At 51.1% G+C, this 130,824-nt stretch overlaps 4 protein-coding genes across 14 annotated transcripts; 3 read left to right on the top strand and 1 right to left on the bottom strand.

Moving 5' to 3' along the window:
* Positions 1–7,302: 7,302 nt before the first annotated feature.
* On the bottom strand, positions 7,303–13,523 carry Znf574 (zinc finger protein 574). Of its 3 annotated transcripts, none has more exons than XM_020166902.2 (2): positions 13,035–13,523; positions 7,303–10,241 (listed from the first exon to the last, which is right to left on the bottom strand). In XM_020166902.2, exon 2 carries the CDS (start codon positions 10,219–10,221, stop codon positions 7,528–7,530), a length of 2,694 nt encoding a protein of 897 aa, XP_020022491.2. In that variant the 5' UTR covers positions 10,222–10,241; positions 13,035–13,523; the 3' UTR covers positions 7,303–7,527. The 3 variants fall into 3 exon arrangements, with proteins under 3 accessions (XP_020022491.2, XP_073913365.1, XP_073913364.1); XM_074057264.1 differs by lacking the exon at positions 13,035–13,523 and adding an exon at positions 11,871–12,812; XM_074057263.1 differs by lacking the exon at positions 13,035–13,523 and adding an exon at positions 11,951–12,812.
* Positions 13,524–17,407: 3,884 nt separating this feature from the next.
* On the top strand, positions 17,408–78,877 carry Grik5 (glutamate ionotropic receptor kainate type subunit 5). 8 transcript variants are annotated; one of them, XM_074057256.1, is made up of 20 exons: positions 17,410–18,404; positions 21,637–21,765; positions 22,049–22,213; positions 24,580–24,677; positions 24,775–24,940; positions 27,040–27,218; positions 28,591–28,644; positions 28,735–28,896; positions 31,025–31,177; positions 31,580–31,684; positions 31,768–31,875; positions 40,292–40,495; positions 57,923–58,039; positions 58,184–58,293; positions 58,739–58,912; positions 70,686–70,851; positions 71,700–71,925; positions 73,580–73,708; positions 73,807–73,928; positions 77,875–78,877. In XM_074057256.1, the coding sequence occupies exons 2-20, from the start codon at positions 21,687–21,689 to the stop codon at positions 78,301–78,303; spliced, it is 2,946 nt and encodes a 981-aa protein (XP_073913357.1). In that variant the 5' UTR covers positions 17,410–18,404; positions 21,637–21,686; the 3' UTR covers positions 78,304–78,877. The 8 variants fall into 8 exon arrangements, with proteins under 8 accessions (XP_073913359.1, XP_073913358.1, XP_073913361.1 ...); XM_020166903.2 differs by having other exon boundaries at positions 17,411–18,404; positions 57,926–58,039; XM_074057258.1 differs by lacking the exon at positions 24,775–24,940 and having other exon boundaries at positions 17,408–18,404; positions 22,049–22,193.
* Positions 78,878–82,792: 3,915 nt separating this feature from the next.
* On the top strand, positions 82,793–105,563 carry Atp1a3 (ATPase Na+/K+ transporting subunit alpha 3). Of its 2 annotated transcripts, none has more exons than XM_020166905.2 (23): positions 82,793–82,946; positions 87,710–87,796; positions 87,883–87,942; positions 88,093–88,296; positions 89,659–89,772; positions 89,890–90,024; positions 90,454–90,571; positions 90,690–90,958; positions 93,284–93,482; positions 93,559–93,668; positions 93,750–93,884; positions 94,872–95,064; positions 95,876–96,051; positions 96,137–96,273; positions 97,215–97,365; positions 97,440–97,608; positions 101,917–102,071; positions 102,152–102,275; positions 102,707–102,852; positions 103,303–103,433; positions 104,313–104,414; positions 104,738–104,829; positions 105,166–105,563. In XM_020166905.2, exons 1-23 carry the CDS (start codon positions 82,941–82,943, stop codon positions 105,192–105,194), a joined length of 3,042 nt encoding a protein of 1,013 aa, XP_020022494.1. In that variant the 5' UTR covers positions 82,793–82,940; the 3' UTR covers positions 105,195–105,563. The 2 variants fall into 2 exon arrangements, with proteins under 2 accessions (XP_020022494.1, XP_020022493.1); XM_020166904.2 differs by having other exon boundaries at positions 82,798–82,946; positions 87,671–87,796.
* Positions 105,564–109,951: 4,388 nt separating this feature from the next.
* On the top strand, positions 109,952–112,440 carry Rabac1 (Rab acceptor 1). The gene is made up of 5 exons (XM_020166906.2): positions 109,952–110,136; positions 110,415–110,627; positions 110,927–111,024; positions 112,007–112,108; positions 112,191–112,440. The coding sequence occupies exons 1-5, from the start codon at positions 110,081–110,083 to the stop codon at positions 112,277–112,279; spliced, it is 558 nt and encodes a 185-aa protein (XP_020022495.1). The 5' UTR covers positions 109,952–110,080; the 3' UTR covers positions 112,280–112,440.
* Positions 112,441–130,824: the final 18,384 nt, after the last annotated feature.

The raw sequence follows: 130,824 nt of genomic DNA, 5'->3' as shown, positions 1-130,824 counted from the left end.
TCGTCTTCGGGAAAGCCGGAGGGGGGATGGCTGGGGCAGGGCCTGTTCCTCAGCCAGGGTGGACGGAAGCGGGTGGGTGGGGCTGAGAGAGGGTGTCAGGGACAAGGGTGAAGAGCCCCACACTCCCCGCTCCCCCCAATCAACTGAAAAAGCTTTAAAAAAAAAAGTAGGCAAGCAAAAAGAATGGACGAAGGAAAACTAACAACTTTCGGGTGGTTGATTCTCCCTTTCTTTTCTGTTCTGTCTTCTGTCTCTCTCCTTCCTTTCCCTCTCCTCTTCTCTCTCTTCTCCCTCTTCTTGTCCTTTTCTCTCACCTCTCTCAGTCTTGTTCTTTCTGTGTCTCTCCTCAAACCAAAGTGTTGCTGTGAAGGACGTGAGCCATTGAAATCAGAGCGGCCCCGCCCCAGCAGGGCAGGAGCGGAGGGAGGGGAGAGCCGGCGACAGCTGGCCCTGGTGGCCTCCACACTGGACACTCCGAGGAGAGGCAGCCGGAACCCCAGGCCTCAGCGTTCTCTTTTCTTCTGGTCTCCTTTCTCCCACCTGGGAAACCAAACTATCAGGCTGGGCCAGAGGCAGCAGAGACTCGGCCGCTGCAGGGCCTCGGGTGCCTTGTCTGGGCAGTGGTGGAGCGGCCCCCTCCGACCCTGGGCCCATCCTCGCTGGAATGTAAGCATCTCCGCTGAGCAACTCCCTGCCCTCACCCTACCTCTGAGTTTGTCCATTTCAATTTCCTGAAAAGGGGCTACAAGAGGGCCTGGATCCCAGCTCAAGGGTGGAGAGGGGGCCAAGAGCTCCTGACCAGATAGGAAGGACGTTTGAGCAGAGCAGAGTATGAGGAATTACAACCAAAAACCCCCTCCAAGAAGACAGGCAGCATGGAAGGCATGGTGGAGATGACTCAAACAAAAACTATGATTCTAGACCAAAAAAAGAAAAAAAAAAAAAAAAAAGGAAAAAAAAAAATCCAGGACTCACCACCACCCACTTCAACCTGCTTCCTCCCTATAAGTCCCACCACCTGGGACCTCTCCTGCAGGGGCGTGGGGTGGGGTAAAGAGAGGAGGAAGCAGGGGCAGGGATGGGGCGGATGCCCTTTTATTGGTGGAGGGACCCCCATTCAGCTGGGGGTGGTGGGGACCCTCCCAATCTGACCCCCACAACTGGGAAAAGAAAAAACAAGAAAAAAGAAAAATTCCTGGGAGGGGGAAAAATAACCAAATTCCAAGCTTTAACTACAGCTGTGAAACCAAATATTGGGAAGGGGGTGGAAGGGAGGGAGGGGCAGGTGAGCCCCAGGTCTCCCCCTTGGGCCCCTTTCCCCCTGAGGACTCGAGATAAGGCACCAAATACCTCATAGAACTTTAATGTTAAAAAAAGGAAACCAAATATCGTTGGCTGGGGGCCAGCCAGGGCAAGGGACTGGGGGGCTGGAGGGGGCCAGGGTTGGGAAGGTGATGGGGGAATTCTAGCCCCTCACCCCCACCGGCCCCTTCCACTCCAGTCCCCCGTCTCGACTCCGGGAAACAAAACTATCTCATCGTTTTTATTTTGTGGTCTGTACAGAGCCTATGTCCGTGTGTCTGTGTGTGAGCAAGAGTTGGAGGGCTGGGGTGGTTTATGTAGGGACGGGGAGGGAGACCCCAGGCCAGGCTGTGGGCTAGCTTAGATGTCAGGTGGGGCTAGGGATCTGGGCTATAGAGGAGAGATAAGTGGCTTGAGGCAAGAAGCCCTCCTCTGGATTTCCCTCTCCCCAGCCCTGATGTCCTACATAAGGAAGGAACAGAGACTGGGTCTACCCTAATGGTGGGCCTTTGCATTGTGCCAAAAAAAAAAAAAAAAAAAAAACCAGTAACTAAACCACCTTTCTCTGTTCCCTTCTGGGGTCAGGGTGGAGAGACTAGAAAGTGAGAGGACGGGGCTGGGGGTGTGTATAGAGTAGGTAGGGACGGGACTCTCAAGCCCCTGAAGCTGGGGCTAAGATCAGGAGGAGGGGGATGTACGAGTTTTCCACACATCTCCCCAGGGAAGGTCAAGAGGGTCTCCAAGCCTTGTGCCCTGGAACTAGCCATGTTAGGGTGACTTTGTGACCTGACTTCTCATAGCCAACCCACCCCCAGGGTGCCTCTCTCTTTGTCTAGCCCAGGTTAGGGGAAAGTGAGCGTGAGATAGACTGAGCAAGATTGAGACACATGGGCCCCACTGGTCTCTGAGTGGGAAAGACAAATGCGAGAGATAAAGGCCTCCAAGAGAAAAAAGAAACAAACCAAAGATTTAACCATTTAAAAAAAAAAAACCCACAAACAACTCCGCTACCTTTTTATACGTTGGGAAAAAAAAGTGAAAAAATTTAAAATAAAAATTAAAAAAAATACACAAAAACTCAAAGCCGCAGTTCCTTCATGCGGTTTAAACTTTGACCTCAGCAGTCTCCAAAGCAAGATGACGATGACAAAGGCAAGAAAAAGAAAAAATAATGTATATTTTTAAGTATTTGTCCTTGAGATGTTAGCTTCTTGCTAAACAAACAAGGAACAAAAAATTCCAGAGAAGTGTTGCTGGGACGGAGACAACTATTTACTATGTCTGTGACCCCTCCCCCACTGCCTCCCTTCCCTTCCTCTTTCCTTTCCTCTAGCCCTGCTGCCCTCCCCCAACTTGTCCCCCAGGCCCAGGGGCTCAGTATTTATTTATTTATATAATTGCAGGGTGACTGGGGCTTCTCTGACAAAACTAGAGGGCCTTTGGATCACAGTGGTGGGTGGAGGAGGGGCAGTCTTTCATCAGCTCCTCCAGCTCCTTTCTGGTCTTTTACCCCACAGCTGCCACCATCACCTCCCAAATCCAGGGTTGCACTAGGGCCAGGTGACCACCCTATCTCGTAAAGATCTGATTGGTTCAGCCTTTTGGGGATGGTGTCTCTCACCTACTTACTTGAATGACCAGGTTGGAGTGGGGGTGGGGGAGACCTGGAGAAGGTAGCCAGTAGTGGGCAAGGAAGACCAAGTAGGTCCTGGAGTAACCTGCCTTTCCTCCATTCCCATGGAGCTAGCCCCCTTTTGGTTGTCTGACCCATGTTTGTAGCCCTTCCCCTCCCATTCCCTACCCCTTCCCTGTCTCTTCTCGTGGTAGCGGGTTAGTGTTTCAGTGTTCTTAACTCCAATCTGCTTGTTCATTGTACAATGTGCTTCTTTTAAGGCCCCATTTTTGTAACTTGAGTGTGTCATTCATCTGAACAACAAACATCAAAAAATAAAAAATTAAAAACTGTACAGAGAAGAAATGACGCCTCCTCTCCCTTGATCTCCTGACTCTGTCCTGGGAAAGGAGTGTGTGAGCTGGGGAGGGAAGACTTACCTCTGCTCAAACTGGATGTTCAGAAGGTCTGAACGCTTTTTTCACTAATCAGAAAACTAAATCTTGAAACTTAGAATGCGTTTAAATTCCTGCATTCAAATCTCAGTTCTGCCATTTTATAGATACATAACCTTTGATACGTGAGCTGTGTCTGTAAAACAGGGACAAAACCTACCTCATGGGGTTTTGAGAATGGAGATGGTATAAAGTGCTTAGAACAGACAGATCTCCAGCACTGCCTTCAATAATGAGAACTACGAGAAAGCAAAAAACTAACAACTACTTCCCACCTCCGTCTCTCCATGTTTCCCCAGAGGACAAAAAAGACCCTTTAAAACTAGAAATTATTTTGAAGTTTTCTGTTTTAGAATGACATTAACTAATTACTCAAACAGTTGTACCCATCTCAAACAAGTCACTGGCAAGAACAGCTTCACAGTCCAGGTCTGGGCTGACCCCTAGATGTCATCGCTGAAAACCAGAAATTGTCTTACTAACACTTAGCCTTTTCACAAAAATATACTGAGAAAACCATTGGTTTCCTTGTCACTGTTCCATCCTGATGTATGAAGGTGCTGGAATCTGAAAGGCCTAATATTGAAAGCTGGGGAATAGGAGAAAGGAAAGAAGAACAGGGGCTTCATAACTTTGTAAGATAAAAAATACTAACAATGCATCCTTTGGTAAGATTTAAAGCAAGCCAGGCACCAGTGGTTTGTGCCTGTAATACCAACTACTTGGGAGGCTGAGATCGGGAGGCTGGAGGTTCAAGGCCCAGGCCAATAGTCCTTAAGAACCCATCTCCAAATAACTAGAGCAAAATGGACTGGAGGCACGGCTCAAGTGGTAAAGTGCCTGCCTAGCAAGCACGGGCTAAGTTCAGACCCCAGAACTGAAGGGGAAAAAAAAAAAAATTATGTGCACAATAGACATTGCTGCTGGGTGTCACCCCAGCTTATGCTGGCAGGATACAAATCTAAGGGGAAACCAGGGGCCAGCGAACACCTATAATCCTAGCTACTCAGGAGGCAGAGATCAGGAGGAATGAGGTCTGAAGCCAGCCTGGGCAAATAGTTCACAATGGCCTATCCCCCCGCCCCCCAAAAAAAAACCATCACAAAAAAGGGCTGGTAGAGTGGTTCAAGGTGTAGGCCCTGAGTTCAAGCCCTAGAACTGCAAAAAAAAAATCAGGGGGAGTCCCCTGTCCAACTCCCACACCAGCATTCAAGTGATAAGTGCTGGTTTTTTTTCTCCAACAATGGCTTAACTAAAGACCAGGGAAGTTTTAGCAGGGTGATAGGCAACAAGGCATTCTCTGAATTTGCTTGTAACCGTTTGCACACATAAGGGGAATCTAAACTATTATAGGCTCCAGAAACACACAATGGAGGAAGGATGGCCACCCAATTATCACACGGCTACTCTGTGCTAAAAGCACTTGTCTTGTGCCCAACCAGAGCGCCCTTTGGTTTTTCCTCCATTCCTGTCCCCTTTCTTCATTCAGCCTGTTTATATTTGGTTTTACAAGGAGGAATCTTCCAATTGTTCTAAGCTTTTACTTGGTATTATAGTTCTTCAAGAGAGTAACAGTTGGGCAATCATTTTTTTCCTGGGGACTAGGGACATCTGGCATTCTGGCTATAGTGGTTCAAGTCCTTCCTGCAGGGTATGCATTACTGACCATGGTGCCCAAGAACCACGCACCTTGGTGGGAAACTGCTTCTGAGAATTGCTCTTCAATAGGAACTGTTAGGAGAGAAAATAGGTGACTTTATTTTGTAAAAATAACCAGGAAACCTGACTTCTGGCCTTGGTTCTACTTACTGCCTGTGTGGCCTTGTTAAACCTCTTCCCTCTCAGCCATCTTCTCATCTGAGCAACAGGTGAGAACGAGTAATTTTCAAACAAGGTCCTAGAGTGCCCACAGAGTAGTAGGCAGGCTCAGTGGGCAAGACTTTGACCTCCAGCCCTCCCACCACCTGTTTTTTTTGTTCACTTTTATTCAGGACTAGGGATTGAACCCAAGGCCTTGAGCTTGCTAGGCAAGCACTCTACCACTTGAGCTATGCCTACAGCCATCCCTGAGATTCAATACAAGGAACTTCAGTTTTACTTCCCCTGTATTGGAGTTGCAAATAAGATTTCTTCCCGATAGAAGGATCTGGAGTAATCGGGAGGGAGGGGAGGTCTTAAAGGCAAGGTTAGCACAGCAACTAGCAGTCCCACCAGTCACACACTCCCTCATCTCCTGTCTCTGTCACCCTCTGCCAAGTATGTAAAAGGCGGCAGAATAGAGAGAAAAGCATAAGGTATATATATGGGTGATTAAACCAGATGAAACCAAACTTCAATTCAAGTTCTGCTGTGTGTCGAACTAACCTTGGGCAAGTCACCTCAGTGCTTCTTTCAGAGGCCTTTCTTGCAAAATGTTTTCACAGGATTACTGTGAATGTTATTTAAAATTCAAGAAGGGCTGGTGGAGTAGCACAAGTGGCAGAGCACATGCCTAGCAATTGTGAGAAATGTGAGGTCCTGAGCTCAAACCCCAGTACTGGGTGGTGGGGGGGAAGACACTTAGGTGGGTTTGGTAGCTCACACCTGTAATCCCAGCTACTCAAGAGGCAGAGATCAAGAGGCTCATGGTTGGAGGCCAGCCAAGGCAGTTATCAACCAGTAAGCCCAGGACAGTGGCAGTCATCTGTCATCCTAGCTAGCTACGCAGGGAGGCATAAATAAGAGAATCATGGTCCAGGCCAGCTTGGGCAAAAACTCAAGACCCTATCTGAAAAATAACTAAAGCAAAAAGAGGTTGAGGGCCTGCCTTGAGTGGTACAGAACCTACCTAGCAACTCTAAGTTTAAAACCCCCATTAAAAAAAAAAGTGGCCAGGCACCGGTAGCGCATGCCTGCAATCCTAACTACTCTGGAGGCAGAGATCAGGACTGTGGTTGGAACCCAGCCTGGGCAAATAGTTCATGAGACCCTATCTCAAAAAACTCACCAAAAAAAGGGCTGGTGCGGTGAGTGGCTCAAGGTGTAGTTCAAACCCTAGTATCAAAAAATAAAAAAAAGAAGGGGTAAATAATTTAACTGAAATATTTTAAGAACTTTTGTAAATGTCACAATGTACCCCCAGTACAATAATTTTTTAAAAAGCCAGGTGCTGGTGAGTCACACCTGTAATCCTAGTTACTTGGGAGACTGAGGCCCAGAGAATCACCAGGCCAGGTAAACAGTTCTCAAGACCCTATCCCAAAATAACCAGAGCAAAATGGACTGGAGGCGTGGCTCAAGCAGTAGAGCGCCTGCTTTGCAAGCACAAAGCCCCAAGTTCAAACCTCAGTCCCACCAAAAAAAAAAAAAGTACTAGACATTCGAACATTGGCCAGCCACCCCAGCACTCCTCTCCCACAACAAGAATCTAATGGCTAAGCCACAGTCCACTTGTGGGAGGCTTCAAGGCACCTTCCCTTGTGCTGGTTCCTACCCTAGCCCCACATTTTTCAATCTCCAACTTTGCAGCTGGGTCTGGCCTTAGGAGCCACCTACCTCTTCTATCCTAGAGATCATGCCCAACCTGAGTGCATTCAGGGATCCAGTGAGAAAACCAGACGGCTTTGGGAGACATGCTCAATCAGGGCAGGAGTGGAGGGAGAGGGCTAGGGCTGGTAAGATTATCGGCATTTCCTGCCATGGAAATGAAGCAGCTTCAAGATTTCTCACAGGGCTGTGGGGACCTCTAGTGGCAGGAGAGCCAAGCTGCCTTCATCTAGCATGAAAACAGCTTGTGCCTAGAGCCATGGCCATGGATCCAGGGAGCCCTCTTTTCAATCCAGCAAGTTTTTAAGGAGCACCTAGTAGTTGGGTGCTGGGAATGAAGCTGTGAGAATCAGACCCAGTGCATGTCCCCATGACTCCCAAATTCCAGCTGGGTCTGAGAAAAGCACATAAATGTCCAACTCAGTCTTTATTGACTGTTTCACTTTGGGGCCAAACAGGTGTGTGGTGGCACATTTATGCACATCAAGGACCCCAGAGCACCCCCTTCAGAAAAGAGAATAAATTCAGTTATAGCGCTTACGTGGTGGAGGGGGAGGGAGCACAGTATATACATAGATTTAAAGGGATGGTGGAGGAGGGCCTTCAGCAACAGGGCACAGTGGTACTGAAGCGTCAGCCACTGATCTGGACCCCCTCAGCCTCGGCCAGGGGGTAGATCTCAATGGCCTCCACTAGGGGAAGAGCCTCCACTGCAGTCTCCATGACAGCCAAGCCAACGGCAGCCTCTGCCTCTGCCAGCTGTTGCCGCACAGCTGCCTGATGCTGCTGCTGATGAGTCTTGCGATGCTTCCAGAGGTTGGAGAAAGAGCGGTAGCTCTTGCCACAGTCGGGACAGGAGTAGGGCCGTTCACCCGTGTGGATGCGGCGATGTTCTGCCAGGCGCATGGAGATAGCAAAGGCCTTGCCACACACTTCACAAGCAAAAGGCCGCTCACCTGTGTGCAGGCGTCGGTGGTCTTTCAGGTGCGTACTCTGACGGAAGGCCTTGCCACAGTCTGGACACGGGTATGGCCGCTCGCCTGTGTGGATACGCCGATGTACCTGCAGTGATGTCTCTGTGCTGAACAGCTTCTTGCACTCACTGCACTCTAGGCCCCGGCGTCGGGCAGGAGTTGCAGGGGCTGTAGTGGCAGTGCCCCCAAGGGCAGCTGGAGAGGGAGTGACTGGTGTGCGAGTGGCCCTTGGGGCCCTAGGAGCTGGGGGCTCCTTAGCCAGGACCTCTCCAGGCCCAGCAGCTGCGTGGGCCGCCTCATGTGCCTGTAGTCGAGCAGCAGAGCCCACCTTCTTGCCACAGGTCCCGCACTCAAAGCGCCGTGGGGCCTGGGCAGCAGCAGCTGCACAGCGGTGCTCCCGAAGCCGCAAGGAGGACGGGAAGGCAGCCCCACAGGATGTGCAGCGATGAGGCTGGCGCCCAGCATGGACCACGAGCTGGTGTACCTCCAGCAGCCTGCGCAGCAAGAAGGAGCGGGGGCACTCGCGACACTTGTAGGGGTACTCGCCTGTGTGGTGGTAGCGATGCATGAGCAGGCGGTAAGGGCGATGAAAGCGCACCCCGCACTCCTGGCAGCGGTAGGGGAAGTGCTGGGCGTGCACTAGGCGGTGCTGCCTGAGCGTGGAGCTTTGCGTGAAAGCCTTGCCACAGTCCCCGCACCGGTAGGGCCGCTCCCCTGTGTGCGTGAGCCGGTGGCGGGCCAGGTTGGCAGGTGAGTTGAAGGGCTTGGAGCAGTCAGGGCAGGGGAAGGGCCGTTCCCCTGTGTGCGTGCGCAGATGGTTACGCACATGAGACTTCTTCTTGAACATCTTACCACAAATGCTGCATTTATGGCGCCGCTCCAGTCGGTGCACAAAACGCTGGTGCCGGGTCAGCTGCAATGCCTTGCCAAATTCACGGCTACACAGGAGACAGCGGTAGGTGCCAGGAGCAGCAGGCCCTGCCACGCTCTCCTCAGACATGGGGGGTTCTGGGGCCTCTGGCTCTCCGGTCTCTGCTGGGGCTGGTTCAGGAAAACCAATGACAGGCTCCTCTGGTGGGACTGGAGTCGCAGGCAGAGGGACACCCCCTGCCACGTGGGTACGCCGGTGATACAGAAACTTGGTGAGGTTGACAAACGTCTTCCCACATGGACATGAATGCAGAGGATTTGGGGTGTGGGCTCGCCGGTGGGCTAGGAGGAGGGCCTCTGTGCCAAAGGCCAGACCACAGTCTACACACAAGAAGTGGGATTCGCTGCTGTGATCACCAAGGTGCTGGTCCAGACTGGAAGGACTGGGGAAGACACGACTGCACAGGGGGCACTTAAAAATACCTTCCTGGTGACTCCTCAAGTGCTGCTGTAGCTGGTGGGGTGAGAGAAAGATCTGGTCACAGGCTGAGCAGAAAAGCTCCTGAGTGGCTGCCCCGCCCGGCTCTCCGCTGTTGTTCCTCCGGGGCTTCCGCCCCCGGCGATCACGCCCAATGGCTTCACCGTTGCGCAGCTCATAACTGTGATCAGAGGCTGGCATCAGGTCAGGTTGAGACAGAGGCACCTCTGCAGGAGATGGGGTCAGGGTCTCCTGCTTTACAGCAGGCTCTTCAGTCTCTGGGGCAGGAGGAGGGAAGTGGGTGGCCTGATGCTCCAGGAAGTCCGCAGGCAGCTGGAAGAGCTGGGAGCACTCAGAGCACTTGTAGAGGAGCAGCTCCACTTCGGTCACTACCTCAGTGGTGTTGGCAGCTGCAGATGGGACAGCTGCCCCTTCTCCACCTTCTTCAGCTTTCCTGTATGAGTGCTCTACAGCCACACGGGCCTGGCCCACAGGGGGTCCTAGGACAACTGGGGACCCCAAAACAACTGGAGCAGGAGCCTTGGTGGGTGTGGCCCGGAGATGTGTCTGCCGGTGGTTCAGCCAGAGCTCCTGGCTGGCAAAGAGAGCCTTGCAATCCACACACTCATAGTGGATGGTGCTGGAGCTCAGCGGGGGCACCTTGGGTGGAGGTTCAGCTGGCACTGCCTCCTGAGGCACCATCATCTTCAGGTGTAGCTCCTGGTGCTCCAGGAGCTGGCTGGGTGACATCAGCAGCTGCCCACACTCGAGGCACTGGTATTGGCTCTCCTGTACCAAGGTTTGATAGAGGCCTGTTCCTGAGGCTGTCTCTGTGGCCATGGTGACTCCAGGATCAGCCACGCCTACCAGCTCAAAGTGCTGCTGGGGCACGTGGGAGTTCTGGTGCACAAGCACCTCCTCCAGGGATCCATAGAGCTGGTTGCACTCAGAGCAGACATAGCGGTGTTCAATGTACAGGACCGTTTCCTCGGACTCCTCAGTCATTGCAGCAGTAAGGTGCTGGGCTGCAAGAGAGGACAGCAGGGACAAGTCACTCCCCTTCCAACTTCCTTACATTTTTCCATTCCAACCTCCCCTCCCTAATAATCCTCTCTCCCCAAAACAATTAGAACATTTTCCCAGAAGTCCCTTCCCAGGGACTCTATTCCAAGTCTCACCTCTCAATTTGCATCAAACACCACCCACCAGACCCTTGTAACCTGTCCGATCCCCTCATCTCCCATGCTTCATAGCAGGCCCCCAAGGCCCAGCCATCACACTGGATGGTCTCCACTCCACCTAGATCTCTGTCCGCTGACTCCTTACCAACTCACACTACTGCATTCCCTCACCAAAGTACCTAGCAGAATCCTCACATAGCCCCTTCTGACCTGTTTCTCCTAGCCACACTCCTCCATAGCCCCTGCTTTTTCCCCTAGACTCTCAAACTTTTGACACTGAGCCAATCAAACTGCCCCAATGTCCAATACCATTCTACTTTTGGAACCCTTACATGGTGTGACATTCCCCCCTTTTCCTTTACATCCAACCCCTGCTAACCACCAAGTCTCCCGCTGATGCCCAGATTCCTCACATTAAACTCTCTCTTCTCCTGGTTATTTTCTCTCATTGACCTAACATACCTCCACTATCCAGACTTCTATCACCTTAACCACTTCCCGATCCCTAGACCCTCCTCCTTAGTTACCTCTTCATCAAGGCCCTCTCCCATAAACTAACGCCCTATCCACAATACCCATACCCATCTTCACAAAAGCACAATCCTTTCTTTAAACCTAGACCATTCCTATCATCCTACCATGTACCTACATCGAGTATTTCACATTAGTTACCTCTTCTCTATACCTAACCAAGGCTGTAATTCTAATCGTCTTGAGCACCCAGGTCTCCCCTTCACATTGATTTAAACTCATCTTCTTACACAGTCACCCTAACTCATCTAGGGATGCCCACACCCCTCTTCTTATGGGTCTAAGCCTTTCTTCTTTGCATAAAAGTCCACCCCAACTGTAACACATTCTGGGGATACTCAGAACTCCCTTCATAGTATAAACCTTTTTCTTTCCTTCCTTTCCTCCCTCCTATACTTTTTTCCCTTTCCTTTTCTTTTTTTTTTTTTTGTTTGTTTTTTTAAATTGGGTCTGGATAGCCCAGGCTGGCCTCAAACTCCTGCTTTTGCCTTCTGAGTGCTGTGATTACAGGTGTGTACTGCCACACTCAGCCTACCTTTCTTGTTTGCAAAAAGACCCAAATCCACTCTAACCCATTCCAGAGAGTCTTAAACCCCTACTTCATATCAACCTAATTCCTCTCCTTTGCAAAAAGATCCCCACAATGTAACCTAGTCCAGGGATATCAAGACTTGTATTTACAATGGTTTAAGCTCCTTTCCCAACACACCCCTCCCACTGGCCAAATCCCCTTCCAGATCCCAGATCCACAATTCTCATACAGGATCCCATCACCCTAACTAGTAGAAACCCCATCTTCCTCATACCCAGACCCCCAACTTATCAATGTGTCATCTCATTCTTATATTCCTCTCCCATGAATACCCAGACCATCCCCTCTATGTAGCACAAATCTTTCTTCCCTTTCCCTCCCTTCTCAGCACCTCACACCCTAAGGCATACCCGAATCCTATCTTCGCCTTGGCCTAGTTACTTATACCTAAAACAAAAACAAAAAGCTGATCGGCAGCGGTGGTTCACACCTGTAATCCTAGCTACTCAGGAGGCAGCGATCAGGAGGAAGTCCCAGGCCAATAGTATGCAAGACCCTACCTTGAAAATAGCAAACACACACACACAAAAGGCTGGTGAAGTGGCTCAAATGGTAGAGGGCCTGTCTAGCAAGCATGAGGGAGGCCCTGATTTCAAACTCCAGTACCACCACCAAAAAGCCAAAAACGGCCAGGCACCCCTGTAGGCCCAGCCATTTGGGAGACTAAGATCCGAAGAATGGCAGTTCGAGGCCAGCCTGGGCAAGTAAGTTCTCAAGACCCCCATCTCCAAAATAAACAGAGAAAAATGGGCTGGAGGTGTGGTTCAAGCAGTAGAGCGTCTGCTTTGCAAGTGTAAAGTCCTGAGTTCAGACACCAGTCCCACCAATAAATAAATAACCCTCCCAGGACTCCAAGGGAGTTCTATCACGAATATAACGTTTTCTACAGACTCCCTCCCCCTCAACACTTTCCAAGGGTTCTCAACCCTACCCCACCACATTGGTGTAACACCTCTTTACATTCACTTAACCCTATTTTTCACACCTGGACCTCTCCCTTAGCTCTAAGTCTTCCTTTTAAGCGTACCGGTTTCCTACCACTTTTTTACATCAAGACCTCGCTCACTGCCCTAATTCTTTCCAGGCACAGATTCCCCCCCACACACCCAAGAGCTCGTACCCAACCCCGCCCCTGCACCCAAGCGCTCTCTAACCGCCCCCCTCCGGTCCTGGCCTCATCCATCTCACCACCCGAGCCCTTTGCGGACAGCCCATACAGCCTAGAAGTCCTCCTCCAGAGAACCTCTAAGACCTCCTCTTCCCTCCTAGATCCTCCCAGGCCTTCAGCCCGAGCCCCGCCCCTCCTCACTCAGCCCCGCACTCGTCTCTAGCCCCCTTCCCCACCCGCCGCCCCGGCCCGGCCCGGCCCCCGCCGCGCCTCCCGCGGCCGTTGGTGCCGCACTGCCTGGCGCGCGCCCCCTCCGGCCATCAGTGCGCAGGCCAAGTGACGCGAGCAGGTTGCGGGGGGTGGGGTGGAGGCCAGGCCAGCCCTCCGCACACCCGTTGGCACTCACCCGCCTCCGCCGATTCGCACGCCGGGGGCCCGGGCCCGGGCAGCCGCTCCCTTTGCACGGCCACCCTAGCGCCGCGTCCTCTCTAGCTCCTGCCGTCTCTTCTCGCCTGCTCCGCAGCCTCGCTCTCGCTCTCAGCCACCCGCAGCAACGCCCCTCCCACCTTCCTCCTCGGCTGCCGCGCAGACGGCACGACGCGCCCAATCATCACCCGTCTGGCCCCTGCTGTTCGGCCAATCGATGCTCATATTGCTGAGTCCTGAGCCAATAGTACAGAGAGTCGGGATCCCCTACAGAGACCAACCAATCTTTTAGCGACGATCCCTCACCGACCCGCCTGCGGGCTCATAGTGCCCGCCCCCTTAAGCCTCCCTGGAGGATGCTCCTCCTCTAGCTCCTCTTCGACTCCGCCTTCGACGTCTCGAGAGGGGCGCGCTGAGCAGACAGCAGCGTGATGACGTCAGGAGGCGGGCCGATGCTGCGGGCGCCATCTTGGGAGCGCCATCTTGGGGACGCCGGGAGGGAGTCGGTGTTGGGGTTGGGCCGTTGAGACGGGCGACTCTCCGAGGGCTCGAGTGGGGCGCTTGAGGCCTAAGAAGCCCTAGAAAATAAAACGCCACTTAGCGTGAAGGGGGAGAGGGAACGCTGCAGCATTTATCATATTGGAGGGAGTTAAGGGGGAAACCAAGCCTCCAGACTGTTTTTATTAAAAAGGGGGAATGAAGGCAGGAAGGAAGGAAAGAGGGAAAAAACAAGGGGGCGGAAAGGAGGATGGACATGAAGTGTTAGGACAGAGGGAATCTGAGGGACGAAGAAAAGTTGAAGGATACGAGGAAGTGGAGGGAGGGAAAGGGCAGGAAGCTTGAAGAAGGGCGTGTGTGCGCAGGGGTGGGGGACCTGAGGACAGCCTGCTGAGAGCGAAGGGAGGGTGGGTCCCATACCGCCAGGGCTCTGGGAAGGGAAGCCCTCCTTCCCTTCCCCTCTGGCCTTCCTTGGCTCCGTCATACTGGAAGTGTTTTTAGGCTGGGTGCAGTGGCTCGTGGCTGTAAACTCAGCTACTGGGAAGGTGGAGATCCGGTTTATGGAGGTTCTAGGCAAGCCTGGTTAAAAAGAAAGACTCCATTTCAACCAGCAAGCCAGGCTAGGTGGTTCTTGTCTGCAATCCCAGCTGGGGGGGGGGGAGGTGTAGGTAGGATGCTAGCTGGGCAAGGGGAAAAAAAAACAAAGGCTAAACCTATCCGAAAACATAAAGCAAAAAGGTTTGGGGGCGTGGCTCAAGTGGTAGGGCACTTGCCTAGCAAGCACAAGGCTCTAAGTTCAAACCCCAGTACCGCCCAAAGGAAAAAAGTTTTCAGAAAGTTGTATCCCTTATCCAAGGACAACTGAGTTGGAAGAAGTCTCTTTTCGTTTCTCAGAAGAAGAGAGTCTCAGAGCTGGATCATTTACGAATCTGAGGCCAAAAAGCCACTGGGGGACCCAACTGAGTCAGAGTTCAGTCTGACTGCTGTGGAGAAGAACTTTTGCTGTGTCCTTTCATTGGTTTCTAACTGGGTCTTCTTTTCATTAAACTCCCTAACATGTGGGTCAAGCAGTAAGAGTGCCTACCTAGCAAGCATGAGGCCTTGAGTTCAAACCCTAGTACCGTCAAATTAAAAAAAAGTGAAATATTTAAATAAATAAATAAACTCTCCTAACATCAGACTCACTTGTGGGATTAAATCAAGCTGCCTGGATTGAAATCCTGGCCCTGGGGTTGAAGGTGTGGCTCAAGTGGCAGAGGACCTGCCTAACAAGTGCAAAGCCCTGAGTTCTAACCCCAGTATTAGTATGACCAAAAAAACCCCAGAAGTCCTGGCACTTCGTAGGTGTGACTGATTGAGGCAACTCCCCTGTGCCTCATCTGTCAAATGGGAATAACAGCTTCTGTCTTTAGGGGTTGTGAGGCAACAAAAGTTACCTAGGAGTTATTTTTATTAGTATTTCAAGGAGCCTAACAGTAATAGCTGCCACCTCCTGTGTTACGTGCTAGGTATCATACTCAGTGCTTTCCATGCATTGTTTAATTAAAAAAAAATGCTGAATTTATAAAGAAACTGAGGTCCAGAGAAGTTAAGTAACTTGTCCAAGTTCCCATAATTAGGAAAAGAGAGCCAGGATTCCAATTCAGGAGTTGATCTCCATAAGGGCTACACTTTTTTTTTTTTTTTGTACAGGGGTTTGAACTGCTAGGCAGGTGCTCTACCACTTGATCCAAATCCCAGCCCTTTTTGCTTTGGTCATTTTTGAGGTAGGGTCTCATTTTGTCCAGGCTGGACCCGGATTTTTGTTGACTTGGGGTCTCTTAACTTTTTGCCTAGATTGGCCTTGAACCTCAATCCTCCACTTACCACATAGCTGGGATTACAGAGGTGAGCCACTGCTCCCTGCCAGGTCTACACTCATGAGTCATATGTTTTACCACCTGACAGATGGGATAGTCTGTGGTCAAATATCAAATGGATGAACACAAGAAGTAGAACAAAGATGTTGGTAGGAATCTTGTAACCTCTAAGGCTGGGCCTGCTTGTTCTAACACAGTCTGTGTTAGCCCTTATGAAGTCACCTGGGGTGGGAGCCATGGAAGCACAAGCTAGGCTCAACCTTTGATAGGTTCTGTGTTCTTGGGCAGGGTTTTGCTCCTGCTGAGGCCTCCTTCACCCTCTCAAAAATCTGAGCATTCATCTTAGTTTCTTAGGCCCTTTTCTGGTAGAACCTTTTGCTTGGACTTCCCAACTTAAATTTGGATTGGTTAGGTCTCCAGACAGTATAGGAGTAAGTGGAGGTCTGGTCGGGCATTCTGGATGCGGTAGCCCTGGCCCAGGACTTCTGGGACAGCTTGCATTTAGAGAGGATAGGTGTTCTGCATTGGAGTCCTTACATAAGCAAAGGCCTGGAAGTATGCAGGAGTCTTGGACTTTGGCCTGACTGGAGTTGAGGGTGGGCATTAGGAGGCTGTAGGTGTTGCCCAAATAGAATGAGGTGGCATATGCAATGTTGGTAATCCGGTAGAGTGAGATGTGTCACATATATGTTGGGAATGCCCCCATCTGCCAGCTGTAGAGGACTCCAATGCCAGACCTGTGTGTGGTCTGAAAGTTGCCCTGTGCTACTTGTGTGTGAGAAGCATGTGGTCACGTGTGCTGGGGGCTGCACGTGAGTGTCTCAGTGTCTCCTCCCCATCACGAGCATGGGGGTGGTGGTGAGTCACAGGCTCAGCCTTCAGCGCCAACTGTCATGTTCCTTCCCCCCAAATTTCACCCCCCACCCAGCCGTGCACCACCCACCCCCACTCCAAGATCTGTGCTGACTGTTCCATCCCCCTGCCCTTCTGGGCCCCTCTGAGAGGCAGAAGAATGTTTCCTAGGAGGGAGGGAGCGAGGGAGTCCCCCAGCTCTAGCTCTGCCCTCTAGCTCCCTGCCTTTGTGTCATCCCCCCTTTCCACAGCCTCCTGCTCAGGTGACTAGAAAATGAAGCCCTCTTCTCCCCACCCACTCATCTCTGTGGGTCCCAAAGATTTCTGTATACATTGTGGAGAATTCCTATACCCTCCCTCTATCTTTCCCCTCTATGGGGTTTACTTCTATTTCTAGGGGCTTCTTGTTGTCTCCAGGGTTGGCTGTGCCTGCCTCAGTTGGCCTCTTGTGTCTGTCAGCCACATCCTAGTCTCTGTGGCTCCCTTGTGTCTGTGGGCCTCCCTGCTGTTTCAGTGACCTCCTCCAGCTCTCTTGGTCCTCTCCCTGCTGCTGTGGTCTGCTTCCTGGTTTCCCTTTCTGTGGCTGGCTCCTCCTGCTTGTGTGCATGGCTTCTCTCTGGTCTCTGGCCTTCTCCCCATCTGCAGGGGGCTCTCTGTGTCCATAGCTGCTTCTTGTTTCTGAGGTAAAAGTTACTTGTCCCTGGGCTGCTCCTTGTCTCCATGGGCCCTTCTTATCCCTGGCCTTTTCCCTGTCCTTGTCCTTATGGAATTGGCGGGCCTTGGCCCACCTCTCCAGGTCTTGATGGCTGTCTTTGTGTTTCTCTGCATTTTTCATCTCTGTAGCCCTCTCTCCTCATCTCCACAGCCAGGTCTTCCTGCTGCTTCTCATTTCCAGGGCTCCTGTGCCCTAGGCTGCCTGGGCAGGGCGGTGGCATGGTGTGGCAGAAGGGGTGGCCCAGGGGTGGGCCCTCCATCCAATGCAGCTCCTTTCTCTCATCAGCATTCTCCGTGCAGGGGCCCCCCCCAGCCCCGACCAATACGGTCTCCCCCCCCCTCCGACATCCCTCCCTCCTTGCTCTTCGCCAGCCTCCCTCCCTTCCTCCTGCCCGCCCTCCTCACTGCCTCCCTCTCTCCATCTCTTTCCCCCCACCCCCTGCGCTCCAGGACCCAGCGCGGGCGGGCAGGCAGGCAGGCAGGCGGCGGCCTCAGAGGGGAGAAAGAGCGGTGGCGGTGGCAGCAGCGGTGGTGGTGGCCAGCAGCAGGGAGGCAGGCCCAGCTGGGGACACGGAGCAGGCGGCGGCTACTGCTCCTTGCAGGGGACCAGGAGTCCGTGGCCAGGCCCTCCCCGCTGAGGCCCTCTGTGGCCGCCCCCGGGACACCCCACCCTCCTCCGCCTTCCTCTTCCACCTGCTCCTCTCCTTCCACCCCTCTCTCCTTCCCATCCCTCCACCTCATCTGCCCCTTTCCCAGCATCTCTGGGGTTGCCAGCACCCTATCCCCACCCCCAGCCCCTCCACTGCCCAGCCTTGCCCGGCCCCCAGCATGCTTTTCCTGTGGGGGCTGAGGGCTTGAAGACTCCAGGCCCTAGCCTCAGCCAGGGCAGGGCCAAGGCTCTGGGGGGAGGGGGGAAGGGGGTGACCCCCTCCCCCCAATCAGGCCCTCCCCTCCCCCACTTCTCCCGATGGCCAGCTTCCTTTTCTCCACCCAGTCCGCGCCCCCTGTGGCCCCCCCAGGCCGGCCAGGCTAGGGGAGGGGGCGGGGGCCCTTTCCCGGGCTGGCTTCCCCCTCCCCGGGATTTGCCCGTGCCCCCTCCCTTCCATTTTCACCTTCCTCTCCTCCTTTCCTCCCTCCTTCCCCTCCATTTGCTCCTTCCCCCTCTCCTTTCTCCCCTTCTCTCCTCCATTTTCTCCTTTCCCCTTCCTCCCCTCCCAGCCCGCCCTCTGCTTTTCCACCTGTCCTTCTCAGCTCCTGGGGAGCCACTGCTTTGGATTAGTTAGGGGCCACCGCCGGCGGCGGGGGAGGGGGCCCAGTGGACTGCCCTCTCCCCCCGCCCCAGCTGCACCACCACCCAGCACCAGAGCATCTCCCCGTTGTCATTCTCGGGCCTCGAGGGAGCCCAGCCCTCCGTCCCACCAGGATCCGTGAGTGTCTTCTGCATGGCGGGGATTGGGCTGGGTCCTGGGTCCTGGAAGGCTGGGCTGTCAAGGCAGAGCCCCCCACATTCCCTGCTTCCCCAGATGGTAAAGACCTTCCCCCACTGCTTCCTGCCCTTTATCTCCCCAACCTCCATTCTCCTGCGACCTTTTTTCACCCCTACTTCTGGATACACAGCTCACACATGCCCCTAGTCCCCCAGTTTCCTGGGGGGGCTGACCAGTTCTTTCTTGTGGTGTCTCACTTCTCTGGGCTCCCAGCATGTCCCTGCCCCCACTTTCTCCAAGCTTTAGGTCCTCAGTCCCACACTGGTTCCTGCTCTCTCACACTCTGCTTCTCTCTTTCTGTCTCTCTATCTCTCTCTCTCACTCTGCCTCTCATACTAAGTGCATGCCATAGGCCCCATCCCATCCCGCCTGTCTCCTGGAAATGTCTTTCCGTTGAATCTCCATTTCGTGTGTCTCTTAGGCCTCCCTCTGACTGTGCCCAACTTCTCTGTTTGCTGTTGGCCTCACCCTGTCTCACTGTCTCTGTTAAACTCCTGCTCTCTTTATCGGAGGTGCTTAAGCTGGTATAGCTGTCTTTCCACTTATTCTGTCTTTCCATCCTTTGCCTCCTCTCTCTTACCACCTCTGGGCTCCAAGGCTGTCTTCTGTTTCTCACTTTTTAGCTTCCCTCCCTCAGACCCACTCTGGGTCCCCAGCCCTCCCTGCCTTAGCCACCCCCTCTGTTCCATCCGTGGTTGCTGGTCTTGCTCTTCTGCCCCCTCCCCTCTTCTCTCTCCCCACTTGTGTTACCCCACCTTTCTGCTCCTGGCCCTCCCCATGTGTGGGGCCTGTGGGCCCTGGGCATCCCATCTCCAGGTGGATGTGCCTTAGCGTGGGCTGCCTATGCCCCTCCAGGGCATTCACCTGCCTCACTTTCCCTCCTGACTCTTCCTCTCCTGTAGTCCATGCTTCCATGTCTCTCCCTGTGTGCTTCTCCCTCATGCCTTTTCATTTTTGCTGCTGCCTCTCTTGCCTCTTTCCTCTTCCTTAGGCTGGTGTGCAGCCCCACACTCATCCCCTGCCCCTCCCCTGCTTCATACTAGCCCTCTCTTCAGAGTTTTGTTGTCTCTCTTCTCCCCAGTCTTGTACTTGCTGTTATTTATTCATCATTTGGCCCTCTCCCACCCTTTATTTGCCTCATTTCTTTTGCTGACTTTCTCTCTCTCCCTGGTAGGGCCCAGCGCCTTCCTCTCAGTGGTCGGCTGTTTCCACCTTATTGGCTTGGCTTAAATCCCTGGGTCTGGGAATCCCAGACCTGTCTGATTTCTCTCTCACATCCTCCTTGGGTGTCGCACTTCTAGGCTGTGTCTTCTAGTTTGTCCTTCTCTCATTTAGCCCTGGTTACCACTTTGGGGCTGTCTGTCTTTCTGTGTGGTCTGTCTCCTGGACTCCTGTGTCCATTTGCTGCACCCAAGCCTGTCACTGTACTATGTCTCTGTCCTTCTGCTCCCACCTGTGTCTGACACCTGTGGGACTCATTCTCTACCCCCCCACCCCCCAGTCTTTCTGTCCTCTAGTCCCTGTTCCCTCTTTGCCCCACAAGTCCCTGGTATGTCAGGATGGCCCACCTCCTTCCAGTTTTCCCAGCGTCCCTTGTTCCTCCACCCTGGACAAACCCCCGCCTTAGCTCTAAATTACCATCTGCAGCTACCATCCTGTCTTTGCCAGATACCCAGAGAGAGAAAGAGAGAAAGAAAAGTGAATTGCTAAAGGTCACGAGGTGAAGCAGTGGCAGAGTGGGGACTGATGGGGTTCTCTTGTCTCCTTGGTCTGGGCTTTTCTGGCCATGTAAGCTGATTCGAAGTGTTGACTTGTGCCTCTGCCCTTCCCTAACAGTTCTTATTCTGGCGTCTCACTAACTTAAGACCTGCTTCCATAGCGACTAGGTAGGGTACACGGAAATACCATGCTCACCTTACAGCAGTCTGGGTTCTTGAACAGCTGTGTTTCAATGGAGGGTTCCCTTGAGGCATAGCCATCAGCCTGGGGGAGCTGCACGCACATCTGGCCAAATTCATTCTGCCTGGTGGTTGCCCAGAAGACCTTGGTAACCAGAGCAATCTGGGGGTGGAGGGTTGTGAGGAGCAGAGATACACCATCTTTCCCTTTCTGTCAGCTCCCAGAACAGGGTGGGGTAAAGGAGGCTTAGCACCCACTTTTGGCAGGCAGCTCCCTCCTAGCCTTACTCACTTTCTTGTTCTGCTGTCTCCTGAGTTGGTTTGTGTCTGTTTTCTGCCTCCCTCTTTCTGTGCCTCATCTGTACCTTTGTGTTCCCCTTGGCTGACCTGTCCTGTTCTCTTCCTTGCCCTGCTTCTGTCCTTTCTTTATCTGCACATCTCCTCATCTTCCTGTCCCTTCTGTCTCTCTCCTACTCCTGTCCCCAGCTCCCTGTGACTCTCCTCTGTTTCTCTCCATTTTTTCTGTCATCTTTCTGTTTTCTTATAGATCTGCCTGGGTTTCCCTTTCTCCTTTTCTGAGTCTCTACATTTTTCCCCTCTCAAAATTTCTCTTCTACTTTCTGTCTCTTGATTTCCTCCCTTCTCTTCTTTACTTTTTTTTTTTTAAGTTCCTTTGCTACTTTGAGTTTCTCTCTCTCCCGCCACCCCTCTCCCTCTCCCTCTTCCTCTCTTCCCATGTTTCCTAACTCCCAGATATTCTTCCCCCTAGCCCCTGGATGTCCCAGCCTCTCTCCCCATGGGATTGTGGGAACCAGGGACATCAGGAAGGTGGCAAGTGAGGCTTGGGATGGAGTTGCCTAGCAACCACTGCATCCTCTCCAGCCAGTTTCTGTTGCCTAGTAACAGCTGCCTGCCCAGAGACAGGGGCGGGACTGGGTGTGGGGGGGTGGCACTTCCTGGTTTCCTGTTGGGGTGGTGCTGGTCCCTGGAATCATTCCTACCTGAGATCTCTAGCATGCCTCTCTCTGCCAGCCTAGCCTAGATAGCTGTGCACATCCTCTAGCAGTGCCTGTCTTTTTCAGTGGCAAGCACTGTGAGTTCATCTCTGTAGCACCCTCTGACCGGAGCTTCTGGTCTAGCAGGGCCCTCAGAGCTGCACTCCTTACCTATGATGTTTTGGCTGTGCTTGCCACCCTGTTCAGCAGCAACCCTCCTAAGGAACTCTGACACCTCCACATCAGCAACCTCCCTTTGGGTTGGGGGTCTCCTTGCAGGTGGCAAGTGGGGGCCGCGGCAGCTGCGTCCCCATGAGGAGGGGAGGAAGATGCCGGCTGAGCTGCTGCTGCTGCTGATTGTTGCCTTCGCCAGCCCCAGCTGCCAGGTGCTCTCATCACTGCGCATGGGTGAGGCCCTACAGCACCCCCACCTCCTAGAGACCCTCCCACTGGGCCCTGAGCTCCTTTGGGAACCCAGGCATGCCAGTCCTCCAGGACTCAGGATTCTGGGCTTTGGGTCCCAGCTTCAGCATCAAGGAGTCCCAGGCCCATCTTCTCCATCTCCTGGATCCAGGAGCCTTGACCCATAATTCCTACACCCACCTTCACCCCAGAACCCAGGAGACCAGGACCCCAGCCCCTCCTTCCTGAGGACCCGGGAGTCTGGTCCCCAACTCCTGTTTCCTCTCAGCTGCAATCCTGGATGACCAGACAGTGTGTGGCCGCGGCGAGCGTCTGGCCCTGGCCCTGGCCCGGGAGCAGATCAATGGGATCATCGAGGTCCCAGCCAAGGCCCGAGTGGAAGTAGACATCTTTGAGCTGCAGCGGGACAGCCAGTACGAGACCACAGACACCAGTGAGCGGGGCCACGGGGGTGTGGGGTGAGGCAGGGCGGGCGGGGCCCTCAGTCCATCCCTCTGCCCTTGGCCTCCTCAGCTCAGCCTTGTCCCCTTCCGCTCCATCTGCCCTCTTCCTTCGTATCTGTCTCTGCCTTCTTCTGGTGACTGCTGCTGGGTGCAGGGTCCCAGGCAGTGAGGTGGAGAGCCTGGGCAGGTCAGTGAAGGTATTCGGGAGAAGGCTAGACTGCTGCAGAGCTTTGACAGGTGAGCAGGGTGTAGAAACAGTGGCATCATTACTAGCATACCTTGTAGATCATAGCCTGCCACGTGGTGCAGAAGTGTCTGTTGCCTTCTGATAGACTGAATGAGTGCTAACATATACCACTGAACAGATGTGTTGGGGTTGTAGACCTTTGCAAGTGCTGCCTTAAAACATGTTTTAGGGCTGAGGATGTAGCTCAGTGGTGGAGCACCTGCTTAGCACACATGAGGCCCTGGGTTTCATTTAGTGCCACAAATAAACAAACATGTTTTAGACAGTGTTTTTTCCTGCAGGTCTTATCAAAAGCTTTATTAGTTCATGTATATTTCAAATCCCCAAGAGGGAGGCTAGGGCACCGTGTTTCCCAGACAGCTTTGCCTGGTGCAGCACATAATCTGGGAGAAGCTGTAATGGAAGGTGAGGAGGCAGATGTGCCTGGATCTGGAGCTGGGGGCTGGAGGTATTTGGAGCCAAGGGATGGGGTGTGGGGTTGAGGCCATCCTGACCAGCTGGATTCAGGGTATGTTGAGGGGACTGTGAACAACTCTTGGGCTGCAGTGTGATAGGGCAGTGGGAGGCAAGAATGGGCAGATTGGTGGGCCAGCTTCTAGAGGCTGGCAGTGCCAGGGTGAAAGATGCCCCCTTCAGCCAAAGCTGTGGGGGAGCCCTCCATGGTTCAGACCAGAGAGCTGGGCTTCTAGAAAGTGAAACTGAAGGCTTGATTTCAGTGATAAGTGAGGGGGCTGTTCTGTGCCTAAGTTGGGGGTCCTAAAGTAAGGCAGAGATGAGGGGTTGCGGGGAAGGGGACAGATCTGAGGAAATTTGAGAACAAAGAGGCAGACTTTAGTGAGCAATGGCTGTCAGAAGAGAAACTGAAGGACAGGATCATTTCCAGACAAATCGTGTGACTTCACCAACATGGAAGGCATTGAAGGAACAAGTTTGCAAGAAGATAAGGTGTTCAGTTTTAATGCTGTTAGTTAGATGTGGCCGAAACCCAGCTCAGGCTGGTTTAAGGGGAAAAAAGGCTGTATGGCTGGGGTGATAGAGTGCTTGCCTCATATGTGAGGGGTTTGCCTGGGGTTTGATCCCTAGCACTGGGGTTGGGGTGAGAAAGAGGTATTATCAGATAATGACACCTAGGGATTGACTTAGTCTGCCTAGGGGCAGACTAAGTTTACCAGTTGGAGCAAATAAAATAAAAATACAGGGTGACTAGTTAAATTGGAATGTCAGATAAACAAACAAAAAGAGTAAGGGAGTAATTTTAGGTTGGATCTAGGTACTCAGATGATATTCCAGGAGCCTCTCTGTCTTTCCTCTGGGTCCTGCTTTTCCCTGAGTTGGCTTCATTTTCAGGAATGCCATTCCCAATTGGTGGCAAGCTGGCTCCAACAGCTGAAAGCTCACCTCTTACTAGTTTAGCAAACTTAGTAGTAATTATAGCAGAAGACCTTGGGAAGACGCTCTCTGGTCAAATTTGAACCCATCCCCATCTCTGAACTAGTCACTATGGCCAAGAGGATGTAGTTCTGAGACTGGCTAGGCCTGAGTCTGTTGCCATTCAATCCTGGGAAGTGTGGACTGAGGGGAAGGACATTTCTACTGGGAAAATTTAGGGTTCTGCTGTGAGAACAGGCACTGGGCAGACAAAAAACACCTCTGGGTCTTGAGACACGCACATGTTGAAGGGAAGAAAGCAGGAGGAAGAGCAAGTAGGCGTGACAGAATAGTGGTATTTGGAGCATAGAGGACCAAGGGGACCTCAGCTATGGGTTCAGTAGGAGGGATACTGGTGTGTCATATTGGTATCATGCTAAAAAGTTGGAAGGTACAGGAACCAGGCTCTGGATTTGCAGATCGGAAGGGGACCCCTGGTGTCTTTCCATGATTTCCTATTTTCTTTTGGTTTGGCTTGTCTCTCTGTAGTTGTATCCCCCATCTCCCTGTCTTATTCCTCCTCATTTTGTACACTGTAGAGCAAGACCAGAGATTATGCTGCTGGGTCCACTCTGGAAGAGAACCAAGCAGCTCCGATTGTGGGCATCCTGTCCTGGTGGGTGGGGCAGGAGAAGAGGTGAAGAGTCTCTGACTCTGTGATCTCTTCCCTGCCCTTTGCAGTGTGTCAGATCCTGCCCAAGGGGGTTGTGTCTGTCCTGGGGCCCTCCTCCAGCCCAGCATCTGCCTCCACTGTGAGCCATATCTGTGGGGAGAAGGAGGTGAGGTGGGACAGGGTGTGGTGTGGTGTGGGAGCGGTCACTGAGGGGTGAGGGCCAGGAGTGGCTGGATGGAAGCAAAAGCTCCCTCTCTATCCAGATCCCCCACATCAAAGTGGGTCCCGAGGAGACACCCCGCCTTCAGTACCTTCGCTTCGCATCTGTCAGCCTGTACCCCAGTAATGAGGACGTCAGCCTGGCAGTCTCCCGAATCCTCAAGTCCTTCAACTATCCCTCGGCCAGCCTCATCTGCGCCAAGGCTGAGTGTGAGGGGGAAAGCTGGGTGTTCTGTTTTCCATTCCTCCCAAATGCCCCTTCCCTAGTGCTCTGGTCCCTGCTGTTGTTCAGTACTCTCTGGCTAGAACTCCTGGGCAGCCTGAGCACTGGCTCTCTTAGTCCCTACCATTCTGGTTCTGCAGACCCTTCCTGCCCCAGAGAGACCCATGTGATCCATAGATGGTGACTGAGCAGCTACTCTGTTTAGCCCTCCACTGAGCCCTGGGGTTGGCAGGGAGCAAAATTGGACATGGTCCTGCCTGCCTGGGACTCTGGATCTAGGGGAGGCCGCAGGTCATTGAGCTATTGGGACAGAGCTACTGGGCTGCCAGGAGGCTTGTGGGGCCTCTGGGAGGTTCAGAACCCATGTCCTAGAAGGGGACATCTAAATTGAACCTGAAGGGAAGAATGTTCCAAGCAGGCATCCTGGTGGGGCTCCTGTGGCCGGAGTGTGGGAGCAGTGAAATGTGTGTGTGTGGGGTGAGGGGAGCTGTGGAGGGTTTCCAAGCAGGGTAGGGTGAAGAGACATGGCCAGATTTTTGCTGTGGGAAGAGAGGGACACGAGTGATAGGGGGAGCAGCAGGACACAGGGAGATGCCGTGGGTTTGGTGCAGGTGGTGGCAGTTGGGATGGAGAGCAAGAACTGGTTAAGGAGAGTTGAAGGAGGCGGGGAGGATGGGTCTTTGGTAATACTTATCCTCTGGAGAGGAGGAAAAGAATCCATTTGGGTGCATTTGGGGTATGATGTGTCTTGGAGATGTTCAAGTGTGCTGCTGGGTTTGCGGGTGTGGAGCTTGAGAGAGGGACTGAGCTCTGTAACTTCCAGAAGGAATTCCTCTTCTCAGAGTGGTTTACTGAGCACCTGCTGTGTGCCAGCGCTGTCTGTGGTAGTAGGGACAGATCAAGGAGGAAGACACAAGTAGCTGTTCTTGTCAAACCTCCATTCCGGTGACAGGAGGGAGGCAGCATGCACTGTAAATGAGTGCCTATCAGGTTAGAGGGAATAGGTTCTAGGGAGATATAGGCAAGTAAAATAATAAGGATTGGAGTCTGGAGTCAGGGTGGGGAACAATTTTTTTTTTTTGTGGTACTGGGATTTGAACTCAGGACCTACACCTTGAGCCACTTCACCAGTCCTTTTTTTATGATAGATTTTTTTTTTTGAGATAGAGTCTCATGAACTATTTGCCTGGGCTGACTTTGTACTATGATCCTCCTGATCTCTGCCTCCTGAATAGCTAGGATTATAGGCTTGAGCTCCTGGCACCCAGCGTGGGGGACAATTTTAAACAGAATGGTGGACGTGGCCTTCTTGAGGAGATTCCATGTGAGGAAAGACCTGAAGGAGGTGAGGGAAAGAGCAGTGGGAGGACCTGGTGGAAGAGGATTTCAGGTAGAAGAAAGAGCCAGGCCAAGGTCAAAGGACAGAAGCGTGATTGCTGAATGGCAAGGAGGCCTGTGTGGCTGGAAGAAGTGGGTATGTAAATGATAGAAAAAGGTGAGAAGCCATCAGAGGATTTGGTACATGTCCTTCGGCTGCTGTGTAAGGAATATGCATGCTTATTGTAAGAGGAAACAGATGTTAGTGTCTTGGGCCAGGACAGTGACAGTGGCATGGTGTGATGGGTTCTGATGTGTTTTGAATATAGAACCTGGGTGGGTTGGCATATGGTAAGGGAGAAAGAGAGAGAGGAAGCCGGCTACCATTGAGGCTGTGGCCTGAGCAACTGGCAGGCTGTAACTACTATTCACTTCATGGAGTTGCACCAGGGACAGAGGACACATGGTCATTTGGGCAAGAAGACAGGACTATGAAGTGCAATGTGAGACTTCCAGTGAGTGGCTAGGAAGGGAGAGGAGTCTGGAGATTTGGGCAGAGGTCTAGGTTTGGATTTTACTTGGGGAAGACCTGGGCATGAGGTCCCTAAGCCCGGTGTCCCAAGGGTCTCAGGACAGCCACCTCACCACCTCAACATGCTCTCCAGTCTTCTGTTCAGTTGCTCCATGTTGGGGAAGAAGAAGGAATGTCAGCCCCATGCCTGGGCACATGGAAGGAAGGGTTCTAACCCGAGGCCCAACCCCCCCTCAGGCTTGCTGAGATTGGAGGAACTGGTGCGTGGCTTTCTCATCTCCAAGGAAACACTGTCAGTGAGGATGCTGGACGATAGTCGGGACCCCACACCATTGCTCAAAGAGATCCGAGACGACAAAGTGTCCACCATTATCATCGATGCCAATGCATCCATCTCCCACCTTGTCCTCCGTAAGGTGGGCCCCCCCTTCCTCTCAAGCTCCAAAGGGCCAGGAGGCAGAAAGCTGGGTGATTGTGAGCATCACTTAATGCCCAGGGGCTCAGTGGTGGGGAAGGTGGTATAGGGACCTTTTCCTTCCATGCAGCTGATGATTGCAACATTTGCTCCCAGCCTGGCCACTCCCTGGTCACCTCGTATCTCTGTGAAGTGAGTGCCTTGTAGTAAGGGTTGATGAGGATGTGGCAGGGAGCATGCTTAGCACAGTGCTGGTCCAGTCATAGGATTTTTCTTGAGGCTCTGGGTTGAGGTGTTTGCATGCATCTTTCACTGGGGTCCTGCTCTACCCTGTGGGGTGGGTATCACAAGCATTTTGTGGTAGAAGAAGCTTGGATTTTCAGGGGAGGGCTCAAAGGTCCATGGGAGGACCCAGAGCACCAGGACCTTCTCCCTGGGTCCAGCACATTCCATCCACCAATGACCCACACTCACTAACCACTCGTTTGCTCTCCTGCTCTTAATTTTTCTTCATAATCAAATTTGTATTAGTCTTTCCCCCACCCCCTTTTAAAAAATTAAAACTGTACTGTCACTGCTGATTGTAGCCCACAGGAAGAAGTGTGAATAGGCTCTTGAGGATGCAGGATGGCTTAAGGGAATAGGTTCCAGGCATGGAAGACAGGCCAGACCCACTGGGATTCTGGCCCCTCTGGTGGAGCGTGCACACGTGGTCTCTTCCCTCTCCAGCCTGCCCTTCTCTGACACTTGTGTGTCAGAGCCTAGTTGCAGAGCAAGAGCCCCTCAGAAGTACAAGCTGAGCCCTGTGGTGTTATGATCCTTGTGGGAGGTCAAGACAGGATCTCTTGGCATAGAGAGGTCTTCTAGTCTTGTTCTCCCTGAGGACCATGAGAAAGTGAGCTCAGAGAATGGATCTCAAGATTTGAATTGACTGCCTTTCACTGTAGGGTGATTTTCTGACCTTATGACCAGGATGAGCCCTGCACGTTAGCAGCCCTAATGACTTTTGGGCAGTGTGAGGATTAAGATTTCCATCCCCGCCAGCCCCATTTTCAAGACTTCTCTTTGTCTCCGGAAGGAAGCCTTTTGGATACCTGCATGAGGGAGAGGTGGCATTTGAGGGCCCCATTTTCTCCAACCAAATCTCTGTTTCCCCTGGGTCACCAACCAGTGTGATGGGACACAAGACCAGGGTCTTCCTCTCTGCCCTTCCTTGTCTTCTCTCTGTCTCTGGGCATCTCTTACTGTGTTTCCCACTGGGTATCTTCTCACCAGGCCTGTGTCTAAATCTCTTTCCTCTCTTGGGTTTCCCTGTCTCTACCTGTGGATTTCTGGCTCTACCACCACCTCTTGGCCTCTCTGGTGTTCTCCAGGCTTCGGAGCTGGGAATGACCTCAGCATTTTACAAGTACATCCTTACCACCATGGTGCGTATTCACCCCAGTTCCATGCCTGCCCACCATGTCTGTGCCACTTAGGAGCTGTCCCCAGACCTCACCATCTATTCTTGGTTCCAGGACTTCCCCATTCTGCATCTGGATGGCATTGTGGAGGACTCTTCCAACATCCTGGGCTTCTCCATGTTCAACACCTCTCACCCCTTCTACCCTGAGTTTGTGCGCAGCCTCAACATGTCCTGGAGGGAGAACTGTGAAGCCAGCACCTACCCAGGCCCAGCGGTGAGCACACAGACACCCAGTCACACTCAGAGATACATGGTGCACAGATACTTCCAGGGCCCCTTTTTAAACTTTGCTAAGATCATGCTCAGAACCCTCCTGTGGTCCAGAGGCCTCATGGTGTGGCCCTGTGATGAGTCTGACCTGTGTCTCCTCCTTTCCACTTCCTATGCTGTTCCAGCCACAGCAGCCTCTTGGAGGTGCCTCTGTCCCAAGCACTGGTGCACCTCTGAGCCTTCGCACTTGCACTTGCCTCTGCTTCCCACGCACTTTCCCACAGAACCAGGTCTTTGCTCAAATGTCCACATGGTTGTAAGGCTTTCTCCTTGGTTCCCCCTATTTTATTTTTTATCACTTTGATTTGCATTTACTTTATGCTTAATTTATTCCTGTGCCATAAGTTTTTGTTTCTTCAGTTTCTTCTGGGATATCTTTTTCTTCTGTGCAACTCTTCTTTTCTGGTTTAGGAACAACTTGTTCCTTTTCAGTGAGGATCATCTCAATGTGGCAGAGGGAGCTCATGTACGGGTTGATCCAACCATGAGCTCTCTAAGTATAGTGGCACGTTTTGGGTACTTTGTTCACCTGGATATGTTCAATGACCAGAGAATCTATATCTAAACTCTTAAGTTCAACATTATTCTCTGCATTTTTAAGCCTGGGCAGCAAAAATTCAGCACTCTGTTTTGGCCACCGACCTTGTGTCCGCCCCCACTGTTCGGCCTGAGCATACCTATTAACTCTACCATTGTAACACCGAATGGCACACACTGCTTCTTCAAAGTGACACTTTTCAGCCACTTGGTGACTTTCTGAATATGCATAACCTTGATAGCCTGGGCAGTTTCTTGAGTGTTCTTAAAGTGAACACAAGATTTGAACCTCTTGATTTGCATGATTTTGTAGGGTTTTCTGGATCAAGAGAGTAGCGAACCATTTTCACAGGTCACCTCTGGCCACTTACAGGAAGAGAATGAGCCAGTCCCCCTATTTTAAAAGTGGGAAATCACCTACTTTTTAACCCCTTTCCTGCCTTCTTTTTCTCCATAGCACTTACACTTAATTGCCATGTGGCTTACTACATTGTATTTACATATTGTTGAGTCTTATATATTGCAGGTTCTGTGAGGGGAAGTGTTTCTGTCCTTTCTGTAAACCACTGCATCACCAGTACCTAAAATAGCCTGGCTCATAGCAGGTGTCCAGTCATATATGTTGAGTTGATACAAACATACCAAAGATGCATATTTATGTATGTTTGCTCACAGACACCTACTCACACGTACAAAAATACCAAGACACTCCTGCAAACACAGATGTGCACCCAGCAGCCAGCTATGCTATAAGACATGTGCATTCAGGGACATTACACATGTCCACATAAGACAGAAGCACATTTGTATGCACTCCTGTAACCATCAAATAACAAAAATACTCAGACCTTCACCCCAACCCAGCTAAGACATGCTCGCACATGCACACAACCCTGTGATGAAGATGTATAGAATACTTACAGTGCTAGGTGCTGTTCTAAGCACTTGATGGCATCATCTCCCTTGATCCCCATAGCTGTGCTCTGTGGTGGAGAAACTGCGGCTCAAAGAGAGGTAGAGACATGGCCATACAGCGGGAGACTAGCAGAGCTGGGTCTCCAGCTCAGAGCCACCTACCTCCCAAGCCCAGGATCAACTGTCCTGCCTCCCTGACATGCACCCACCTTTTGTATCAACTACTGGGCATGTCCATTCAGCCCATTCACACAGACATGCCCAGACACATTCTTCCCACCTGTGCTGGCCATGCAGACATAGATTCCCAGGGACACCTGGCCATGTGGGAGACATAGCAAACCTTCTCAGACATGTCCTTCCCTAAATGGACATGACCATGCATAGTCCAGGAAAGCTACTCCTGCTAAGACATGGGGTAGCACACATGCCTTCCCTACCATCATCTGCATGTCCTGAGAAAGTCATAGAGCCCCTTCTTCCTTTCTAACCCATTGTTTTCCTACTCCTGGGAAGATGGAAATTGTTGAGGGCTTAGGGGTAGAACCACAGAGGAGTTTCAGGACTTCCCCAACTCACTGCCTCTCTCCCATTCTGCCTCACCCCTGTTCCTGCTCCAGCTGTCAGCTGCCCTGATGTTTGACGCCGTTCACGTGGTGGTGAGTGCTGTCCGAGAGCTGAACCGCAGCCAGGAGATTGGTGTTAAGCCGCTGGCCTGTACTTCAGCCAACATTTGGCCTCATGGGACCAGCCTCATGAACTACCTGCGCATGGTGAGCCAGGAGCAGGGGAGTGAGGAGGAGGTGGGGAAGTGACCACCACAGTGGGGGCACTCACTGTGTCCACCCTGCGGCCCTCTGCCCTCTCCTCTACCTCCAACCCCATCCACTGCCTCTGGGCATTCTCTGCACCTCCTCCACATCCTCATGCCTGGTCTTTTCACTCCTTGCCTGTGTGGGTTGCGCACTCTTTGGGTTGTGCTCCTTTGTGCCATCTTCACTGTTTTCCCTGTGTGTTACCTTGTCTCTGACCGTGATCCTTCCTGGTCCTTCTCTCCTGTTTCTTATACTCTTGTCTCTGTGCCTTTCTCTGTGGATGTCCTGTCCCTGCTGGGCCTTTCTGCCCATCTCTGGGCCCTGCCTCCTCTCCCTCTGCCCCACCTCCTGCCCTGCTAGGTAGAGTATGACGGGCTGACTGGGCGAGTCGAGTTCAACAGCAAAGGACAGAGGACCAACTACACCCTGCGTATCCTGGAAAAGTCCCGGCAGGGCCACCGTGAGGTGAGCAGACCGGGACAACACCAGAACCCTGCTGGGATGTGGTAGGGCAGGGCCTGTACTGACAGTGCCCTCTTTATCCCCAGATAGGGGTGTGGTACTCTAACCGGACTCTGGCCATGAACGCTACCACCCTGGATATCAACCTGTCACAGACGCTGGCCAACAAGACACTTGTGGTTACGACCATCCTGGTGAGTGTCCTAAGGGGGGCAGTAGGGGAAGGCCCAAATACTGGGTCTTCCCTGAGCAGAATTTGGCCTCTCCTCATGTTCCCCCTCATCTCCACCATGAGGTAGAGGGATGCCTCAGCTATCACAGGTCACAGTGCACAGACTAGTAGGGGACGTGACCCATGAACCCAGCAATCCCAGACTGTGACTAAGGCATCATCGCCTTAACCCCTGCCAGACCAGGGGAGGGCACAGACTGCCATGGGAACTAGGTTTTGCCCTGGTTTCCTTAACAGTGTCTGGCCCATAGTAGGGTCTTATAACCATTGTTACCATTGTTAGAATGGTCGTTTTTGTCATACTTACCAACCTAGTGTATTGACACATGCCAGCTTGTTTAGTGTCCATCTTGAAGACATGGAAACTGAGGGTCAAAGAGGTGAAGCAAGTTGCCCATGGCATAGCCAGGACCAGAAGCTGTGTCTGAGGCTCCAGAGTCTTAGTCTTAAGGATTATGCTCTTAAGCTCCAGTCCTCCTGAACACCAGCCATGGATATATCATCCTATCGTGCAGGCACTGCCGCTTCTGCATTTTGACAGATCAGAGATGGAGGGTCCTTGGTGTATCAGTGACTGTTCTGCACCAGGCACCATGCTAGGCCCTTTCCAGACACTGCTCTTGAGTCCCAACAGCTACTTTACTTCCCCCTTTGAACTTGTAAGAAGATAGTCATGTAGCAAGGCCCTGGTGGAGCTGAGCATCAGGCTCAGAGCCTGGCCCTCTCCCCTTTACCCTGCTGCTTTCTGCCAGGCACTGACACACAGGACCTGGTGAGCAGGGACTTTCCTTAGCAGCTAGTCTGGAGGCTGGACATGCAAGGCAGCCCTGTTCTTCACAGCAGCCAAGCCCATGGCCTACAGCCCCCCTTGTCTGTGGGAGCCACTCAGCAGCACTAAGAGTTGGGCCAGCTAATAGTTATGATGCTGAAATTCAGAGATGGTTTCTAGAGGTGTTGGAGGCCCCGGTCAACAGACAGTGACTGAGCCATTTCCTTAGTCCCCAGAGAACCCTGATGTAAAGTGGCCCTCAAGTCCCTCTGGAGGAGGGCCAGTGAACCTGTTACGGAGGGACAGATGGCCTGCAGACAGGAAGCCAGATACTTCCTAATAGCCTTGCTGAGAGGCCCTGAGGGATGGCTGGTTGGAAGTGGTCAGCACCTTAATGTGTGGTGTGTGGCCCTTCCCTGAAGCCTCCTGGAAGAAAAGAGGGGCAGAGGTCAGAGAGAGGACATCAGGATAATCTTTTTCACACTCCTCTCCCCAAGGCCTGAGAGCCAGTGTTGTCCTTCTCTTCCTGAGGTTCATTCTTCTCTTGATGAATTGGTTCGCTCATTCGTTCTGAAAATATTTGCTGAAGCTGCTGTGTGCTGGTCTTACACAAATTCTGGAGGCACAGAAATGAGTCACAGGTGCTCTTGAGGGACACTGGGGGAGGCAGTCCCAGCCTGATGGAGGGGACACACCAGGACACAGTCATTCCAACCTAGAGTAATGAGGGATTCTCAGAGGAAAGAGGGATTAAAGCAGCCTTAGAGGCCTGAGGAAGGCCTCACTGAAAAGGTGGCACTAGACTGGGCTTTAGAAGTTGTCTAGGAGTGTGGTGTGCAGAGATGGCAGGAGTAGCAGGGAGCCTCAGGATGTTTGTCAGCTCGAACAGGAAGGTGGCAGCAGCCTCAGTGTGCACAGCCAAGCATGCCCCATTTGTTCACCAACATTTTCTTTTTTCTTTTTTTCTTTGTGGTACAGGGGTTTAAACTTAGGGCTTCATATTTGCTACGCAGGCACTCTACCACTTGAGCCACACCTCCACCTCTTTTTGCTCTGGTAATTTTGGAGGCAGGGACTCGTTGTTTGCCTATACTGGTGTGGACAGCGATCTTCCTATTTTATACTTCCAGCTGTAGCTGGATGATAGGCATGTGCCACCATGCCCAGCTTTGTTCTTGTTGAGTTGGGGGGGGGGGGTCTCACAAACTTTTTTGCCCAGGTTGGCCTGGAACCATGATCCTCCTGATCTCAGCCTCCTGTGTAGCTTGGGATGACAGGTGCATGCCACTTTGCCCAGCTATTTGTTGAGATGGGGCCTTGCAAACTTTTTTGCCTAGGCCAGCCTTAAACCCATGATCTTCCCAGTGACCAATACCTGGCTTTTTCTTCCTTTTATTTTTTTGTGGGGCTAGTGATGAAACCCAGGGCCTTGTGCTTGCCAGGCAAGCACTGTACCACTGAGCCATCCCCAACATTCACCAACATTGTCTGACATGGGTCTCTGGACAGGGCCTGTGGCAGGCACTTGGAATTGAGACATGAGTCAAACTGGGTGCCTGGGCAAAACATGTATCAGGACTTGTCTCATCCCCTATGCTGTCCTCAGGCCTAGAGCAGTTCCTGACAAATAGCAAGCATGAAGGGAGGGGTCTGATGCAGGGGGAGACATGTGGCAATGCTCTGGAACATCAGGAAATGTGTGCTCACACTTTATGGGTTGTAGGGGGAGGGAAAGAGAGAGAACACTGAGCCAGAAGGCCAGGGCCAAACCCTGGCTTTAGTAAGCTCATCGACTCTTGAGGGAGGTCTCTGGGGAGGAGAGGAGGTCTGGGTGGGAGAGCAAGGGGAGTCTCACATGGGTATTAAAGAAGCAGTGCAGATGGGACATGGTATACAATGGCCAGCCAAATGATGGAGTAGAGGAAGTCCTGGGATGCAGTGCAGGCTGAGACTGCCCTGGGGAGGTGCTCACAGCTCCAGAGCAGAGAGAGGGTGAGCTGGCTCCAAGGTTAGAGGCCTGAGAGGCAGTTTAGGGTGCAGAAGTCCTGAGGCACTGAGGACTACTAGAGCCCCTCCTCTGCCACCCAGCCTGCAGCACAAGTCAGGCCTGTTGACTCCCTCAGGTTGTGATAGATACCTCACCCCACCGTTGCTTGCTGGTGTGGTAGTAAGAGCCACTGCTCTGGGGAAGATGGACTTCAGTCTGTTCCTGGCTCCCAGTTCAAGTCCTCTTAGCTGTCTAGTCTCCATGTTTTCACCTGAAAAATGGGTCCAGAAATTCTCCTTGAGGGGCTATGGGAACAACACATGCCTGAGGGACTCTGCAGTGTCCAGTGCTAACCCAACTTTCCCACTTGCCCTCTGAGCACAGTGTCTGCAGCCCTGGGCTCAGATGAAGAAACTAAGGCACAGGAGGATTAAGTGACTTATAGAAGGGTCACCCAGCCAGAAGGTGCCAGAACCGACTGGAGCTGGCAGAGCCTGTGCACTGTCCTTTGCATCATGTGGTCTCCATTTCTGCTTCTTCCTGTGTTCTCAGGACTTTGTTCCTCACTAGCCTGTCATGTACACTGTGTGAGCTGCGCAGGCTTCGCCTCTCTGTCCTTGATTCCTTCCTTTACAGTGAGGAGATAAAGAATTCATAATAGAGTGAGGGGCTTGAGCCAGGTCTGGGTCAGATAAATTGTACACCAGGAAGTCACAGATTTGGGTTTGAGTCCAAGGTTCATGAAAGGCAATTAGCTTGTAAGGAATGTTCTAGAACCCGCCCTACATTAATTTTTTGTTTTTACTTTCAAGAGGGCTATATGTGTGTGTTTTGCTGGGGATAGAACCTAGGACTTTATGCTTGCTAGGCAAGCACTCTATCACTGAGCTATATCCCCAGACTCAAACAGAGTTTTATTGAAGTGTAACATGCACATAGAAACTTGCACAAATTGTGCAGCAAGGGACATAACTTAGTGCAAAAAAAAAAAGGAATCGGAATATATGACCTTTTTATTGATTTGAGAATATTTTCACATTCTGAATATGAGCCTTTGTCAGATATATGTATTACAAATGTCTTCTCTCCCTTTGTGGCTTGACTTTTTACTCTCAGCTGTATCTTTTGAAAAAAAAGAAAACATACTTGCTGGGTGCCGGTGGCTCACACCTGTAATCCCAGCTCAGGTGGCAGAGATAAGGAGAATTGCAGTCCGAAGCCAGACCAGGAAAATAGTTTTCAAGACCCTATCTCAAAAAAACCGCATCACAAAAAAGGGCTGGTGGACTGGCTCAAGGTGTAGGCCATGAGTTCAAACCCCAGTACCAAAGAAAAAGAAGAAAAAAGATTTTTAGTTTTACTAGAGTCCACTTTATCAACTTTTTTTTCCAGTGCTGGGGATGGAACCCAGGGCCTTGCACACACGAGGAAAGTGCTATACTGCTGAACTACGTTCCCAACTATGATTAATGCCTTTATGCTTTTAGTATTTAAGAATTCTTGCCAGGAGCCACCTGTTAAGAAAACAAAGACTAATTCTTTGTCTATCCCAACATCAGGAAAATATTCTATAGGTTTTCTAAAACCTTAGTTGTTCCTTTTACGTTTGGATCTGCAATCCACCTGGAATTGACTTTTATGAATCATATGAGGTGGGGGGGCATAATTTTTTCTTTATGGATGTTTAATTGAATAGCACCATTTATTAAAATAATAATTTCTCCCGTCCCCACAGTGTTACCTTTGTCATAAATCCATATCCACTCGTGTATTTCCTAATACTCCATTCTGTCAGCCATGTCTCCATCTTTGCTTTAATACCACATTGTCTTAAACTAACTTACTTTAAGTGTCAATGTTCAGTGGAGTAAATCTATTTTCTAAACAGCTTTGATACCCTTTAAGATTGCTTTGCCTCTTCTTGATCCTTTGCATTTCCATATACTTTTAACTATCATACTTCAGTTTTTAAAATTCATGACAAGCCAGGCATGGTGGTGCACACCTATAATCCTAGCCCTTAGGAGGCAGAGGAAGGAGGACCATGAGTTCGAGGCCAGCCTGGGCTATATCCTGTCTCAAAAAACAAAACAAAAACAAATTTCATTACATTGTGTTAGGAACAAAAATAATACAAATCTTTGTAAAATTAAATTCAAAGGATACAGGCATAAGGAGTGAAAAATCAGCCTCTGTCCCTTCCTGGTCTCTCATTTTCATTTCTTAGAGGCTACCAACATTTCAGGAGTGTCTGTGCATGTACAAGCACATCCCCACTCTTTCTTGCACAAAGAATAGCATGTCATACACGTTGTTCTGTAGCTTGTTTTTCTTCCTCTTAATATATCTTACAGACCTTGCTATTTTGGTAGTTGCCTGGGATTCTTTTATGACATCGACAATCTCTTTAACTTGTCTCAAATTAGGTTGTTTCGGTCTTTGTTCCCACCGCCAGCACTGCAGCAATGACTTTCTTGGACCTCTCTTTTTGTGGATAGATGCACAGCCATTCACAGAATGGATTCTAGAATTGGACTTAGCAACGTCCTACTGCCTGTTCTCAATGTTGGGCTTCTGCATAAGAATCTCTCTCTCTCTCTTTTTTTTTTTTTTTGGTGGGACTAGGGTTTGAAATCTGGGCTTTGCGTTTGCAAAGCAGGCTCTCTACCACTTAAGCCACACCTCTGTCCGTTTTGCTCTGGTTATTTTGGAGATGGGGCTTCTTGTGAACTATTTGCCTATGCTGGCTTCAAATCTCAATCCTCCTGATCTCAGTCTCCCAAAAGCTAGGATTACAGGCATGAGCCACCAGTGCCCAGTTAAGACTCTCTTGAAGATGTCTGAAAGCTTTGGATGAGAGGCTCCTTAGGGACTTTTGGTGTGAGGATCTAGAGCTCTAAGTAGGGTACTGAGTTCTGTCCCGGACCCCAGTTACTGGGTGGTTTCTTGTCTGTTTTTGTTTTTTGTCTCTATAATCTCAGACCCCCAATTCTAAGACCTTGAACCTAAGTTCCTCAGTTTTTTTTTTTTTTTTCAGTACTGGGGTTTGAACTCAGGACCTCATGCTTGCTAGGCAGGCGCTCTACCAGTTGAGCCATGCACTCAGCCCATTTTTTGTGTTGGGAATTTTCAAAATAGGATCTCATAAACTGTTTGCCCAGGATGGCCTCAAACTGCGATCCTCCTGATCTCTGCCTCCTGAGTAGCTGAGATTTCAGGCATGTGCCTCTGGCACCCAGATCAGTTCTTTGGTCTTGAATTTGGAGATCAGTTTGACATAGTGGAAAGATTGAGGGCTTCAGAGTGCATAGTCATTGGGTATAAATATCAACTTTGCCTTGTCTCCCCTTCCTTGCCCTACTTTAGCTGGTGGTCTTGGATCTGAGCCTTTGTATTGGTCTCTAGCTTCAATACCCAATCCAGATCCCATGTCTGTCTGGCCTTTCCCATGTCTGTTCTCTGAGTCTGTCCACTTGAGCTCAGTCTGGCACAGGGCTTAAGATCAGAGCTTTGGAGCCAGACTGACTTGTCCTCAGTCATTTACAACTTCACTTCTCTGGACCTCAGTGTCCTCATATCTAAAACAGGTAATAATACCGACCTCCCACACTGACAGAAGAGCTGTCATACAGCAAGCCCACAAGAAATGCTAGCTGTTGCTTCTATTATTAGTATTATCTCACATTTCTGCTCTCAGTTCAACAATTTTTGGATTTGGAGAGGCAGCTTGGTAGAGAGAGAAGTGCTGGCTTCCCTCCGTCCTGTTATCCTTCAGCTGTAAGGCTCTGTGGGGTCATAGAGTGTAGGGCCTGTGTAAGGACCTGGCTTCATGGGAAGAGAGTATTTCTGTGTAACAGATCACCTCAAATCCCCGAGGCATAACACAATAATGATTTGTTATTTCTCATGATTCTGTGGTTGATTGGGCAGTTCTCTGATTCCTCCTGGGCTTACTATGGCTGCATTTCGCTACTGGCCGGGCTATACAAGAAGGTCCAGAATGGCTGTAGGTATTGGCTGTTGGCTGGCATGCCTTGGTCTAGTCATCCTCGCACAGACTGACCTGGGCTTCCTCTTCCCTGTGTAATCTTCCCAAGAGCTGCTCTGAAGGCCAAGGCTCTGGAATTCAGGTAGTATCACCTCCACGTTCTATTGGCTAAGGCAAATCACAAGGCCAACTTGACCAAAGGAGTAGGGAAATGGACTCTACCTGTTGATGGAGAAAGAGCAAAATATTGTGGCCTCATCAACCATAGAGCTCAGTAATCATGAATGGTCACAGAGACTACTTGCCCTCTCTGAGCCTCAGTGTGCACATGCATAAAAATGATCCTTATATTGCTCACTTTAGTGTAAGAACCCTGTGAGGACTTAGGCAGGTGCTCTGACACTCGAGGCACCCCCCCAGTCCCCTTCCTGTGAGGATTTAAAGTGAGGTAATCAAGAGAACACATGCAAGGCAGGTGGTCAGTACACAATAACCATCGTAGATGTTGTTACTAAAGCTTTCTCTCTTGGCTATTTCCTGAGTCTAAGTCCTTTTGTTTACTAGTGCAACGTAACACTACTATGAACCATTTAGATGGTAACTATGTCAAGATAAGTTTCCCTAGCACTTTGGATGTTCTCTCTGCTTTTGTGCTTCTTTGCCATGATGGGGTCAGTAAAGTTTGCTTGTGACCCTTTTCAGAAATAATTATCAGTGTAGCAAAAGGTCAGAGATTGCAAACTGGCAGGTGTGTTTGTTTGGCTTCTAAAAAGTGGTATTAGAATTTGAATTAGTTGCTAACATTTATAATCAGGAGATTTTACAGAACAATCTAGGATTCTAAATTCTCTTAAAATTGTACCATCTGGCATCTCAGGCCTGCTTCCTTCATTGGGCTGGAGCAAAATCCTGGTGGGGGATACCCTCTTTGACCCATCAGTGGCTTGTGAAGTTGGATTAGTGAGTCACTATTGGTCATGTGCACAAATGAAGTAGAGCTGAATAGAAAATATCTGTGTGCTGCCCATGGTCACTGAAAGCAAGGACTGTTTTGTGCAATAAGTCTAGTTGTAGGGGTGTCTGTGTGATGACTTGAGTTACAAGGTAAACTGTATCAGGCTAAGGCAAGTCATAAAAACAATGAAAGCCCTGTTCTCATTTGGCATAAGCTTTATCCAATGTGATTCTCTCTGAAGCTCCCTCCTCCTTTGTAGGCATTTCAGTTGGAGACCAGTAACATCAGGTTAGCTATGGAGATTAAAATGACTCCCTGTGAGCCAGGCATGGTGGCACATGACTGTAATCCTAGCATTCAGGAGGCTGAAGCAGAAGGATCAAGACCAACCCGAACTACATAGTAAGACCTTGTCTCAAAAAAACCAAAACCAAACAAGCAAATTAAAATGGCTCCTGCACTCTGCTATGGGCTGTAGGGTCTTTGTGCTTTCCCCACTGCTTTCAACCTGTTCCCTGCTCAGAGCAATTATAAGCAAATCTGTAGTGAATCTGCCATTAGACCAGATTCCTGCTCTAGTTCCCGGGTCCAGTTGCCCTGGCTCTTTCTGGGCTCCAGGACCCCCAACTCATCCCTGAAATGCCCAATCTCTGATCCCTGCTCTCTTTTGCCCACCCAGGAGAACCCGTACGTAATGCGCCGGCCCAACTTCCAGGCCCTGTCAGGGAACGAGCGATTCGAGGGCTTCTGTGTGGACATGCTACGGGAGCTGGCGGAGCTACTGCGCTTCCGTTACCGACTACGGTTGGTGGAGGACGGGCTGTACGGGGCACCTGAGCCCAATGGCTCCTGGACGGGCATGGTTGGCGAGCTCATCAATCGGGTACGAGCCAGGGCTGGGAAAGGGGCCAAGGAGCAGGCAAGGAAGGGCAAGTGAGGAAGGGTGGTCAGAACAAACCTGGCATGTAGCAAAAGGGGAGGAAGTCGCTAAGGGCCCTCCACCAACCTGGTTGATGGTGCACTAGGTACTGTGCCGGAGAGCGCTGTGGGGCAGGAGAGGGAAAGAGAAGAGGCAATGTGTCCCAGATGCCTTCCTCATGCCATCTGGACTTAGTGTTCAAAAGTTTGTTGAGTAAATGAAAGAGGCATGGAGTGGAAATCAGGCAAAGGCCCGAGGTGGCCAAGAGAGGCTTCCTGCAGGAGGCAAGGCTGAGAGCAGAGACTGTGCCTCCTTTGTGCGGGCTGCCCAAGCTGTACCAGGGAGGGCTGGCATGTTGTGGACCTTGAGAGCTGCATATTGGACTCACACATTCATTCAATCGGTATGTGTTTATGGGTACCTACTGCGTACCTTACCCTGTGCTGGTCACAGGATATTGTGAGCAGGGAGATGAAAGGAGCCAGGTATGGTTGGGTATGCCTATAATTCAAGTACTGGGAAGGCTGAGGCGGGAGGATTGTCAGTTCAAGGTCAACCTAGGCTATATAGTGAGACCATGTCTCAAAAAAGTGTGGAGCAGATGGGCATGAAGGAACCAGTGGGTGAAGAGGGTATGGGAAGGGGAGTGTATTTAGAGTGTATAAACAGCATTTACAGAGGTGCCCTCCCCCTAGAGAGTGGGGCATCTTGGGAGAACCAGCTGGGCCTGTGGGTGGGCAGGACTTGGATGAAGGTAAGGAGGGATGAAAGGCAAGCCGTGGGAGGTGGGAGGCAAGGGTGCAGTGGGAAGAATATTTTGGAGTCAGACCAACCTGGACTGGAGTCCTAAGATGAATCATTTTTCTGAACCTCAGTTTTCCCTTCCCTAAGATGGGGCTAATAACTGACAAGTGTGTGGTGAGGGTCTTAGGCAATAGGGACAAATTCTTCACACATTTCTTGTCAAACAGCAGGGGACCATACATAGTTCTTTTTATTCCAGACAGAGAAACCTGGTGGACAAATGCCCAAAGGCAGGACTATGCCAAACAGACCCCTGGTTAGGACACACCCAGAGCTGGTGTGTAGAGCAGGGAACTGAGGTCTGGAACAGTCAGGGCAGTCTTGACATTGGACTTGGCTGGGCTCACCCTTTGTCTCTCCCATGCCAGAGTTGACTGCATCCAAGCCCCTGAATGTCACCAGTGCAAGATACTTTGCTTAACAAAGACATTTATCCCTTAGGGCACTGATTTTCAAAAGTTATTTTGAACACTAAAACTTGTCCTCTGATTGAAAGCTTCTTCAGAACCCTGGACAAAGCAGAGCTGCTCTTGGGGAGGCAGAGGTGGGAGTTCTTCCCAGTCCTGGCCTCTTGGTCTTCCCACCCTACCCTGCGGGAGGCCTTGAGGCACAGTCCCCTGAGGCTGCCAGCTGGTTTGAAAGCCTCTGCCCCAGAGTGAGATTTAAGGCCTAAAGCCAGAGAGGATCAAGATAAGAGAGGGGAGGATGCCCCAAGCTGGCAGCCTCGTGCACACCTGGCTGGCAGGCAGAATTCCCCAGGACCTATTTTCACAGCCCTGTCCTCAGTGATACAGGCTCAGAAATTTTCTTTCATCAGAGTCCCCAGAAATAAGCAAGCTCTGGGGAAGTAGTCCCCCAAGAGGTCACTGTACCCTGACTGCCAGTTTATTTGTCAATGAAGAAGGAGGCTGTCTAGAACAGGACATATTTAAAGCTGCTTGACCTTGGTCAGGTCTTGACCTTTGTGCCCCTGGGCAAGGGATTTTGATGCCTGTGGCGAGTTTTTGTGACTGGTTGCTACGATTATAATTCTAAATTCTTTTTGACTCTTGGCTTTGCTGGGTACTAGCTGTGTGACCTTGGGCAAGTTACTTAACCTCCCCGTAACTTAGTTTCTTCAGCTGTAAAATTAGGGAAAGAGCCCCTGGCATGTAGTGTAGCTGCGATCATGAAATATGTGAATCCAGATAAAAGACCTAGAACAGGGCCTGGCAGGTGGGCACTGCTATGTGCCCGTGCCCCATTCAGTTATTATTACTCCTGTCAGCGTGCCAGTTCATACATACATTCACGCGCTCATCCATTTGCCATCCAGATATTTATTGAGTACCAACTATGTACCAGGCCCCATTTTTTATCCTGGGGATGTGGTAGTAAGCCAGACAGACCTGGCCTTGCCCTTACTGTGCAGGTTAAAGAGTTTGGGGCTCAGCAGACCTACAGGATGCTCTCGAAAGGCTTTGAGCTTGCTCAAGTGCAAGGGGACAGAGTGGTAACAGGACCAGCAAGGAGGTTCTAGGGAGATGGTGGGGTGGGGTGCAGCAGAGATGGAGACTAAGGGAGGGCTGGAGAGTGCAGGGCCTGATGAGTCCTGGATGGGGGACATAGGAGAAAGGAGATGACATTCTTCCTTGTCTGGCTAGGGCAGTAGCAATGACATTTACCAAGGGAACAGTGGAGGAGGAGCAGGCTGGGAGCTCAAAGGAGGGTGGGGCTTGGCCTTGCTGAGTCTGAGCTGCTTGCTGTGGGGTGGCCAGGCCTGCAGAGCTGCGTGGGAATCGGGAATCGTTACCACATCACCCCAACAGCAGCAGCTGCTGTTAGTTGACTTCACACCACTTGCCGGGAGTGTTACTTAACTTCATTCTCAAGATCATTCACAGCCAGAGGCTAACTGCCCGCGGGGCCATCAAGAGATCTGGGGCTCAGTGGCAAAGGGACTTGCCCCGACACACAAGGCCGCAGCCAGGCATGTCTGTCCTGAGGCCTGGGTCCTTGCCAGACCCCCAGCAGGTACGGGGAAGCCAGGAGCAATGAGAATAATAATCACTATTGTGGAGCAAGTGCTCATGCCTGGAAGACCCTAGTCCAAGCTTTCTAACTTGAACTCGCTTTTTCTTTTTTTTTTTTTAATTAATTTATTTAGGTGATAGTGGGGTTTAAACTCAGGGCCTTGTGCTTGCTAGGCAGATGCTCTACCACTTGAGCCTCGCCCCCAGTCCTGAACTCAAGCTTTTTGACTCATGGTCACCCAGTGAGGGAGGGATTGTTTCTAACCCTGTTTTCTCCAGTGCAGTGTGAGGCACCAAGGTACCACCATGCCAGTCCACAGGACTCATGACTAGGGAGTCAGGGTGGGCCCCTCAGAGCTGGAGAGTAAGTTCTAGATGGAAGACAGCCTCAGGCACTGGTATTACCCCTCCACCCCTCTAATCCCCCCCCATCCCAACCAGCAGTCCTTAGCCAGTTTCATATTATGGTCCCTTTATTCCACCCAGTGGCCACTGCTGGAATTGTCATGGCATAAATTTAGGGCCTGCCCGTCTTGCCAGCCTCCTTACTGGCCACCTGACCTCAGGTCTCTCTTCAGCTATTTGTCCTCCAGCAGGATGTCTCTGCAATGCAAGTCTGACCTATCACTTGTATGCTTAGGGCCTCAGCATAAAGTCTGGGCCTTCTGGCCTGGCCCTCAAAGTTAATACAGGGCTCTGAAGTCAGGGTGTAGGAAGCAGATGGGGAGTAGTAGAGCTGAGATGCCGTCATGCCAGGGCCTCAACTGTCCCACAGGAAGTTCTGAAGCTGAGCTGGCCACCAAGGATATCACCTGTGAGGCACAGGGCCAGCCTCTTATGCCCCATGTAGGTACATCATCAGACATGAGCTGCCCTCCAGGAGGGTCAGGACCTTGGACTTAGAGGCTGTCTTCCATTGACAGAACTGAGAGCCATCAGCCACCAGCAACCAGAGCAACTGATCAGATGCTCTGATCCTGAAAGAGGGTTTGGGGGCCTTCATGACATCTTACCAGCAGCACACTGGCTAAGAATCAGATAGCCACCTCCCACAGTATTCCTAACAAGCCACCTCATCAGAAACCCCTGTTTCCCCTCTTTAAATGGAACCTCTCTCACAAAGTTTTGGGGGAAATAAATGAGAGAGCATTTGTAAAGCAGGCCTGGTACATAGGTGGTCACTACTGATGGTCACCTTTAGTGAGATAGTGTATATAGAAATTTGATTAGAAGCATTGGCCAGATAGCCCTAGGTTCAACTTTGGATTTGCTCCATACTGATTGTGTGACCTGTAGACAGGTGGCTGCCTCCCTGAGTCTCACTGTTCCTGAAAATGGGGAGTAATGACCCCCTAACTTTGAGAGCCCTCACGAGGGCTAAATGAGATCAGTACAGCATGTAGTTGCTGTCATGACCAAGGTGAGTCCACCCACCTTGCCTGCAACATCCTCACCCTGGGAGTGAGATCCTTGACTACTTAGCTAAGTGTCCCCAGCACAGTACATAGTAGATATCCAATAAATTGACATTGAATGGGTGACTGGTTGATTCTGTCAAGGGGCCTGTAGAACTGCTGCTCCCAAATGTGAGTCAACTCCCTGTATAGCTATCCTTATCTCAACTAGCAAAAACCCTTGGTCCTTCCTATTATTGCTTATACTCTCTCTTCAACAAAATTAGAGATAAGGGCAAAATAGTTTCTGCCTGGTAGCGAGGGGATAGAGGAGGAAAGGGAGGGGGCGGGGGGAAGGGGGGAGAAATGACCCAAGCATTGTATACACATATGAATAAAAGAAAAAAAAAAGAACTGCTGCTCCCAATACACACACACACACACACACACACACACACACACACACACCCAGTTTTTCTTAAACTGAACACATAGTGGCTGGTTTCAACTTTCTTGCCTATAGTCGTCATCCAACCCTGTCTCCCTGGGTTGCACCAAGTTCCCTAGATTGGCATTTTCAAATAGTATGTCATACTTATCTTCCAACTCCAAAGTTTTTACATTTTGAGAAGGTCAAAGGCAGGTACAGAGAAGAAAGGATATATTGTTACAGGACCTGTAACAAAAGCTGGCAGGCCTGGTTTTGTTTTTGTGGTACTAGGGTACTAGGACTTGAACTCAGGTCCTACACCTTGAGCTATTCCACTAACCCTTTTTTGTGATGGATTTTTTTTTTTCAAGATAGGGTCTCAAACTATTTGCTTGGGCTGACTTCGAACCACAATCCTACTGATCTCTGCCTCCTGAGTAGTTAGGATTACAGGCATGAGCTATTGGTGCCTTTTGACACCTGTTTTATGCTTTAAAAAATACCTCATTTTATGCATATAGTTTTGGATCCTTATTTTTAAAAATTTAACATTATGTGTTTCAGATTGTAAAATAATATGCATACTAAGTATGATTCCATTTTGTACAAAATATGTATGTGCATCAAAAAAAAAGTTTCTGTACGGCTGGGGGTGCACCTCAGTGGTAGAGCATGTGCTTAGTTTGTGCAAGGGCCTGTGTTTGATTCCCAGCATTGAAAAAAAAATTGTTGTAAGCAATTTAGAAATAGTCGCTTTCTTGTCTTTTTTTTTTTTTTTTTAACAGTACTGGGGCTTAAACTCAGGTCCTAACGCTTGCCATGCAGGCACTCTATCACTTGGGCCATTTTGCCAGCACAATCCCTTTATTTTCCCTGGTTACGTAGACAATACACAAAGTCAGAGTGTAGGCATAGCAGGAACACTAGGTATGGATTGTGGTCTACAGCCGAGACAATCACTGTGATGAGGGTGAGGCAAATTCCCCCAAGCCATATTCTATAAATACATGTATTTAAATTGTTTAGCTTTAGTTTTGCAAAAATGTTAACCTATTTTGCATACTGTTTTGTAATTTACTTTTTTCACTTTTTTTTTATATCTTTCCTGATTAATACACCTGGATCTGCCTCGTTTTTTAACTATTTATTGAGCATCTATTATGTGCTTGTCTCTGTTCCAGCTAGTAGAAGGAAGCAATGAGGAACAGACATTCTCCCTGTCCCCCTAAATCTGACATTCTAGTGAGGAAACTGACAGCAAAGGTACTAATATCACAACAGATGGTGGCACTACTGGGAATAGAAACAAAACAGGGTAAGGGATGAAAAATATCTGGCACATTGGTAGTATTTGGGAAAAGAAAGGAGTGAGGAAGACTGCTCACCCACTGGGAAGGGTGCCACAGGGCCAGGGCTTTGTCTGTGTGCCTCACTCTGTCTCCCCAGCAACTAAAACAGTGACATGCAGCAGGTGCTTGGCAATACTTGTTTAATTGAGTGGGATTGGGGATGGGAGAAAAGTGTTTACTAGGTAGAGGGTCCATGAGTGTAAAGCTCTGAGGTGAGACTGAGCTTTTCTGCATCCAGAGAACAGTGAAGAAACTGCCCAATGAAGGGAGCAGAGGAGAGTAGGGGCAGTGAGGTATGAGAGGGCTGAGACCCCACAGTGGTGGTCTGGAAGACAAAGATAAGAATTCTGTATTTTTGGCAGTACTGGGGATTGAATTCAGGGCCTCAGGCTTGCTAGGCAAGCACTCTACCACTTGACTCACACCCCAGTCTTTTTGCTTCTTAATTTGTTTTTCAAATATGGTCTCATACTTTTTGTATGGGATTGGCCAAACTGAGATCCTCCTACCTCTGCCTCCCAAGTAGCTGGAACCACAGTCGTGCACCTAGTCGTGCCTAGCTTGTTTTTCATTTTTCGTTTGATGGTACTGGGGTTTGAACTCAGGCCCTCACACTAGCTAAGCAGTTGTTCTACCACTTGAGCCACTCTGCCAGCCTTTTTTGACTTGAGTTATTTTAGATAGGGTCTTGCATTTTTGCCCATGCCCAGCCTTGGACCACAGTCTTCTAAACTACAGCCTCCCACTTAGCTGGGATCACAGGCATGCTCCACCCTGTCAGCCTGATGTTACTTTTATTGTGTTGTGAAGTCATTTTGTGGTTTAAGCAGGGAATGTGCATGGTCCTTGTTTTCTTTCTCATTTTTATTGAGCTGAAATTCATATATCAAAATTAACCATTTAAAGGGTACAATTCAGTGGCCTTTAGCATATACACTGTGATACAACCACCACCTCTACCTAAATCCAAAGTATTTTCTTAACTCCAGAAGGAAACTCCTGTATTCATTAAGCAGTTACTCCCCATTCTCTCCTTCCTCCCTCCTCCGCCCTTGGAAACTACTAATCTTTATGTCTCTATGGATTTCCCTATTATTGATACTTCATATAAATGGGATCATCCAATGTGTGCAGCCTTTTAGGTATGGCTTTCACTCAGTATATTTTTGAATTTCATCCATGTTGTGGAGTATATCAGTACTGCATTCTTTTTTGTGGCTGAATAATATTCCATTTTATGAGCCAGGTGTGGTTGTGATAGTACACCATTGTAATCCCAGCACTCAGGAGGCAGAGGCAGGAGGATCACAAGTTTGAGGCCAGCCCGGGCAAAGGTAGTAAGAACTTGTCTCAAAAACAAAAGGACTGGGGGCATTCACTTGCCTAGCATGTGCAAAGCCCCAAATTCAATCCCCAGTACAGAAAAATAAAAAGAAAGAAAGAAAGAAAATTCTATTGTACGGGTATATCACTGGGATCTTTGAAATCACCTAAAAATGACCACTGTGGCACCTCTCTTAAGAAATAGCTAGGGCTGGGATGTAGCTCAGTGGTACAGCGCTTGCCTAGCATGCGTGAGGCCCTGGGTTCGATCCCAGCACCAAAAAAGAAAAGACAAATAAAAAATATCTATAGTTGGGTAAGAGTAGAAACAGATGGTTCATGTAGGAGGCTGTTGGATGAGGGAAGGTGTGGACCTGGAAAGGCCTTTACTTGGGCTTGAGAGCATTCATGGCAGGTGTGCTGCCAGACTGGATGTGCATACGAGGAGTCAGGTGACTGTGGGGTTGGCTGAGGGAGCTGGATGAATTGTGAGGCCATTTTCCACCATGGGGCAGTTAGGTTAAGAAACAAGAATTATGTCTGGGCATGGATCTTTTAAGATGCTTGTTTGAAATTCAAGGGGAAAACCAGGTTTGGTGGTGCACACTTGTAATACTAGTACTTAGGATGCTGAGACAGGAGGATCCCAAGTTCCAGGACAGCCTTGACAAGTTCGAGGCCAGCCTGAGCTTCATAGTGAGACCCTGTCTCAAGAAGAAGAAGAAGAAAGGAAGGGAGTAGGAATAAAGAAAGGAAAGAAAGAAAATTAATTCAAGGGGAGATGTAGGAATTCCATTGTGTGGCTGGAGTGTGAATTATTTAAGTCATCCTCTATTGAAGGCTGTCTGGGTGGTTTCCAGTCTTTGCTTGCATAACCAATGCCCTTAGAAACTTGGCCTGAGGGTTTATGGGAGTGTTCCTGAGGGATACATTCTAAGAAGTGGAAGTGCTGGGTCAAAAGACAGGAATTTTTTTAGTATATACTGCCAAGTGGTTGTTCAGAAGTGTTCCATCAATTTATATTCCCACCAAAAGTGCACAGAGTGTCATCCCTACACTCTTGCCAACAGTGGGTATTATCAATCTTTAAAAAAAAAAGTGCTTGCCAATGTGAAAGGCCAAAAATAATATCTGGTTGTTTTAGATCGAAACACAATGTTATATGGTAGATTATTAGTCACGTGTGGATGTGCTATTATTTACTTAACCAGTTTTACATTTCATTGTTTGCAAATATTTTTATTTGTGCTGTTATAAACAGACATCTTTGTATACAAAAGCTTTGTCTGCATTGCAGCTTTTCTTTCTTCCTTTCTCTGTATTTCTCTCTTCTTATGGAGTCTCACTATTGTTGTCCAGGCTGATCTCAAACCTCTGGGCGCAAGTAATCCTCCTGCATTAGCCTTCCAAGTAGCTGTGACTACAGGCATGTACTTCTGTACCTGGCTTATTTTCTTAAGAGTGGTTCTCTGCATAGAATGACTGGATGAGGGCTGGGGGTGTAGCTCATTGATAGAGCACTTGCCTAGTACATGTGAGGTCCTGGGTTTGATCCCAAGTACCACCAAACAAACAAACTGGGTTAAGAGGAAGACCCATTTTATGGATTTTGGTGTATATTGTTGAACTGCTTTTCAAAAAAAAAATTACATCAGTTTCTCTACAGGCTCTTTCTCAGCATTGAATATTTTGATTGAGTACCACTTTTAGTGATTAACAACCCCCTATCATTTTGATGAATCATTTTGATTGTTCCTGCTTTGACTGGTGGGTCACAGTAGGGCTTATATGGACAGATGATAGATGGAGCCTGAGCCCAAATTCAACTCAGAATGGGCCTGATAGGGCCATGGACCCACCCTGTGTTTTCTCAGTTCCTGGCTGTGAAATTGAAATAGCCATACATGGTAGTGGGTAGCATCCCACATTGACCCACTGACCCGTGGAACCAGGACCATTATGATAGAAAGAGCCAAGTGGAAGCCTCTAGAACTCCCTGTCTTTGCGGGATAGCAATTCAAAAGCAATTCTACATCCTTTGGGGGAATTGCAGAGATTAGCGCCACCATTAGAAGCTTGAAAGAAGCAGGGGTAGTGATCCGACCCCCACTCAGCTGGCCTATTTGGCCTGTGCAGAAGGTAGATGGGTGTTGGAGAATGACTGGGTTATTGTCACTGTAATCAGGTAATGACTCCAATTGCAGTTGCTGTCTCAAATGCAGTATCTTTGCTGGAGCAAATCAACACAGCCCTTGGCAGCTGGTGTGAGCTACTGACTTGGCAGATGCTTTTTTTCCACACCAATTTCCAAGGACCACCAGAAGCTAGGAGTACACATCTTTGCTGCCTTGTCTCAGGACAGCATCAACTGTCCCACTTTCTGCCATGACACAGGCTGCAGAGAACTTGATCTTCTTGAGGGTCCTCCAGCATCATGCTATGCTGATCCACTGCATTGACAATCTGATGCTGATCAGGAAGTAGTTTCATAAGTGGGGTTGGCAGTAACCCCTCTGCTCATGTTAGTTGGGTCCAGTTTGGTGATGAAAATAGCACCAGTTACTTGACTACAATCATAGCAGTTATTTGCACACAGAGAGTAGAATATAAAGAATTGTCAACTAGCTGGATGTTGTAGGGCATGCCGGTAATTTCAGCTACTTGGGAGGTGGAGTAGGAGGATCTCCTGATCTGAGGCCAGCCCTAGGGCAAAAGCACAAGACCCTATCTGAAAAATAAACTAAAGCAAAAAGGGCTGGGGGTATAGCTCATGTGGTAGAGGGCTTGCCTAGCGTTCATGAGGACTTGTTTGAGTTCAAACCCAAGGACTGACCAAAAAAAGGAAAGAAAAAAAAAGTTAACTAAATGTAAAATTGTTAAGCAGCTAAATGAAAGGGTGACAAAACAGGTCATACAGATGGCAACTGTAAGAAGCAGCTCTTGGAGGCTGAGGGGAAGAGTTTGAAAAGTTGAAAACTTAGAAACTCAGAGGAGGACCCCAGAGCTGAGATCCAGACCTCTGAGGGAGGGGAACCTGTTTTCTTGATGCTGGTGACATTTGGCAGGGTTTTGGATTTTGGTGGCAATTTATACTACATTTGGATTGTGCAGCTTCGATCCATTTGCCTTCCAAATGATCCATACAGCTTTGCATTTTGAGTGAGGTCCAGAGTGTATGCTGGCTCTGAAGGAAGTCCAGACTGTGGGCAGGCTGATGTGTCCCCTGGGCCTGATAACCCAGCACATCCAGAGATCTGCAAAGTGCTAGAGGCAAACAGGATGCTCCGTGGGGGCCTCAGCGGCTCCGATAGGTGACTCATGGGAGTATCTCTGTGGTGATAACTCTCTCGAGAAACTGCTCCTGACTCCTTCCTGGGCCCCACTAGAGATCTAACATCTGCCTGTGCCCAGGAGTAACTGTGTGGCCATTAGGACCAAGGTGTGATATTTCTGCATCAGTCAGATCCTGCCAGGAGACAAGCCATGCATGTATTTGAATAAAGAAGAGAATTTTGTTCTAGGTAGAACGACATTAACTTGATGAGTGAGAGGGCAAAAGGAGAGCTCCAAGTCAGGAGGTCTGGTTCCTTTCTATAAAGGACCAGGGAGTAAATATTTTTTGGCTTTTAGGTCATTCTGTTAGAACTGCTTGGCCTTTCCATTGTATACAAGTGGGCAGGCTGTGTTCCAATAGATCTATATTTACAAAAGTGGGCAGATGGTTAGATTTGACTTGAGGGCTGTGGTTTGTCCATCCTTGCTCTCAGGTGTCATACAGGAGGTGGCCAACATCCCTTGTTCTAATAGAGCAAAGGGAAGAACTAGAGCTATTAGAAACTTAGAGGAAAGGTAATATTATGGTTTGAATATGAAATCCCTACAGGCTCATGTGTTGAACACTTTGTCTCCAGCTGGTGACGCTATTTTGGGAGGTTATGAAACTCTAGAAGGTGGGGCCTTGCTGGAGGAAGTAGGTCCCAGGGGCATGCCTTTAATGGTTATGCCTGGCCTCCAGTCCTTCCTCACTTGCTGCTTCCTGTCCACCATGAAGTGAATTTGCTCTTATGACATGCTCCTGCCAGTATGATGTTCTGCCCAAGAGCATGGAACCAAGTGACCATGGATTCAGCCCTCTGAAACCATGAGCCAAAATAAATCCTTCCTCCTTTAAGTTTTTATATTTTTATTTTTTGACAGTACTGAGGTTTGAACTCAGGGCCTCACACTTGCTAAGCACGCACTGTACCATTTGAGCATTCCACTAGCCCTGTTTTGTGTTGGGTATTTTCGAGATAGGGTTGGGCTTCAAACCGCAGTCCTACTGATCTCTGCCTCCCAAGTAGCTAGAATTACAGGCGTGAGCCACTAGTGCCCAACTCCTTTAAGTTTTTTATGTCAGGCATTTAGGTAGTGTGGAACTAAAACTCAGACTCTGAGATGAGGTGATTGCAGCTGGCACTGGCATGTCTTGAGAAGGACTATACGAAGCTGGCTCAGTAGGTGTTAGAAAGCTGCAAGCTGGCCTCATGTGCTGCCAGGGAGTACCACAGCAGGGTCAGGAGGGAGAGAAGTCAGGAAGGAGCAGGCCCTCCCTCCTGCAGCCCCTCTTCTAGCGACTCCTGCTGGTGGAGCCTGGCAGAGAGGCTAGCAAAGCAGGACTGTGGGGTACAGGTAGCCCGGTGTAGAGAGTGAATTTAGAGCTGAGGACAACCACAGGTGCCGTGATTGGCTTTGGGGCATTTAGATGTTCCCCTGTCATTTCTAAGTTAAGCTGTTCCTGATTTCATTGCAGACATTAGACCACGGTCAGAGGCCCATTGGGGTTGAGCAGGGTGCATATGAGGGTGGGAAGACTCCTCCAAAAGAAAGAGGTGTTTCTGCTTGGAAATGAGAGTGAGGAGAAGGTGGAGAGGGGTTCCAAAGACTGACAGGAGCCTGGAAGGAACTTTCAGTATTTAAGGCTCCTTTTGTCCCGCATTCCACCTGAAACCCAAATCTCACGCTTCTCTCCATCACCACTGCCACCTCTCAGTTCCTTTTCCAGTATCTCCCGGAACATTTTCATTTGGCTGTCTGGTCCCGTGTTCACTCTGGTACCTGTGGTCTGTCATTGCAGCTTCTAGATCATGTCTGTCTCCCTGCTCACACCCTCAAGCATGATATCCCTCAGTTGCCATTGGAGGGAGAATCCCACCCTTTACCATGGCCCAGCCTTCAGACCCTGTAGGCTCTGGTCCCACCCTGTTACATTTCCCCCTTCTGTTCTGTGGCAATTTCAAGAAGGTGGCAAGCTGCATCCCACCTCAGGACCTGCACCTGCCATCCCTCAGCCTGGAATTGTCCCCCAGGTCTTCTGCCTCAGTCCTACCCTTCCTTCATAATTGGACCCATAGAAGATCTCTCTGCAGTAGGCAGTGTGTCTCGAGTCCTATCTCCCACCAGTCTCTTCTTGTCCGGCTTTATTTTTCTTCATAACAACACTTGTCAGTACTACCAGACATTACATGTTTATATTCACAGCTGTGTTTCCAGAGCTAGAATTGTGCTTAGCCAGTGGAGTATGCTTAGCAAAGATTTGTTGCACAAATGAATGAATGAACAAATGGGAAGGGTAGAGTGGCTGCAAGAAGGGGATAGATGGCAAGATGGCAGAGGGTGAGGCAGGTGAGGTTGTAGGGGCCAGATGGAGCAGGAACACATGGGGCCAGGTGGGAATTTTGACTGGTAATTGAAGAGAGATAAATGTCATTGTGGCATTTAGCAGAGAGATGGGGTGACCAGGTTATAGCTTCTTAGCTCCCTGGGGCTGCCAGCCTGGGAGGTGGAGGTGAGTTTTCCAGTCAGAGGTGATCACCTAGGCAGGGGCAGGCAATGGAGGCAGAGGGGAGCAACTTCATTGCATGGGTATTTTGGGAGAGAATTAGGAGGTCCTGAGAGTGGATGCAGTGAGGGTGAGGGAGTCAGGTAAGTGCAAGATAACCCTCCTCCAGGCTTCTGTCAGGGATGGTGTTGGGAAGATGGGATTCAGAGCAGTGCTGGAAGGAGGGGGAAGGCTAAGGTTCAAGGTTGCCATGTGTCCCTTAGAAGTTCAAAGACTTACTCCTCTAGTTAGTTGTTGATTGTTCCTAGAGCTCCCTGGGAACCACAGAGGAGTCACACCTGGACCTGACCTCAGATTCCCCCAGCCATGGTGGGGGCAGCAGAGAAGAAGAAACCCTCCCCCCCAAGGGGGAGTTATCTGACTCTTAGGGTCAACTAGGTCAAAGGTCCCTATCTTCTCTGGACCTCAGTTTCTGCTCATGTAGAGTTGTGGCAATGGAGGCCCCTCTACATAGGGCTGCTCTGGGGACCACAGGAGCTACACCAGGGAAAACCCCTGAACAGCAGCTGCATGAGGCATTTGCATGTCTGACCTGTGTGAGGCTCTGTCACGGCACCAGGGGAGAAGATTCTCATCTGACAGCAGCTAGGGGCCACACAGGCAGAGTGGCCTGAGCATAGGAGGATGAGATGTGAGGTGCAGCATGGTGCCTGAGCATACCTGGGAACCCTGTGGCACGCCCAGTGGTTCCTGTGTTTATAAGGCCTGGGGTCAGTAGTGGAGCCAGAGAAGCTGAGCTCAAGGGGGATCCAGAGTGTGTTGGGATCTCTGCAAGATGTCTCAGAGGAGGAAAGTGTGAGGGGACGGTGGAGGGATAGGGGTGATGGGGACACTTTAGGCAAAGGTAGTGGCCTCCTCAAAGGGGTGATAGCTAGTGGGAGGCTGGCATGAGAGTGGGAAGGTAAGTGACCAGGGAATATGCTGGGAAGCCTCCAGCAGCTGTGAGTACCACTTAGCACAGCTTGATTTGGTCAGAACCACGCAGGATTTGCTGGGAATCTACTCCATGTGGGCCATGGACTGAGCCAGACAGGCTTGTAATATGTTTGGGAAGACTACTAATCAAGCGCTTAGAAGGATATGTCACTGAGCTGGGTGTGGCCTTGCATTCAGGAGGTTGGGGCAGGAGGCTGAAGAGTTCAAGGCCAGGGGCTGGTGGAGTGACTCAAGTCGTAGAGTGCCGGCCCAGCAAGACCCGGTCTCTAATGTGTGTGTGTGTGTGTGTGTGTGTGTGTGTGTGTGTGTGTGTGTGTGTGTGTGTGTGTGTGTATCAATGGGTAATGTAAGGAAGAGAGCGGTTCCTTGGGTGAGGGTGAAGTGAGATTTGGAGGCTGCTTTGAGGAAGGCAGAACGGGTGAGGTGTGATATAAGCCTCCAGTGGTGAGGAAGAGCTAGGTAGGAGTAAGTGCAAAGGCCCAGGGCAGGTGAGGGGGAGGACAAGCCCACTGTGTTATAGAACAAAAGGTAGGCCATTATGGCTTGAGCAAAGTGGGTAAGGGGCAGGGGTCATGAGCGGAGTCCAGTGAGGCAAGTGGGCCTCAACTCCTATAGGCGTCTTGGTGTTATGGGAAGTTATAATGGACTTTAAACAGGGAACTATCCCTTTGAATTATATGTGGGAATAGATTGGAGAGGGGTTATGAGAGGTAGGGGGTGGTAAAGCAAATGCAGTTATCAGGAGAGGGGCATGGTGACACAGATGTGGGTGATAGAATAGGCAAGAAGTGGACAGATCCAAGAGTGTTTAAGGAGCAGAGTCACTGCCCTTGCTACTGAGAAAGCAGGTGTCTAGCCTGAGGCAGACATCTCATGATGGTGAGGATGCTGGTGAACCCACAAGGGACTGGTGGCTTTCTGAGGAAGTAGGGTCCTGAGCCTGTCGCCCAGGGCTCACTAGGAACCCCACGAGCCCATCCAAAAGGCACTGCTTCCTTCTCTCTGAACTGGGTACTTAGGTCTTTCCAGGACAGACCTCCTGTGGGTGTCCAAAAATAATAAATACAGGATTCCTGTATTAGCTGTGATAGTTCCCAAGCTGATTCACATCTTAGTCATAAATAAAGCCAGTACACAAGAAAGGGGATGAATGCTCCTCACTTGCAATACCCAGGAATTCCTGCAGATATTCTCAGAATCCAGCCAGGTCTTGGGCCCCTGCCACACATCACAGTCTCTGGCTATGCCTTGGGGCTGAGCCATCTCTCAACACTTAAGCTATCTTGAGCCACTGCCATCACTCCCTCGTCCTGCGTGCATTCTTTAACATGTGCCGTCTGCCTCTGCTCTGGTTAATCTTTTGGGTCTATGTCTGCTCTCCCTGACCCTGAGGACTTGCCTTTGTGATGTGTCTCCCGACTGTGGGTTCTGTCTCTCCCTGTTGCAGATTGGGGTAAGGCCTGGCTTATCTCCACTGATGGGGTCATCCTTTAGACCTGCATCTTCTCTCCTAGCCCTGAGTTGTTCCTGGTGCTCCATCCTCTCTGCTTGCCCTCACTTCTCTCTGGGCCTGTATTACCTCATGTGTTCTCAGCCTCTACCCCTTAAGAACCTTGACCCTTTTATTTCAACCCCAGGGGGGAATTTTCTCCTTGAATCTGGATTTGAATCTCCTTGAATCAGTTTCTGATGCTGGGGCCCATTTGAGGTCCAGGGGATGGAGTTTGAAAGGTGGCATCCTAGAATCCATTTTTTCACCCCAGGTCCAGGGGAGCTGTGGGGGATTTGAAGCTCAAACCCCTCTTTACAGATGAGCAAGCTGAGACCAGAGAAGTACAAGCTCCTGCCTGAGGTCACACAGCAAGCCAGGGAAAAGCTGGGCTCCCCTGCTCCCCATGCTCGCCCTGCTTGCTCTGTCCTGTACAGGTGACACCAGATATGTGTAAGAGAGTGTGCTGGGGCCCTGGAGAATGCCCTGTGTGTCTCCGTGCTGTTGGCCTGTAATCACATGAATGACACAAGTCACTGTGTTGGCCAGTGTCTTGGCACATATGTGGGTGTGGTACGCCAAGCATACCTCAGTATACAAATGGCTAGGTGCAGAATTCGCACATGCAGTGTGTGTGCATGTGTATGTGTGAAGTGCAGGGAATTTCTCAGCTTCATGTCTACCCTCAGCTAAAGAATGGCTAATGTCCCCTTGAGGCAGAGTGAGGTGGCCCTGTCACATTAGCCAGCCCATTCTGAAAGGGATTCTGGGTACACCACCCAGGCCCCAGCCCTCCCCGCACCTATCTCTTTTTTTTTTTTTTTGAGACATTGTCTTGCTTTGCAGTCCAGGCTAGCCTCGAACTCACAATTCTGCTTCAGCCTCCCATGTGCTGGGATACACACGCTTCTTTCTGTCCCATTCATAATTGGACCCCAGCCACTCACACACACACACTTGGAACTACATGCAGCCTCTGCCAAGGTCATCTCAGCTGAGCTGGACATTGATCCTGTATGTCAGGGGTGCCTTTGGGCACACATCTAGGTCACTAATGTCTGCCAGAGAGTAGTGGTCACATCCCTGCTTTGTGGTCCCTGGCTCTTGCCTTTACCCACTAGTGCCTTTGCCTCTCTGAGATGCAGAGAAACAGGGTTAGGTGTGGCTCAGGGAGCTGTTCGGAAGAGTGGACAAGATAATCTTGGACTGGAGGTGTGGCTCAGGTGGTAGAGTGCCTGCTTTGCAAGCACGAAGCCCTGAGTTCAAACCCCAGTCCTGCCCAAAAAAAAAAAAAGAGGGAAGGAAGAAGAAAATCTATAGGAAGTTCTATCCAGCATGGAATCTGACACACAGAACATGCTTGATAAATGTTACCTGTTGCTACAGAAGAGGTGAAACCAAGGCCTGAGGAGGGTCCCGGAGCAGGTGCCTCTATGTCACTATGCCAGTCTAAGGCAGTTTGCATGATGCAGAGGTAGGAGGCAGCAGAGACGAGTGGTGGGCTCTATAAAGCAAGGCCCTAGTGATCAACTTGACAGGGGAAAGGACAGGAAAATGGCTGGGAGGGGCAGCCAGGTACAAAAGAACCCAAGGAGGAGACTTATTGCAGCTGAGATTAGCTGAGGTGGACTCCTGAGGCTAGTCCACGCTTCCGGCCCTTTCCATCTCTTTCTGTTCTCTAACTGCCCCTCTCAGCTTAGGCCTGTGTTTCTCTCTAACTGCCCATTTCTGTCTCCCACTCCTCCCCTCTACCCCACCCTGCTTCCCCTCCAGCAGAAGGCAGACCTGGCTGTGGCAGCCTTCACTATCACAGCAGAACGGGAGAAGGTCATCGACTTCTCCAAGCCCTTCATGACCCTGGGGATCAGCATCCTCTACAGAGTGCATATGGTATGTTTCCCCTGGGGACTGTGAGATGCAGCCTGGTGTGAGCTTCAGCAGGGGCTGAAGTGGACCTTGGATGGGCTAGCAAGGTTTCTGGGTCCATGGTGGGAGAAGGTCAGGGGTTACTGGTCTCATTTCTGTTCTTCCTAGGGCCGCAAGCCTGGCTACTTCTCTTTCTTGGATCCCTTCTCCCCAGCCGTGTGGCTCTTCATGCTTCTTGCCTACCTGGCTGTCAGTTGCGTTCTATTTCTGGCTGCCAGGTGAGTCCACTGCCTGGGAAATAGGGTGGGAGAAGCATTAGCCAGGTCCTGTGAGCAATGTGTGCATCCCCTCTTCTGCCAAGGGCGTCCTCACTTTCCCTCCACCCTCCTTTTCTCTTTCTTGCTCAGGCTCTGGGTCTCACTCTTTCCCCTAGGGCTCTGGATTTGGCTTTGTGATTCTCTGTCTTGGCCTCTTTCTTTCCTCTTCTCTCAGACTTTCTCCTCTTTTGTCTCTACTGTCTTCTCTACTGTTGCATATAGGTGTCTCTTTGCCTGTCTACCTTTCCTGTGTCTCTCTGTCTATGTGCGTGTCTCTTTCTCTGTCTCTCTCTTTGTATCTCTCCTTTCCCTTTTCTTCTCATCATGACTGTTTCATTTCCTTCCTTTCTTTCTCCCTTTTTCCTCCAAACCTCGGCCCTGTCCACCTGCCTGTGTCTCTCCACAGGCTGAGCCCCTACGAGTGGTACAATCCACATCCGTGCCTGCGTGCACGCCCCCACATCCTGGAGAACCAGTACACGCTTGGCAACAGCCTGTGGTTCCCTGTGGGGGGTTTCATGCAGCAAGGCTCAGAGATCATGCCCCGGGCCCTGTCCACACGCTGCGTCAGTGGAGTCTGGTGAGATACTTTCCAGCTTTCTATCAGCCCTGTTGGGACTGGGGTGGGGCAGTCTGTGTTTTGACAGCATGGAGACCCTCCCTCCATGCTGAGGTGGGAAGAACTGAGCCCTAGCACAGCAGCCCACTACCTGTGTTGCCTTCGGTAGGCCATGTCCCCTCTCCTTGCCTCAGTTTCTTCACCTGAAAAGTGGGAATGAAAAGGCCCAAGTCTCAGAGCTGGAAGGCTTCAGTGAGGCAGTTATGGGTGGCCCTTGTGCTGATACGAGGGGTTATGGGCATTGCCCTGGTCATCACAGCAACTTAAAGTTCCTGAAGTCCCACAGAGACTCAGAATCCCTGGAATATGCCCCAGGAAATTCATGTTAGGAGACAGCTGATGTGTCTTAGCTCATGGTGTCTGGGCCGTGGTTTTTTTAAAATGTGGGATTAGATGCCAACACTTAAACACTGGGCAAATTTGCTCACAAACCTGGGAGTTCTGGTGGCATTGGCTGGCATTAACCTCAGGCACCACCCTCCCTCCTCCCCTTTTTTTGGTTTATTTTTAACTCAGAGTTTCATGCTGGCTAGGGAAACCCTCTACCACTTGAGACATATCCCCAGCCCTACTTCTTGCTTCTGTCACTCTGGCCTGGCTTTGTGTTTGTCGCCCTGACCTCTCAGACAGCAGCTGGGCCTGACTTCAGTTCCTGCAGCAACTCTCACCTCCTTCTCAGTAGAGCCACAGAAAGCTGAGGACAAAGCTTAGGACAGGAACATCTTCCTCATTTTGTGGATTAGAAGACTGAGACCAGGGAGGGTGACTGGCCAGTAAGCATGCGTTTGGCTAGAGACAGGACCAGGCCAGACCTGAGCTCCTCTCTGTACTAGCTATCAGTGCTGTCTGGGCCCAGCTGGCTCCCGAGGCTTTCATGGCTTCTCCAGGTCAAGCCCAGACATCAGGCCTTCTAGAGTACTTCTTTGTCATGTCAAGGGTTCAGCATCCACAAACATGCCAGGGTCATGTCAAACCTCTTCATATGCCAAGCACTCAGGGGAAGCATAGCTCCTTCCCTTCCCTCCAGTGGCAGAGGAGAAGACTAAAAAAGTAAACAGATGGACAATTGCTGGATGTCATATTTTATTTTATTTAAAGCATATGTTCCAAAGAAGTTGTCTTGAGCTGGGGACATAGCTCAAGTGGTGAAACACTTGCCTAGCAAGCATGAAGTCCTGGGTGCAATCCTTAGTACTGCCAAAAAACAAAATAAAAGAAATAAAAAAAAAAAAAGAAAGAAAGATTTGGTCTCATTTGAAACTCGTTAAGTTCAATACTAACGTTAATGGGTGGCAGGTTTTTATTCTCTCCCAGCTAAATGAAACTAACTGCCATATGCTAGTCCTTTGCAATTCATTCAGTCTGCTGCCCTGAAAACTTTGGAGTCTTAATGATTTTTTAAGTGTTTTTGAATTTGTGTCATTTTGGGTGGTTTCTTTGTATTTGATTTTTTTTTTCTTCTTTTTTTTTGTGTGTGTTTTTGGTGGTACTGGGGCTTGAACTCAGGGCCTCATGCTTGCTAAGCAGGAACCATACCTCCAGCAATATCCTTATATTTGTTTCCCATAGCTGCTGAAAAAAATTACCATAACACATGTATATTCTTTTCTAGTACTGGAGGTCAGAAATCCAAGACAGATCTCATGGGGCTAAAATCAAGTTGTCGGCAGGGCTGATTCCTTCTGGAGGCTTGGGAAGAATTCCTTTCTTTCCTTCTTCCAGCTTATAGAAGCCACCTGCATTCCTTGGCTCATGGCCTCTTCCTCATCTTTTAAGCCAGCAATGTAGCATCTTCAGATCTCTCTCTCTGACTCTGACTTCTTTCTTCCACTTTTAAAAGTACCCTGGGATTCACTGTGCCTGCCTAGATAATCCAGGATCACGTCCCTCGTTAAGATCCTTAATCACATCTGCTGAGTCCCTTTTACCTTGTGAGGTAACATGTTGATGTCTTCTAGGGGTTAGAGTGTGGACATCTTTGGTGGTGGTGGTAGAAGGAGGCTTATTTATTTATTTACTTATTCATGTGATATTGGAGATTAAACACAGGGCCTCACACTTGCTAGGCAAATGCTCTATCTCTTGAGCTACAAAGGGGCCTTATTCTGCTACTACACAGTTCAAGCAGAATGCATTGATATTTTCAATATAATGATATATCATTATATTGCACATAAAAGTGACACTGAGGAACAAACAGGGTTTTGGGACTAGTAGTAGAAAATGGCCCCTGAGGAGGTAGAATCTGGACTGAGCCCTAAAGGCTAAAATGAAGTTGTCTGTGCCAAAAGAGAAGGGGACTGGTGGTATGACATCAAGCACTAGAGCACCTACTTGGCAAGCTCGAAGCCCTGAGTTCAAACCCTAGTCCCACAAAAAAAAAAAAAAAAAAAAAGCCACAAAGAGAAGGAGGATCATTCCAGACAGGCAGGAGAGAGCTGGGCATGTGAGGCGGTTGCTGAGAGTACACTGAGAAAAGCCTCTGTGACAAATGTGGCCAAGTCCCCATGTCAGACCTCGTCTCTCCAAGCCATCTTCTTCCTTCTCAGTCAGGGATCTTCTTCCTGAGGATCATGCTCTCCAGCAGGGCAGTCTCTGTGTTTTCCCATTGCTGTCACCCAGAAGACCCTTGGACACACCCCCTCCCTCATTGCAGCCTTGGTCCAAGCTCACTCTCTTCTGCACCCATGTCCTTCCACACATTTGCATGTCCAACGGTTATTTGGTATTCTCCAGATGTGTCCCTAGGATCATGACTCAGCAGCCAGGTCCCCACCCTTGTGGGACTCGCATTCCAGTGATGGGGCAGTGGGGGTTTTGTGGCACCATCCTAGGGGACTTTGCTATCATTTGACCTGTAGCAGCCTGGCCAGATCCTGCCTCCTGGGGCCTGTGGTCTCTAGTGAGCATCCACTCAGCCCAAAGCCTCCTGCAGACCACCTGGAGACTCACCATCATTCAGGACAGCTCTGTCTCAGAAATCAGCATTTCCAAGGCTTCTCTCCGACCACAACCACTGTACCTCCTATACTCTCCCTTGGTCACTCTGTAAAGTGAGTTCTTTGCCCTCCCTCTCCCTGCCATCTGAGCCATGCCTGCCTTCATGTCTATTCTCTCCAGGTAGGTGCCCAGGCTATCTCCTCAGCCACTGTCTTTCCCAGGTCCTCCTTTCCTCCTATCCTACCCCAAACCTCAGATCTAGTCAGCAGCACTGCTTTGCTCCTTCCCCCAGCCCTAGTGCCACCCAGTTACGTCCTTAGCCATACATACAGTGTCTGACCTGCAGGTAGCATATGCCTTGCTATCTGCCCCCTTCCTGAGGCCTTGTCCTTTCTTCTAGGCTGCCATGTGCCTTGGTTCCTCTGGCTGCTTCAGTCCTCAGTTTCTGGATTCCTTTTGTCCTCACCATCCTTCAGATGGGTTTCTCACCCACCAGCAATAGTTCAGTGCTCACATGCCCAATGCCTTCTTTTATATAACAAACTTTTTTCTTGCTGGGCGCTGGTGGCTCACACCATAATCCTAGCTACTCAGGAGACAGTGGTCAAGATTATTGTGATTCGAGGCCACCTTGGGCAAAATGAAAGCAAGACCCTATCTCAAAAATACTCAACACACACACACACACACACACACACACACACACACACACAGAGAAAGGACTGGTGGAGTGGCTCAAGTGTTAGAGCACCTGCCTAGCAAGTGTGAGTCCTCAAGTTCAAACTCAAGTAAAATTTTTTTTTCTTTGGCAATACTGGTGTTTGAACTCAGGGCTTCCTGTATAGCTGGGATGACAGGTGTGTACCACATGCCCACCATTTTTTTCTTTTTTTTTATTATTCATATGTGCATACAATGCTTGGGTCATTCCCCCCCCCCGCCCCCATCCCCTCCCTTACCACCCACTCTACCCCCTCCCTCTCCCCCCCACCCCCTTGATACCCAGCAGAAACTATTTTGCCCTTATCTCTAATTTGTTGAAGAGAGAGTATAAGCAATAATAGGAAGGAACAAGGGTTTTTGCTAGTTGAGGTAAAGATAGCTATACAGGGAGTTGACTCACATTAATTTCCTGTGTATGTGTGTTACCTTCTAGGTTAATTCTTTTTGATCTAACCTTTTCTCTAGTTCCTGGTCCCCTTCTCCTATTGGCCTCAGTTGCTTTTAAGATATCTGCTTTAGTTTCTCTGCGTTGAGGGCAACAAATGCTAGCTAATTTTTTAGGTGTCTTTCCTATCCTTGTATCTCCCTTGTGTGTTCCCGCTTTTATCTTGTGACAAAGTTCAATCCCCTTGTTGTGTTTGCCCTTGATCTAATGTCCACATATGAGGGAGAACATACGATTTTTGGTCTTTTGGGCCAGGCTAACCTCACTCAGAATGATGTTCTCCAATTCCATCCATTTATCAGCAAATGATAACATTTCGTTCTTCTTCATGGCTGCATAAAATTCCATTGTGTACAGGTACCACATTTTCTTGATCCATTTATCAGTAGTGGGGCATCTTGGCTATTTCCATATCTTGGCTATTGTGAATAGTCATGCCCATCTTTTTATTAGTTGAGATGGAGTCTCAGTTTGCTCAGGCTGGCCTTGAACCTCGATCTCTGCCTCCTGAGTAGATAGGATTACAGGTGTGGGCCATCATGCCTGGTCACAATTTTTTCCATTGAGATAGGGTCTCACTGTGTAGCCCAGGCTGGCCTCAAACTTGAAGTCATCCTGCCTCAGCCTTCAAGTGCTAGGATTATAGGCACATACCACGGTGTCCAGCTTATAACAATTTTTTTTTTACATTTTCTTTTCCACTCTGAGCTGAAATTAACACCCTAGTTGGCAGAGGGGCTCAAGTGGTAAGAGCCCCTGCCTAGCAAGCATGAGGCCAAATCCCAGGGCCACCAAAAAAAAAAAAAAGGAATATAACATACTGATTGCAATAAGAAGGAGAAAAAGAGAGTAAAAATGGCAATATCTAATAACACAATAATATGATAGTGACCCAGAAATGCTTAGACATGGCTACACCAGAAGGCAGAACACAAGTTAGGTGACACTTACTTATCATGAGTCAGTGTGGCTGATGAGACGTAAGATCATTTATTAGAATTTTGTTGAAACTCAATGTTGGACACTTGGAAATAGTTGTCAAATGAGTGTGCTTGTGTAAATATTCATCACCACAAACATGACAATTCACCAGTGCAGCTGGTCCAAATGTCTTAGCTTGGTGACTCAAGTACAAGTGGAATTGCTGTCTGAGATGGGACTTCCCAAAATGGTGAATGGTTCTTGGCAAAGTTCTACACAAAACAGCATCTAGTTCCTCAATTTGACTAGCAGGTGCATTTCTGGAGATTTCAGTCTATATTATAACCGTGCCCAAAATTCATAGGTTCAAATTTAGGCTCACACACTTGCTAAGCAGGCACTCCACCACTTGAGCCACTCCACCAGCCCTGTTTTGTGATGGGTGTTTTCAAGATAGGGTCTCATGAACTATTTGCCCAGGCTGGCTTTGATCTGCGATCCTCATTATCTCTGCCACCTGAATAGCTAGGATTACAGACGTGAGCCACCAGTGCCCAGCTTCATGGGTTTTCTTATACCAAGGAGTTAGGCACAGATAATCATGTACTGGATTTTCTCTGTTCAGACTGGGCCACATATTGTCAGACCCGACCAGCAGAATGTTCCACAGTCTACCAAACACCCTCCACATGCAACCCTTGCCAGGGCCTACCACTCTGGGCACTTGGTCAGGCCCATTGCATCCGCTCCCAGGCTTCCCTTGCTGTCCATATGTGACAGTCTCATCTTACACCTCTCTGTGTATCCAGCCAGCATCTCCTGATGCCCAACAGGCACCTGCAAATTCATCTTGTCCAAAACAGCTCATGTCTTTGCTCCCAAATCTGACTCCCCATCTGTGATCCCTGCTTGCTGTCTGAGTGACCCCATCACCAACCTCCGCCCCATCGCCACTCCCAGTCATCCTCAGGGGCCAGCATGGTGCTGGTGTGTACCAGGCCCTGTGTAAATTTTGGGGTTTTTTTTTTGGGGGGGTAGTGTTTTGTTTTGTTTTTTTGGCAGTACTAGAGATTAAACCCAGGACCTCAAGCTTGCTAAGCAAGTGCCCTACCACTTGAGCCATTTGTCCAGTCCTTTTGACTGTGTTTTGTTTTTGAGATAGGGTCTCACTATCTTTGCCCAGGCTAGTTGAGATCCTCTTGGTTCCACATCCCAAGTAGCTTCGATTATAGGCCTGTGCCATCACGCCCAGCTGATAATATTTTGAGTGAATAACATTGACCCATGGGGTGGGTTTGGAGACATTTGGTTTCTGGAAAGATTGGGTCAGTCCCTGGGTCTCGTGTGTCAGGGTTTGGGGTTTATTTTTCAGGTGGATATTTCATCCCTCCCTCTAGCCCTCACTCACTCCTACCCCAGCACCTAGCACAGAGATTTGCATATGTACCAAGTACGTATCTTCCAGGGAAAGGGCCAGGGATCTGGAGGTGCTCGCAGCCTCTTCTCTGTCCTCAGGCCCCTCAGGTCTATGTGGTTGTATGGTCTACAGGGAGCTCCCCCACTACCCCAATTACTTGCCAGGAGGAAGGACAGAGGGAGCCAGGATATGACAAGCAATAACTGCCCCGGGGTCCTACAGCCAGGCTAGTGTCTTCTCAGTGTCACCAAGACAGCGAGAGGAAACATATGTAGCACGTTCTGTACTATGTGTAGCACACTCATTCCTCAAAGCCCTGTGAGGAAGGCCTGTCATCGTACTTACTTCATAGGCAAGGAAACAAACACAATTTCAAGGTCATACAGCTAGGTGGTGGTAGAGCTAGGATTTGGGGATCTTCCAGAGATCTTTCTGTTATTGATTTCTAATTTAGTTCCACTGTGGTCACAGAACATTCTCTGGGGGACTTTAATTCTTTTAAATTTATTAAGACTTGTTTTATGGTTCCACATATGGTCTGTCCTGGTGAACATTCTGAATGTGCTTGCATTGGCTGTGTATTCTGTTGGTGGGTGAAATGTTCTATAAATGTCAGTGAGGGCCAGTGAGTGGGTTGGTGGTGTTATTCAAGACTTCTATATCTTCACTGATTTTTGTCTACTTGATTGAAAGAAGAGTGTTAGAAATCTCCACCTATAATTGTGGAGAAACTGTGTCTGTTTCTCTTTTCAGTTCTGTCAGTATTTGCTTCATGAATTTTGAAGCTCAGTGATTTAGTGCATAAATGTTTAGGGTTGTTATGTCCTCTTGATGAATTGACCCTTTTGTCATGATATCATATCTCTCCTTATTCCTGGTATACCGCTATTAACTCTGAAGTCAGCTTTGCTTGACTTAATATGGGCACTCTGGTTTTCTGATGCTAGTGTTTACACTAAGAAACCTACCTGTATTCCAACCTACTTGTATCATTATATTTTAAAAAGTGTCTTTCTTTCCATTTCCACCCCACTCCCTGCCAAGCTGACCTGGAATTCACTGTGTAGCCCAGGCCTTGAACCTGGAATCCTCCTACCCTATGCCTCCCAAGTAGTGGGATTATAGAGATGTACCACCACACCTGTCCTAAAATGTTTCTTATAAATAGCATACATAGTTGTCTCAGTGTTTGTGGAAACTGGTTCCAGGACCAAAATACCAAATACCAAAATCCATGATGCTCAAGTCTGCTATATAAAATGGCATAGTATTTGCATATAACCTTTCAACATTCTCCTGTATACTTTAAATCATTTTGGGTTACTTAATACCTAATACAGTGGGAATGCTGTGTAAATGGTCACTATACTATATGGTATTGTTTAGGGAATAGTGACAAGAAAAAACAAACTTGTATACATTCAGTACAGATGCATCATTTTTTTCCAAATATTTTTGACCTGTAGTTGGTTGAATCTGCAGGTGCCTAATGCACAGATACAGAGGGCCAATGTACTTAGGCCTTGGAGCAGGAGTTGGCAAAACTTTTTTGTATTGGGTCAGATAGTAGTTTTGGGGGTCTTTTGGTTTTGTTTTTTATTTTGCCAGTCATGTGGTCTTTTGTCTTAACTTCTCAACTCTGCCATTGGAGTTTTAAAGTAGCTGTAGATAGCACGTAAATGAAGAACATGACTATGTTCCAATAAAACTTTATGGATACACTAAAATTTTAACTGGGTCAGGTATTGTAAGATATTATTGTTCTTTTGACTTTTTAAAACTGCTTAAAAATATGAAAACTATCCTTTGCTGTGAGCTGTACAAAAACAGGTGGTGAGCTAGATTTGACCTGTGAGCAATAGTTTGTCAACCTCTGTTGTAGACCTTTTGCCTTTAATTATTGATATAGTTGGGTTTAAGTCTGTTATCTTGCTATTTGTCACATTTGCTCTTCGTTCACCTCTTTGTTTTTGTTTTTCTTAGTGGTTGCTCTAGGTTTAAAAATATGCATCTTTAATTTATCCAAAATACTTTCAAGTAACAACTTCACATAAGATTTTAAGACCATACATATCCTTCTCATCTTCCCGTCTGTTGAGCTTTTGTCATTTATTTTGAGCCTGACACTATATTAGGTTTGGGTGTGTGTGTTTGTTTTAAATAGTAAATATTTTTTAGAAAAGTTTTTAGGGCTAGGGTATAGCTCAGTGGTAGAGTGCTTGTCTAGCATGAACCAGGCCCTGGGCTTGATCCACAGCACTGCAAAAAAAAAATGTTTAATGGGGAATACGTCTTTTATGCTTTATCACATCTACCATGACTGGTGTTCTTCAATCCTTCTTGTGCACCCACATTCTCATCTGGTATTATTTCCTTTTAACATTTCTGGAAGTGCAGGTCTGCTGGCAGCATTTGTATAAAACATGTCTTAGTGTGTCTTCTTTTCTGAAGGATGTTTTTGCTGGATGTGGAATTCTAGGTTGACCATTTTGGTTTTTCTTTCAGCACATTGTGTCTTTTGGCTCACTACTCTGATGAGAAGAAGTCCACTGTCACTGTTATCTTTGCTTCTCTGTTGTATAATGTGTTTTCTCTCCTCTGGCAGCTTTTTTCAGTAATTCCCACGTGCCTTAGTGTGTTTGTATATATGTGTGTTTATACTACTGTATTTATTGAGCTTCTTGTCAAATTTGGAAGGTCTTCAGTCATCACTTCTTTAAGTTTTTTGTTGTTGTTATTTCACCTTTCTCTCCTCTCTGGGACTCTGGTCACATCTGTAAGGCCATTTGTTACTGTTCTTCAGGGTACTGAAGCTCTCTTCTCTTTTGTAGTCATTTTGCTGTGCTTTATTTTAGACAGGTTCTATTGCTGTCTTCAGTTTCTCTGATTTTTTTCTGCTGCAGTGAGTGTCTAACCTATGTTATCCCTTTCGATAAAGTTTTCCTTTCAGATGCTATGTATATCATCCCTAAAAGTTCCCTTTACTTCTTTTTTATAACTTCCGTATTTCTCCTCATTGTGTTCATGTTTTCCTTTATATTCTTGGGCATTCTGAATCTCTTTAAAATAGCTGTTCTAATGTCCTTGTCTGCCATTTCCATCATCTCTGTCGACTTTGGATCTGTTTCAATGGAGTGATTATTCTCTTGGCTATAGGTCACATTTTCCTGCACCTTTGTATACCTGACCAATTTTTTTTCCTTTTTCTTTTATTATTCATATGTGCATACAAGGCTTGGTTCATTTCTCCCCCCTGCCCCCACCCCCTCCCTTACCACCCACTCCGCCCCCTCCCTCTCCCCCCCCTCAATACCCAGCAGAAACTATTTTGCCCTTATTTCTAATTTTGTTGTAGAGAGAGTATAAGCAATAATAGGAAGGAACAAGGGTTTTTGCTGGTTGAGATAAGGATAGCTATACAGGGCATTGACTCACATTGATTTCCTGTGTGTGGGTGTTACCTTCTAGGTTAATTCTTCTTGAACTAACCTTTTCTCTTTTCCTATTGGCCTCAGTTCTTTTAAGGTATCTGCTTTAGTTTCTCTGTGTTGAGGGCAACAAATGCTAGCTAATTTTTTAGGTGTCTTACCTATCCTCACCCCTCCCTTGTGTGCTCTCGCTTTTACATGTGCTCATAGTCCAATCCCCTTGTTGTGTTTACCCTTGATCTAATGTCCACATATGAGGGAGAACATACGATTTTTGGTCTTTTGGGCCAGGCTAACCTCACTCAGAATGAAGTTCTCCAATTCCATCCATTTACCAGCGAATGATAACATTTCGTTCTTCTTCATGGCTGCATAGAATTCCATTGTGTATAGATACCACATTTTCTTAATCCATTCGTCAGTGGTGGGGCATCTTGGCTGTTTCCATAACTTGGCTATTGTGAATAGTGCCGCAATAAACATGGATGTGCAGGTGCCTCTGGAGTAACAGTCTTTTGGGTATATCCCCAAGGGTGGTATTACTGGATCAAATGGTAGATCGATGTCAGCTTTTTAAGTAGCCTCCAAATTTTTTTCCAGAGTGGTTGTACTAGTCTACATTCCCACCAACAGTATAAGAGGGTTCCTTTTTCCCCGCATCCTCGCCAACACCTGTTGTTGGTGGTGTTGCTGATGATGGCTATTCTAACAGGGGTGAGGTGGAATCTTAGCATGGTTATAATTTGCATTTCCTTTATTGCTAGAGATGGTGAGCATTTTTTCATGTGTTTTCTGGCCATTTGAATTTCTTCTTTTGAGAAAGTTCTGTTTAGTTCACTTGCCCATTTCTTTATTGGTTGATTAGTTTTGGGAGAATTTAGTTTTTAAGTTCCCTATATATTCTGGTTATCAGTCCTTTGTCTAATGTATAGTTGGCAAATATTTTCTCCCACTCTGTGGGTGTTCTCTTCAGTTTAGAGACCATTTCTTTTGATGAACAGAAGCTTTTTAGCTTTATGACTGACCGATTTTTAATTAGATGGCACTGTGAATTTTACCTTGTTTATGTTGCTGAAGCATTTCTTTAGAGAGTCTTGGACTTTTGGCTAAGGGTGTAGCTCAGTGGTAGGGTACATGTCTAGCACTACAAAAACATATGAAAAGAGTCTGTGTTGCATTCTGGTTTTCTACTAAATTTCTCATGTATTAATGAGCTTTCTACTCTGGCTGGAGAGAGCTGAAAAAGATTCCCAGCCCTGTGTGAACCCTGAGTATTGTTCTCTGCTTGAATCATTTCCTGTCTCCCCATGGAGTCTCACCCCATGTACACACAGATCGATACTCAGCCAGAGACTCAAGGGGACCCCAGGTTTCTGGAAGCCCTCTCTCTGCACAGCTCTCTCAAGTATTCTGTCCCATAAATTCTAGCCATTTTACCCCTCTATGCTCAATCTCTCTCTCTGAGGATTGTTCTGCAGGATTGCTGGACTCTTTGGGCTTCCCTTCCTGGGCTACAGTCTATAAATTAACTCTAGCCTGATAGCCTGGACTCTTTCCTTGGTGATCACAGTCCCTTGATGCCTATCACCCTCTGTCTTTAAATAATTTCCTATGTTCTGTCCAGTTTTCCAGCAATTTACAAGACCCCCTTGCTCTTATACCTGGAAGTGGAAGTTTCTAGAAGCAGTATTTAAAACAGGGAATCTGGCTCTAGAATCTGTGCTTCCGGCCTCTCCGGTAGTCAGCACTCACTGAGCATTCTGAATGTGGGGGGAGAGGGTATCACCAATGGGGCACATATTCACAGGTCAAGGTAGCAGGGATGGCTCTAGCCTGTAGCTCACCCCTCCCACCCCTCAGGTGGGCCTTCACCTTGATCATCATCTCTTCCTACACGGCCAACCTGGCCGCCTTCCTCACCGTGCAGCGCATGGAGGTGCCTGTGGAGTCGGCTGATGACCTGGCAGATCAGACCAACATTGAGTACGGCACCATCCACGCTGGCTCCACCATGACCTTCTTTCAGGTGGGGCCACCCAGAAGCTCCCAGATGTGGTACTGTGGTCCCTGCTGTGCACAGCAGTCCCGAGTGGGGCCAGGCAGGGCCTCCTGGGCCAGAGGGACTTGTGGTCAGCAACAGTCAGGGAGGCTGGAGAACAGAACATGCACTTGTGTTCTAGTGGGGAGTGCGGCTGTGTGGCTGGGGACCCGGGGAACAGAAACAGGAAAGATGTGGGATCTAATGCTGAGTGAGTGCTGGATAGTATGGGATAAGTGGAGTCAGAAAAGCTGCTAGAAGGGTCATGCCCGGGAATGTGGGCCGGCAGAGAGGAGGAGGACCTGCAAGGTGACAGGAACTTGCCCCTGTGTATTTGGGGAGGTGGGAAGGAAAGGGAAAGAAGGGAGCCTGGTCAGGAGGTTCCAGTCAGACTCAGAGGCCTTAAAGACCAGGGTGGGCACTTAAATTAAACCCAGCACATTGGGTACAAGGGGTGACCATTCAGAGCCAGAAGTTCCCTCTGGGCAGGTTGGAGGAGACCAGTGGTTCAGGGAGGCCAAAGCTGACTTGGGCAGGGCAACTGGCTGTAGGGTTGGGGGAGAGGAGGCAGGAGGCAAACTCCCAGGTAGAGTAAGTTTGAGGGTTACTGAGCCAGTGAGGGCTGAGGGTGTCTGGGAACAAAGGGTGTCGGGATGAGTTGGACGTGACCTTGGACAGTTTGTCTGCTTTATGTCTGTCTTTGGCTCTATTTTCCTCTCGTCCCCTTGCTCTCTCAGATTGAGGGAGACTTCCTAGAGGGCAGGGGAAAGGGTTCAGGGGAAAGAAGGGGGTGGAAGAACCCCTCACTTTCTTCCCCTTGTGCTCCCTCTGCCCAGAACTCAAGGTATCAGACATACCAGCGTATGTGGAACTACATGCAGTCAAAGCAGCCCAGTGTGTTCGTCAAGAGCACAGAAGAGGGCATTGCCCGCGTCCTCAACTCTCGCTATGCCTTCCTGCTTGAGTCCACGATGAATGAGTACCACCGGCGCCTCAACTGTAACCTCACCCAGATCGGGGGCCTCCTCGACACCAAGGGCTACGGCATTGGCATGCCGCTGGGTATGGAGTGTGGAAAGTGGCGGGGTCCCTGTGCATCTAAAACAGATGTGTGAGCTGGCCTTTTCTGAAGCAGGCTGGATGTGAATGTGTAGTCTCTTGGCTGTGTGGCCCGGGGCAGGTGCCATCACTGTCCTGAGCCTCTGTACCCTCAGCCTGCAAAAACAGGCCTAAGAGCAATCAGTTCTAGCGTCACAGAGCTGTTGGAAGAATCTCATGAGGCTTTGTGTGTACAACTCAGTACATGTGGGCCACAAGGCTTTGTCAACTTCCCCCATTGGCCTAAGGGCTCCTTACGGAAGAGGACTTGGTTTTATTTGTGTTATGTTCTCTGCCATAAGCCTAAAACCTGGTCAGAGCAGGTGCTCAGAAAATGCTGGGTGGATGGAAGGGTAGGAGGAAGAAAGGACATGCCTATTTCTATTTCAAGACATGCTTTTCCAGGGCTCAGTGCTGGAAACCCACCACCAGTTTGTGTCCAAATTTTGACCTTTTTCAAATCACCTACATGTTGACGAGGCCTGCATTAGTTATCTGTAACAATGCAGGAAATCACACGAGTCTTAGCAGCTGTGTAGGAGAGTTGGCACTGTGCCAGGGAAGCAGTGCAGCCTGGCACTTTCAGGTGTTGCGTGTTGACAGGTGTGAGTCACACCGACTGGAATTCCAACCCTATTTCCCTCCCTGCCTCAGTGCATGACCTCAGGCAAAAACATCACCTCTCATTTAGGAACATTTGCCTTAGGTGGTAATGTCTCACAGGATCATTGTAAGACTTGAGCACATTTTGTAAACCCCACGTCTGGCACAGAGTAGGTTCCTGATGAGACATTAACCATCCTATTCACCCACCTCCCTACTTCCTGGCATGTGGTAGGGTCTCAAGAAGCATCTTAGTAAATGGAGAAATCAGTACAGAACAGAGTGTGAGCACATTTGGGGCCCAAGGATGCCTCAAGTTGAGGACCTGAGGGTGAGGAGGGGAGGTGAGGATGGGGATCCAGTCACTCAGCAGATTGGTCCGATGACCTCCTGGGTGTCAGGCCCTGTGCTGAATGTTGAGGAGGACAGCAGGGCAACTGCAAGCGCCTACCCCCTCCTACCTTTCACTGGTGTGTCAGACAGAAAAGGGACCTCAGACATGTAGTCATGTCATAGGAGTTGGGTGGTGACAAGGGGAAGAGGCTAACAGGTAGTAGGGTACTTAGTGCCATTTTAAATAAAGTGGTCAGAGAAGACCCAAGGAGCCAGAATGTGAGCCAAGGCCTGAGTGAAGCTAGGAAAGGAGCATTCCAGGCAGAGGCAATGGTCCTGTCGAGGGACTTTGCTTGGCAGATTTGGGGGCCTACCAGGAGGCCAGTGTGGCTGGAGCTGAGAGAGCCTGGAGCAGGGGTGCCCGAGCATGGCAGTCCATGAATGGAGCTCTTGCTGGCTGAAGGAGGACTCTGTTCTAGTGGTGGTGGGAAGCCATAGGAAATATCAGCAAGGCGAGGCCTACTCTGACTGCTTGAAAACTGCCTTTCTGGCTACTGTATGGAGAAGAGGATGGATGAAGGTAGAGACAGGTAGGGGGAAGGCCATAGTGAGGGGCAGATAGGGTTGGGGATAGGCAGGGCCATGGAGCTCCGTGGCCAATGCCTTTGATGTGCCTGGACAGGCTCTCCGTTCCGGGATGAAATCACTCTGGCCATCCTGCAGCTCCAGGAGAACAACCGGCTGGAGATCCTGAAGCGCAAGTGGTGGGAGGGGGGCCGATGCCCCAAGGAGGAAGACCACCGAGCTAAAGGTCAGCCACCCCCACAGTTGATAAGCCCCACCCAAAGACCTGGGTTCCTCCCTGCCTCAAGGCCCATATCACCTGACCCCCTGCTCTCCCCACCCCAGGTTTGGGCATGGAGAACATTGGTGGCATTTTTGTTGTGCTCATCTGTGGCCTCATCATTGCTGTCTTTGTGGCAGTCATGGAATTCATCTGGTCCACGCGGAGGTCAGCAGAGTCTGAGGAGGTGAGGAGGTTGGTGAAGGGTGGGGAGTGGGACCCCAGGGGCTAAGTGAAAGGTGTGGCACCTGGAGCCATAACTGGTGGGTGGTGGGAACCTAGAGAACAGGGAGGAAGAGTGCAGGAGGTAGGGAGAGGCCTGGAGAATGCAGAGATGAGAGAGGAACTCCTTGGGTAAAGGAAGCCCCAGGAGAGGTGACAGAGCTAGCAAGGGGACAGAGAATCCAGAGCATAAGATAGGACAGAGGAAGGAAGAGGAGCCCAGGAAGTGGTGAGGATGCAGGAAAAGGAGGTAAGGAGGACATAGAAGGAGGGTGTGGGAAACCCCAGGCCATAAAGCAGGAAGAAATCAGAGGAGAAACAGAAGCAGTGAGAACACAGATGTGCTTACCAGTCTCTTGCTGTAGTTCAGAGGGCCTGTGTGCTACATGCTGCACCCCTGCATTTCCAGACACATTCGTGCACCCCCAGAATGCTGGACACCTCCCCTTCCTCTCTCCCTCAACCTCTAGCCTCTTTCCTCACTTCCAGCAGCCTACCTTGCATCTGCTTCTCAGAGCCCAGCCCCACATGCAGCCGTGGACTGCCCACATCTCTGTGCCCAGATCTCCCCTTGCCTTCCCAAGGACATCCCTACTATGATTCTGACTTTTCTTCCTGCATTCTGTGTAACCTGGCTTCTTTTATCTGATCATCCATTAGCAAATATACATGCTATCACCACTCCTGCCTCAAAGAAGCCCTCTCAGGACCCCAATTACCCTCCTGTCACACTCAACCCTTCTTTTCTCTTTGCAGTGTTGAAAGACTCATGTCTCCCTGTTCTTCACAGTTTACCTCCCATTTACTCATGGGCCCACTCTAACCCAGCTTCTGTCCTCACTACTCAACTCTTGTCACCAGAGAATCTGGTGTGTGGGTTTTAGGCCTCATCTATGTGAGGCAGCAGCTCAGCATAGCTCACCTCCCTCTCTACTCAGCAACTTTTCCTCTCTGCTGACCCCACACTGGTCACTCCTTTCCAGGGTTTTTTATTAGGTTCCTCTTTTTCCCCTGCCTCTTTGTTGGGGGATTGCAGGGCCTAGTCGTCCAATAGCTTCACCTTTGTCTTTCTCCAATCCTTTGAAGGGCTCATGAATGAATGACTTTTTTTTTTCTTTTTTTTGCGGTACTGGGATTTGAACTCAGGGTCTTGCACTTGCTAGATAAGCATTCTACCACTTGAGCAACACCCCCCGCCTTTTTGTTTTAAGTTTGTTTTTCAGATATGGTCTCACACTTTTTGCCCAAGCTAGCCCCAGACCTTGATCCTCCTTAGGTCCACCTCCAAGTAGCCAGGCTTCCCCAGCTTCCATGAATGGCTTTTCAGACATCTGTGTGCTGATTACTTTTGTATTAGTTATCTGTTGCTACTGTAACCAGTACTTTTATAGCTTAAAACAGCAAACTTTTTTTTTTTTTTTTTTGTGGTACTGGGGTTTGAATTCGGCCTACACCTTGAACTACTCCACCAGCCCTTTTTTTTTGTGATGGGATTTTTCAAGATAGGGTCTTGAGAACTGTTTGTCCAGGGTTGACTTCAAACAGCAATCCTGATCTCTGCCTCCTGAGTAGCTAGGATTACAGATTTGAGTCACTGGCGCCCAACTTCTATCAGCTTACAGCTTTTGGGTCCAGGAATGTAAGAGCAGCTTAGCTGGGTGCTTCCTGCTGTCCTGAATATCTAGTAAGGTCACAGTCTTGATTTTGGCCAGGGCTGCTGGAGTCTGAAGGTTGGACGGGGGCTGGAGGATCCATTTCCAAGATGGGTCACTGTCTCAAATGTACCCATGAGATTTTAATTTATGGAATTGACTAAGTGACCACATAGAAACTAGTGCCATTGAAAGTAGATTTTTATTGCTTACAGTTCCTGATAGGAGGGACAGGACACCACATAAGGCCACAGGGAAGCACCAACTTTGGTCAGTAGGCAGAAACAGGGAGAGGGGGATGGCTAGGCCATAGCTTTTATTGAGTTTGCTCAGGAAAGGCAAGGTGTGACAGAACATACAGCTCAGGGTTGGTCAGTTGAGTCCCGTTGGTGGACTGGGACTGTGTAGACTACTTGTCTTGTACCCAGCCTAGGCTGATTCAGGGCAGGGTAAATATGGGTGCTGTGAGATTAGGTAACAGAAGGTTGAGGGTATAGACTCACTATAGTTTGGTTTGCATATGAAAGGCATAGAGCCCTTTGCTCTCTAAGATTTGGCTCGTTCTGGGAGGGCAGTCTGATCAGCCTGCGAGATTTTTAAGATGTCAAACATCCTAAGTCACAGGGAAAAACAAACAAAAAACACAATGCATACACTCTGCGGCATCTGGCAGGAGGCCTTAGTTCCTAAAAGGAAGACCTCTCCATGGGGCTGCCTGACTCTTCTGCCATGGCAACTGACATTCCCCACATCAAGTGATCCAAGAGAGAGCAAGGCAGGATCAAAAATGTCAGACGACTTGGCCACATTCGGTGGGTCATTCAGACCAACTCTGATACATCAGAGGGGATTCCGTGATTACCAGGCATGACTACCACAGGGTAGGATCTCAGAGGCTGCCCAAAGTGTGTATCTCCCCTAAGCTACAAGGTTTGTAAATGCTACTCTGTACCTGATATCCTGTGTGGGTATCTAATACAGGGTTGAGTGTCCAAACCTGAGCTCTTGCCCACCCTCAAGGCAACACTGACCTTCCAGTTGGTTGTGCCAAAGTAGGTAGAGCTGTCCTTCACCTTCCTCTCTTTCAACATTCCTTAGCAAATCCTGTAGGCATTGCCTTCACAATACACCTAGAGCTCAGTCCTTCCTTCTGCCTGGTTAATGTAGTAGCCTCCTCAGGGGCTCCCTACTCTTGACCTTTGCCTCCTGCAATCTGTTCTCAAAACAGCTCAAGTGATTCTATAAAAACCCAGCAGTCCTCTACTTCAGACTCTCCAGTGGCTCCTGTTAGACTCTGAAGTAAAGCCAAACGCCTTACAGTTATTTACCAGCCTTACCCCAAATGCCCCTGCTCCTCTGACCTCATCTCCCCCCTCCTCTTGTACACCCCATTCCAGCCATCCTGACCTGCCTATGTCCTGGGACCTGCCAAACTCTTCCCACCTCAGCACCTTTGCCCTGCTCTCCATCTACCAGGAATTGCTTCCCTCCCAGGTCTCCTTTTGGTTCACCCAGCCTCTCTCTTAAAGGTTGACTGCCCTGTCTCAAAATTCAGCATCACTCCCATTTCACACTTCCTACCTCTTCATCCTATTTTTTCCCCAGAGCACCCATCGCCATCTGCCACACTATATTTATATTTTTGTTATTTACGTATTTGTTAGTTTCTGTGTCTGCATACCTGACTATAACCTCCAGGCTGGGGCTTTTTTGGGGGTGAGGGAAGACATTGCTGGGGATGGATCCCAAGGCTTTGGACATGATATGCAAGTGGTCTACCACTGAGCTACATCCGCTCCCCAAGGACTGTTTTAGTCCTTGCTATAATCCCGGTGCCCTGAACAACGCCTGGCATGCGTAAATATATCTGGCAATAATGACTAAATAAGGAGAAGGAGGGAAGCAAGTGGAGGGAAGGCCTAGGGGCAGTCAGAAAATTTAGAGTGAAAAGACGAGGAAAGACAGAAGCCCAGACAAGTGAAGGACAAGTTGAAGGACAAACCCAAGGAAGGATGGAGACAGACAGGGATGGAGGGTGGGGGAGAGCGAGAGGTGGGAGAGAGGCGAGAGAGAAAACACAGGAGATGACTGAGGGAAGGGAAGTGAGAAGAGAGGAGGGGGTGGAAGGAAGAGAGGAGGTGAAGAAAGGAGATGGAAGTGGGGAGAGGACTCGCAGAGAGGAAAGGGGAGAAAGATGCAGAAGCCAGGGGAGGGGCGACGAGGAGCGCACCGGACGGTGACCGCCCCGCGCCGCCCCAGGTGTCTGTGTGCCAGGAGATGCTGCAGGAGCTGCGCCACGCCGTGTCTTGCCGCAAGACGTCGCGTTCCCGCCGGCGCCGGCGCCCTGGTGGCCCAAGCCGGGCTCTGCTGTCGCTGCGCGCCGTCCGCGAGATGCGGCTCAGCAACGGCAAGCTCTACTCGGCCGGCGCGGGCGGGGATGCGGGCGGCGCGCACGGGGGTCCGCAGCGCCTCCTCGACGACCCGGGGCCGCCCGGCGCGCCCCGGCCTGCGGTCCCCACCCCCTGCACGCACGTGCGCGTCTGCCAGGAGTGCCGGCGCATCCAGGCCCTGCGGGCCTCTGGGGCTGGCGCGCCCCCGCGTGGCCTGGGCGCCCCCGCCGAGGCCACCAGTCCGCCCAGGCCCCGGCCTGGCCCCGCCGGACCCCGCGAGTTGGCCGAACACGACTGACCATGGGTGGGGCCGGGTGGGCGCCCGGACTGACCGCAGGGACGAGGCCCATCCCAGGCCCCGGGTGCCCCTGCTTCCCCAGCAGGGCGGGGGACAGGACTTGGGGCTCGGCGCCCCGGACTCCGCAATTTTGCCTTCGGTTCTCGGTGAAGTCCGAGACCCGGCTGGGAGCCGGCCTGCGCCCCCTAGTGGACTCACGACAGGGTGCCGCGACGCCCGCACTCTGCCCCCCGCGGCGGGCGAGAGGAGCGCAGGAACCGAGGACTCGGGCCGGGGACTAAAGGGGCAGTTTCCGAAGGCGGAAAGCGGTCCGCGGAGAGGACCCCATTCTGGGACTGCTCAGGCGCCCCAGGACTTGACGCGGCCCTCCACACTTCAAGAGGTGGGGAGGGCTTCTGGACAGATGGGTGTTCCCTGGTGTTCCTCCGCTCTTCTCTTTTTTTTGGTGGAGAAACCTCGGAATTTCTATGAGACTCCTCCCAGGGAGGGGGTCAGTTGGGCCCCATCCCTCCTCCTGCCACATCTCAGTCCCTGTTGGAATAAAAAAAAGAACAAAACCCCAAAACTGGGGATAGCCGGGTCTCATTTCTAGGGAGTTTTGGGCATCCGAGGCGTGGGCCCCTGGTACTCTGCAGTGAACCACAGTCGACCTGCGCAGTCTCCACCTTCGGCCCTGCCCGCAGCCACCGGGTCAGCTCAGGTCCCAGCAGCTGGCCCCTTTCCGTTGACCTTCTCCCAAGACAGAGGGAGACTGCGACAGAGACCCTGAGACAGATGGAAAGATGCTGGGTTCTAGAGGGGCGGAGACAAGGGAAGCAGAGACACAGAAAAAAACCAGATGGGGCTGGAGGAGGGGGGGCCAGGGAGCTGTTCACTGTTCAGAAGCCTGGGACGGCACCTATGGCGGCGGTGTGTACCCGGCCACAGTGATTCGGAGACTCTGGTGTTCATGTGTGTACGTTCTTGAGACCGTACACATCTTCAGCTACCTGTTTCTGTGACCCTGTGTTTCAGCTGAACCTGTGCCCCCAAGAGGAAGGGAGAAATCCTGTGTTGGGGGGGAGGAGATGGAGTTGATGGGCTGGTAGAGCAGGGAGAAGGGTGGGTCTGCCGTCTGTCCCCGCCCTCTTCCGCCCCGCTGGAGGTTTCTGTGGAAACTGCAGCTGAAAAAGGACGAGTGAAGGTCACACAGCAAGAGCCAAAACGAGGCCGTGCAGGAAAAGAAGAGATGGAGGGGTAGGGAGAGAGAGAGATGGGGCGGGGATGGGGGAGAGACAGAGACGGGGTAGAAAAGAGCGAGACCTTGAAAAGGGCAAGAGTGGAAGAGAGGGATGGAAAAGATAGAATTAGTGGAGAAGAGGAGGGATAGAAGCAGAGATGCCATAATGGGGTGAGAAAAGAAGAAGGGGAGAAGGTCAGACAGAGATGAAACAGTGAGGGTAGGGGACATGGGATATTAGGGTGAGAGACAAGAAGCCATAGAAAGCTAGATGGAGACCGGAGGGGACCAGAGCCGTTCCAAAGGAGAGGGCAGAGGTTGGGCCCGCCCCTCCCGCCGCCTCTGGAGCTCGGGAGCTGTCCGTTCAGCACCTGGCTTGCTAGCCTGGCACACAGCAGCGCCTGCTCTCCGCTCCAGGGTCAGCCTGCCTTGTGTAGTTCCCGTGCAGCGGGCCGCACCCCGAAAGACTTCCTCACACAACCCGCACGCAGCACCCCCATGCCATGTCCCAGACATTTCCTGGATGTGTGCCCTTCAGAGCCAGCATCAGCCTCTCTGTTGTCTCCACATCTCTCACAAACGCTAATCAATGTCTCTACCCTTGAACTGGGCTGCAGACATTTCTGGTCTCTTCTCCTTTCTGTCCCCAATACCACAAGGTCAGTCGTCTCTGGGGTCTCCCCATTTCTGAGCCCTTCTTCCCAACCAAGTTTCACCTCTGTTTTTCTCTGTCTTTATCTGAGTCTTCTCAGTTTGCCAAACCTGTCTCTGCCCGGGTCTTTAAGTTGCCATGTCTCTGCCACCTTCCCTGAGTACTTCTGTTGCTGTTTTCTCATCTCTGCCTTTGAAGATCTCCATCTGTCTTCTTTCAGTCTGTATGTGTCTCTCTGGCTCTCCTCTTATGTCTCCTATCTCACGATGAGTTCTCTTGTCCCCCTCCATCCCTGTGACCTTCCCAAGCCTTCCCTCCCCCTGCTTCCGCAGAGCCTCGAGCTGAGAGCACGATGCATAGTCATCAGTCTGGCCAGGCTCATGTCTAAGGAGGGAATTCGTAAGGAGGACCTGACCCTGAGTCTGGGGTGGGATGTGGGGGACTCAGGCCTCTCCCACTCCAGCTGGAGAGCAAACAAGAACCTAAATCTCCTGGAATCCACACCTCCCCCACCTCTCCAGACTTCCGTCTCTTCAAATCCCATCCTATATGGTCCAGACCCAGACCTGCAGGCCATGGTGTTGGGAGAGGGAAGGGACAAATGCTGACAAGCTCTCCCTCCCAGGGGAAAAGGGCAGAGTTAAGGAGGGAATGTCTGGGAGCTATGCACCTGGGTTAAAAGATATAACTCCTCCTCCTTTCCTAATCTCCATGGCAACAGCCTGATTCAGGCCCAACCTCCTTTTGCTGCAGAGTCAGCCTCCCTGTTACCATGGCAACAAGGGACAGCCAGAGGGATGGGGACAGGTCACAGAACAGGATTGGGATGTGGCTCTGGATACTGGGGGAAACCTCCCTGCCTGCTTACTCTGGCTGTCTCTGGTCCTGTCCAAGGCCATCTCTCTGCGACTCTGACCATGTCTCCCTGTCTCTGCACCTGTCTCTGTGTCTCTCACTCTGGCTTCAGAGTTCCCGTTTCCCTGAGCACATTCTTAACCTTGTTCCACCCACCCTTGTACTCCAAGTTCACTCCCTGTCCCCTGGGCAGGATGCCCTGTTCTGAGAAAGCCACAAGGTCAAGCGTGTCTTCTCTCTCCTTTCCTCTCTCCTCTCTCACACACGCTTTCTACCATTCCTAGGGAGAGTCTGGGGTGTTCCTCATAGATCAAAATGGTGTCAGGGTGGGGGTGGGGAGCTCTGACGCCTCAGGCCCCAGTGCAGTGGCTGATGGGTGTTGTGTGTATATGGCAGGCCTGGAGTGTGGGTGCCGACTGTGTGTCTGTGTGTGTATACACATGCTGTGATGGGGGTGTAGTGTGTGGGTGGGGGCACTGGGATGTGTTTGGAGATCCAATAAAGGTGTACGTGAAAGTGCTGCAATATGGGATATGTGAGAGGTGTGTGGGATGGTGGCTTATTTCTGTGAATTAGTGTGCTATGTGTGAGCGTGTGCACATTTTTGTCTGTCATTCATAGCATTGGTTTGGCAATTTTGCACCATGGGCCTTTGCGCATGCCCAGACACACTGGGGAGCAGTGTGTGTAATGGGTGTGATGTTGTGTGGTCATGAAACAGTGTCCATCAGACCTCCTGCGGTATGTCTGGAGGCAGTGTGAGGCCTATGCGTGGGCGACAGTGCTGAGTGAAGGTGTCAGTTGCTTCATGAGTTGCACGGTGTGGGTCCCTACGTGAGATGTGCAAGGTCAAGTGTGGTGGAGGGTTTGATGTGTGTCTGTGATGTAGTCTTCTGAGGGTGTGACTGTGGTTGTGATTCTGTTGCGATGGGTGCGCTCTGTGTGGGTTCCCTACTTGTTTGTGAGCCTCTGTCGGTGTGATGGTAGTGTTGGGTGTCAGGGTATAGGCTGGTATGTGATGGAATGTGGTCATGACCCTGTGGTAAGTGTATGTGGGCAATGGTGCTGTCTATGGGGCTGGGCATTTCCTGGGCCTCCTGGTGTGTCCTCCTCTCGGTGTTGTCTCCTGTGTACTCTATCTTATTGGATAGCTCACATGGATGGGGGGAGGGGCACACAGGAGGGTCTTAGGACTCCTCCCCCACTCTGCAGCGCCCCTCCTCATTTTGGGGTCTTTCTTGCGCTCTTGCATCCCCCTTCAGCTTCCCTGCCTGCATCTCTGGCCTCCTGAACAGCAGCATCCCATACAGACTGCAGCCTCTCTCCGCCCCCTGTCCCCCACCACACTGCAGAAGGGGGTGCTCTGGGGCCCCTGCCTTATTGCGGTGGCTCATTGGGGCTTTCCCACACACACACCCCGTGTCCACCCCCTCCAGATCAACCCTCTTCCTGGTGGCATATCCCCCACGATGAGGGGATTTCTGTGGTTTCCTTGCTCAGCGCTTCCTCCTCAGAAGCCCCTCCCTTCATTGACGGGGTCTTTAGGTCCCCCACTGCAGGGGTCTCTGGAATCTCCCCACCCCGCAGTGCTCCCCTTCTCGGTGGCGCCGCCACTTTGCGGAGACCGAGTAGGGGGGTAGGGGGAGGACAGCTGCAGTGCCGGGGGTGGGGTTACAGGCTGTCCGTCAGCGCAGCGGCTTCCCTGATTGGCCGGCGCCGCCTCCCCCCGCGAGCGCGGGCATATGAGGAGGCGGAGGCGGCAGCCGCCGCAGCCTCTGTGCGGTGGGACCGACCGACCGACGGACGCACGCTCCGGCAGACCGAGGCGCGGGCGCTGCAGAGGCCCCCAGCTCGAGCCCGCCCTGAGGCCGCCGCCCGCCCGTCCGCCCCTCTCCCAACGGAGCGGCCAAGATGGGGGTAGGTGCTGGGGCCGGCAGGGCGCTGCGTGTGACATTGTGGGTCCAGTGACATTGGCTGTGTGCGGGGGGCGGGGGCTCCGGGACTGCGGAGACCCGTGAGCTGGCTGACCTGGTGGGTCCCTGTGATTGTGTGGCTAGTGATGATGGTGGGGCGCTGGGTCAGCGGGGGGTCTGTGGCGCATGTTGGTTGGTGTGGCTTTGTGTGCAGGGGTCCATGGAGGCGTGGGCCGGCCCTTTACGTCTCTGCCTGACCTTGTGCAGTTGCATGGGTGCGGTTGCATGTGTGCGATTGCACCCTGACGGCAGTGTCTACCGCGATCTGTGGCCCCCGTGGTGTCTGAAAGTCTGCAGCCGCGTCTGGGTGTGCCTGAGAGCTGTGTTACTGTGTCTAGGGGGTGTTGCAGGCCCCAGTCCCCTGACTGAGTGGGCATAGGTCCAGGTTGTGGGATGGACACCAGATGACCTCTCTTTCTCCTTCCAGGCCTGGATGGGGGCGCTCCGCAGTAACCGTTGTGGGGCTGCGGAGTGCGTGCAGCCCCTAATCTGGGGGAGCAGACATGGGGGCTGGGAGGAGAGGGAGCATTAGGAGGGCGATGCCTGACAGACTGAGTGCCTGACTGAGGGTGTGTGAGTGCAAGTGTGTGTTGGAGAAGTGTGCATGACTGCTATGTCCTTGCCTCCGTGTCTGTGTGTCCTTCTCTGTCTGTGAGTCTCTTCAGCAGATGCTGCCTCCTTCCCTGGCTGACCACCTGACCCCTGCTGCAGCCCTGGATTCCTCCCTGTGTGTCTGGGGCGGAGCTTTGAGAGGGGAGGGAGTCAGAGAAGGAAGTGGGTGGTGTGGGGAGGATGGGATGAAGAGAGAGGGTCAAGATGAGAGAGACTGATAAAAGGGAACATGAGAAATGGGGAGAAAGATGGCGGATGAAGGCTGATGGGCCTAGGGATGGAGGTGGGGGGTGGGGCTGCAGATCTTGGGTTGGGAAGGGTGAGGAGGGATGGGAAGAAGAATTGGGTAGGGGATGGACTAGGGGAGAGAGAGGGGAATAGAAGTCAGTAATGGCTTTCAGGTAAGTGGAATGGGGGAGCATGGGAATATTGGGGAATTGGGGGATTAGGGAATGAAGACTGAGGTTACAATGCCTTAGAAAAGGAGGGGGTGAGGTCTCAGGAAAAGAAATGGGGACCAGAGGCAAAGCAAAGGGTTTAGATTGGGAGAGAGAGGCACACGGAAAGACAAAGGAATGGGCGAAACAAGAAGAGAGAGAGAGAAACACTCTAAAAGAGAGAGACATAGGACAAAGAGATAAGCAGAGACAGGCAGAGAGATATGAAGAGATAAGAGGGACAAGAAGAAACACTGAGAGACAAAATGAGAAACTGAGGCAGAAATGGAGAGCCACAGGACAGATATTTCCTATCTGCCTGAGTGATGGGAAAAAGCAGAGGGCAGAAAGGGAGTCAAAGGCTCAGAGACCACCATAGGCACCTGAGGTGGGGGTGCAGAGGTTCAGAGGCTGCACAAGCTGTGCAGGCATCAGGGAGGCGACAGCATGGAAAATGGCGAGGAGCTGCAGAGGCGGGCTACAGCCAGACACGCATGTCCCCCACCCTAAGAGGTGCTCCCGCCCTGCAGTGCACCCATCTGGGCCTCCTGCTTTGCCCAGGAAAGCCTCGGCTCCCCACACCAACAGATGGAAGCTACCCCCAAGGGAGTCTGGTCATGACAAGGGCAAGCCAAAATTAAGGCTCCCCTGCCAGGAACCTGGGAGCCACAGCCCCTCCTCCCTCTGATCTAAGAGTCCAGGCCACAGCCCCTCCTCCTCAGACACAGGAGTTCAGACCCCAGTCCTCCTCCCTCAGACCCAGGGGTCCAGACCACAGCCTCCTCACTCAGACCTACAGATCCAGACCACAGCCCCTCCTCCCTCAGGCCCAGGAGTCCAGACCACAGCCTCCTCACTCAGACCTACAGGTCCAGACCACAGCCCCTCCTCCCTCAGGTCCAGAGGTCCAGCCCCACCTCTAACTCTCATAAGGACCCAAGCTGCAGCTCCCCATCTTCTCTAAGATTTCAGGATGGGCAGCTGGTTTCCTCCTTCACTTCTGCTAGACCCCTACCTCTCCCCACTTCTGCCTTCCTGTTCAGTTCTCCACCTTGATTCATGACTTGCTAAGTCCACATCTCTTCACCCATGTGTCTAGGCTATCTGTGGAGGCAGAGATTGAGGTGAAGGATTAACCTCTTATTCCCAAGCCTCTGTGCTTCCATGTCTGAGATGCAGAGGTACTGCAGGACTGGCCTGAGGCCAAACTCCTGTTTACCCCCCACCCCCATACCCATCCTTGGAGCTCCCAGGCTTCAAAGGCTGTAGCCCCTCCCTACACCCCTGGACTCAGCCCCGGGTCTGGGGGCAGACAGCAGGCAGCTCAGGCCTCTACAAGGTCACAAGGAGATTAGCGTTGAGCTGCACTGAGCCTCGGATCCCAGCTGGGCCCTGGGCCCATAGGATCTGCCAGCAGCGTTCTACAAGCACTGGGCCTGAGCCCACCCCTCTTGCCACTCTCCCCATCTGTCCAAGCCACCAAACTGGAAATTCAGTCCCTTTCCCTCACACTATGTCCAGTTCAAGCCAGGCCCAAGACTTCTGCACTCCAAGAGTTCCTGCTCTGGCTTGGAGTCCTGACCATACCCGTGGTATGGCGTTCATAACCATCGATGCCTCTCACCAGCCCCCAGGAGAGAAGCCAAGTCCACATCTTGTCTGTCAAGATGCTCAGGACTGCCATGTCCCCGCAGGGCCTTTGTCCCAGTTGTGACCAAAACTTAAGAGTGCCCTTTCCTCTCCCTTTGCCAGACTTGTGGCTTTCCCACGATCTGCTGAGTCCTTTGACTGAGACATTCATGGGGCAAGAGAGGGGCCCAGGAAAAGCGAGCTGGACTGAGAAGTCAGGGTGTGACATGGGGAGACCTGGAACTAAAAGGGTAGATATCCATCAAGGTGGATGGAGACAGAGACAGAGGAAGATCCCAGAGTGAGACATTGAGACAGAGAAGGTCCTGGTGTGAGAGACAGTGAGAGAGACACAGAGAAACAGAGACAGAGGAAGATCCCAGTGTGAGACAGTGAGAGACACAGACACAGAGACAGCAGAGAGGAAAATCCCAGAATGAGATAGTGAGAGACAGAGAGAAGAAGATCCCAGTATGAGAGACAGAGAGATTGAGACAGAGAGAATAGTGGAAGATCCCAGTGTGAGACAGTGAGAGAGACGGAGACAGGAAGATCCCAGAGACAAGGAGAGACAGAGAGAGAGAAGAAGATCCCAGAATGAGAGATTGAGAGAGAAAGAAAGAAGAAGATCCCAGTGTGAGACAGAGAGACAGAGACAAGAAGATCCCAGAGTGAGACAGGAAGAGATAGAGATCCCAAAATGAGACAGAGAGACAGAGAGAGAGAGGAAGATCACAGTGGGAGACAGAGACAGAGAAAGATCCCAGAGTAAGACCAAGAAAGACCAAGACGGAGATAGAGAGACTCAGAGAGAAAGACAGATGGTGAGAAAAGGAGCAAGATCCCACAGTGAGACAGACAGACAGATGGACAGAGACAGAGAGAGAAGAACCAGGTAGAAAAAGAGAGAGAGAGAGAGAGGGAGGGAGAGGGAAAGAGAGAGAGAGAGAAGAGGGAACATCACAAAAAAAGAGAGCTTAAGAGGTAGAGACAGAATGACAGAGACAGAAATTACTGATTTCTCAGAGACAATCTGAGATCCCAATGACGCCACCTTGAAGAGATGGGAACCCAGAGAGATAGAAAACTCAAGAGATAGAGACAGACATTGTGAGACACAATGAGATATGAAGAACCAGAGACCAAAGAGAGACAGGGACAATGTAAAGTTGTAGGAAGCTGGAGGCATGGCTCAAGTGGTAGAATGCTTGGCTGGAAATCATGAGGCCCTGAGTTCAAACCCCAGTACTGTCAAAAGAAAACAAAGAAAAAGTATATGAGTAGTAAAGTAGTGAGAGGGATCAAGGGAGACAAACAGCCTCAGAGAGACACAGACAGAGTCAGAGATACAGAGATAAGACAGATAAAGAGTAGGAGAAGGACTGGCGGAGTGGCTCAAGTGGTAGAGCATCTGCCTAATGCTTAGTGGTGGAGACCCTGAGTTCAAACCCCAGAACTGCCAAAGGAAAAAAAGAGAGAGAGAGATAGGAGGAGACAAAGAGATGAACCATTAATAAGACAGGAAGACATAAACAGAAACCTGGAGAGACAGATCAAGAAAGAAAGACAGTTAGGGAAAGACTTAGAGATAAAGCCAGAAACAGACCTGGAAAGACACAGAAACACAAGCAGATTGGACAGGCTCAGGAAGAGGGACAAAGACACACAGAGATAAAAAGGCACAGACTGAGGGGAGCGACTCACGGAGATCGGGGGTGGAGGGGTGGAGAGAGAGAGAGAGAGAGAAGCCAGGCAGAGATTCTCAGACACAGAGTCACAGAAACACATAGACAGTGAGGCCAAAAGGACAGGGCAAAGACTGGGGGGTTGTAGGGATAACAGGCAGGGATAACAGGCAGAGATGGGAGGCCTCTGGCAACAGATGGAAATCCTGAGAAACAGCCTCAACCCAGCGATGTAGAGAGGAGGCCAGGATAAGAGCCAGAGCAGGCAGGGCCAGTGTCCCTCTGGAACCCCTTCTCGCCCGCAGTCTGGTGGCTCTGACAGCTATCGTGTCGCCACCTCGCAGGACAAGAAAGATGACAAGGGCTCGCCCAAGAAGAGCAAAGGCAAGGAGCGCCGGGACCTGGATGACCTCAAGAAAGAAGTGGCGATGGTAAGTGTCACCTCTGTCCTGCATGTCCCACCCCCAGCAGCAGCCCTGCCCACTCTCACACCCTCCCCCAAACTTCTGTTCCTTAGACAGAGCACAAGATGTCAGTGGAGGAGGTCTGCCGGAAGTACAACACGGACTGTGTGCAGGTGAGACCACCCGAGCAAGGCTGGGGCCTGAACTCCCAGGTCTGAGGGAGGAGGCTGGGGTCTTGTGCCCTTTTTTGCTTGGCTTGCTGGTGATGGGTTGGGATGACAAGGCTGCTGGAGAGGGTTCTGTGTGAGTGCTGTGTCTCCTAGGGTTTGACACACAGCAAAGCCCAGGAGATTCTGGCCAGGGATGGTCCTAATGCACTCACGCCGCCTCCCACGACTCCGGAGTGGGTCAAGTTCTGCCGTCAGCTCTTTGGGGGCTTCTCCATCCTGCTGTGGATCGGGGCTATCCTCTGTTTCCTGGCCTATGGCATCCAGGCAGGCACCGAGGACGACCCCTCCGGTGACAATGTGAGTACTCGCTACCCTGGCCTGTGCAGGGGCTTGCACATTTAGGAAACATATGCACTCACATCTTCCTGTCCCTTTACACTTTTCCAAGCCCACTCTCCTTTTCCTCATCCAACTTTCACAGTTACCTAGTGAGAAAATGAGACCAGGTGTAAGGAAAGCAGAGGTACCCAAAGGCCCAGGGAGGCTGGGAGTGTGGCTTAGTGGTAGAATGCTTGCCTAGCATTTCTGAGAACCTGAGTTCCATCCCAGCATTGCAAAAACAAATAAACAACAGAAAAAAATACCCTAACTAAACTAAACTAAAACAGAGAAAACTAACTAACTAAATAAACAGAGGAAGGAAGGTGGGAGGAAGGTAGGAAAGAAGGGAAAGAGAGAAGAAAGGAAGGAGGGAAGGAGGGAGGAAAGGAGGGAAGGAGAGATGGGGGGAGGGAGAGAGGGAGGCAGGGAGGGAGGCAGGGAGGCTAAAGAATTTGGCCAAGGTCATACAGCAGGCACTGTGAGCTGGGGCTCTTTCCTAAGGCTATGTGACCTCTGCAGACTTGGGAACAGACACACCAGGTGGTCACGGCCTGACAAATACCTAGAGATGAGTGACTGTGCTCAGGAAGAGACCCAGGCATACACTGATGTGTGGGGCCTGGGGAACCTGTGTGGGACAAGGTGGCCACAGCTCCCATGCTTGTCAACACAGACCCACACACAGCTGCATGAGATCCTCACACCCCACACAAGGGAACCCAGAGAACCACTCCATGATGCAGACTCAAACACAGGTACCTGGTTCAGATGCAGGCATGGACAGTCACACAGGTTTAGACTCTCAGACAAAAGCAGACCAACAGAGCTGGGCGTGTGGTGTACATCTCATCCCAGCACTCGGGAGGCTGAGTGAGACAAGAGGATGGAGAGTTCTGGGTCAGCCTGGGCAACATAGCGAGATCCTGTCTCAAAACAAACAGAAAACTCAAAGAAACTGACCAACAGAGAGAAAGAGACCTTCACAGAGTCCCAAATACAAGGAGTCCCATAAATGTAAGGTCAGTTATGTAGACAAATAGACACACAGACCTAAACACAGACAGACACATGGACAAATGGTAGCATACACCTAGGTTCCTAAATGCAGGCAAGAAAACACACACACACTGGACAGACCAGTCCTGAGCCTGAAATATAGCTATTTACAGAAAGAGTGATTCAAATAGACAGACACACAGACAGAATAAGACCCTCAAATGGACGCAAACACAGACCCACTCTCCATTAATAATGAAAACCGGCTTCCATAGACAGGCGAGGGGCAGGTGGGAAGCAGGTCTGGGTGGCCATGACCCTCGTCCCTGTGTCTTTCCACAGCTGTACCTGGGCATCGTGCTGGCGGCCGTGGTGATCATCACTGGCTGCTTCTCCTATTATCAGGAGGCCAAGAGCTCCAAGATCATGGAGTCTTTCAAGAACATGGTTCCCCAGGTGAGGGGGTCCTGGGAGGTGGCCAGAGGGAGGGGGCAGGGGGTTAGGGAACAGTGCCCAGGAACCCCCAGGCAGAGAAGTATGGAAGGTGACTCTTGTCCACCGCCCCACCCCCAGCAAGCCCTAGTGATCCGGGAAGGTGAGAAGATGCAGGTGAACGCCGAGGAGGTGGTGGTTGGGGACCTGATAGAGATCAAGGGTGGAGACCGAGTTCCAGCTGACCTGCGCATCATCTCAGCCCACGGCTGCAAGGTGGGCCGCTGCCTGGTCCCAGTTCTGCCCTCTGCCCCAGGGGTCAGGAGCATAACCTCAGGCTCTGTCTTCCTGAGACCCAGGGATCCAGACTCCAGCCTCCTCCCTCAGACCCAGGGGTCCAGACCCTAGCCCTCCTCCCTCAGACTCAGGGTTCAGTCCTCACCCTCTCCCCACTCAAACCCCAGACGCAGGCCACCTCCCTGACCCCCAGAGGCCCCAATTTGCCTCAGACCTTGGCAAGCATCCCTGGAGCCTCCCCACCTTCAAGATCCCAGCCTCTGGCCTCCCAGCCTGCCACCCATCCCTCTGGGTTCCCAGGCTTCTGTCTGGCACCTCCAGGGACACAGGTTCATCCCAGTCTTCCCTGGACACAGCCTTCTAATCAGGGCCCTGTGCTGAACCTCTTCTCTGTTGCCCCCACTGCAGGTGGACAACTCCTCACTGACTGGCGAATCTGAGCCCCAGACCCGTTCTCCCGACTGCACACACGACAACCCCCTGGAGACTCGAAACATCACCTTCTTCTCCACCAACTGCGTGGAAGGTGAGGGGGTTGCTGGGGATACCCAGCTGGGGCAGACAGAGGGGTATGCCTCAAGAGGTCCCGTCCCCATGGCCTTCATGAGCCCCACCCACCTGCATCTAACCCTCTGGCTCCACAGGAACAGCTCGGGGCGTGGTGGTGGCCACAGGTGACCGAACTGTCATGGGCCGCATCGCCACCCTGGCCTCAGGCCTTGAGGTAGGCAAGACTCCCATCGCCATCGAGATCGAGCACTTCATCCAGCTCATCACCGGCGTGGCCGTCTTCCTGGGTGTCTCCTTCTTCATCCTCTCCCTCATTCTCGGATACACCTGGCTCGAGGCTGTCATCTTCCTCATCGGCATCATTGTGGCCAATGTCCCAGAGGGCCTGCTGGCCACTGTCACTGTAAGGCTGGACCCCTGGGTCTGAGGGAGGGGGCTGAGGTCTGGACCCTTGGGTCTGAGGGAGAAGGGTTGAGGCCTGGACTCTTGTATCTGAGGGAGGAGGGGCTGGACCTGGATTGCATCGATCTTAATAAGGACAGCTGGGTACTCAGTGCTGAGACTCCCGTTCCTGAATGAGTAGGGGTCTGGAGATCAGAGGGTCTCTTAATCAAAGCAAACAAACAATAAGCAAACATCTTAAGAAACACTGCAGCAAAAGCCAGGCACAGTGTGGCACACCTGTAATCCAGTATCTGGGAGCCTGAGACAGGAAGATCTCAAGTTTAAAGGCAGCCTGTGTCAAAAAAAAAAAAAAAAACCTGAGCATGGTGGCTCACACTTATAGTCATAGCTACTCAGGAGGCAGAGATCAGGAAGATCAAGGTTCGAGGCCAGCCACGCCAAAAAGTTAGCAAAACCCCATCTTGACCAATGACTGAGTGTGGTGACACATACCTGTCATCCCAAGAAAAGTACAAATAGTAGAATCTCAGTTCTGGCCTGCCTGGGCATAAAGGAGACCCTATCTCAAAAATAACAAATGCAAAATGGGTCGACGGAGTTGCTCAAGTGGTAGAGACCTGCTTAGCAAGTACAAGACCCTGAGTTCAAACCCCAGTATCACAAAAAAAATAAAATAAAAGAGAAATACTGTAGTACATAAAAACCTATAATTCTATCACTTTTTAATTTAAAAATTAAGGTGGACACACTCATGGTAAAAAAATAAATCTAAAATAGTTCAATTTGGAAAATAATTATCTCTACCACCCCCCTCCACACTCAGCCATCAGCCACCCCTGAGACAGCACACTGGTGAACGCAATTTTCTTCTTTTGTGCGTGTGCTGGGGAGGGAACCCCAGGGCTCCTGGCAAGCTGAGCATGTGCTGCACCACAGAGCCACACCTCACCTGAGTGTTGTGTCCACGGCACACAGATGTGTCACCCTAGGAAGACCATTCTCCATTTCATCTCATGGTGGTCCAAAGTTTCCATGTTAGCATATTCAAAACTACCACGTGACAAAAGGCTTTGGCTTTCTGCCGGGGAATTCTACATACCCAAGAGCTGCATGTCCTATGAGCTTGGTGTGATGGTGCCGACTGAACACAGAGAGAGTCCCCAGAAGTTCCTTGTGACCTCATTCAGCCCTTACCCCCCCCAACCTTAGCCCCCAAACCTGGCTTCTAACAGCATACACTAATTTTGTCTTTTTATTCTTTCTTTTTTTTTTTTTTCTTGCGGTGCTGGGGCTTGAACTCGGGTTTTCACCTTGAGCCACTCTACCAGCCCTATTTTTTTTTCTAGATAGGGTCTCACAGAACTCTTTACCTGGGCTGGCTTCGAACCACGATCCTCCTATTCTCTGCCTCCTGAGTAGCTAGGATTACAGGCATGAGTCACCAGTACCTGGCTCTTTTTTTAGTTTTTGAGACATGAGATCTTTTTATGTAGCCCATGCTGGCCTTGAGCTCATGATCCTCCTGTTTCCCAAGTGCTGGGATTACAGACATGTGCCACTAGTATTGCCTTTTTCCCCCCTAAACTTTATACAAATGTAGTAATTCTGAGTTCTTTTCTGGTTCTTTTTGCTAAACATGTTTTTAAGTATCCATGCCAGCAAGCCTTTATTCTTTTTCACCAGTGTATAGTATATCCTTTTTTTTTTTTTGAGGTACTGGGGTTTGAACTGAGGGCCTTATGCTTTCTAAGCAGTTGCTCTAACACTTGAGTCATGCACCAAGCTGTTTTTGTTTTCAGTCAATTTTCAGATAGTGTCTTGTGCCTTTTGCCTCGGGCTAGCCTCTGACAGGGATCCTCTTACCTATGCCTCCTGCATAGCTGGGATTACAGTTGTTTACCATTGCACCAAGCTTGTTTGTTCAGTTGGGATCTTGCTAACTTTTTGCCCAGGATGGCCTCAAACTGTGATCCTCATGATCTCTGCCTCCCTAATAACTGGGATTACAGGCACGAGCCACCACACCTGGCCCCTAGTATTCTTTGATTCCTCAATTTGTCCTTTCTGCTCTTGGGGACTCTTCTGGTTTGTTTTCAGTTTGGACTATAATACATTTTGCTGCTGTGAAAGTTCTAGAATATGGCTTTGGGGGCACATTTGAGCCTGTTTTTGTTGGTCTGTACCAGGGGCAGCCTTGCTGATGATTCCCGTTCTTTGTGGGCCACCCAGGATTCTCACTGGGTCAGGCAGGTAGGCTGTGGGCCTTCGTGCTGGTCATCCAGTCCTGCCACCTGCAGCTCACCTGCCCGTCCCTGTCCTTCAGGTGTGTCTGACACTGACCGCCAAGCGCATGGCTCGAAAGAACTGTCTGGTGAAGAACCTGGAAGCTGTAGAGACCCTGGGCTCCACGTCCACCATCTGCTCAGACAAGACGGGGACCCTCACTCAGAACCGCATGACGGTCGCTCACATGTGGTTTGATAACCAGATCCACGAGGCCGACACCACTGAGGATCAGTCAGGTGGGCGGGGGCCCAGGGCGGGGACGGTGGGCGCCTGGCCCCAGGGAGCCCTCGCCCTCACACATGCCTCCTCCAGGAACCTCGTTCGACAAGAGCTCTCACACCTGGGTGGCCCTGTCCCACATCGCCGGGCTCTGCAACCGAGCTGTCTTCAAGGGTGGTCAGGATAACATTCCTGTGCTCAAGGTGGGTGCAGCCGCCAGCCGCCCCGGGCCCTGCCTGTGTCCCTCGCTCGGCGCTCCTCACTGACGGAGCTCTCTGCCGCAGAGGGACGTGGCTGGTGATGCCTCCGAGTCTGCCCTGCTCAAGTGCATCGAGTTGTCCTCTGGCTCTGTGAAGCTGATGCGTGAACGTAACAAGAAAGTGGCTGAGATTCCTTTTAATTCCACCAACAAATACCAGGTACAACTTGTCTGAACCACAGCCAGGCAGCCAGTGTGGTGGGAAATGAAGGCATTGCATGCTGGGCCACAGCCTGTGGGCACTCGCAAGCTGTGGAGAGGACCTGACTGTGAGTCTGAGGGGGACACATGAAAGGCTCTGAGCAGAAGAAAGACAGGACTTGACTCACATCTTTTTGCATAGTTTTATGTAGATATAACTTCACAAACCATAATCATCTATTTAAAGAATATAATTCAATCGTTTTAGTGTGTTCACAGATATATGCAACCACCTACATGGTATTTTTTAGAGCGCTTTTATCACTTCAGAAAGAAACCTCACACCCCCTCCCTATCACCACTCCCTCCTCCATCTCTCCCACCAGCCTAAGCAACCACTAACCTACTTTCTGTCTCTATGGATTTGCCTTTTCTGGACATTTCATAAAAATGAAATTGTGCTCTGGGCATTGTGGCTCATGCCTATAATCCCAGCTACTCTACAGGCGCAAATAAGAGGAGCATGCTCCAGGTCAGGATGGACAAAAACACAAGAACTTATTTGAGAAAAAATAACTAAAGCAAAATGGACTGAAGGCGTGGCTCAAGTGGTAGGGCACTTGCCTTGTAAGCACGAAGCCCTGAGTTCAAACCCCAGTACTGACAAAAACAAAAACAAAGTGCCTACACCATTTTCTACCACCTTTGCCATGGGACGGTACATCTGGGATTCCAGTGCAAGATGATGGTAGCTGGACCAGGGCTGGGAATTCTGTAGGAGACATGGGCATCAGAAATGGGGAGACAGAGGAGCAGGATGGGCACAGATCTCTGGGAGACTCTGACACACAGATAAAGGTCTCCAAGCAGCACTCTTGGGGGAGCACTGGCAGCATCTCCCCTGATGCCATGACTCTGGGTGGAAGGAACAGTGCTGTCCCCGCTGACCACAGCAGCCTCCAGGTCCCTGCATGGCTCAGGCACACCTGCCCCTGCTCTATTGCAGCTGTCCATCCATGAGACGGAGGACCCCAATGACAACCGATACCTGCTGGTGATGAAGGGCGCCCCCGAACGCATCCTGGACCGCTGCTCCACCATCCTGCTGCAGGGCAAGGAGCAGCCCCTGGATGAGGAGATGAAGGAGGCCTTCCAGAATGCCTACCTGGAGCTCGGCGGCCTGGGCGAGCGTGTGCTTGGTGCGTACTGCAGGGAGCTGGGGAGGGGGGACCACTCCGGGGACTCCTTGGGACAAGCAGGGATGTGATGCTCAGAACGGGGTCTCCCAGAGTGCACCATGGATGGACAGAAGGAAGGAAGAGTAGGTGAATGGACAGATGGTGGATAGGTGAGTGGATGGATGGAAGGGTAAATGGATGGATGGATGGATGGAAGGAAAGAAGGAAGAAAGAATGGATGGAAGGAGGGAGGAAGGAGGGACAGAGGGAGATAGGAAGGAGGGACGGAGGGAGATAGGAAGGAGGGACGGAGGGAGATAGGAAGGAGGGACGGAGGGAGATAGGAAGGAGGGACGGAGGGAGATAGGAAGGAGGGAAAGGAGAAAGGAAGGATAAATGGAAGGAAGGAAGAAAGGAAGGATGGTAGCTGGAAAGAAGGATAGATGGAAGGAGGAAGGAAGAAGGAAGGATGGAAGGAAGGAGGGATGAATGGAAGGAAGAAAGGAAAGGAAGGATGGAAGGAGGGAGGGAGTGAAAGGAGGAAGAAAGGAAGGGTAGATGAAAGGAGAGAGGAGATAAGGGGAGGGAGGGAGGGTGGGAAGAAGAAGGAAGGAAGGACAGTAGACGGAAAGAAGGAAGGAAGGATGGAAGGAAGGAGGGATGGTTGGGTGGATGGATGCGAGGATGACATCTCTAGGAAATGAGCGTTAATGATTGGCTGGCTGTGCGGGAGACGGATGCCAGGGATCCAGACATCTGGGAACTATGGGACGCAGGCAGTGGAGGTCCCTGAGACTTGAGCTGCCTGTCATCATCCTATCCCTGCCACCAGGTTTCTGCCATTACTACCTGCCCGAAGAGCAGTTCCCCAAGGGCTTTGCCTTCGACTGTGATGACGTGAACTTTACCACAGACAACCTGTGCTTCGTGGGCCTCATGTCTATGATTGACCCTCCCCGGGCAGCTGTCCCTGACGCAGTGGGCAAGTGCCGCAGTGCAGGGATTAAGGTATGGCCTTTATTAAGGTGTGGGGGAGGTGGGGCCAGCGGCCAGTGTGGGAGACCAACCCAGCCCTAAAACACAATGCCCGCAGGTCATCATGGTCACTGGCGATCACCCCATCACAGCCAAGGCCATCGCCAAGGGTGTGGGCATCATTTCTGAGGGCAATGAGACCGTGGAGGACATTGCTGCTCGGCTCAACATCCCTGTCAGCCAAGTCAACCCCCGGTGAGCTGCCCCGCCTGACTCGGCCTCTGCCTCCCCCAGCTTCCTCGTGGGCCGCTTCCTTTCCTGGGACCCCTGTTTGCTCAACACCTGGGTGGTCTTCCACGTGTGAGGACGCAGCCCGGCCTGGTGCTGCACCATTGGGGCTTAGCAAATGGGGGGTCAACTCCCAGTTTTGCTCCACACTGCTTGTGACCTCAAGCAACTCATTCAGCCTCCGTGTCCTCCTCATTACGATGACTACCGGGGCTGAGGGTGTAGCTCAGTGGTAGAGCGTTTACCCGGCATACATGGGCCCTGGTTAAATTCCTGGCACTGCCAAAAAATTAATAATAAAATAACGCCGGGAGTGGTGGCACGCACCAGTAATCCCAGTACTCAGGAGTCAGAGCCAGATGGATGGAGAGTTCAAGGCCAGCCTGGGCTACATAGTGAGTCTGTCTCAAAAATGCAAGGGTTGGGATGTGGCTCGGTGGTAGAGCACTCGCTTAGAGTATGCGAGGCCCTGAGTTCTGTCCTCAGCACTGCAAAAAAAAAACCATAGTACAGAAAAAGGGACTGCTAACAATTAGTTGTTGTCTTAGAGCTTTCAGTGAAGTCCCTATTTCTCTGTCTCTCCTTTCCTGGCTGGCTCTCTCCCTCCCTCGTCTCTGTTTTGTTCTGGCTTCCCCAGCTTTTCCATTCTCCTGGGGGCTCTATGTCTGTCTCCCTTCTGTGTCCCTCTACCCCATGGTCCCTCAGTCCTTCCTGAGGTTGGCCCACCCTCCTCCTTCCCTCTTTGCCCTTCGTCTCTGACCCTCTCCCCGCCCCCCAAAAGACCCCTTTTTTTTCTCCCACTGAGCTTCTGGCTCTGCTGTCTGTGGTTTGGTCTGTCTGTCTCTGTCCATCAGGCTGCATCTGTCCCTACACTGAGCTTGGCCACCTGTTCTATCTGGTTTTCCCAGGGATGCCAAGGCCTGTGTGATCCATGGCACCGACCTGAAGGACTTCACCTCAGAGCAAATCGATGAGATCCTGCAGAACCACACCGAGATCGTCTTCGCCCGCACCTCCCCGCAGCAGAAGCTCATCATTGTGGAGGGCTGCCAGCGACAGGTGGCCTCTGGCTGCGGTCTGAGGGAGGAGGCTGGGCCTGGAGCTCCAGTCTCATCCTCCCTCTCTCCTTCCAGGGAGCAATCGTGGCTGTGACTGGCGATGGTGTGAATGACTCCCCTGCTCTGAAGAAGGCCGACATCGGAGTGGCCATGGGTATTGCTGGCTCTGACGTGTCCAAGCAGGCAGCCGACATGATTCTGCTGGATGACAACTTCGCTTCCATTGTCACAGGCGTGGAGGAGGGTGAGATGGCAGGGGTGGTGCTAGAGTTGGGGTTGCCGCAGGAGGCCCCAGTAGAGCGAGGGGACCAAGCCAGGGCTGCCACAGAATGCCTGGTGGGAACCATAGAACCCACTGGCCCTGGTGGAGGTCTGAGTACCCTTCCCGGTCTTTACAGCTGTCCAGGTCAAGCGGTCCCTGGGGGAGGATGGCTGGTGCATTCTGGGCCTGCACTTCCCAGCACAGGCCAGGCTGTGGGTGAGGCTGACAGTGGAAGTAGCCAAAAGATCTAAGTGCAGCCACCAGGAAGCAGAGGATTCTGGGACCCTGGAGGGTCAAGGGCACTTTCCAGAGTCAAGTCAGTGGGCCACGCTGAGATAGTCATGTGGAGAGACGGTGGTCACAGACAGAGGAAGCAGGGCTTTGCAAGGTGGGGTGTGGACATCAGGCACGTGACTGGCCGGGCTGGTGTTGCCTGTAGAAGAGCCCCAGCTGCAGAGCCGATAGGCCTAGTTCCGGCCACAGAAGGGGGTGAATCACATTTAATTTTATTCTGATCATCAAAGTAATTCATGATAATTATAGAAAATGCAGAAATGCAGAAAGAAATTAGAGTCACCCATAACCTTGCCATCCAGAAATAAGTACTGTTTGTGTGTTGGGTGATTTTTCTTCCATTTTTTTCCTCCCGTACTTGAAATGTCAGTGCTATAAAAAATAACTCATGGTGATAGAATGCTTGCCTGGCAAATATGAGGTCCTGAGTTCAAATCTTCCCTCCACCCAAAAAATAGCTCATGATAAAAGAGAATGCAAAGTAAAACTGAGCCCAAGGTGACAAATTAAACAATCTTAGTCCTTGTCTCCTATGTCCTGGAGGAAACCCTAGCTAGCTTTCTTGTCCCCTAGACATCTATGCACGCACATGCTGTGTGTGTGCCCAGGGACCTGGCACCCATTCCTTCTAGCTGCTTGTGAGCTCCTCTGTTGGCATCACACAGCATCAGGGATGCAGGGCAGACAGGGTCTGTGTTCTCACAAGGCTGGGAGATCCCTCCTCTCTTCCAAAGTCAACCAACAAACACATACACAATTACAAATTGAGATAGGAGCTAAGAAGAAAACATGGAGGTCATGAGGATGGCAAACAGGAGTCTCACCTTCGTGGAGTGGACCATGAAAACGCCTCTGAGGGGAAAAACAGTCTAACTTCCACTGGGGGAAATTCCAGAGGCACACAAAGTGGAGCCAAAGGCATTGTAAATCTTCACCTCTGTCACCCAGCTCCAAGTGACCCGCACACAGCTGATCTTTCTCCCCCCTGCCACTTGCCCCACTCTGGCTTACTGGGTAAGCACACTTAAGCCATCACTTCGCTCAGGTACATTTTAGGATGAGAAACAAGTAGTTGTGACAGCATTCCATTGTAGGGAAAGAGAATGCCAGGTGGGAATTCCCAGGGGTCTTTGTTACACAGGGGCCTGTTTTTGTTTTGGTTTTTTTTTGTGGTATTAGGTATTGAACTCAGGGCCTCCTTTGCAAGCGAGCATTGTACCACTTGAGCCACACCCCCAACCCTTTTGTTTGTATTTTGTTTTTGAGATGGGGGATGGAGTCTCACTAACTTTGCCCGGTCTGGTCTTGAACTCAAGAGCCTCCTGTGTCTGCCTCCCTTATAGCTAGGATTGTAGGTAAAAGCCTCCACACCTGGCTTATTTGTTGAATTGGGGGTCTTCCTACCTTCTTGCCCCAGCTGGACTCAAACTCTGATCCTCCTATCTCTGCCTCTTGAGTAGCTGGGATTACAGGCATGCACCACCATGCCTGACTTTTTGTTTTTAACTGAGACATAATTACATAAAAATCATACATATTAATGGGGTATGTACGCTGTGATGTTTTAACATATGTATATATTGCATAATGTTCAAATCAGGTTAAACATCTCCATCGCTTTATCATTTGTTCATGATGAAATCACTCAATGTTCTTTCTTCTCGCTTTCTGAGCTGCATAATATATAATTATTGTCTATAGTCACCCTGCTGTGCAGCTATACACCCGACCTTCCTACTCTTATCTATTTTTTCTTTTTTGTTGTTGCTGCTAGGGATAGAACCCAGGTCCCTGTGCGTGCTAAGCTCAGGCTCTACCACTGACCTACACCCAGTCCTTACTCCTGACTTTCACACACTAATGAACCCATCCTTTCCTCCCCCTTCTCGCCCCACCTTTGGTCACCAGCATTCTATTCTTAGCTTCCGTGAGATCAACTTTAGATTCCACGTGAGTGAAGTCCTATGGTACTTGTCCTTCTGTGCCTGGCTTATTTCACTTAACACAGTGACCTCCAGTTCCACCTATGTTGCCACAATTGACAAGGATTTCATTCTTTTTATGGCTGAGTAATATTCCACTGTGTAAACAGCACCACATCCACCAGTTGATGGGTACTCAGTTGTTTCTATTTCTTGCCTGTTGTGAACAGGGCTGCAGTAACCACAAGAGTGCAGGTGTCTCTTACATTCACTATGTTTTATTTCCTTTGGAAAATGCCCAGCAGTGCGTTGCTGGATCACATGATCATTCTATTTTTAATCATTTTTTTTTTCGGTACTCAGGGCTACATGCTGCTAGCAGGTGCTCTACCACTTGAGCCACACCCCAGCCCTTTTTGCTTTAGTTTTTTGTGGTACTGGGGTTTGAACTCAGGGCTTTGTGCTTGCAGAGCAAGCGCTCTACTGCTCAAACTACATCTCCAGCCCATTTTGCCCTGGTTATTTTGGAGATGAAGTCTCGCTAACTGTTTGCCTATACTGGCCCAAATTGTGATCCTCCTGATTGCTCAGCCTCCCAAGTAGCTGGGATTGCAGGCATGAGCCACTGGTACCTGGCTTGATCACATTTTTGAGATATGACATATGTACTGCAAGCTGGGCAGCTTGATGTATTTTTACAGAGGCGAGTGCAGAGTGCAGCCCCAGCCCTCTCCCCATCCAGATGTGTCCCCTCCCAGTCTGAATCCCCACTCAAAGCAACAGTACTAGCCTGTCCTGGCTTTGTTGTTGTTGTTGTTGTTGTTGCTATGGGGTTTAAACTGAGGGCCTTGAACTTGCTAGGCAGGCACTCTACTTGCTTGAACCACATCCCAGGCCTTTTTGCTCTGGTTATTTTTGAGATAGGATCTAGCATTTTTGCCAGGGTTGACTTGGTCCACCATTCTACTTTTACTTCCTGTGTAGTTAGGATGACAGGTGTGCACCACCAGGCTTAGCTTTGTTGTTGTTGTTAGCATGGAGTCTTACTTTTTTGCCCAAGTTGCCCTTGAACAGTGATCCTCCCAATCTTTGCTTCCAGAGTAACTGGGTTTACAGGTCTGACTGTGCTCAGCCTGTGCCTGGCTTTTTCAGTCAGGACAGCATCTGAGATTCAGCTGTGGAGCTGGTCTGTTCTTCCTTTGCCTTGCTGAGCCCTATTCTGCTGAATGGAGGCTCCAGTTTACTCATCCACTCACCTGTCATGGGCAAAGCCATTTGGTTTTTGGGGCTGTTAGGAATAATGCTACAAAGAACATTCTTGAACTTGGTTTCTGGTGGACATAAGCTCATAGTGGGGTTACTGTGTCAATGGTGTAGGGAGATGTTTAATTTAATAGACGCCATCAAGCAGGCTTCTATAAGCCAAGTGAGATGGCGCATGCCTGTAATTCCAGCTACTTGAGAGGCAGAGGCAGGAGGATCGCGAGTTCGAGGTCAGCCTGGGAAGAGTTAGTGAGACCCTGTCTTAAAAACAAAACACAAACAATAGGCCTGGGCATGGTTTAAGTGATAGAGCATTTGCCTGTGTTCTCAAGACCTTAGGGCAGGAGGGAGAAATGACCCAAACAATGTATGCACATGTGAATAAATGAATAATAATAATAATAAAAGACCCTGGAGATAGTTGAACAGGGCTGATGTGGTCACAGATTTGTGTGCCAAGATGGGTGGATGGGAATTGATAAAAAATAAAAAAAAAGGAAGCAAGGGCCAGGCACTCGTGGCTCATGCCTGTAATCGGGAGGCAGAGATCAGGAGGATCATGGTTTGAAGTCAGCCTGGGCAAATAGTTTCCAAGACCCATCTTGAAGAAAACCAACACAAAAAGTAGGGCTGGCAGAGTGGCTCAAGTGGTAGAATGCCTGCCTGCTCGCAAGCATGGGGCCTGAGTTCAAACCCCAGAACAAAAACCAAACCAAAACAAAAGACATAATGATTGGCTGGGCATGGGAGGAGCAGGGCGTGGAACTCTGGGCGGAGTGCCAGGTCTCTGAGCCTGCCCTGCCCCCTGCAGGCCGCCTGATCTTTGACAACCTGAAGAAGTCCATCGCCTACACCCTGACCAGCAACATCCCCGAGATCACGCCCTTCCTGCTGTTCATCATGGCCAACATCCCCCTGCCGCTGGGCACCATCACCATCCTCTGCATTGACCTGGGCACTGACATGGTGAGCCTGGCCACCACCTGCGCCTAGGTCCTCCCCTCCCCCTTCCTCCCCTCCCCACTTACCTGGCCTCTCCCACCCAGGTCCCCGCCATCTCACTGGCCTACGAGGCTGCCGAGAGTGACATCATGAAGAGGCAGCCCAGGAACCCACGGACAGACAAGCTGGTCAATGAGAGACTCATCAGTATGGCCTACGGGCAGATCGGTGAGGGGCTGGGCTGGCCCAGTGGGGTGACAGTGGGGTGAGACCAGCCTGAGAACCAGGGGCCATGTGTGCAGAGCTCAACTGTCCCTGGGAGTGTCCCAGCAAGCAGAGGCTGTGAAGTGGTGGCCAGAAGTCCTGGGAAGTCATTCTTGAAGCCCAGGGTTCTCTAGGGTTTTTTAATATTCAGGTGCCTTGGGTCAAGTGGCAGAGGGCCTCCAGGTTGTCCATCTAGGAGAGCTCCCTCCTTGAAGCCCCTGACCAGGTGGCCATCTCAGGGGCTCCTCACAGCATCTCTGTATGACACAGCTTTGGTGAGAGGACTGAAGTGGCCCCGGGACCACTGTGAAGATCTCAAGGGGTCTTGGGGGAAGTGCTGGGCCTGCTGCCAGCGCCCCCATAAGTCTCTCCTTGCCTCCCCTCCTCCTCCCCAGGGATGATCCAGGCCCTTGGTGGTTTCTTCTCCTACTTTGTGATCCTGGCAGAAAATGGCTTCTTGCCTGGCAACTTGGTGGGCATCCGGCTGAACTGGGATGACCGCACAGTCAACGACCTAGAGGACAGTTATGGACAGCAGTGGGTGAGTGTGGCCATGCAGGGGCAAGTCCTGCAACAGCCCCTATGTCCCAGGGGACAACTTCCAGACCTTGAGGGGAACAAAGACCTCACAGCACTCTTGGCCCAGCTCACCTCTGACCATGTGTCCTGCTGCGAGGCTCTTGGCCCCGCCAGGCCATCTTCCCCACCTCTGTTTGTCCCTTCAAAGCCTGACTGCTGTCTGTCCTTGTCGAAGGACTATAGAGTGCTCCTTCCTCCTGGTCCCTGGGAGATGACTAAGAGCCCTTAACCTTTGTCCTTCCTCAAATACTATCTAGTCCTTTGGGGCCAGGAGCCCTGAGGGCTGTGAGTCCTGAGAGGGGGGACATGTGTGAAATCCTGAGGACCCCTTGCAGGGAGTAGGAGTGGGGTAGGACAGTGGTCCAGGGCTGTAGTCACTTGCAACACCTCACCCTCGTCATTGCTTCTGCAGACATATGAGCAGAGGAAGGTGGTGGAGTTCACGTGCCACACGGCCTTCTTCGTGAGCATCGTGGTCGTCCAGTGGGCTGACCTGATCATCTGCAAAACCCGGAGGAACTCAGTCTTCCAGCAGGGCATGAAGTGAGGCCCAGCGCCACCCTGTCTGTGTGTCCATCCATGTCCCTCCATGCTCTGAGCTTCAGCTTTTGCCTCTGAGCTGACTTTCTCTCAAGGGTGGCCAGTGTCTTTGATTCTTTCAGTCTGTCTCTTGGAGAGGGAGGCATGGTTTGCAGGCCTGGGGTTTGAACTCAGGGCTTCACTCCCACCCCCACCCATTTGCTTTAAGTTATTTTTCAGATAGGGTCTCAGACTTTTGCCTGGGGCCAGCCTCGGACTGCAGTCCTCTGATCTGTGTCTTCAGGCATGCACCATCATGCCCAGCTTCCCCTCACCCTAATTGAGATGGAGTCTCAAGAACTTTTTTGCACTTCCTGATTTCAGCCCCTGTGTAGCAAGGATGACAGGTGCATGCCACTGTGACCAGCTATTGGTTGAGATTAGGTCTCCCAAACTTTTTGTCTGGACTGGCCTCAAACTGTGCTCCAATCTTCGCCTTCCTAGTAACTAGGATTACAGGCATGAACCCGGCTGTTTTATATTTTTAAAACACTTGCTGCCATTGTGTGTCTGTCCCTGTCTGTCTCTCTCCTGTGTTGTCATCTTTCTCCACCTATCTTTGTTGCTCTGTCTGTGTGCATCTCTGTCTGTCTCCCTATATTGCTACACCTCTGTCTCTGCCCATCTCAGGGGATACCCCTCTATCTCTGTCCCTTTCCCTGGATCTCTGTCTCTCTGTCCCGTTAGCTCTGTGCACTCTGTGCATTCATCACACTGTCTGGTGTCTCTGGGCTGTCTCACTCCGGCTGCCTTTCCATGTGTCTCTTGCCCTTCTGTCTCTGTGAGCTGGGGTGCCAGGTGTGGGGCTCCCCAGGCTCAGCCCTGCCTCGCCTGTGCCTCTAGGAACAAGATTCTGATCTTTGGCCTGTTTGAAGAGACAGCCCTTGCTGCCTTCCTGTCCTACTGCCCTGGCATGGATGTGGCACTTCGCATGTACCCCCTCAAGTGAGTGCCCCTACCCCGCCCCCCCGCCCCGGGACCCCAGCTCCGCTCCTGAGTCCTCCATGGACCCTTCCCTATGGGATGTCATCACAAATGAGCCCACAGCATCCCTGGGCCTCAGCCATGGATCTTCAGGCCTACCTCTTGTACTGTCTCTCTGGATGTCCCTACTCTGTGCCTCTCATTGCTGTTCCTGCTCTGAGGCCACAGAGCCTCCCCCCATGGGCTGTCCTCACAGAGGGGCACTCTGCAGATCCCAGAGCCTGGTCCTCCCGCCCCCAGGGCTGCGGCCTGTGTCCACAGTCTGCCTCTTCTCCCCTCTGCAGGCCCAGCTGGTGGTTCTGTGCCTTCCCCTACAGTTTCCTCATCTTCGTCTACGACGAAATCCGCAAACTCATCCTGCGCAGGAACCCCGGGGGTGAGGGCTTGGGTGCTGGGGGGCGGCTGGGGCCCGGGCAGGGAAGAAGGCTGGGAGCAGGAGAAGCAGCAAAGGCGGCTGGCCCAGGGCCACCTTGTCCCAAAGTCCTCTGTGTCTCTCCCTTTCCTTTCTAACTCTCTCCTTCCTTCCTCCCTCTCCGGGCCTCCTCCTCTCTGTCTTTGCAAGTGTGTCTGTGTGTCTTTCCTTCTGTTTCTTTGTCACTGTTTCTGTGCTGCCTCTCCCCCAACACAGGCCTCCTCCCCACCAGCTCCACTGTACCTCTCTCTCAGCCTGTCTGTCTCCGTTTCTCACTCTCTCTATCCTTTCTCTCTCCAGGTTGGGTGGAGAAAGAAACCTACTACTGACCTCAACCCTGCCACGTCGCCGCCCGTCTCTTCCCTGTCCCCAGGCCCAGGACAGTCCCCTCCAGTTCTCCCATTTTGTATTCTGGGGGGAGAGGCCCTCTCTCCCCGTGGCCCTATCTTGGCCTCCACCCCTCAGTTACCTCCTGCTCCTCCCTCTCTCCTCCCTCTGGCTGGCTTCTCTCCCCCCACAGCCCCTGCCTCTCTCCTCTCTCTCTTTTCTGTGTCTGTTTCTCTCCCCCCTCCCCCCTCCATCCCTGTCCCCCCAGCACTGTCTCTGGGCTTTTTTTTACTCCTCCTCAGCCCCCTCACCCTGGCTGACGCCATCTCTGGTTCTGGACAATTATCAAATATATCAGTGGGGAGAGAGAAGCCGCGTGTGTCATGCTCGTTTTCTGGACAGGGCTGTGGGCGGGTTGTGTCCGCTGTGTTACCACAGGGTGCCGGCCAAGTCTCGGGAGCCCTGTTTAGCCTGGCACCAGCTTGGGAGTCACAGAATCATGGAGTTTTAGAGTCCACAGAAGTTAGAACTCACCAGGCGATGGGACTACAGAATAAGGACAGGGAGAAGGGGAGACTCAGACTTGGGATGGCAGAGGAGGTCCTCTCCTGTGGAGGATGACCCTGGGAAGGCTGTGACAGGAGGATTTTTTTTTTTCAGTACTGGGATTTGAACTCAGGGCCTCATGCTTACTAAACAGGCGCTCTACAACTTGAACTACTCCACCAGCTCTCCTGGTGACTCTTTGCTGAGATCAATTTTCACACCATAAAACTGAAATTTTTGGGGGCTGGGACTGGGGTTTGAACTCAGGGCTTTATGCTTGCAAAGCAGGTGCTCTACTGCTTGAGTCACACCTCCAGTCCATTTTGCTCTGGTTCTTTTGAAGATGGGGTCTTGCAAACTATTTGCCGGGCTGGTCTCAAACTGGGATCCTCCAGATCCCAGCTTCCCAAGTAGCTAGGATTACAGGTATAAGCCACCAATATCCAGCTAAAACTCGTCTTAAGGGTGCATTTGGCATTTGGAAAATTATATCTGGGGCCGAGGATATAACTTGGTGGTACAGCACTAGCCTTACATTCAAGATGTACCACACAAAAAATTATAAAACAAAATAAAATCTTACCCAGAGTAAGTTATAGAACACTGCCATCCACCCAGAAAGTTCCCCCCTGCCCTTTTCCTGTTGTCCCTTGCCAGAGGCAACTGCTGATCTGAGTCTACCACCGTTACTTGTATCTGCTCTTTTTGGGTTTCGGCAGTACTGGGGTTTGAAATCAGGACCTGGACCTTGTGCTCTATCACCTGAGCCACATCCTCAGTACTTTAGTTTGTTTTCAGATAGTGTCTTGTGCTTTTGCTCAGACTGCGATCCTCCTATTCAGGCCTCCTGAGTAGCTCGGATTTTGGGCATGTATCACCACTTCCAGCCCTGGGCTATTTAGCTTTCATGGAAACTGACAGAGCCTTTCCAAAGTGCTTGTGGCATTTTGTACTCAACAGTGTATGAAAGTCCCCAGTGGTTCCACATCCTACCACCATTTAGTATTGCCAGGCCTTTCACCCTCGGCCATCTGGTTGGGCAGATAAGCCTCTTGGGGCTGCTTTCTCACACAGCCCAGGGTGCAAGTCAGAGGAGGGGACCTGGGCCTGCTGCCTCCCAGTGGAGGAGTCTGGGTGGCCAGGACAACCTGAGGCCCTGTTAGAGTGTGAGCATGTGTACACATGCCGAGGGACAAGACAGTGGCCAAAGGAGACCTCCAGAACGGAGCAGGGAGGCGGTGGGAGGGCAGAGCCTCTGTGCTGGGACCCTTGGCAATGCCAGGCCAGACCTGGTTCTGGAAGAGTGCTGTGTGCGCCTGGACCTCTCATGGGACACCCACGGACACTGGTGCAGGGGAAAAACACCCCCTTAGATGGGCAAACTGAGGCTCAGAGTGGGGAGGGACTACTGCTGGGTCACATAGCAGGGACTGTCATCCAGGTTTCTGGCTGGCTGTGCTAATGTCTTCCTGCCTTACCAGCTCCCCTTTCTCTGGATATGCAAGATGCAAGCAGGAGGCCTCAGACTGGAGGGAGCTCAGAGCCAGGACCCATCTTCCACAGTCTTCTCAGGCACCCTTCATCTTCAACCACCCCCTAATTCAGGGCCCATCTACCACAGTCCCCTTCTGTCAGGGACCTCATCAGCTGAGGCTTTAGGAAGCGCTCTTTCTCTATCATTATTTCAAAGGGCTCCTTTCCCAATTGCTCCATGCAAGGCCCCATCTCCCCCAATCCACTTACCCAAAGTTCTTCCCATTCTCTCATTCACAAAGCCTCTCCCCACAACATCCCTGCTTCTGGACCCCACTGCCCTCTCCCCACTAGCCCCACCCACCTCCCTCCATGACTTGTGTCTCACCACCTCCAGGCCTTTGCCCAACTATGTCCTCTGGTGGGTCAGGAAGCAAAAAGGCTTTGACTCAGCTCTCCTAAAGAAACTCAGCAACTCGTGTAACAAAAAACAAAAACAAAAAATGCAAATTTTTCAAGGACAGCATGGGAAGAGGCAGCTGGACCTTTGCCACCAATCTGGTTCCCAAGATACCTCTATCCCCTGGGGGCGCTCTGCTGGTTACCTCTGCGCCCCCGTCACTCTGAACTCAAGTGACCCTCAGTAACTCGCTGGGTAATTGTACATTCATGGCCCTCCTCTGATCTCGTGAGTTGGAAAACCTGAACAAAATTTACTAAAATCCTGAAGACAAAAAAGGGGAAATAGGCCAGGCGCCAGTGGCTCAGGCCTGTAATCCTAGCTACTCAGGAGGCAGAGATCAGGAGGATCATGGTTCAAAGCCAGCCTGAGCAAATAGTTTGTGAGACCCTATCTTGAAAAAAAAATCTATCACAAAAAAGGGCTGGTGGAGTGGCTCAAGGTGTAGGCCCTGAGTTCAAACCTCGATACTGGAAAAAAAAAAAAAGTGCCCAGACTCAGACACCAGCCAATCTTTGGGACATCTAAGGTTCAAGGGGCCAGCAGCCCCTAATGTGCTACTGTGAAATTTGAGGAGGCCTAACTCTAGAAATACCCAGAACATTCATAATAATGTACAGACAGTAACCCCAACTACATTTATTAAGCACCCTACATGGGCAATTTACCTGAACCACCAGTACCCTGTGACTGGTGCCATTAAGACAACACTGCCTAGATGAAGACACGGAGGTTCAAGGAGGTGACTAGGTCTAAGCCACCCAGCCTGGATTTCTCTCCTGAGTCTGACTCCAGAATCCCAGCTCTTTTGGGTGTAATCATTTCTTTAAAAAACTTCCAACCTTTTCTTTTCCTAAGTTCCCTCTCTCCGATCCAAAGGTGTGTGTGGAATATCCCTAGTCCTAATCCACTCCTCCCTGGGAGTCTAAGGGTGGAAGAGATCTTTGTTCCAGCAACCATGGTCTCCTCCCCAGCATCTACCTCTTAAGGGAGGAATTCATTCCCACTAATTCTGTTATCTCAGCACTCAAAAATGTGGTCCAGTAGGAATGGTGGCTCATATCTGTAGTCCTAGCTGCTTGGGAGGTGGACATTGGAAGGATCAAGGGTTGAGGCCAGCTCAGGCAAAAAGTCCTCAAGACCCTATCTCAACCAATAAAAGCTGGGTGTGGTGGTGTGCATCTGCCATCCCAACTATGAGGGAGGCATAAAAAGGCTGGCTTGGGCAAAAACAGGAGACTCTATCTCAAAAATAACCAGAGCCATTTGGAGGAATGGAGAGCGACTGCCTGGCAAGCATGAAGCCCTGAGTTCAAACTCCAGTTCTGCCAAAAAAAAAAAAAATTCCTTGGCTGGGCACTGGTGGCTCGTGCCTGTAATCCCAGCTATTCAGGAGGCAGCAATTGGGAGGATCATGGTTCAAAGTTAGCCCGGGAAATTAGTTCGTGAGATCCTATCTCGAAAAAACCTACCACATGACTGGCGGAGTGGCTCAAGGTGAAAGCCCTGAGTTCAAGCCCAAGTACCGCAATTAATAATAACAATAATAAAAGAACCAGAGCAAAAAGGGCTGGGGGCATGACTCCAGTGGTAGATTGCCTGCCTAGCAAGTGCAAGGCCCTGAGTTCAAACACTAGTACCTCCCAAAAAAAAAAAAAAAGTGGTCCAGGTGGGTGTGGATGGGTGTAAATCCCAGCTACTCAGGAGGTGGAGTTAGGAGGAGGCCAGTTGCCAAAATTGCAATACCCTATCTGAAAAATAAACTAAAAGTAAAAAGACTGGGATGTGGCTCAAGTGGTAGAATTCAAACTCAACTACTGCAAAAAAAAAAAAAAAAAAGTGGTGCAGAGAACATCAGCATCACCTGGGAATTGTTAAAAATGCAAATGAATGAGCTTCACCCCAGACTTGTTGAATCAGAATGTCTGGGGCTGGGGCCCAGTAAAGCAATGTCTTATCAAGCCGTCCAGTGTTTTTAAGCTCTCTAGAATCATGACAGCTCTGCGCAGTCCCTATTGCATCCTCCTCGGGAGAGTACATGACTCCCCCTTCTGCCATTGGATGCCATTGGAGCTCCGATAACATCTTCACTCCTGATATGCACCTGCCAAGCTCCACACGGCCCAACTCCTGAAACTACAACTCCCACAACGCTGAAAGGCGCTCAGTATGTTCCGGGACTACACCTCCCAAGGTGCTTGCAAGCAAGTCCGCCAATCATAGCTCCCGCCCTGTCAGACGCCGCTAGAACTACAACTCCCACAATGCTCCGCGGCGCAACTACCGCCCCCTGCGGTTCGGAGCGGCGCCACGTCCGCTCCGCGGGGTGAGGCCGGGCTCGGGCGGGGCCCGCGGAGTCTGCAGGACTTGGGGCTGGTTACCAGCAGTTCTGTCCCTCACAACGCAGACATGGCAGCTCAGAAGGACCAGCAGAAGGATGCCGAGGCAGAAGGGCTGAGCGCCACGTGAGCGAGCCGGCACTGGTGTAGCCCCTGATCCAAGACGCGGGAATCCTGCCCCCCCCCTCCGCCCCGAGTCCCAGAAGTCCCGGCCTCCAGGCATAGAGCTCTAGGGACCCTGGAGTCTGGGCCCTTAGCCGTCTCATCTCCAGGGATCCAGGAATCTTGCTCCCTCCTGGGACCCTTCCCCATTAGGACCCCGGAGCCCATTCCCCCTTCTCCCTTATTCCCCGAGGGTCTGGGCTCCCAACCCAGCCCGCCGCTGACCCGGCTCTGCCCACCAGGACCCTGCTGCCCAAGCTGATTCCCTCTGGCGTAGGCCGAGAGTGGCTGGAGCGGCGCCGCGCGACCATCCGGCCCTGGGGCACCTTCGTGGACCAGCACCGCTTCTCGAGACCCCGCAACCTGGGCGAGTTGTGCCAGCGGCTGGTACGCAATGTGGAATACTACCAGAGCAACTATGTGTTCGTGTTCCTGGGCCTCATCCTGTACTGCGTGTGAGTGCCTCCCCTGCCCCGCACGCACCCCCACGGGCTGGCCGCCACGCCCAGCCGACAGGCCCCGCCCACCACTGCCAGACCCCGCCCATCGGCAGCCCCCCCCCCCTTCTTGCCCATGAGTTAGTTACCAAAGGGCCAAGTCTGTATTCCCCCATCAACCTGGCCAGGATGTAGGGTCAGGTCCCACCTGGCCTTCCCTGACCTCAAGGACGTAGCCTTTGCATGTCCTTAAGGCCAGCCCTTGTCTGGCTGAGTCCTAGATGACTGATCCTTGCCTTCCTAATCTCTTCCTTCAGTGTCACATCCCCCATGCTGCTGGTGGCTCTGGCCGTCTTCTTCGGCGCCTGTTATATCCTGTATCTGCGCACATTGCAGTCCAAGCTTGTGCTCTTTGGTAAGACATCCCCTGTCCAGATAGATCCCTGGTCCCTCCAGTCTTGGTCTCTTGGAATGCAGACCCCAAATCCCAAGTTGTTGGAACCTGTCTGCCCATGCTTATTCGCTAGAGCCACCAAATGTGGTCCTAAGGATCTCAGACCCACCAGATGCCCCCAACCAGTCTTAGCTCCCCCAAATTGTTGTTCCCCATCCCCACAATGAGATTCCCCAGAACTCATGGCACTGCCATCCCCTGTGAGGTGAATTTACTTACCCCTTCTGCTCTAAACCTCTGCAGCAAGCATCAGCTGCAGGTGCCCTCATTGGACACGAGGTGGCGACATTATACAGGCCTAGATCTGTCACCACCCCTCTTCTGCTTCCTGGGGTGGAACCAGGAAGATCTTGGAACTTCTCAGATAGGGAAGCTGAAGTCTTAAGTCTCATGTGCCCCAGACTGGTATCGAGCACACTAGGAAGAAAGGCACCAAGTGAAGTTCCACCCAGGGGAAATCCCAGGTTTGCCAAGGGAGTTGGGATCAGCCCATCAGGTAGACCTAAGTCATGGTGTTTCAGAGGCCCGCAAGTTATGTACATGACAAAGATGGGTGACAAAGACAGGCTGGGTTGGAAGGAGCCCCCAAAACACAGGCACAATTTGGCTTCCATCCTCTGCTGTCATCGGAGCAGCAGATCTGATCTTTCAGTCTCATGTGAGAAGCCAGAAAGCTGCATTTTTATGTGAAATCATTCAGTGTGTTTGTCAAATTCTTGTGAAACATCTCAAAGGACACATCCTCAGGTCAGACTTGGCCCTGAGGCTGCCAGTTTAAGACTCCTGAGTGAGTGCAGGCTGGAAGGGATGTGGGAAAAGCAGGGTGAGGCTGGGGTGTGGAGAGCCTTGGCGTAGAAGCCTGGATTGGATCCTGGAGTTTGTAACACCAGATTGTGGGCTGGGGTCAGAGTGGGAATGACTGCCCAATGCCATCTGCTCCCAGGTCGAGAGGTAAGTCCGGCCCATCAGTACGCTCTGGCTGGGGGAGTCTCCTTCCCTTTTTTCTGGCTGGCTGGTGCAGGCTCCGCTGTCTTCTGGGTCCTGGGTGAGTACCAGGGTCTGAGTGGTGCGGGTTGACGGTGGGGACCAGCAAGGGAGGTGGCTTCAAACTGCCTGATGTCCTGCAGGAGCCACCCTGGTGGTCATCGGCTCCCACGCCGCCTTCCACCAGATCGAGCCTGCAGATGGGGAGGAGCTGCAGATGGAACCCGTGTGAGATGTTGTCCAGGACCTGCCGGCCTCCCTGGCCAGATGCCCCGCTCATCCACCCCTGTCCTGCATGGCCCTGATCCTTGGGCCAGAAGCACCCCTCCCAGCACAAGCCCAGGGAGGGCTCTGCCTTTGGAAATAAAACTGTTACAGTAGCCATTCAGCAAATGTTTTCCCTGGGTTCTCTGTGGGTCTGCTGGGGCAATGCTGGGAATACCAAGGAACAAGACAGGGTCCTGGAAGTGGGAAAGACAATAAGCAGGACATATGAGCAAAACAGCATAGGATATTAGGCTGGGTGTGGTGGTGCATGCCTGTAATTACAGCAGAGGTAGGAGGATTGCTATCTGAGGCCAGCTTCAGGCAAAACCACAAGACCCTATCTGAAAAAACAAAGCAAAAAGGGCTGCAGGCATGACTCAAGTGGTAGAACACTTTGGAGTCCCTGAGTTTAATCCCTAGTTCTGCCAAAAGAAAGTTGGGGGAGTGTTTACACTTGCTAGGCAGGTGCTCTACCACTTAAGCCACTCCATCAGCCTCAGAGAGCAGCTCTTTACTAGGGCATGAAGACACAATCCAAGGTCCCGGGTGCCAACCAAGGGCCAACTGTGTGCACAGGCTGATCTAGGGATGGCAGCCTCATGCTGCTGTGTCAATGCTGCTCTGCACAGAGAAAGTTCTGGAGTGAGTTGCAGGTCACAGGTGCCCAGGGAAGCCCCCTGAGGTGGCCCTAAGTGCAGACCTTAACTGAGGCAGGGAGCAGCTACAGCCATGATCCTTTGGAGGAAGAAAGTTCTGGGCAGAGGAGACAGCAGGCATCATTGGCTTTTACCTGAGCTATAATTGACTTTTTTTTTTTTTTTTGAGGCAGAGTCTGGCTATGTAGCCAAGCTGACCTCCACTCTTGATCTTCCTGCCTTAGCCTCCCAAGTGCTAGGATTATAGATACGTGCTACCATACATAGCCCAGTTGGCTTTTTTTTTTTTTTTTTTGGTGGTACTGGTGCTTGAACTCAGGGCCTTCATTGTGAGCCACTCCACCAGCTCTATTTTTGTGAAAGGTTGTTTGAGATAGGGTCTCAAGAACTATTTGCCCAGGCTGGCTTCAAAGTGTGATCCTCCTGATCTCTACCTTCTGAGTAACTAGGATTACAGGCGTGAACTTCTGCACCCAGCTAAACTGGCTTTTTGTTATAAGGGGCAGCCTCTGCCATGCAGAAGCACTGACAACAAATGTGATTGGTCGGGAAGTGCACATGTGGAAGGTCAGCAAAGTGAGACACCAGGACAGCCTGAGGAGCTGCTGTAGGTGGGACTGGCCAGGGACTTGATCTGAAGTGATGTTTCTGGGATCCCTGAGGGACACAGCCAGCCACAGGAAGAGTTGTGGGTGCCATCTCTAAGGTATCAAAATGTGGTCTCCCAACCCTTCCAACCTCGGTCTCGCCACCAGAACTCCTTATGTGTCATTTGTTCTGCACAGTGTTTACCCAGGACCCACTAAGCACCCAGCATTGGTCTGGAATTCTGCTGTCACTCACTCTGGCTACAGGTGCCCACTGGTTCATGTGGTGACCAGGTTTGAAGATGCACTGAATGTAAAACTGAAAAGGGGGTAAAATTTCTTGTTGGTCATTTCCATACTGACTGGGTGTTGGAAGGATACTATTTTGGATATGTTGGGTTAAGTTATTATGAATTTCACTTTTTTTAACTTTCTAAAATGTGACTATGTAGAGAATGGAAAGTTATGCCCATGGATCCTGGTGTAGTGGCACATATCTGTAGTTCCAGGGCTCAGGAGGCTGAGGCAGGAGGATTGGGAGTTCAAGGCCAGTCTGGGCTACATAGTGAGACCCTGTCTCAAAAAGAATGGAGAAAGGGAGGGAAGGAGGAAGGAAGGGAGGAAAAGAAGGGGAGGGGAAGAGGGAGGGGAAGAGGGAGGAAAGAAGGGAAAGAGTTACACCCCCTGCCTTGTGTTTGTTTCTATGGATCTGGTTCTTGGAGCTCACCTTCAGTTGGAGAGACACAAGACACACCCACAAACCAGCCAACCAATGGAGTCCTCAGAGAAGGGTATGCCACAAAGCTAACCAAAGGGACTGGGTGAAACTAGTGGAGGGGAGGGCAGGAAGGGCTCACTTGAAGTGGAGAGACCAGGGGCCTTGCAGGGTTATGAGGGGCAACTCCTTCCTTGGAGATCAGAGGGAAGAGCATTCTGGCCAGAGAGAACAGCAAATGCAAAGTCCCTGAATTCATATCGGTTCAATGACAGGGCAGTGCTTGTATGTGGGGTAAAGAGAAATGACATTGGGGACCAAATCACACAGGACCTGCAGACCCTGATGTGGAGAGCACAGAAGAATTTTGAGTAGGAAAGACAGAAGGTCAGGTGTGAAGATTAGAAATACCTCTCTGAGGTGCTGGGTGTGGTGGTGCACACCTGTAATCCCAGCACTGGGGAGGCAGAGGCAGGAAGATCGTGCATTTGAGTCCATCTTGGGCTACATAGCGAGACTCTACTCAGAAAAAAACAAAGACTGAGGTGTAAGTCAGTGATACAGCACTTGCCTAGCATGTGCAGTGCCCTGGGTTCCATCCCCAGTACCGAAAAAAAGGAAAGGAAGGGAAGAAAGAGAAGTTCCAGATTTTGGTCCCAAAAAACAAAACAAAACCACCCCTCTGGGACTCAGTGGGGAGTGAGTTGGGGGCGGGGATTATTCCAAGTTGGAGAAGATCAGGCAGGGATGGGAAGGAATTCTCAGGGACAGGATAGGGAAGAAGAGGAGGCAGCACTGAGGTGGTGACATGACCCCCGTGGGAGTTAAGGGGGAGGGAGTAGACAAGAATGGCACCAGGCTTCAGGCCTAGGGCACCATGGGAAGACCAGGGAGCCTGGAAACCTGGATCCACAGAGAGCCTGGCCAGCCACTGAGGATGCCCTTCCTGCAGGGTCCACCAGAGGGCAGACAAATGCTTCCTTTGGCTTTCTCCAGGGACTCATTCTGAGAGACCAGGGTAGGCTGGGTACTTGGGGGCCTGAGGCTGGGTCAGGTCTGGCTGTCTATTTTGGGGACAGTGCCTGGAGTCCAACTGGATGGCTGGGAGTGACAGATTATCTTTTTTTTGGGGAGTGACAACCCTGTTTCTTGTTTGGGGTAATAGAAACTGGAGATCTGTTACCAACTTTGAGGTGACAGGGACTGGTGGTCAGATGATAGAGTCTGGGACTCCCAAGGCCTGGGTATCTAGGTGACAAATTTGGGGAGATGACACTAGGAGTTCTGGGCCCTAGTTTTGAGTGACAATGTAGGGAATCCCTTTAAAGGCTAGAGATCTAGGGGTCTAGTTGGTGGTGACAGAGCCAGGGAGGGGCCCTATTGTGTGACTTGGGACAACAGAGAGAGGAAAAGGGGTCTCATTGCCTACCATAAGGTGACAGCAACTGTGGGGTCACACATTTTAGTTTGGGGAATGTCTACTTACATAGTTTGGGGTGGAAGACACAGTGGGTCCAGTTCTCAAGTTGTCAGTGCTGCATTAGGGACTTGTGCTGGTTAAGAGAAGCAGGAGTCATCTGAGGTGTCAGGAGACTCAGGTTTCTGTCTAGGTTGGGGTGCTGGGGGTTGGGACTTTAAGGTCTACTTTGGGGCAACAGATCGGAGTCTGTCTAATTTGAGGTGATCAAGACTGGAAGTCCTGGAACTTCAGGGGAAATGAGATCTAGAATCTTTGGAGTGATGGACAGGTTGAAATACTGAAATTTAGGTTTGTGATACCAGATTGAAGGTCCAGTGACAATCTGGAGCAATGGAAATTGGGTCTTGGATACTCCATGGGAGTATCTGAGACTTGTGCTCTGATTATCTCACTTGGGGTGGCTGAGACCATAAGGTAAAGAGTCTGATATGGAGTTCTAGAGACGAAAGTACTGGTTCTCTTAGTTTAGGGGGGATGACAGTAGGGCTTGGGATTTGGTTTGGGGTAAGAAGCTTCATGTAATCAGATGGCTCGTTTAAGGCTGTAGATGCTATAGATTTGGCAGCCTGCTTGGGGTGACAGACTTACCAGGATCTGGCTGAATAGTTTGGGGTACCAGAGACTGGGGGTCCTTTTGTCTGGCTTGGAGGCAGGGATTCCAGACATGTCATGATTGAGATTTAAGCACTGTGGATCATCTTTGTCAGAAACTGGGGGTCCAGGTATCTAGTTTGGGACACCAAAAATGGGATTTCCTTTGTCTAGCTTGGGATGGGAGAGATGTGGACCATAATTATCTAGTGTGTGATGAAAGACTAGGGCTCAGTTGTCCAGTTTGAGATGAAGTGACTGGGGCTCCAGGATCCAATTTGGGGTGCCATAGGGTGGGAGTCTGCTTGTCTTGACTGATGTGAGTGGGGAGGGGGGTCTGGATGGAGTCTGGTTGAGTAGGTGAAGATCAAAGGAACTGTAGGCACATGTCTGTAGTTTGAGGTGACATTTTATGCACTGAGTTGCTCAGTGTAGGAGAACATGGCCTAGAGGCACAGCTGTCTCTTTGGGGGTGGCAGATCTGGGGGTCATTTGTCCACTTCTGTAGGAAAGAGACTGGGTCCCAGAATGTCTGCAGGGACAGTTAACAGAGTTTGCTTATGTAGTTTTGTGGGATGAATCTGAGGTTCCAGGGAGCACTGGAGTTAGCAGACTCTGAAGGTCTCTTGCCTAGTTTTGTAAAACGAAATTAGGGTCCCTATCTATATTTGAGGTGACAGAGACTGGTGTCTATCTACTTTGGGAGGATCTTATACTAGGGTCACTCTATGCATTTTGGGTAACAAAAATTGGGGGCCTGGTTGTATGGTTGTTGAACAGGCTAGCATCCCAGGGTGTTTTGGGGGGTGACAGATAAGACTGGGAGTCTTGATTGTGTAATCTTGGTTGGAGACTGGGTGCTCAATTTACTAATTTGTGGTAACAGTCGTCTTCTTTTTTTCTTCCTTTTTTTGCAGTACTGGGGTTTGAACTCAGGGCCATACACCTTAAGCCACTCCACCAGCCCTTTTCTTGTGATGGATTTTTTCCAAATAGGGTCTCCCAAACTATTTGCCCAGGCTGGCTTCGAACCACAATCCTCCTGATTTCTGCCTCCTGAGTTACTAGGATTACAGGCGTGAGCCACCAGTGCCCACCCAGCCATGGTTGTCTGTCTTGAGGTACCAGACATTATCCATCCATTGTCATGTTTGGGGTGACAGAGCTATTGGCCTACTTTCTAGTTTGGAATGACTGTGTCTGGGGTCCTTTTGTCCAGTTTGGTTGACAGTGAATGGGGTTCAGTCATCCACTTGGGAGAGAGATACAGGATCAGTTGTCTAGGTTGGGATAATGAGACTAGAAGTAAGGTCCTTGATTTGGGGTAGCATAAGTGGGGACACAGTCTCCCAGTTCCATGTGGCAGAAACAGCCTGTGCAGGGGACAGAGGCCCAGGGTGTGCTGTGCAGTTGGAAGTGGTGAGGCTGAGGATCACCATTTTTAGCCTGGGGTGGCAGGAACTTTTGCTCCTTTCCTCTTCTTTGGGGTCCAGAACCTGGGGTCCTAGCCCCTGCTCAGCATGGCACAGTCTGAGGGCACTGTCACTTGAGTGTTGCTGGTGCAACTGAGTCAGCCCTGAATGGATGTAGCTCTCTGAGAAAGTGTGGCTAGGGCGTGAAGCCCTGTGTGGGGGGCACTGAAGCTGGGAGTCTGGACATTTGGAACCAATGAGGCAGGCGATTAGGCCTGGGGCCTGGGCCACTTATATGGTATTGGTTGGGTCGCTGATGTTGGTGACACAGAGGACAGATGCTTTCAAGGCTGGGGCGTCTTGGCTCTAGAGTTGGGTGGCAATAGGAACTGGGGTAGAACCCTGATCTGAGGAAACTTAAGGAAGGCACCCTCATGCCTAGTGTGGGGTCTCTGAGGCTGGGGCACAATTGGCCGTTGGGGTTTCTGGAGGCTCCACTGCCTGTTTTTTTGGTTTTTTGGATTTTTTTTTTTTTTTGTGGTACTGGGGTTTGTACTCAGGACCTTGCATTGCTAGGCAGGTGCTCTACCATTTGAGCTATACCCCAGCCGTTTTGCTTTAATTATCTTTCAGATAGCGTCTCACTTTCTGCCTAGACCAGCCTCAGACCATGATCTTCCTATTTACACTTCCCATGCAGCTGGAACGACAGGTGTGCATAACCTGACCCAGCTTTTATTGGTTGAGATGGGGTCTTGAGAACTTTTTGCCTGGATTTGGCCTTGAACCTAGATTCTCCTCCAGGGTAGCTAGGATTACAAGCTTGAACCACTGTGCCCAGCCAAGGCTCCACTGCCTTTACTGGACACAACAGGCTCCTTGTTTGGGGACAAGTGGTTATGGTGGTCGAGATGCATTGAGACTATAGCTGGAGCAGGATCCAGGACCCTGCTGAGGAATGGATGCTGGTGTCTAAGACACTGAATTTGGTTGGGCAAGGTGGTACATGCAATTCCAGCACTCAGGAGGTGGAGGCAGCAGGATCGCAAGTTTGAGGCCAGCCTGACTTACATAGTGAGACCGGCCCCCATCTCAGAAAAAAGGACACAGAATTTGGGGTGAACAGAGTTCCTTCTGCAATGTTCTGGGGCTTTCTGGGGAGGCAGGGGGTTGCTACCAATGCTCAGCCCACATTAGTGATGATGGTTGGTGGCCTCCATGTTGCAATCAGAGGTGAATTCCTGTGGAGTTTCACCTGCCAAGTTTGGGGAGGGGTGAGTCTGGTGATTCAGATGTCAAATTTAAGGTACCTGGTTTTGAGGTTGGTGGTGGCCAAGTTTGACAGCCCACTTGTTGATTCTGGGGTCCTATTGATTACTTCAGGGTTGACTAAGGTTTGGGGCTCACACGCCTAGTTCGGCGGTCACTGAACTGAGTGTCCCAGACTCTGGTTTGGGGGCACCTGAGCTTGGGAGGCCATATACTCAATTTGTGGGTGACTAGCTGCAGAGTAAAGATGCCTAGCATGAGACTGTGAGTCCTAAAGGTTAATTTAAGGGTAAAAGAGACGTGAGCCTAAATCCTAATTTGGGGACTGGCCAAGATTGGGACCCTAAATCCAAACTAGAGGTGACTTGCCATGCTGTCTAGATAGGGGATTCTGGACTGGAGGTGTGGCTCAAGTGATACAGCACCTGCTTTGCAAGCACGAGGCCCTGAGTTCAAACCCCAGTCCCACAAAAAGAAAAAGAAAAAGGAAGATAAGGGTTCTGAGGCAGTGGACTGAGAGTCCTAGTTTGGGGGTGACTGAATTTGGGGTTCAGATTCTAAAGGGCTCAACTGTGTGTTGAGGCACACACAGTTGTCTGGTTTTGGGGTGCTTAACACAGACTTCTCAGATGTTGAGGTTGGGATGACAACTAGAAGTCCAAATGCCAGGTGTCATGTTTGGTTGACAGTGGCCATGTTAGCAGGGCCAGCATTGAGTTGGGTTGACTGACAGGTGTCAGGCAGATGCCCCCTGTGGGGGGAGGGGGGACTGTCATTCTTGTGTATGCAAAGCATAGTTTGGAGTGCCATCTAAGAGGGGTAGTAGATACCTAGTTTGGAAGTTACCGATTGTGAGTTCCTAAGATTTTGATAGAAGTTGGAGCTCGCTGAATTTCAAGACCTAAGGTTTAGGCCTAGCACAGTGGCTCGTTCCTATAATCCCAGCTACGTGGGAGGCGAAGATAGGAGGTTCTTGGCATGAGAACATGCCTGTAATCCTAGCTATTTGGGAGGCATAGGTAGGAAGATTGAGGTCTGAGGCTGGCCCCTGGCAAAAGTGTGAGACCCTATCTGAAAAATTAACCAAAGTCAAAGTGCTGGGGGAGGAGGGCATGGCTTAAGTGGTAGAACACCTGCCTAGCAAGCCTGAGGCTCTGAGTTCAAACCTCAGTACTGCCAAAAAACAAACACATCCAATTGCTTCTGGGATTCTTTGTACTAGTTTATGGGGAAATGGAGTTTGGGGTGTGACTGTCTTGGGGGGAATCCAAGAGTAATTACTCAGATGCTCAGTTAGACATGGAGACTCAGATCCTGGGGAGTTCATTTGTGTGTATGTCACTGGGGTTTGAACTCAGGGCCTCACACTTACCACTTGAGCCACTCCACCAGCCCTCCTGGGGAGTTCAGATGTTTATATTAGGGGTGGCTTAATTTGGGACCCTTGATACCTAGTCCAGGGGTGGGTTCAGATGCTAAAGTTAGGGTTTACCAGTAGGGGACCAAATGCCTATTTTATTTTAGAGGTGCTGAGCACCCTGGGACCTAGTTGCCTCCTTTGGGAGTGTCTCAATGTCAGGTGTCTATGAAGGCATGGTGGTGAGCAGGTTGGAGGTCACTCCCTGGAGGTCTTGATGTTTATTTCAACGGTAACAATGGCTGTGAAGGTACACAGCCATTGGGGCTGACCAAGCCTCTGGGCCTTGTTAACAAATTTGGGGGACTCTGTTGTCACAGTGGTAGGGAACTGATCTGAGACTCAGAGCCTAGTCTGGGGAATTGAGCAAGTTTGGGGCATGTGACTGTGGAAGTTCACATCTCTAGTTTTGGGAGGCTCTGAGTCAGTCTAGGTTTACGGAGGCTTGGTTTGGGGGTTATATTATTTTCTATAGATGCTGTAACAATCTTGGTGACTTAACACAGCAGAAATGTATTCTCTTGAAGTTCTGGTGGTGGCCAGAAGTCCAAAGTCAAGGTGTGGGCAGGGCAACGAGTCCTGTGAAAGCTCCAGGGTTAGGAGCCCTCCTCTCTTCCATCTTTTGGTGGCTCCTAGTGTCCCTACCTGTGGCCAGCAGTTGACCCCATCTTCATATGGCTTTGCTCTCTGCACCTGTTTTTTCCTCCTCTATCCCTTGTCAGGATGTGGGGACTTGGGAATGCAGGGTGACATCATCTCAAGAGTCCTCCCTTAATTACATCTGCAAAGACCCTTTTCCTAATAAGGTCACATTACCCACTTCCAGGGGTTGGGACAAGGACATATCTCTTAAGGGAGCCAGCATGCAACCTGCTATGGTGCTATGGGGGTGTCTGAGGCAAGCACCCTAAATCCTATGTTTGGGACTCTGATTATGGATTCCTAGAATTTGGATTAGGATGACTGACCTTGAGGGTTAGCTCCAGGTGGCTGAGTTGGGGGTCCTTGACTTGCCTACTTTTTGAAGGGTCCACAGTCAGGTTCTAATGGGTTATAGTTGTTGCTGGAGAAGCAAGTGACGTTTGGGGACCACTGGTACATTCTGGAGATCAGTAAGCTTTGGGGTTGACTTTGGGGTTTTAGGAGGTTGGGAGGCTGGGTGCTGAGTTTGTGGGGTCGTTTACTGAGTTAAGTCACAAATGGGGGTGACTGAGGTGAAAGCATGTGTATATAACAAGAGTAGCTGATGCTGGGGTTCCAGATGCCAGGTTGGGGAGCTTTTAAAGTTGTTGTCCAAATACCAACTTAGGGTAACAGTGATGGGGTCTAGATGCAAGGTTTGGGGTGGCAGAGAGCTGGATGACTAGTGTCAGAGAGACGTGCTGGGAGGTTCCTGACCTTGCTTTAATGGAAACAGACAGCGAGACCAGATGTCCTTCTGGAGACTCCTAAGCTGGGTGGGGCCAAATTCCAATTTTGAACTGATTCTTATGATTCAGTTGTCAGCCAGGTGCTGGTGGCTCACACCTGTAACCCTAGCTACTCAGGAGGCAGTCATCAGGAGGATCACAGTTCAAAGCCAACCTGGGCAAATAGTTTGTGAGCTCCTATTTCAAAAAAACCCATTACAAAAATGGCCAGTGGAGTAGCTCAAGGTGTAGCTCCTGGGTTCAAGCCCCAGTGCCGGAAAAAAAATTTTTTTAAAAGAAAGATTCAGTTGTCAAATTTGCATTCACTCAGTTTGGGGGTGACCAAGTTTCAACCCTCTTTTCTAGTTTAAATGTTAGAATTGGGGGTTCATGATGAGTAGACTGATGGGGCCCATTTGTCTAGATCATGGGTTTTACCTTGGGATCCTGATGTTCGTTTAAGGTTCACAGAGAAAAGCCTACTTTAGGCATAGCCACTTTTTTAGTTTCGGGGTGACTGCCTAGTTTTGGGGTGACTCAGGAAGTCACTGGTACTTATTTTGGGGTGGCTGACCCAAGGGTCGTTTTCCTTATCCTATGAGTGTCTTGAACCTGAGGGCTTGAGGATGAATGAAACCAGGACCAGAGTTCTCATTTTGGGGTATCTGGGGCTGGACTGGGGGTACAGTCTTCGGCGGCGTTTCTGGATCTGGGTGTATCCAAGTAACCTGAGATGACCCAGCTGCAGGTCTAGGCCTGGTCCTGGGGTCTCCAATCTGCCTGGGGACTTCTGAGGGAGGGAGGGGGTTTGCATGCCTTTGTGGGTATCCAGACACCACCTTTGGGGGCTGTGACATTAGAGCCCAGAAATCCTAGAGACCTGGGTCCCGCATCTGGGCAGGGGTAGCCCCAGTGCTGCCCCCCCAAAGCTGGGAGACTCCTGGGGAGCAAGGACATTTGAGGGTGACTCTCTTGGGGGCTCGGGGTGTCACGGGTGGGGACTGAGGGGGTCCGCGCAGGGTGGGGTGGGGTGCTGTCCGCGGCGCGGGGGCCCGGCTGTGGTCCCAGGGGCTTGGCTGCAGCGGGGGTTCCCGCGGGAAGCGGAGCGCAGCGGGGCAGCGGGCGGCGGGAGGGCGAGCGCCGGAGTGACAGGAGAGGAAGAAAAATGGGCCGAGAAATCAGAGTGGACGCGCCGGGGGCTGAGTCCGGGAGCGGGCGGCGGCGGCGGGCGGGAGCCGCGTCTCTGCCTCCAGGGACGCAGCCCGCCCGCCCGCCTGCCCGGGCCCCCGCCCTGGAGCCTCTCCCCTAATTCCAATCCAGCGCTACCCCTCCGCCTTGTCCCAGCCCCCGTCCCGCTTTCCGGGTCCCCTCTTGTATTCTGCAGGCCTTCTCCGTGCTCGCTTTCCCTCCAGGACTCCTACTTAGCTTCTCCCCCTCCGCCTGCGTTCTATCTGAGCCGCCCAGGTTCTGAACTCTGCTCACTTCCCTCCTCCCCTTTTCTAACTCAGCCCCTGCATTCCAACTCAGCCTTCCTTCAGGTACCCCAGCCTCCTAGGGCTTCGTCCTCAGTGCCCCCCGCCCCCCAAGTCCCTCGCAAAGGTTTGAAGCGGAAATGGGGCGCGCGGCGGCGGCGGCGGCGGGGGAGGGGCGGGGCGGGGGCGGCGGCCAATGGAGCGGGAAGCAGGACAAATGAGGCCCGGCCCGCGCGGCCGACAGGCCCCTCCATCTTCCCATTAGCGCCTAATGGCCCCCCCGCCGTTGCCTGATGAAGATTTATCGGCCCCGGAACCCCCGCCCCCCGCCCCGGCCTCCCCGCGCCCGGCCGGCCCCGCCCCCGCCCCCGCCGCGCGGACACCTGATGAAGCCGTCACCGCGCGGGGAGGGGCTGCGGGGCCGAGACCCGCCGAGACCGCCCGACCGAGACGCGAGGCACTCCGGAAAGTTCCGGAGACCCGGGGAGGGAGTGGAGGGAAGGATCGGACCTACTGCCTCGCGAGCCCCAACTCTTTGAGTCCTTAACGCAGTGCCCAAAGGCCCGGGGCGCACGGGGGAGAGGGGCTCAGCCAGGAGGAGTCGGGATCTTCAGCATCTGAGGGAGGAGGCTGGGCCTGGATCGCCGAGTCTGAGGGAGGAGGAGTTGGGGCCTGGACCCCTCGGTCTGAGGGAGGGAGGAGGCTGGGGCCTGGACCCCCGGGTCTGGGGGAGGAGGCTGGGCCTGGACCCCCGGGTCTGGGGGAGGAGGCTGGGCCTGGACCCCTGGGTCTGAGGGAGGAGGCCGGGGTCTGGACCCCTGGGTCTGAGGGAAGAGGGCTAAGGTATGGACCCCTGGGTATTAGGAAGGGAGGAGGCTGAGGCCTGGGTCAGGGAGAGGAGGGTTGGATTGGGATTCCTGGGACTGAGGGAGCAGAAGCCTGCATTCCTAAGTCCTGGGGAAGGGGAGACTGGGAGCCTAGACTCCTGGGCCCTAGGCTGGGAGCTTGGCATTGGGGGGGCTGGGTTGGGAGGCCCCTGATTGATTTCTGTTTACCGGCTGTCCCCGCAGGCGGAAGAGCGAATCGCGCCCCATCCATCAACAGGCTCGCAGCCTCCCTAATAAAAACATTTTACTCCTAAATGATCTCGAACTAATTAACTCAAAGTGTTAATTAAAGTTTGCGCAGACAGCATTGTCATCAGGGAGGGCGGTGGATCCATCTTCCTGAAAGAGAGACAGGGTTGAGGGGAGCATCTGGGGAAGGGAGGGCTCCCCATCCCCCTCTCTCTGAGCCCTGTCCACAGTGCAGCCCCAAAGTGCTGGCCTCCAGGCTGCTGCTCTCTGGGTCTAGTGACTTTGAGTTTTTCTCTTTTGCTCTTTGCAATCTGTCTTCCAGCTATATCTGTGTCTGTCTCTCTCTGAGTGTCTCTGACTCCGCCTCTTGCTTCTCTCCCCATTTCCCCAATGTTCCTGTCCCCCATTAACATGGACCCTTCATGTGTCTGTGTATCATTTTGGGTTGTATGTGCAGACATGTATGTGTATCAGTTTGTATGTGGACATGTGTCAGAATTTGTGTGTGCATGTGTTTGAGTCAAGGGGTGTGTGAGGACACATCTATGTTGAGGTTGTGTGTCCATATTTGTGTGTGCACATGTGTGTTTGCATCTGGGGGTGTGTGGACACAAGTACGGTGGGATTGTGTCTGTGTGTGTTTGTGTGCACGTGTGTTTGCTTCTAGGGGTATGTGGATATGTACAGTGGGGTTGTGTGTATCAGGTTATATGTGCACAGGTGTGTCTGCACAAGTGTGGGGTTGAATGTGTGTCTGTGTTTATGTGTGCTCATGTGTATGAGTCCAGGGGGGTGTGTGGACACGTGTATGATGGGGTTGCATGTGTGTCAGGGTGTGTGTGCACATGTTTGCATCTGGGGGGGTGGACACATGTACATCAGGTTGTGTGAGTGTCAGGGTGTGTACGCACAAGCACAAAAGCATGTGAGCCCAAGACTACCTGTGTGGACGTGTGTGTGTCTGGATGTGTGACCAGTGCTGACAGGCAGGCTGTGGGACTCCATGAAGGCATTCAGGAGGCCCCTGCTGTCTCTCACCTGCCTCTCCAAGTTTGCTGGTGGGGAAGGCAGGAACAGGGGCTACTGGAGCGCTTAGGTGAGTGAGCAGCCAGGTTCAAGTTCACTGTCCATCCCTTCCCCCTCTGCCACAGCCCACAGCTGGAGGGGCAATAGAGCTGGGGCCAGGACAGGCCACCAGGCCATGGGCATTGGTGGGGTGGCTGGCTGGGCGGCCCCGGTGTGAGCTCATACATCAGGGCTGACAGGCTCCGAAAGCCCCGGAATTAAAACCTAAATCGAATATTGATCACTCGCTCCGGCCGTGGCGCCCACGATGCCCCCCCAGCCGCCTCGCGCCTGCTCCCTGCTCCCCAGCGTCACTGCTGTCCTGTCTCTCTCTGTCTTTCTTGCTGCCTCTCCCTGGCTTCTCCCTATCCTGGCCTTTGGGTGACTGGTCTCCAGCCCCAGCAGGTGCCCCCTCAACCAGAAACAGAGTAGAGACAGAGACACACAGGGACCCAGAGACACAGGGATGAACAAACAGGCCCAGACACAGAAGTGGTTAAACACAGACTCGTAGACCCAGAGCAAGCAACATGGAATCAAAGACAGACTGACAGACATCCACAGATGCACACATAGGACATTACACAGTTATAGCCTTAGAGTCATGGTGATACTGACACATGCCACAAAAAAAATCTACACACAGGATGTACAGAGAAAAGGTAACACTCGGACACAAGCAGACAGGCAGACACCCACAGGCCATAGAGTTACAGTCACACACAGGGTCATACAAGCATGGGGTAATAACAAAGAGACAGGCATTGTGATAAAGTTACACCAACAGGCAGAGCCAGACAGAGACAGAAAGTACAAGTCATCCATGCAGCAGACAGACACGCAGACACACTGAGTTGAGCAGCAAAGAACACAAGCACCCCTTGTCCCCACATTTCCACTCATGGGAACATCTCAGCCACCTCCCTCTTACTCACATCCCAGACACCAACCCCATTCTGGGTTCAGAACTCAGAAAGTCCCCCTGAACAGGGAGGAGACTCCCAGACCTCAGCCCCCAACACTGGGAGCCCCTTCCATGCCCCCAAGGTCTGGGACTGGAAGAGAGCTGGTAAATGGACCCCAGAGAGGGCAAAAGGGCTCCCAATCCAGAGAGAGGCACGGACAGTACCAAGGTCATGCTGTCCGGCCTGGCCCAGAAACTGGGGTCCCTATTTGAGACCACCTGTGGGATGAAGGCCAGACTATGGCAAGGACTTTCCCGCTGTGAGGACTGGGGCCCCACAGAGAGGGCAGGGTGCTGCCCCAGCCCCCACTCCCACCCGGAGGCTTCCCTGCTGGGGCGGGCAGCGGTGGAGGCGGGTGGTGGCGGCTGCCTGGGAGAAGATGAATCTTTCATGAGTGATTTGCGGCCGCCTCTTCTCGTCCCGTGTTGTTTAATGTTTCAATTTGGGCGAAAGCAAAACATTCAATCAGGCGGATTAAGTGCGTAATGCTTCTCATCGCTCAATCTGTCGCCTCCGCCGGGCAGCCCGCCGGGTGGGGGGGACTGGGAGGGGGTGGTGAGCAGAGACCCCAGGCAGGGGAGCCCCATCTTCAGCTTCTCTCCTAAACCTTGCTACAGAAGCCCCTCAGCCAGAGCCTACCGCCAGTTCCCAGTCTCCCTCAGTTCTGGTCCGGTCTCACTACTACCTATCACTCTCTGCTCCATCTTGGGGTGTCCACCTGGCTTCTCTGTATCCCTCTGTCCACCTGCGTCGCTCTGTCTACCTGTTTCTCTATATGTCCACCTTTCTTTCTCTGCCCTCCTCTTTCCTCTCTTTCTGGGTGTGTCCTCCTGTTTGCCTATCAGTCCATTAACATCTGTCATTCTGTCTCCTCCTGTCCTCTAGATCTCTGTCTTCTCTGCCTGTTCCCTGGTTTTCTCTCTTTTCCTTCTTCTTTGACCTTTCCTGCATTCCTCTGTTACCCTAACTTTCCTGTCTGTCTCTCACACTATCCATACCCAGGTCTGACAGCAGCCCAGCCCCAATCTGCCTGTCAGTGGTCTCTGCTAACCTTCCTCTCTGCCCACTATTCCTGGGTGGACCTCCTCTGTCCCCAGTCTTTCTCTCTCCCTCTCTTCTGCTATCCCATCTCCTTGCCATCTCTGCCTCTCCTCTTCTTAAACCAGCTGCTTGATCCTCTGCCTGACACTGACCCTCTGTCTTCCTGCTTCTCAGTTTCCTGTTTATTTCTCTCCCTATTCTTCTGTCCACCTCTCCATCCATCTCTCTCTCTCTCTCTCTCTCTCTCTCTCTCTCTCTCTCTCTCTCTCTCTCTCTCTCTCTCTCACACACACACACACACACACACACACACACACACTTGGTCAAAGCCTCTGGCTTCCCTCTTATGATTCCTTGACCTGTCAACTCCTTGTTTCTTTAATGGCCCAATGTTCAGATCCACTAGGGGGCAGCAGGCACAGGCTTTTCTACTGGGGAGACTGAAGGTGAGTGAGGGGCTTCCCAGCCAGCACTATGGCAAGTCTGCGGACCATCCCATCCATACAGTGTCTAGACCCCAGCACCTCCTCCCTCAGCCCCAGGGGTCCAGGCCTTTCCTCTTTAGATCCAGCCCCACCTCCCTCAGACCCAAGGTCCTCTCCTGGAGGCCCCCTCTGCTGGAGCCCCCCTCCCCCAACTCCCCTCCTCCCTGGCAGTCTGTGACCTGCACAGGGATAAATGGAGATTTCAGTTGGGAGACTGACAGGCACTAACCAGAAATGTTGTCACCACTGCCTGTAGCTGAGACCCATGGGGCTGCCAGGCCAGTGCTTCACAGTGTGTGTGGGCATAGAAACAGGGACACATGTAAATGAACCCCACAAAACATACAAGTAATGCCAGGACACACGCAGACATCAGGATGTGGAACACACAAGCCCAGAGACACCTATCCTAAAAATAACCCGCCTCAATTCCCAGCAGCCCCAGTAACCTCATTACCCCCCAGAGAAGTACACACACACACACACTCACACACACCTTGATCTGCCCATCAGAACAATTTGGGGAACAGCACAGGCAGGCTAGGAGGGTCTCCCCAGCCCTCCACCCCTCTGCATCTATGCTCTGTCCCCACCCTCCTTCCCTCTCTAGGCTCCGGTCCTCTGCTCCCCACCCTACTCCCTCCCTTTCCCTCCTCTGGGGTTCCCCTCTCTTCAGTATCTCCCCAACTCCCTAAGTTCCTTGGCCCTCAGTCTCTCACTTTTTGTGTCTCTTCTGTCTCTGTCAGTTGTTTTCCCTGCCTCTTTCTCCATCTTTCTCTTTCTTTGCACCTCTGTGGCAAGTCGCTAACATCTGGATTTTTCTCTCTCAGATTCTCTGTGTGTCTGTGTTGTGCTTCCTTAGCGTCTGTCTGTCTCTCTATCTCTGAGTCTCTGAGAATCTGAGTCTCTGACTCCACAGAACTTAGGCTTTACCACCTCCAAGTTTCTCTCTCTCCCTCCCCCCTCCACCGTCTGCGCCTCTCTCCATCTGTCCCTCTATCTCCCTGTCTCTGTCTCTCTGTCCATCCATCTCTCTCCCCCAGCCCCTCCCTCCCGCCCCCTCTCTCCCTCTCTGTCTCACTCTTCGCCTCTCTCTTTTCTCTCTCAAGTGTTTTCAATTTTATTCTGAGTGGAATTAACTACCCCTGATGTCAAATTGCCGCCGAAATCGATAATAATATCTTTACAAAAGAGGATATTCTTCTCTCGGAGAACGGCCTCTGAAAAATGGAAAATTTAGTCGAAATTGATTCATTACTTGACACTTTATAGAACGGCTGCGTATTGATCGCACCTGTCATGTCCCATCTCCCCTAATCGAAGCTGAAGGCCGGCTCCGATGCCTGCTATTTTTCATAATTCCACTGCAGCCGACAGCTCCACAAACACCACGCTCGCTCAGCCTCCGCCTCCCGCGCTGGCCGCTGCCACCACGCGCCCTCAGCCTGGCCCTGGCCTGGCGGCCCCACCGCTCCAGCCTCTGTCCATCTGTCCTCCAATTCCCGGGGTGCCCTCTGTCTGTCCTCCCTCACCCGAGGCCACTCTCCCCTGCCATCTGCCCTGACCCTGGTCCAAAGCCTGTCTGTCTGTCCTTTCCCTGGGACTCCCTCCCCATCTCATCTGTCCACTGGTTTTCCCAGTGCCCTCTCCCATCCTTTCCCTGGAACTAGGCCCCTCCCACCAGCCTGTGTTTCTGGCTCCCCCACTCCCACCCCCCACACGCACTCCCTGGAGCCTTCTTCTGTCCTTGTGGTTGTCTGTCCACCCTTCTTTCTGCCTCCCTCCATTTCCCCTGGGCCCTCCAGTGCATCATCTTGGGGCAGGGGTGGGATGGGGAGGTGGGATGGAGGGGTGAGGGAGAGGTGGAGATGCCTCTGCCTGTGCCCCTTCCTCAGCAGATGTGATTGATCTCCCCCCAACACACACACACACACACACACACACACACACCCCATTCTCTCTGCTCTCCCCTACATCCATAGCTAGGCCTGGCCCAGTTCCATTCCCAGTCCCCAAGCCCTGCTTCCTCCCCACTGGAGCCCAGGGATCCCTCCCCTTCTCGGCCCCCTTCCGTCCTTCTCCTTGCCTCATCCACAGTTGGAAGGGGGCTTGGGAACAGGATTTACCCTCCAGCGACCCAAAGAAAAATCAGACACAGGCCCTGACCTCAGGGAGCCTTGATCAGGTGGTCAGATGCCCCTAGAGGACTTGGTGTGGGTGCTCAAACTCTGCCCTGGGCGGATGAGGGGCCCAGAGCTGGGTGTGTAGAGATGGTGGCAGTGCTGGTCCACAGGGAGCCCAGGAGTGTGGGGTTGGAGGGAGGGGCTGTATACAGCAGGTAGTGTCCCTGGGTGGTTAAGAACACAGACCCTTCACCACCCCCCAGGCTGCCTGGGCTCAACTTCCACTTTCAACACTAACTAGCTGTGCAAAAAGGAGCAAGTGAGTTTAGTGCCTCAGTTTCCTCATTGGTAAAAGAGGATGATGCTAATGATGGCACCTGCCTCATAGGCTGCTGTGAGAATTAAGTGAGTTGAATGATACAGAGGGCGGGTCAGTGCCTGGTAGGGCAGTCCCACTAAAGTGTGCCTAGTCTTGTCTTTTGAAATCCCGCACCGACTGACCTCACCCAACCCCTCCCACTGTGCTCCTGTGGTCCCCGGTGACTGTGGGGGGAGGGACTGGGAGCTGGCTTCTTGGGGTGAGGGGTCACCTCAACCCACCAGGATTCACCCTCTGCCACCATTAGTGCAGTTAAGGTGTGAAAGTGATCTTCAGGGAGATGTCAGTCCCCAATGGACTCCTTGGGGGCTTAGAGTTTAATGGGTGTTACTGACTTGAAACGGTCTCACTCCTTTGTGGGTAACAAA

This window comes from Castor canadensis, chromosome 16 (assembly GCF_047511655.1).
Source record: "Castor canadensis chromosome 16, mCasCan1.hap1v2, whole genome shotgun sequence".
NCBI lineage: Eukaryota > Metazoa > Chordata > Mammalia > Rodentia > Castoridae > Castor > Castor canadensis.
Note: the sequence above shows the minus strand (reverse complement) of the source record. Positions and strands in the feature narration are given on the sequence as shown.

Excerpts from the sequence above, each read along its gene's own strand:
- Znf574 (XM_020166902.2), bottom strand. The coding sequence starts at position 10,221 with ATGACTGAGGAGTCCGAGGAAACGGTCCTGTACATTGAACACCGCTAT.
- Atp1a3 (XM_020166904.2), top strand. Across the intron at positions 93,669-93,749 it reads ATAACATTCCTGTGCTCAAG|AGGGACGTGGCTGGTGATGC; the intron begins GTGGGTGCAGCC and ends TCTCTGCCGCAG. Across the intron at positions 102,276-102,706 it reads TATGGCCTACGGGCAGATCG|GGATGATCCAGGCCCTTGGT; the intron begins GTGAGGGGCTGG and ends CCTCCTCCCCAG.
- Rabac1 (XM_020166906.2), top strand. The coding sequence starts at position 110,081 with ATGGCAGCTCAGAAGGACCAGCAGAAGGATGCCGAGGCAGAAGGGCTG. Across the intron at positions 110,137-110,414 it reads GCAGAAGGGCTGAGCGCCAC|GACCCTGCTGCCCAAGCTGA; the intron begins GTGAGCGAGCCG and ends TCTGCCCACCAG. Across the intron at positions 110,628-110,926 it reads GGCCTCATCCTGTACTGCGT|TGTCACATCCCCCATGCTGC; the intron begins GTGAGTGCCTCC and ends CTCTTCCTTCAG.
- Grik5 (XM_074057256.1), top strand. The coding sequence starts at position 21,687 with ATGCCGGCTGAGCTGCTGCTGCTGCTGATTGTTGCCTTCGCCAGCCCC. Across the intron at positions 31,178-31,579 it reads TCATGAACTACCTGCGCATG|GTAGAGTATGACGGGCTGAC; the intron begins GTGAGCCAGGAG and ends CTGCCCTGCTAG. Across the intron at positions 71,926-73,579 it reads CGGCATTGGCATGCCGCTGG|GCTCTCCGTTCCGGGATGAA; the intron begins GTATGGAGTGTG and ends GTGCCTGGACAG.